Genomic DNA, 144,179 nt, shown 5'->3' with positions numbered 1-144,179 from the left:
GTTAAAATATCTTCTAATTTCCACTTTTAATATCTACTTGTGGATTATGGAAGGGTATTTCTTAATTTTTAAATAATTATAAATGTTATCTTTTTACTACTGATTTTAATCTTAAAATCACTGTAGTCAAATGATATATTCTATATATTTTCAAGTTTCTCAATTTAATTGAGACATGTATTAGGGTCCAAAATTTGTTTTGGTAAATGTTCTACCTGCACTTAAAAAAAAAACTCAATTAAGTTAAGAACGTTAACTGAGTTGTTCAAGCTTTCCGTACTTTTTATTTCCATAGCTTTTTCCATGCATACTCTCCGAGTTACTTCAAGAATTATGCTTGAATCTATCACTACTAGTATAGATTGGCAATTTCTCCTTTTAATTCTGTCAAATTGGTTTTACATAGTTTGATGTTTTGCAATCTCATGCATGCAAATTTAAAAACACTGCATCTTACTTGTGAGCTGATCTTCTGATCATGAAATCTCCCTGCTATATTTACCATAAAATCTACTTTGATAGTAGTTTAACTACTCCAGCTGTTTTTCTTTTTTGGTTAACATTGGCACAATGTTATAATCATGGTTATTTTAAGGTTCATGTCTTATGTTTCTATTATCAGAGACACCTGTTGGTCTCTGTATTGTTCACTGTTTTCTCTTGGTTTTCTGGAACTTGCTATTTTCTTTCTTTCTTTTTTTTTCCCCCATAATCAAAACTTTACTGAAAAACTGACATCAAAATAGGGGATAACTTGTATACCTTATAAAATCAAACAAAATTACATTATCTTAGTAGATTCACTAGAATCACTGAACTTATGATAAGGCTTTCCGTGAGAACACAAATCCAGGAAGTTGTGTGGGTCACTAGTGTTGCTTTCTTCTAAAGGAACAGCCTTCTGTGAGTGGGGCCTTTCCTCCTGTAGGCTGGCACAAAACTGTAGAACAGCCTACACAAAGAACCACTATTTGGGCATGGCTGAAAACCGTGGTGATCTTGTAGCAACCTGGGCATTTTATGTCTATAAAATAAGAATTCGGACTTTGAACTAGCCGTTTCTTTTTATATTTCTTCTTTTCCTCCTACAAAGAGGGATGGAGTAAATCTCTAGCCAAGGGCATGTGGGCGGTCCGCGAGCCCGGCGCCTCTCACCGACTCTGGCTACTCCCCTGTAGTGACAGCCAGAACTTGCTATTTTCTCCTGGTAGATTTCTTCCTGGTAATCTTCTGTAGTTGTTGAATGCCAGACATTATGTCCAGTAGTTTGAGACTCTGAATGATGTCATCTTCATGCATAGATTATTTACTTTTGCTTCTAGCAAACAGAAACGAAGTGGCTATTTACACTAATCTGGTCTGGATGGAGGTGAAATGAAGCTGATTCTTAGTTTTTATAAAAGTTATATTTTCGTCCTCTACTAAGAAGGGGAGGTGCACAGCTGAAAGTCTGCCATGTTCTCTATGGTGGTCCTGAACCTTAATTTGTGGGCCTAAGAACACAAGGCTGCTGAAAACTTTACTTGGCTCCCCATTCTCTTCACTAAAGATTTCTACTTGGCTTTCTCAACATCTTAGTCATTGCTTACAAATTGGAAAATATCACTTTGAATTCTGCAAATTCTGGGTTCCTTAGCAGCCCCAAAATTCCAATTGTCACTTCCTCAGCATTGAAAATATGCCAAAAAAAAAAAAGAAACTGCTGATCTTCCCAGCTCTCAAACCCACTTCACATACAATTAGCAGACGAATTGAAAGAAATGTGGAACAGAACATTGGGATAACCTGGAAGTACTTTCCTCTCTTTGAACTCAGGATCCCTCAAATACTGGCAACCCTGACCTTGACCCTCAAAAACTGGCACCCTATTTGTGATTTTTAAAGCACTTTCTTTTTCATTTGTTCTTGGCAGGAATGGATTTTCTATTGCAAGTCAATCTGTCATAATCAGAAGCAGAATCCCATTTACACACTTTTAAAGTACTTTCTAGAGAAAACTACAGTTTCTCTTACCTGTGCTACAGTGCCTGGAAAATAGAAAATGGCTATTTCTTTTTTCTAAATGATATCACAGCACACTCCCAAGTCTAGCTGAGATGATAAAAAAATTTGGTTCAAATGACAAAACCCTAAAAGGAAACTTAACAGAAACTCAAATGTCAATGTCAGAGCTATCTCTTACCACCTCTTCCTTCTAGAACATAGTGAATCTTAGAAAACATGTTACTAGCACATAATAGCTCTAATTTTACAGGTTTTGTTTCTGAGAACTGAAATAGGAAATGTAATAATCCACTGAAGGCAGATCTCATAAATTCGATTCATAGTGATTGGATGGTATACAGATTTGGCATTATGGAGGAAGCACACAAGAATATTGTGCACAAACAAAAGTCATGTGATTCCAAGAATGATTCTGAAACCTGCCTTTTTCCTTTGCCTGGAATACTCCTTTCACTTCAATATACCCTCCTATCTTATCTGCCCCCCACGGTAGATAAAGCTGTAATGTAAATACTAGGGCTTCCTAACCCCACGGAACACCTAATTCATATTTCTGTGCTGCTTTTATGGAACTTACAACACCTGTCTTACTAACATTATTTATCAGTACTCAAATTCATTGAAGGCTCACAATGAAATGTTTTCATCTTTACTTTTCCTGAAGAATTTTGTATTCATAAATAGCTATTGGCAAAATAATCAAGTTGAAAAGCCTCTCTATAATGAAGGGCTATATAGCTTCCTATGTAAATCAAAGTTCAGGCAAAATTCTCCCTACTTGTAGCTGTGGATACTTCATTATACCACCGGGTAAAAGATACATAATAAAATAATGGTAAGGTATAATCACATCACAATTGTGGCTTGTGTGCTCGTGTGTGTATGTGTGCGTGTGTGTGTGTGTGTGTGTGTTTTGGTATAAACATTATCCTCTTTCAGCTAATGATGGACAGCCAATTGTTAATCATTAATTCCAACAAATGCATGCTTCGTTTGTAATTAGCTGTGTTTATTTGCATAAAAGCAATTCAAGTAAAATCAACAAACATTGTTTGAGTTCCTACAATCCAAGCACTGTGTTATGTGTTCTGAGAACCATAAAGAAGTATAATATGCCAACCCCACCCTCAAGAGGGGGACATCTTGAAGTGTTCAGAGGGTGACCCATTAAAAATAAAAATATTGAAAAGAATTTTGAAAACCACAACTGAAGAAATATAACCAAAGAATCCATTATTAATTGCCTGATTAATTTAGAGGCAATCATTCCTTTGGAATTTGGCATGGTGAGAACATATCACCAGGAGGCAGTTAAGAATGCAGGGTTCCCACCTGTAGAACATTAGTGTTCCACAGGGGTGAGGACCTGTGGAGGGAACAGCTGAAATCTAGCCCCAGCTCCACTTACCAGGATCTCTGCCTCAATGCATGTTTGCTTTAGACCCATAGAGGAGATATCTTTTTATAATTAGCACACAGACATCATATGTGCCAGGCATTTTGGTTGAGTGGAATTTTATAGCAGGTGTAGGATTTTAATAAGGTCTTAGAGAACTGGTGTAGTTTGCTGTAATTCCACAGATGAGGAGTCTCAAATGTATGTTTAGGGGCCACTCTTGTGGCCACTCAAGCAAAGGGTGATAATTGTGACATAAAGTAATATATCAGGAAGATTTTACATGAATGTCTATGTACATTAATGTCTTAAGCCCTAGAATAAACATTGTAGAATTTATTGTATAGGTATTTAGAGTGAGTAAATGTTTTTGAGAAAGTTACAAGTGATTAATGTTTTAGTAACATTTGCCTAATGGAATCTAATAAATGAATTGGAGAAATGAGATACAATAGTCACAGTATCTCCCTGGGGTGCCACAGTAATTGTCCAGTAATAATGTGATAAGGTCTGGTCTAGGGCGATGACAACTGGAATAGAAAGAAAAACGCAGGAAAAATGCCAGGAAAAAAATACAAGATCACTGGAAGACTAAGAGAAATAGGAAAATCTGGGAAATAGTATTATTTTACAATAAACATGTTTTAATTATTAAAAGCAGTTTTATAGCAGGTGTAGGTATAACTTCCAAGTTAGTCTAATATTCTTTTTCCAATGTTGAATTTATTTTTTATTCTTAACAGAAGGAAGACAAATTTCATCACCCTTTGAAAAAGTTTTTCAAAATATGGCATTTACTTGAGCCTAAAGGAAAGAGGTTTCACAGTATCACATGCTGGTTAAGCATATGATCCCTGGAGCCAGGCTTCCTAAGCTTGCATCATAGTTCATCGCTTCTAGTCACATGACCTTGGATGAGTTACTTGATTTTTCCCTGTGCCTAAAATTACATGATCTACAAAATCAGGGCAGCATTAATGCCACTGCATAGAATTATTGTAAGGAATGAAATGGTCCTGTAACATAGTGTTAATTGTTATTCTTATGATTTCTTGTGCTTCTCAAGCTATATGACCCTAGGCCTAAGAAAATTGTCTTAAACGCTACAAAATGTGGGGTAACTGCTGTGGACAGCAGGTTGATCTGACACTGGGATACCTGCAACCCATTTCAGAGTACTTGGGATTGAGTCCCCTCTCCACTTCAAATCTAGCTTCCTGAGAATGCACACCCTAGGAGGCAGCAGATGATGGCCCAACTACTGGGGTCCATGCCACCCACATGGGAGACTGGATGGAGTTCCTAGCTCCTGGCTTCAGTCTCTCTCCCTTTCAATTAAAAAAAAAAAGACAAGCACAACTCTTCTTTAAAAAAGCTATGAAATAGCATTTTTCTGACACCACCAATCTTCAGAAACTTTAACCTCCTTCCTCAAGTTGCAAAATAATTTTGGAAATCATAGGTCACATCTCACTGGACTGCCAGAATGTTCAATCCACTCCATTATCAGAGTCTTATGCTAGCCTTATCTCCACTGGCATCACTGCTGCCCACCGGAAACTCTGCCACCAGGGCCAGTGCTGCCCATATCCATGACAGCATTTCCAGTGCGCAATTTGGAAGCTCTAAAAGGACCCCATGCACAAAGTACCATCACCACCAGCCCTACTTGTATTATCATCTTTGGCATTGCTTCTTCTGAGGCAGCACAAGTCTGCACTCATATGGTGGACACCATGGCCATTGATATCAATGCTGCTAATACTTTGTATTCTTAGTACCCCTAGGGATATGAAAAATTTACTAATTTTACTGGGTCTTCTTTTCCCATGTTCCTCATCCTTAGAACCCAGGTTTAAGTCCTGTTGACCAGACCACTGACCCCTGTGTGTGGCAAGCACCATGCCATACTTAGACTTTTCTCTGCCAAATTGAAATTTACCTTTTCCATTGAACCTGCTTATAAAGAGGTGTTTCCTAATAGGTTGTTTTATCTTACATGGCAATAGCCTGGATTCTGGCAACTCTACTTCCACAAGCATGTCAGCATGTTGATCATAGCAATGGGGACTCAAGTTGAGACTCTGTGTGTGTGTGTGTGTGTTTCAAGCCAAGCCACACCAAGCCACCCAGAAAGCCTTTACTTCTAAAACATTAAATCAAATTCATAAAAGCAAATATTAATGTGAGAAGCTATAGTTGCCTATACCATAAAGGCAGGCAACGAACAGGAAAAAAAAGCGGAGGCATTAGAGAAATAAAAGTAGTCAATGTGATGCAATTTCAATCCCTGACAATGACTGATAGATCAGAGTGACAGAATCAGATGGATGCCTGTCTGCGTGCACTACAACAATGTTCCCTCACACCGCTTGGGAAGCAATCAACAGGACCAGGGGCTATTCTGGACTTAGTCCAGGGAAATGAAAGTAGGTGAAATGAATACTGTAACATGGAAGCTAATAAAGCCCTAGGGGAAAGTTATCACAATATCACCAGATTGGAACACACTTCTGAGAATATTTGTGAATGATAATAGAAGTATAAAAATATTGGAAATGTGGAATGAGTTTTTAAAAAGTTGATTGGAATCAACTCTTGTGTGCTATAATGGAAAGGTATACAGTGCTGAGTGAGAACATATGATATTCACTATCCTGAAATTCAATTCTAATAACAGAAGTCAATGTAGGCTCATAAAAATGTAGTAATAGAAATCAAAAACAATTTCCTTATTTAAAAATACTATCAGCTTTGATATGAAATTAGATTCTGAAGATTAAAAAGAATATGAGAAGTCACAAGCAAGCTTCAAAGATGTATTTAAAATGTAGTTTGAAAGGAAGCTGTGTGAACTGCAGAAAGAACATGGGTTTTGGAGTCTGACTGGCCTAGACTCATGGTATGAAGTGAGTCACTTCTCTCACTGACTCTTCTATACTAATGGCACAGGAGTGCCTATTGTTCATAGTCTGTTAGATCAGTCATGTGAAGGCATTGCAGAGTGTGGCCCAGGGTAGATGCTCAGTAAACCTCACCTCCAATCCATTGATTCCCAGTGGAGGAATATGGGAGAGTAGAAACAGCCTTGAGAGATTTGGCAATAAGGAAACAGAAGTAAATCACATAGTAGAAAACGCATTTCACCAGCCTGTAGACATTGGCCCAGCATGGGGTAACTCTAAGACACAACAGAAGCACGGAAGATTTATAATGGCATAAATGCAGACATTAAACAGGTAAGATCAAATGACTTCTGAGCCTTTCAGTCTCTTCCTTCTGATTCCTACGTTCTTATTAACCTGGCTCCTAAGTAGGAGAGCCTGGGGAATTCTGGCAGACTTCTGAGATCAGAACCTCTTAGAAGACAAGCAACACATCCACAGATACACAGCGGTGGCACACAGGGGAGATTCTCAAAAACTACTAAAATTGTGCATTTTTAACTCAAGAGCTCTGTCCAGGCTTACAAAAGGACAGACACAATGACATCAGGAGAACTGTAACCCTGCTGCTTTGAACAAGCTCAGCTTACAAGGTGTAATCAAAGTGTCATTTCATTTTGATCTTCCTTCCCCTGCCATAACCACCTTCTTCAGAAGGTGCCTTTACTTCTATTTTTGTTGTTTGGTAATAGATCATTCCAGATTCACTTCAGGTTCCAAACAGGCTCAAAGAGACAGATGTTCTTTGCAAGTCATAATGAAAATTCTGGACTTGATTTGGTGTTAAGCCCTCTCCCATCCATCAGTGGGGCCAGTTTCAGTAGAGCTGTTGCCCCCTGAAGGGCAATATATAATTAGCCTCTTTGTCCAGTCTAGCTCTTCTACTCCTTCTTCTTCACTCATTAACTACAATTTCTAATGCTCTGGGTTGTAGCACAGGGAGCCAGAAACAGAAAGGTGGACAAGGCAGCTCCCTGCTTGAGTTCGTTTCCTTACAAGTGCATTGTGTGTTCTCTGCGCCTGTACCTATCTTTACTGAGGCCCTGTAACTCCTACCCAACCACATTTCTGGCTTCCACTACTTCTTGACCTGGCTTACCTCCTACCCTCAGTTCCTGCTTTATCTCTTGGTTCACAGATGGTTCATTCTACAAATGTTTCCCCCTTCCTGGAGTACCATCGCCTTTACCATGGCCTCTTCCAGGCTACTTCTTTGCCAGGACGTAAAATGGCTTTAAAGTTATATTCCTCCACGAGATTCCTCTATGGTCCCTGGGGTTTTGCCTCTTAGAACTTCTGGCAAGGGGAGAGCAGTTACTTTCCGGATGCCGCAGACACCTCTGCTCAGCTGCCAAACCAGCTCTTCCACACATCTCTCTCTTCTTCTCTGTGATTTCCTGGGCTGAAATCAGACTCATTCCACTCTGGCACAAATCCAGGGGAGGCACAACAAGCTCTTCAAGCAGTCTTTGAAGTCCTCCCCTACACTGCTTGAGCCTCTCTGTTCTCTGGGAAAGAGGAAGCTCTTGATGCAGCCTTCCCAGAGAAATGGTCCTCAAAATTGCCCTCCATTCCCACTCTCTTAATACTCTTAAACTCTCCATTTTTAGCATTGTTCTATTGTCAGCCCCAAAGTTGTTTTAAAAAAAAGCTCCTCCTTTATTTTTTTATAAAGATTCTTTTATCTATTTGAAAGGCAGAGTTACAGAGAGGCAGAGGCAGAGAGAGAAGTCCTTCATCTGCTGGTTCACTCCCTAAGTGGCTGCAACGACTGGAGCTGGGCCAAACCGAAGCCAGGAGCTTTTCCTGGGGTCTCCCGTGCAGGTGCAGGGGCCTATGGAATTGGGTCATCCTCTACTGTCCTACCAGGCCATAGCAGAGAACTGGAGCAGAAGTGGAGCAGCTGTATGGGATGCCAGCACCGCATGTAATGGCTTTACCCGCTATGCCACAGCACTGGCCTCACAAGCTTCTCCTTTAAGCAATGTGCATTTTGATGTAGAATCCCACTTTGTTGTCCAACATCTGTTGTGTCATGAAATCTATACATTGACAAGGGCACTTCGGAAAATTGGTGGAAAAATGGAAGCAGAGATTGGAGCTGTGGTGCAGAGGGTTAAGCTGCAGCCTGTGAGGCCGGTATCCCATATCAGACAGCTGGCTTAAGTCCCAGTCCCAGCTGCTCCACTTGTGATCTGGCTCCCTACTAATGTGCTTGGGAAAGCAGCAGCAGATGGCCCCCCACATGTCACCTGCATGTTACAGGGGGATGGAACTGCAAGCTCCTGACATCTGCCTGGCCCAGCCCCAACTGTTGTAACCATTTGGGAAATGTCAATGGATGGAAGGTCTCTTTCTGTCTCTCCCTCTCTATGTCACTCTGCCTTTCAAGTATATAAAATAAATCTTGAGAAAAAAAGTATAAGTAAAAGATAAGTTTATTTTGACAAAAAATGTGAAGTTCATGAATAATCTATTTTCACAAGATGCTTTTTCCACTAAGTTTTTGAAGTTGTACATATATCTAAAGAAAAATCAAACACTGGATGAAGAAAAGCATCTACCATTTAGCATGAGAATATTGCAACAAGACATGGGAAGTTATTCCACTACCTCCGCATTGTTGAGGCTATCATGTTTTCATTCATTCATTCATTCATTCAAGGGCAGGCAGGTGTTAGGCTCTGAGACCACAATAGTGAATACAAAGAGTTCATGTACCCTGACAATGGACTATATAATCCACAAGGAAAGATTTTGTCCTCATTTTCCTTTACTCTCCTTGTTTTTCAGATAGAGACTTCATTAAGCTCTTGTACTCTTGGTTCAATGTTGAAAACACACCACTTTTGGCCAGCACCGCAGCTCAATAGTCTAATCCTCCACCTGCACACCAGGTTCTAGTCCCATTCGGGGCGCCGGATTCTGTCCCAGTTGCCCCTCTTCCAGTCCAGCTCTATGCTGAGGCCCGGGAGTGCAGTGGAGGATGGCCCAAATTCCTTGGGCCCTGTATCCGCATGAGAGACCAGGAGAAGCACCTGGCTCCTGGCTTCGGATCAACGCGATGGGCCGCAGTGGCCATTGGAGGGTGAACCAACAGAAAAGGAAGACCTTTCTCTCTGTCTCTCTCTCTCACTGTCCACTCTGCCTATCAAAAAAAAAAAAAAATAGAAAGAAAACACACCACTTTCTTCAATGTCAGCCTGTACAAGGCAATTAAGTCAACATATATATGAGATAGCCAGTCCTTGCCAAAAAGTAACAGGCATATACGATATTAGATTGTTACCTAAAGTCCTTGCCAAGGTTTTGTGTTATTGAAACCTGAAAGTTCACTTAATCAGAAGTACTTCTTGGTAGAGCAACATGGGTCAGTAGGTGAAGCAATGGTACGGAAAGGACTCTGGGAACATGAATTTTAATTTGGTTCTGCCACTGACTGTGACCTTGATCAAGTCCCCAGACTTGTATCTCAGTTTCCCTGCTGTAAAAGCAAGAGGGTGCTTATATTAAAATTGATTGAATGTTGTGCTCTGTTTTCTTTATTCCTAGAGAAGATAAATTAGCACAACAATATCTGTTCTGTGGATATTAAAATTGAGCTACCAAAAAAAAAAAAAAAAAAGAAAGAAAACCTCAGAAGTTCTTTCTAGATTCACATAGTGAATGAGAAGATATCCAAAAGTTGGAGCTGAAGATCTGTAACTTCCTAATCTCTTATTTTAGGAGAATGTTGGCAATACAACATATACATTCAGGTGTACTGCTTCAACTCCTATCTCCCCCCCAGTCTCTTATAGAGTAGCTTTATTTCATTCCTTCCCATCTAAAGTTGCATATATATATATATAATATACATACCAAGTATATAATTATATATTTATATGCATGCATGCACATACATACATACATATATGAGTTTAGGTGAAGGCTGGGTATATTTGTACAAGCTAGTGAGGGCTATGCTAAGTCACAGTGAGCATCCTAGGACCCTGTGGCTTAGTCTTTAGCTAGACTGGGTCCAAGTGCAACACAGAACATATATGTATGTATGTGTGTATGTGTGTATATATGTATGCATATACATATATATGCTGACTTTTGAAGGCATACTTTAAAAAATTTTTTTATTTGTTTGAAAGAGTTAAAAAGAAAGATCGTCTGTCTACTGGTTCACTACCCTAATGGCTGCAATAGCCTGGGATATGCCAGGCTGAAATCAGGAGCTTGGAACTCCCTCTAGGTCTCCTATGTGGGCACAGAGGCCCAAGCACTTGGGCCATTTTCTGCTGCTTTCACAGGCATGCTAGCAGGGAGCTGGATTGGAATTGGAAGAGCCAAGACTTGAACCCTGTGCGCATTTGAGGTGTCAATATATGCTGTACTCATATTGGATACAAGTGGCAGGTTAACCCGCTGAGCTACAATGCTTGTCCCTTGAAGGCATGTTTTTTCCCATGTTATTTAAGGATGGCACAGCTAAGTGGAACAAAACGTGGACTGAAGTCCTCCTAGAGCCAGACATTGTGCTAGGCACAAAGAATACAAGATAATCAATAAGGCCTCACAGTGGTTGAAGACTTAGTATGTGCCAAGTGAACTATGTAGATTTTTCTTTTAATTTTCAAAGCAACCTCTTTGGGTTAGCAAGCGATCATTTGGCAGATGATAAAACTGCTCAGAGTGTTTAAACATCTTTTCCAAGATGACACAGCTAATAAGTGGAAGAAAAGGGAATTTTACCCAGACTTTCTAACTGCACAGTCCATATTCTTAGCTCTAACTTACTCTGCCTTCCAAAGATGAATAAGATTAGATAGAACCTGCTGTGAAGAGGTTCACGGATGAATGGAGGAGAAAGATTCATAAATAACTACCATGGAAGTACAGAGAAATGTGCAATGAAATTTATGCAGAGCTGGAGCAAATGGATATGTGAGAAAGGATTACAAAGAAGACAATATATGAGCTTGAAGGAGAGAAATGAGGATTAGAGATAGGTATCCCAGAGGCAATAGCACAAACGTAGTTTAAGTCTGTAAGATATGGCAGGGAAGGAACTTGAATAGCTGAATGCAACCTGAGCACAGTGCAGTTGATCCCTTCGTTCCTAGGTCTTTCAGTGGCTGTCCAGAACTCGAATGCAGACATCAGACTTTGCACCCCTGTGCCTGTCTACCTAAAGCCCATGAGAATCTACAAGTGAAAAGGGATCCCCAGTTCCATGTCAACCACTGGGAAACTGCTCACATGACTGGTTCGTTCTAGCTCCATTGTCCCACAGCTTAAAGCATATGATTCTGAGATAACCTTAGTTAATCGATAAATGAAGGAATTTTATCTAATTGTGGAGCCAGCTACATACTGACGGTGGTTTTACGATAATGGGTTCATTGCCCCTCAGCATCGATGTTGATCCCATGTGACACTAGCAAAAGGCAACACAAATAATTAGGGTTCAGAAATGGGCATGAAGAGTGCTGTGGGAGATCAGGCAATGGGAGTAAGTAGCAAGAATCAGGATGCAAGCATATATGCCTGATATGATCTACAATGGCCTATAAAAATTCAGGCTTAAGTCTAAGCTAGAAAGCAAGAATTTCCCTCTTGATGTTATTTTAATATTTTAAATAAAGTTTTACAAAAGGCCAATGTGAATAACAAAGAAAACTGATTTTTTTTTCTTTTTAATAGCATCCATCAGTTTCTGCTTCAATCTTCCCAGCGCTACTTTTTAACAGAAACTGATAGGGTAGCCGAAATAGGAATTCAGTTAAAATCCATTCTGAACTATTCCAGAGTTGAGTTTCCATTTGGCTTAAGTCCTGACCACATACACAAAGAAAATATTAGCTAGATATCTACATATGAAATCCAAAGGGTCAGATTTTAAATAATTTTCACATAGTTTGGAGGTAGTAACAAAATCTAAAGCGTTTACACCATAATGAATTACACTTAGAACAAGAGACAGAAGAATTTTAATTTCCCATTTCTAGACATTCAGCTTGCTAATGTTTCAATCCATGTTACTAGATAGACATTGCTGAATGTAAACTTAAAAATATTTTCTATAGGGTTTATTGTATCTTCTCAAAAAATTTTCTATAGGGTTTACTGTATTTTCTCAAAAGCCAAAGTCATTTCTGTCAATCAGGCCTAATGAGGAAAAAAAAAACAAGATTGAGTGACCAAGTTTGAAAAATAACAAAATTAGTGAGATTAGACAAGCTGTTCACTTTATGGAACATATTATCTACATTCTAAAAGGGAAAAGTTCTTGGATAAACTTCCTGAAAAAATAATGTAAATTTTATAATGAGGAGGAGGAATATGTCTACAACTAGTAATTTTTATATCTATTGTTTTAAAATATTGAGTATTTTGTATTCTGATATGGGTATTATCTTTGTCATTTTACATGGGAGAAACCATCTCTTTGAGAGAAGTTAAGTACTTTACACAAGTTTGTACAGCTATTAAGTACCATAACGTGAACTCAAATTCAAATTTAAAAATGCTAAAGACTGGGCTCCAGTATTTTCCGTTACTTCCTAAAGATAAAGAGACAGACTTAATCCCCATAGAACATGAAGATACTTCAAAAAACCCACGGGAAAAGTAGAAGTAAAAGATGTTTATTTTGGTAAAAATTGAAATCCATGCAGTTTTTCATTATATGCATTTTCTACAAACTTTTTGAAGACTGTCCTGTATAAACTCAGAAACCCAGGTTCCAAACACTGTATTCTAATGCATATGTGAAATGCCTAATTCCCTGTCCTATCCGTCATCTGATTAAAAAACTGTCTACTTGTGGATGCAGACAGACATACCATCCCTGCTAGCAGCTCGGGTATTATTTCAGAGCCATGTGGAAGAATGAGGGCTCCAGGACCACTAAGCATCAGACTTGTGCTTTCTGTTTACACCCTATGCTTGCTATTGAGATCTTTTCAATGGCTACTTTTTGTTGAGGGTTTCTGACCTGGATTCACTTCATGGCCTCATGTTTAAATAAACCTGTTTTTCACCCCCTGACCTCGTGTGTTCCGGAATCCTAACCTCAGTATCTGATCCATGATGCCTGTTTCCTTGGATGCTGGATCCCTTGCTTGCTAATCTCTTCCTCAGATGACCTCACTGGAATTAATCAATGGTCCACCTGCCAATACCTTTTGTGCCTAACCAACAAACTCCCAGTCTCAGCCTCTTGGCTTTATCTCTGATCCATTGTCTCCAAAACCCTGTTAGAACTACATGCTTTGAAGAAATGGTCTGATTTTTTCAAAGACACAAAATTAGTTTGAAGCTTTATAACACAGCCCCTGAAAATCAGTATAGGTACAAAACCCCAAAACTGAAGATAGCAGCTTGCTGATTATATGTCCATAGACCATAGTACCAAGCACAATTCAGAAGAGGAAGGTGAGCAGGAAGAAGCAGAGATATCAAAGAACTGCTTGGGTAGTACGTATTTTCAAAGGCATGCTTATCTATCTGTAGTTTCTCTCTTCTACTAATTTATAATCTCTTTGAAAGCAAATTTGAATTCATTCCATTTTAGATCCCACACAATGTCTAGTAGAGTACCTGATACTAGTTAGTCCTTGTCGATATTTATTGAATTAATAAATTGCCAAATGTTTCATGAATTGGCTACAAACAATCTTTAGAACTCCTGGTCCTCTAGGACTATCTTTAGAGATTCCATAAGCAAGTAAATAACGCACACCTTTAACCCTCTTTAAAAGCTCACTGTCTCCATGGTGTCAGATTTTAGAAGCCAAGAAAGGACTAAAAGCATCAGCCAAGCAGTCTGTCGTTCATCTTCACTTTCTGCTGAAAAGGAAAAGGAAAAGAAAAGAAAGAGAGAGAGACAGGCAAAGAGAAGAATACTAGCCCATGTTGGTCAGAACTGTTTACACACACACAAATCTTTCAAGATGTATCTGCATGGATTAAAGTGAATTACAACTCAGTGGCAACTTAAAAGAGAACCAAACATTCTACTGCTAAAATACATTCAGGAACAAGTGGAAAATAACACTGGGGCTTTGAAGATGATGAAGGTGGCAGTGAGGATTTCAAAGTGGACTGCCTTCCCTCTGCTTGAACAAGCAGCACCCTACCACTAAACAAAGAGAAAGGGGCCACACTCTATCCTGAGAGCCCCCTGCATGTTTGCATTAGTGAGGTAGACAGCTCAGAGGAGGGGACTTAAAAGAAGACTTGCATTGTTCATGGAGTCTTTCAAGCGTAGTAAGGGTGGAATTCCATCTGTTCAGTTCAGCTCGGTTCAGTGAGCCGGTTCACTTTTAATGGTTCACTGAGTTGTGACACCTAGTAGAAATTACAACCAATGTTTTAAAAAACCTTTATGTTATCATTTATGAAACTGTGTGGCTTGATCACTTTAAAGTTTTCAGCTCCTTTTGTTTCTGATCTGTTTCCAAGGTGTCTCCTGATTTAAAAAAGAAAAATGTGGGGAAAAATAGCATTAAAATATCTGACTACAAAAGAATATATTTGTTGAGCTCTAGTTTGCACACTGGCTTAATTTGTGCATGATCTCAGACAAACACAGGAAGTTGCAAAGCTTTCACTCAGAGTTTGCATTCACCTTGGTCTCCTAACCATGAGTTCTTTCCACTCAGAAAGAGCTATAAATGCCTAACAGTCTCTGAAGCAGTTTAGTAGATACCCTACCTTGAGGAACAGGTAGAATTCCACTCTGCTCGCTTGAATGACTCACTGAACAATACCAAGTTATTAAGTTTTTCAGTACTGAGATGGGGATGGGGGAGAGCACTCCATCTGATACCTGCTTAGTGGCATCTTAGAGAAAGCCTGTGTGTTTGCATGGACCATAGGAGGCCAAGAATTAGCCCATGATGCTAATGATCTCAGCCAGATCATCACTTTCCTAGAGGAAAAGGAACAACACGGTACAATGGGACAATAATGCAAAGTGATGTATGCTTACTGGCAATGCATTTGGCATGATAAAGGAGGACCTTGGTATGAAGTTCAGCAAATATCAGAGGGCACTCCCATTCTGTTTTGAATAACTCATTTCAAAGATGCCAGACTTATCTCTCACAGTGTAAAAGCAGCATGCAACCCATCAAGAGGGAAAAAATAGAGTGAAATGCTTAAGGAGGATTTCCACTGCATGTACCAGAGATCTGAAAAGAATGAAAGTAAATCTTGAAGGCAGAAGTCTAAGGGTGAAAGATATGCAAAATGGCTGCCCACATCAGGCACCAAGTCCAGTTGGTTATGCCTTCGTCACTGAACACCACTGATGCTTTTATTTGATCTCATACCCTATGTTTCAGTTCGCTCCGAAAAGTCGCTCCAGTATTTTCATCACATCATTGTTTAGGAAAGGAGGATGGGTAATATAAAACAAACAAGCTATCTTGTTTTCAGCAATGAAGAACATCCTGTTGGAAATATTATTTCATCAAATAAAAGGATCTTGATTTATTTGTTAACAGAGGTATGAAAACAAATGGAAGTAGAGAGCTCACTGAAGTGAGGCTTCTGCCATTCTTTACTTCCTATGCATTTCTGGGATTACTTTATTTATTCTGCAGTTCACTGTGACATAATACTGATCCCAGACCATTCCTAGGAATGGTATGCTAGACTTTTCTTCAGTATCATTCCAAGTATCATCATTACCACATCAAAGCGAGTAAGATAAGCAATGTTCATTTCAAAAAAAAAAATATACACATTGTAATGTGTCATTTGCTTTTCTAAGGTCTTCTCGTATTTCTGGTGAAATTCTTTCTCTGAACTTTTTGGTTGATGAATGTCAGATGTTTTTATCTTTGCCATATCTATTTACATTTGTCTCAGATTCTAACCCTCTTAACTATCCCCATCTTCCCTCAGAGGGACTGGATGACTAATTTTCAGCATGTAGTATGATGGGTCAACAGTGTGATCTCTATTAATATTTAGAGCATTACTACTTTTGCTTTTAACTTCTTTTAGTGTATTTTTGTCCTTCACTAAAAGATTCTAATTTCAAGTATTAAACTCTGTTGTTCAAATTAGTGTTTGTAAGATGGGAACTGGATGACCTGCAAAGAAGCTAATAGACTGTCTTTTTTACAGATCTACATTTTTTTCTTTTAAAAATAATATTTTGCATGTTAAAATGCTTTGCATGTTAATCATTCCACAGACAGTAAGTACGAGAAAATACTGTAATTAGGGCTGCATTTCTGTTCACACTGATAACAAAAGGAAATTCTTCTCCCTAGAAACGAATATGGGAATAAAAGGAGAAAACCCATTGATGTACTTTCAAAGTGACAACAAGTGTCTAAGGCCTCTCAGGAAAGTACAGACCACATATTTATGTGTCTATAGGTTAAATCTTTGACTTTTCAGAAGCTAACCTGGGTGGCATTTAGAAAACCACAGTCGGCTTAAAGATTGCTGGCATGCCTTACAAAAAGAAAAGAAAAAAGAGAAAGAGAGGAAGGTCAAGCCTCACTAACTTCTTGGAATTTCTGGGAGACACAGTTGACTGTGAGAGCCAGGAAAATATAATGAACACTCTATTCTTGAATATTTTTTAAGAAAGCCTTTGAGAGTGGTCTGTTAAATACTATAAAAAATTTAGAACAGGTGAATTCATTAAGATATAGAGAAGAGGTTAGAAAATGATGAGTTGTTTTCTGAAGAAAGGGTCTCTTGACCCATTCGAAAGGTAACCAATGTAAAAATGTGTGTGAAAACTTACACAATAGAAAAAGGAAATAGGCACTTATTGGACACCTACTATGTTCTAGGCATGTCACACGCTCTCACTGCATCTTCACTCAGCCCTGGAAGGTAGATATGATTGTCCTCATTTGCTACATGAAGAGGTTGATGCTCAATGAGATTAAGTAGATCACCTGAAGTCATCCAGCTGGCAAGGGAGTAGGGGAACAGGGATTCAAACTCAGGTCTAGCTGAAAAACCCTTATGCTCCTGCGATCCTGCCACTTGGGCTCCTGGAGAAATTAACATTGGTGTCCTGGCCCTGGCATCCCCCAGCTGCCCTTCCATTCGGGAGCTTCTACCTCTGAACCACCTTGAAATCGTCTTCCAGCCTCTCCTTCCAGATACTAAACAGATGCCGGATTTCTTCCTTCACAGCAAGGTGCAAATGCTCTTTACCATTTTGCAATGACCTTGAATCCCCCCGAATTTTCTGGCTTGAGCTGAGGAATCTGGTTCTCAGAGGACATTCCAGCACCTACAGGGCATGAAGGGAAAAGAGGCATTCCTACTCCCGTGACCTACTCCTCACTCTGCACAAGTCCCCCCTTGCACATGTGTACCTTTAAATATGCATATGCCATGCACCATGCAGAGTTCAGCAACATCTTTTGGCTAACTAGCTGACATTTTGGTGCTTAATAAAAATGGACAGAGCCTGGGGGAGTCAATTACAATAAGGGTACTGAGCTAGAACCTCGCTGGGAAGCCAGAGGAAAAACAAAAGAATAAAGTGGTTAGAGTGGAAGAAAAAGCATCACAGGTGAGCTTCAGTAATGATTATGTTAGTTCCTTTTAGAGCCATTGTCATTGCAGCCATGAGATTCTGTTTAAAGTTGTAATGTCCATACTTCTCAGTGTGTACATTTGGATGCCATCTAGTATACAAGATGGAATTAAAAAAGATGAGTTTATTTTGCTGCAAATTTCTTCATAATGTATGGAAAATATGCATTATGAAAAACCTAGCATGGATTTTTAAAAAATTATTTTCAGCAAAAGAAATTTACCCTTTTAATTACATTTTTCCACAAACTTGTTTTGAAGTAACCCTCATATATATCATACATACATACACACCTCTAAGAAGCAACTTCAAGGTCAATGTCTATAAACCTTTTAAAACTTTAAAACAAATTATAATTAATTGACACTGAGCTTTTTAAATCATCCTTTGAAATTTTTTTTTACATCCAGGGTATCACAAAATCAAAGTACCTTATGCTCCAGTGCCAGAAGTATTTTGGCCTTCAGAGAATAAATGGCCTGAGGAGTTTACCAGAGGGACTTGCTTATAAGGGAGAGTCACTGCTTGTGGATCTGCAGGAAATCCATTAGTCATCTCCACCACTGCCCCAGAGGGATCCCTGATGATATCCAACACAGCAACCTTAACCTTGTTCCATCATGCTCAAACTTGACATTTGTCCAAGATTGTTGATGTCTTCCCAAGAGGGTGTGATTGACAATCAAAATGTTACCAATGAGGGCCAGCGCCATGGCATAGCAGGTAAAGCTGCCGCCTGCGGTGCTGGCATCCCATATGGGTGCAGGTTCTAGTCTTGGCTGCTCCACTTCCCATCCAGTTCTCTGCTATGGCCTAGGAAAGCAGTAGAAGATGGCCCAAGTCCTTGGGCCCCTGCACCCACATGGGAGACCTGGAAGAAGCTCCTGGCCCTTTGCTTTGGATAGGCACAGCTCCGGCCGGTGTGGCCAATTGGGGTGTGAACCAGCAGATGGGAGACCTCTCTCTCTGTCTCTCTCTCCCTCTCTCTGCCTCTCCTTCTCTCTCTGTATTACTCCGACTTTCAAATAAATAAATAAATCTTTTTTAAAAAATGTTACCAATGGTCATTTAAATAAAAAATTCATTTATTTATTTGAAAGTTGGAAAAAGAAGAAAAGACACACAGAAAACGAAATCATCCATTCACTGGTTTACTCCTCAAATGGCTTCCAAAGCCAGAAGCCTGGAACCAATACTCATATGGAATGCTAGAGTGGCAGGTGGCACCTTAACCCACTGCATTGCAATGCCAGCCCTAACCAGTAGGTATTTTTTTATACTTCAATCACTTATATTAATGATTACCATAACTTTTGCTTCAGGAAACTTTTGTGCTCTTAAAAATTTACTGAGTACTCCAATGGATAATACTTACTTATATTTACCCTATCAGAAGTGAAAAACATATTTAATTCATTTAACAATAATAAAAACATGACACGGTAAAATAAATCATTATCTTATGAAAAGTAGTTATATTATCCAAAAAAATGAAAATTAATGAGAACTGTGCCATTGTTTTGCATGTTTGCAAATCATTTTAATGTCTGGCTTGGATGGCAACTGAATTTTTATGCCAGCTTCTACATTCAATTTAGTATAATATGTTGCTCTATTACAAGCATATGAAGCAAACCAGAATTTCACAGATAATTAAAAAAAAGGGAGGACCATTTTAATAGGCATTTCAGATAATTTTGGATGTGTTTTTTGTTATTACACCAAAACTCCATATGTGGTAGCTTCTAATAGATCAGTTGCAGTATGGAATCTGAAATCATATTAATTAATATTTTATACCTTGTTGCATTAAAATTGCTTAGTCTGTCATGTATTTTTCATGAACATTTTAATATTTTATGATTATCTCATCAAACATCAGAGTTTGGAAAGTATTAGTTCATGCCATGCTTCTAAATACCAGTGCATATAATTTTACAATATCAAGAAAAATTATCTCATTCATTAATAACATGTTTATGTTAAGTTCATGATAGTGAATATGGATTTTTCAAAATTCCATTTTTTACTGGAAAATTCAGATTTTGTCATTAGCAATAAACAGCCAGTTGTTTTCCTTGAAGTAGCAGGTCAGATTGTTCATTGTTGAGAAAATTTCGATCATATTTTCAAATGTGAATAACAAGTATCAGTCATTCTGTAAAGTAAAATCATGTTCTGTGAAAAAGTGGCTAGTTTAGCTTGCAACTCAAACAACTGCACAAAGGTTTTTTCCTACACTTTGGTATATAGAACTTCTAAGTTTGTCAAACAAAATATTAAAGATATGCATTCAAAGGTTAAGGTTTAATAAGATTAATACTCTTATTGTTTCATCAGACATTCTTATGTGAAACTGATAATTGAATTTAACTTGAAGTGTACCAAATTTAGGAATACAATAATTGTTAGTTCAGTTTGGCATTACTACCTTGATTTTTACTAAGGCACCAACAATTTTACCCACCATTGCTTTTCCAAAATCAATACAAATGTTAGCACAATAAAAAAAAATGTTTTTATTATAAAAGTAGTTTTGATCTTATGAATTTTCTGAAAGAATTTCAATCATCTCCAGAGGTCTACATATCATATGTTAAGAACTGTAACACTACATAATTTATTCCTAGTGCCTGTAAAAGAATCTTTGGGACCTCATCACTATTAGAAGCTCTGAATCTTTGCCCATAAACCTTCTCTGACTGGTTTACCTGTGGTAAGATGTACATACCACATGTACGTGTTATGAGGATCCCTCAAAGTGAATGTACTTTAGCCCTTTTTCTTTTTTTTTAATTTATTTATCTGAAAGTCAGAATTACACACAGAGAGAAGGAGAAGCAGAGAGAGAGAGAGAGAGAGAGAGAGAGTCTTCCATCCACTGGTTCACTTCCCAACTGGCCACAACAGCTGGAGTGTGCCAATCCAAAGGCAGGAGCCAGGAGTTTCCTCCAGGTCTCCCACTTGGGTGCAGGGGCCCAAGGACTTAAGCCATCTTCTGCTGCTTTGCCAGGTGATAGCAGAGAGCTGGATTGGAATTGGAGCAGCCAGGACTAGAACCGGTGTCCATATGGGATACCAGTACTGCAGGCTTTACCCACTATGACACAACTCCAGCCCCCGTTTTAGTCCTTTCTCTCCTGGCTGTTTTCACTTGTCTGATTTTAGCTCTGCATTCAACAATTACTTGAGTTCTTGTAAATGCCAGTCATTCTCTAATGTACTGTATATCTTCCAGAGCTGATATTTTATCTTATTCATCCTCAAAATCCCAGCACATGATATCCAGGAAAGGTTAGATTTCAGTGGGGTAAAGGTTAATAGGATAGTTTTCTTCTAAGATAATTATAGTTCATCTTTATTTTATAATATTGCTCTTTGATACAAAGTAGTAGTGGTAATTTGGCATTTATGTAAGAGCCTAAGATAGGATTATCTGTGGGCACCATCAGTTACTTACTTTTTCAACTCCATTTATGTCTTTAAGAATCTCATTGCCATGCTCATGTGACCAAATGACATGCAGGCCATTGAAATGTGCCTGTCTGGTCCCTTGTCTTTTAGCACCCTAGAACTCAAGAGCAAGCTGTTTTGATTTGCTGGGAAACTATACACATGCCTCACTCATACAAATTGGTAGAGAATCTTAGTATTTTCTCAGATTTTGGACGTCTTTAGCTATACTAACTAAAGAAAGGTAATCAAACGTTGAATTTGTCTGAATATGTGCTTAGAGAGTGATACCACAATTACAATTATATCTCACTTTGTTTCTAGCAAAATTAATGTATCAACTAGTATTTATGCATCCTTTCATATTCTACAAATAATTTCATGTGTCTTCTCATTTTTATAATAATAAAGCTGCTGTGTGTAAAGAACTATTTCCCACTCACTAGGCTAGAAAATCAACACATATTGTTCTGATAGATGTTAAGAAAAACTTTATGAGGCAGGGATGAGTCTCATTCCCAATTTACAGATGAGGAAGCTGAGGTTTAGAGGGATAAATAACCTAGCCTTATATCTAGTATATTACAGATGTGACATTTGAGCCTGATTTTCTGACTCCAAAGCTTGAATCTTTTCCACTAAAGCACTCTCGGAAATTTAATTTTATGTTACTCTTACTGAAAATATTCCAAATTCTTTATCAGAAGTTTGCTTCAAAACACTGTGTTTTAGGATTTGCTGTTTTTGGAAAGCACACGAAGAGATTAAGAGTCTTAGGATTGTTCTTATTTTTTAAGAGTCTCAGAGCTAAGAGAGAATATTATCAAACTCTAAAATATTTGGTAGGGATGACAATCCTGGAAAAATACTTGGTTAATGCCTTTCATAAATTTGGCATTTAGCTAAGAGCTAGGATTTGTTAGATTCTTTTCTTTGTTTTATTCCCCCCTATCTTATAAGACTATTTTAATTTTTACTTCTATCATTTTTTTCAAATACTATTTAAGCCATATTTAATAAACTAATGGAACATAATATCCCAATTCATATGATAGGTACAATAAAAATGAATTTATAGATCCTTTAAATAAATTTCTAAATGTTATATTTATGCTCTTGAAAAATTATGCTCTTCCATTCTTTAGTATTTAATAATAAGACAGAAAGAATATTGGCCTCATGAGTGTGACCTAATAGCTATCTGGGTTCATGTTTTCTATTAAAATGAAGACAATATGTTAATCCTCGCAGTGCCCCTGTAAGTCAGTGAGTATTAACCTTTGTCAAATACTTTTCTGTCAAATTTGTAGTCAGAAAATTGAAACATTTTTCATAAAGTTCCTTCTCTGTTCAAGTGGAATTATACCAAAATTCTCATAGATATTCCCCCTACTTCATTAGCAAATCACATTAAGTATTATTCATCTAGTTGTTCACTTACTAATAACATTTATTTTACCAGCTATAGTATTTAACACCATAGAAGCGGAGAGATAGACACAAAGAATAAGACACTAACCTTCAGAGGTTTATTTTTTCCCTGAAATTGAACTGTGTTGACTCAGATGGTATATTTGAATCCACTGAAAAATTAAATAAAATTTTGTATGTGTCAGCACGTCAAAGACTGAAAAGAATCCTACACAATTTAAGGTATTGTTATTATTGTACTATTTTAGCACAAAATGAATCCTCTTACTGCCTACTCTATTATTTGTAGGCTGAAGATGGATGAGATAAAAGTACTATCATTAAATGCTCAACAGCAACATCTGGAAGTCTCTCCAGGATTTCACTTGAGTGGAAACATTAAGGAATACTAACTTTCTGAACTTAGTGTATCGAAGATATTGCTAGAGCCACTCTAGAACACTGGTCCTCAAACTTAAGCAGGAAACAATCACTGAGAAGGCTTGTAAAAACAAATCGCTGAACCTCACACCCAGTGTTTCTGATTCAGCTGGTCTACATTGGGGTCCAAACATTTGCATTTCTAAGAAGTTATCAGGTGATGCTATACTGATGGTCCAGGAAACAAACTTTGAGAATCACTGCTCTAATATAACTAGGCCCACCCTAGGTGTTGGAATGTAAAGTTTAATACAAATGATTTATGCAAATGACTCTGTTTTCATCTCATTAATCAAAGCATCAGTAGTAGTAATTGTGTTAAAGGTTATAACTGCATTATAGCAGAATCAAGAAGGAAAGAAAAAATGAGAAATCCTCTAATAAATGAATTCAATTACTGAGCAAACATGAGTGAGGGAAATAGAGAATCTTGCTTTGCTTGAGTACTTGCACATCATCTTAAAGAGTCATGATGGGAAAGGTTAGAAGTGCTAACCCTACACAAAGGTGATGACTTGATCATACCAGATATGGACACATAAATAAAAATATTAATGGAAGTAAAGAAATACAATCATCTCTCCCTCAAGGCAAGAGGAATACTTTAAGTTTCAAACATCTTTAAGTCACTGCAATTCATCCATATGTAACAGTCCAAGTCTTAAGTCTTATAAAGGTTAAGTTCATGAAGCATGGAGGGCATCAGTAAATTATCAATTGCTTTAACAGGCAATCTAGATTATTGTATGCACAGCTGTCCCTGGGGATGCAGCCCTCTCTAGAACCCCTTTGGCCCACTAGCCACTGTCAACCAAACTCCTTTCCGTGGACAACAGCCAGAGGCACACACACCTCCTTGAAATTATAAGTAAAGAGAAGCTGTCCCTCTGATTTCTGAAGTTATGAAAACCCCACCAAATCAATTCTGGTATTCAGAAACAACTGTCACTCTCACTTGGTAGAAGTTGGAGTACTCTGTAGTGAAGGACTTAGCCTAAAGTGAACTCAAAATCCCAAATGGATTTGTGCCAGTTAGTAATCCCATTCAGTTATGAATTACAATGCCACCTGCCCTTCCTAACAAGGCGTAAACAGGCAAGTTAATTCTCTGATGTGAAAGAGGTCCAGTCATAGATAGTCCCATGGCTTTGCTAAGTCATGTCAAACTCAGGTTCTTTCCAGTTTGTGACACACCAATCCCACGTACCAGCCTTGTCCTCCAGGTTCAGGACATGATTCTCTGGCCTCAGCTGATACATTCTAGGCAGCAAATTGAGGAGAAAAAAGTCATATTCTCATCCTTTTTAAGGGTGACTTTATATGTCCCCCACAAAAGCTCCTCTTGTATATAGCTGACAGGAAGCTTAAAAATCATTTACTGGCCTCCAAAGAACCCACATAAAATTTTAGGTTTCATTACTGAAGAAAAAGAGAAATATGGACATTGAGTAGACAAATAATAATTCCTGCCATCATGTCCAAGAAAAAGTAAAATTCTCACATTCTCCCATAGAAAATGGTAAAAGGAGCAGCAGCTCAAAACAAACTATGTTGCATGGGGAATCTCAAACTTTGAGGAGCATCGAAGCTACTTGGAGCACTTGCTGAAGTTCAGAGCCCTAGTGCCCCTGCCGGTTCTAATTCAGTACTCCTGGTTGTTACTGAGACCCAGAAGGTATCAAGGACCACACTTTGAGAAACACTGTTTTACAGCTTCATTACCACTTGTCAGCCATCTGTCTCCTACTGCCTATCACGTTATTGGTCATCCTTGATTAAAAACAAAACAAACCAACTCGTTCTGTTCCTTTTAACTCTTTTATTCTCTATAATTAGATCTTGCAAATGGGTTGGCCATGCTCCCCTAACGTTTTGCAAAATCTCTAGAGTGACAGGTAGATTTTAGCAACGCAATAAGTCCCTCCTTGTAGGCAGGGGGTGATAGAAAGCTTCCGTAGGAGGAGCTGACCTGGGTTCCAGCATAGAGCAGCAGAGCTGTGCTTTCTGGTGACTCCAATGGCCAGAAGCAGCTAGGGTCAGGCACAACATTCAATCTAACCATGAGTGATTAACAGTCAAGCGGCATCTCTGGAGTTTTATTCCCTAGTCCCTGTTCCACCTCCTCTTTAACACTCAGGTAAATGTCAAAAATGGACCAAGGGATTATAGCTGACAAGGGGCAAAAGCCTTCATGTTGTCCTCCAAAGGTTAAGGTTTTCCAGACTCAGTTGGAAGCCCCAATCTCCAATAACCATTAATCCACTCTCCACTGGTAGGAGTGAGCATATTTATGACTGTAGTCACTAAAGGGTGAAATAAAGATTAGTTTTTAGTTAGGAACGCAAAGCTTTTGAGATCAATACAAACTCACTGCTGAAATCAATCTAAAGTTTGGAATTTTTAAGTAAAGATTTACTAGGCTTCCTTGTACAGTTAATTTTCCAAAGGGAAAATAAGCCCCGAAATGTAACATAGCAATCAAATTGAATAAACACTAGTCAGTTTGCAAACTGACCTTGGTTGTGCACATATCAAATAAGTGTGTAAAGTAATAAAAATGCCCATAATGTGGATTGTAAATTTGCCAATAAATAGGTAAAAATCAAGATACACATATAGATTTACACGATAAGAATACTAGCAGCTATATTTGCCTATTTGAAAACATAAATAATCAATAGGCATTAATAATGAGGCTATTCATGCATTTCCCTATTACTATGCATATTAAGTGTTTCAATTATTTCTACTTAGTTTGATAGATAAATGTATAGCCTTTTGTGAAAGCCTTCATAAAGGGTATGGAATTGTTCTTGAAAACAAAAGCTACTGTTTGGATAAAAGAGCAAGTGGACTGGAAATACATAGCTTGTTATAGTCCTCTGCTGTTCATGTTTGATGCATGTATACAATTTATTATGCAATTTCTTGAGATTTGACAAAGTAATTGTCTGGCAAACCAAAGCTTTAATGATTTTTTTCTGTTTCATACGAAACGACTGTAGGTATTTTAGGAAAATGACTTAATAGATCAGTGTCTATAAGCACTCTTTTGCTTGTTACATATCTGTAGGTTGTGGAGGCTCAGAGATATTTTCAGAGAAGTGCAATTCCATGTAGTAAATTCATTTTCTTCAGTAGAGTAAGTTCATGAAAGCTTACAGAAAGCTATAACTTGAGAAATTATTTAAGCTACCCTTGGGTCCTTATAATGGAACTGTGTATCTTCTCAGTAGGATATGGAGGAGGAAAGAACACAAGAGCATCTCTACCATGAAGAGGAGGCTGGAAGACATGCACAGCCTCCAGTCAATCTGTGATTAGGTCATTGTGACAACAAGTTAGTGTTAACTGCAGTTGTAAAAGGGCAGATTTATCAACTACACCTGAGCTAACTCTGCAGGTAACATTCATTTGCTCTCATTTGCTGCCTAGATGCCAGAGATGAGCTCAAAGTCCATTTGCCTAAAACATATTCCTTCCATGCACTAACTGCTTTGAGGCAAAGTTGTATAGGAATTTGTTTCTGGAGATGAATGTTGCCTTCTTTGAAATATTTTGAAAGCACAGTGAAATTTTTTAGTGGCTTAATGTTGGCATCTGCTGCCTGGTGCCATACTCTTGAGAAATATACAAAGCCACGGAGAAAATATGTGCATATATTCTTAGATAATAGAATTCATATGGGTCCAAGAGACAATAATTTTACTTTACTTAAGCCATTGCATAGATCTCAAAACAATATTTTAAGACACACTCTCCAAGAATTGGTTAAGTAGTTTTTAAATTTTACAGGTTTCACATATATGGCAATTATACATACTACCTATGTGTTGTATCAATATGCATTTATATAACATGTGTATTGTGTAAATATATACAATTTTGTGTGCATGTACATACAAATGTGTATAGATACATATATGCACATACACACAAAAAAAACACAATGTCTACACCAGGGTAGAGAACTTGACCATCCAAATAGTCCAGATGTTTTCATGAATCTTACATTATTTTTCAAAATAATTTGGCATGTTTTAAATTATTTTGGTAAATTAAATTTTTAATATGAGATTCATGAGTGCAGATGATATGTGACTATTACAGTTAAGCAATTTGGAGTAGGGATAGCTAGGTTGCCATCATGAGTATCTATGATTTCAAGAAAAGTGAGATTAGGAGTTACAATGCTGAAATAATCTCCAAGCTTCTGTAGATTTCAGAGCCATCCTATTGAATGACAGAGTGCTTAAATGATCAAATTTTCTAGCAGTGCCAGCTGTTTCACTGTATAATCCACAAAGCATTTGTTTTAAGAATCAACACATGAGCATAAGTCATCTTATACACAACACTGTTTTGTTGAATGAATGCATAATGTAATCTAATTTCAGCATAACTGAAACAACCAAGAACAATTCTCCCACACCTAGTGGTAACAATCAAATTACCTATGTGGCTCCAAGTAATAAGTTGCATCCTTTGGAGTCTTGGAATTCTTCTATACCACTAGAGAAAGGGTTGTACAAACAGAAGACAGCTCTAATGGCTCAGAACCCTCCAGGAGGAGGAGAACTCTGAAAGTACAACCTAGCAGTTTCAAATCCTCATGTCACAAGAGGAGATGTCCTAAAATTCCAAAAAATCTAAAAGAAAATCTATATTCAGTAGTGTATCTTTGTGCATCAGAGATATCCATCTTCTTCCATGGTTGCTTGTTATAGACTTGGCAGGATTCTCAAAGAAGCAAATATGGGGTAGATACAGAAATGATAACACATTCTCTGATGCCTAACATTACAAATTCTGCAAATCCAGCAATACCACCACCATCACAAAATTCAGGAAAATAGCATACTGTTAACTACTTAACTGCCTGGCACAGTTCTATAATACTCTTTTCCCAGACATTTTGACTATATAATCTCCAACTGAACAGTGACAAGGATTTTATAATTTCTAGAGTCTTTCACATGTATTACCTATCCTACTATCAAACCCTCACTATATACTTATGAGATAAATAAGCTTCTTTTTTACATATAAGAAAACTCAATCTCAGAGAAATTGTGTCTTACGTAATTTCATAAAATTTGCCAATTATGCAATTGGGATTTTAATACAAGCAATCTCTTTCTAGAGTTCACATTCCAGACCACTGTGCTATACCACCTCCAATTACACCTGCACAGGTGTGATCGATTCCCTCTAAAGATAATAATGCTTTTTGCATTGTTACCAGTTCACAAATCACTTTCATATTATACAATGTTCTTAATCATTATACTGCTCCTGAAAAAGACCGACGCTGTGGCTCAACAGGCTAATCATCCGCCTGTTGTGCCCGCACACCAGGTTCTAGTCCTGGCCAGGGCACCAGACTCTGTCCTGGTTGCCCCTTTTCCAGGCCAGCTCTCTGCTGTGGCCAGGGAGTGCAGTGGAGGATGGCCGAAGTCCTTGGGCCCTGCACCCTCATGGGAGACCAGGATAAGCACCTGGCTCCTGCCATCGGATCAGTGCGGTGCGCTGGCCGCAGTGCGCCAGCCGCAGCGGCCATTGAAGGGTGAACCAATGGCAAAGGAAGACCTTTCTCTCTGTCTCTCTCTCTCACTGTCCACTCTGCCTGTCAAAAAAAAAAAAAAGAAAGAAAGAAAGAAAGAAAGAAATATTGTAGGAATTACAATCACTCCATTTACTAGTGAGGAAATGAAGGTTGAGAGATACTCATATGCTTATGTTACTAAAAAAATGATTGAGGTAACCCTCACATATATTTTCTTTCCATTCTAGTTATTATGTTTTTTCCTCCTGTTTTCACTAGACATTGAACTATTAGGTGAACCGTGGGTCTGACCACCCTTTTAATAGGAACCTACAATGGTCATTGGAAGCAATGGCCTATAGAAATAAGATCAGGCTAGTCTAGGCCCATGTTGTGGTATATATCAACATCAGTATCTAATATGGGCACCAGTTCAAGTCCTGGCTGTTCCACTTCTGTTCCAGCTTTCTACTAATGAGCCTTGGAAAAGCAGCAGAGGATGGTCCAAATGCTTGGGTCCCTGAGCCTACGTGGGAGATCTGGATGAAGCTCCTGGATCCTGGCTTCAGATTGGCCCAACCCTAGCCAATGTGGCCATTTGGGGTATGATCTATAGGATGGAATCTCTCTCTCTCTCTCTCTCTCCCCCTCCCTCCCTCCCACCTTCCCTCCATCCCTCCCCCCTCCTTCTCTCTCTGACTCCCAAATAAATAAATCTTTAAAAAATAAAAAAAAATTAAATTTAAAGACTATTACAAAAAAGACCAGGCTAGTCTAAGATTATTTTTCTTGTAGCTTTCTGTGTTTGAGGTCTCCCTCTAAGGTTACAGAATCTTGACATCTCTCTTATCCTATTGAAGACATTTGACTTCAACTGTAAAATATTCATTTATTTCATATCACACTAAAATTGTTTGAAGTGTAACTTTTGTAAATAGTAAATCTGAACATGTTACTAAAGGATGCCATTTATTCCTCCTCTAGTTCACTTGTTTATATCCTATAAGAGCTCACTGTAGTCTACAGGTAGTCTCATCAACACAAACATAGGGGCACTATTTAGCCTGTTCTTCCTTCCCCTCATGTTTTTACCATACAAAACTGTTGAGTTAAAATAAGCACCTGGCTCCTGCCATCGGAACAGCGCGGTGCGCCGGCCGCAGCGCGCTACCGCGGCGGCCATTAGAGGGTGAACCAACGGCAAAGGAAGACCTTTCTCTCTGTCTCTCTCTCTCTCTCACTGTCCACTCTGCCTGTCAAAAATAAAAAATAAATAAATAAATAAATAAAAATAAAAAAAAATAAAGTCAGCTGGCCATTAAAGACATAAGTAAACTCATGTATTGCTTAATAGTTCTATACATGATTACATACATAATCATGAGGAGATTTCAGTACAAACAACTATTTCACTGTTCTTTGAGTTCAAAGGCTCTAAAAGAAGCCACACCCTAATATCAGTGAATACACCCAATGACAGACATTCATTTCTAATACCATTCTCTAACAAACATGAAGAAGCAGTGCTCTTTGAAGAAATGGTTAATTCTAAGACATGGGGCACAAAATAAACAGGATGAGCCTATAGAATTGCACTGTGCCAACGGGAAGGAAGGCAAATGGGGGGGGGGGGGGGAGAGAGAGAGAGAGAGGTCAAATTAAACATTACTCAGTAGCCAAAGCTGGACTAGTTTGAGTCGGAAGATTAATATAGTACTACTAGTCTAGAACTCACATGAATTCATCTTGCTCCAAATGAATGATTAAATTAATATGGACAAAGAGACAAAGCAACCTTGCAAGTGAGTCCCAAATAATTTACGTAGATCCTCCACCTCTTAGATCTGGGCAGTTCATAGGGAATTCCTTCCAAGAAGTACAGTATGAAGAGATGAGTGGGGAAAATTAAAGAGTAACCTCGCTATAAAGAAACTTGAAAACACTTCCTCAGCCAGGAGATGCAATTTAACATCAACAACAGCAACTGATATTGACCACGTGTACCCTTGACATTATGTGGAAAAAAAAGGGGGATCTTACTATTGTGGTCCTCCCAACACCACCCAAAAACGCATGACCTCAGCTGAATGTATGAAAAAAAAATCAGACAATTCCTCGCTGAGGGACATTATACAACTTACCTAACACGTGTTCTTCAAGATCAGCCAGGTCATCAAAAACAAAAACAAAAAAAAAAAAAAAAACCCGAAAGTCTGAGAACTATACAGCTGAAAGAAACCTCAGGAGATATAGCAATTGAAGGTAATGTGTTAATTGTGGAGTCCTTGAATAAGGAATTTGTGGTATATATAGATTATGGAACCCTACATAACAGTAAAAAATATATGAAACCCTGTCTTTTGCAACAAAATATATGCAACTGGAAACTGTTATACTTAGTGAAATAAGCCAGTCCAAAAAAGACAAATACAATATGTTCTCTCTGATCTGTAGTAAATAATAGAGTACCTAAAAGGTAATTTATAGGAGTGAAATTGACACTTTGAGATGCCATGATTTTGAACAGCCCTTGTCTCAACTGCTGAGGAAAATATTTTTTGTTTTTTTCTTCTTCATACTATTTGTTGAACTCTTTACTTAGTGTAGGGTTACTCTTATGAGTATAAAGTTAACTGAAAATAGATCTTTGTGAAAAATAAGAATGGGAATAGGAGAGGAAGGAGGAAGAAATTTGGGAGTGTGGGCAGGAGGCAGGGTAGGTTGGGAAGAATCACTATGTTCCTAAATTTGTAAATATGAAAAGCCTGAATTTGTACCCCTTAAATAAAATTTTTAAAAAAGTATAGTCCTGGGCCAGGACAGTGACATTTCAAAAAATTGGGGGCATCTGAATATTCTATGTGCTTAATCTAGTAATGATTCATAAATATTATTGATTAATAGTAACACATTCACAAAATTAATGCCAGATGTTAATAGTGCTATTTTCCTGTAAATCTAAAGAAATAAATAAAATGTTATATTAGTGATAGTTTAAACAAAAAGAAAACAAAGTTGGCACATACTGATAGTTACCCATATTGAGAAATACTCACTTTAGGGAACAATAATTACAATGCACATATACACATATAAATGTTTCACTTCAAAGTTAAATATTATGCATAATATCTAAAATGTTTACCCATGCTCATTAGGCAAATAAATATTGATATAAATGTGATATATATTGATATATATGTGATATATATGATACATATATAACAAATGTTATATATATACCTGGTTCAACAGATGTTATTCACTTTAGACACGCCAGGAAATTTGGTGCCTACAGTATATACATTTCAGGTTTATGAAGACAGTTATAATTGAAAGCTTGTCTTAAAATTAAGATCTCTAAGACCTACATCTTACATAGTAAGAGTGTTCATAACTTTCTGAAAAATTTGGTTTGTTTTGGCTTCTATTTAAAAGCCAAGGAAATTAATGTAGATTTAAAATGAGATTTTTAAAAAGGACCAAATGTCATTATGTTCTTAGAATTGTATCTACAAATCACTGAATCTGTTAAAAAATTAATTAAAATTAAAATTAAAATTTTTAAAAGGACCAAAAATTCTTGCAGGTGGAATTTGAATCTCCCCATATGATTTCAATCAGCCTTTACCTTCTTTTAGTTTTTTTTTTTTAATCTTGACATATAATCTTGACATAAAAAAATTGTACATGTTTATGGGGTACCATGTGATATTTTAATATATGTATACATTGTGTAATGTTTAATCACAATATATCTGTTTCTAAAAACACTTTTCTGTATGATGAGAGCATCTGAAATCCTATCTTCTACTTTTAATTTTTAGAACAAAGTATCCAGTATGTTAACATTATCTGTAGTCACCTTACCAAGCAATAGAACCCAAGAATTCTTAACTAGCTAGTCCTTATCTTGACCCTTGTTTTATTCTATCATTGAGCTCAGTAAAATGTAAAGACAACATGAAAAGATTGCAATTCAAATTTATCACTTTATAATAGTTGCAGATGCAAGTTAATATTAGATTTTGAGCAACTTTTTTCTAGAATTTGTGAGCTGCCTTAAAAAATGAAACACCCAACAGAATTATTTAATTGTCACCTCAGCCAACTGAAAATACTTCAACAGGATATTAATATTAATTCATGGAATTTGAATGCTATTCTGAAATACTATGAAATATGGGTTTATAAAGCAAATAATAAAAGTAGGATAGGCTATACTGTGTGGGATGGAGGACTAGGAAGGATATCATGAAGGAAGTAGGACAGCAGTGGATAAAGACCACTCTGAAAATAGGAATACAATGAAGGAAGCTAAGAGCAGTGGTATAAGCATGTCACCTGTGAAGGTTATTCACAGTTGTAGCGATAAAATATTTGATTTATCCTTGATTATTAGGCATATGGGCATTCGACTAATAAACAGATAATTTGTTTCCATCGGCTATACACTTTTTCAGTGTACCAGTAGATATTAAAAACACAGTAATACATATTTCCATTTTTTAAGAAGTGGTAGCAGGGCCGGCTCCATGGCTCACTAGGCTAATCATCTGCCTGCTGTGCCCACACACAGGGTTCTAGTCCCGGTCGGGGCACCAGATTCTGTCCTGGTTGCTCCTCTTCCAGTCCAGCTCTCTGCTCTGGCCCGGGAGTGCAGTGGAGGATGGCCCAAGTCCTTGGGCCCTGCACCCGCATGGGAGACCAGGAGAAGCACCTGGTTCCTGGCTTCGGATCAGCGCAGTGTGCTAGCCGCAGTGGCCATGGGGAGGTGAACCAAAGGAAAAAAGGAAGACCTTTCTCTCTGTCTCTCTTACTGTCCACTCTGCCTGTCAAAAAAATAAATAAACTTTGATTCTTGAAAACTTTTGATGCATATAAAATAATTTGTAGATATACATACTATAATTTTTTGTCAATGCATTCAAAGTACTTGCATAGTTTTGATTTGCTGTTTGTATCTGACCATTTCCATGAAGATGAATGGGTAAATATTCCTGGTCTAATTATCAGAGGAACAAGAATGCTTTTCTTTTTTCTTGTTGTTTAAATCTTCAGCAACTAGGAAAGTTCCCAAGTGTGCTTTAGGGAGCATTCATTCTGGTCACTTCTCTTCAATGCAGTCCTATACACTAAATGAAGGAAATGCTACCTGTCTCCAAATCTGGGAACAATGGACCTAAAAAAATAAGTGATTTGTCCGCAGTCACTGGTAATGTCAGAGAAAGAAGCCAAAGCACACCACCATCCTCTCTCATCCCAGTCCCTGACGTGAAGGCTTGTTGCCAAGAAGTCACTTTTCAGAGTCAGAAACACATTCTGTAATCTATCACCAAACTAACATTAGTAATAAGTACCTGGGCCAGCATTGTGGTGCAGTGGATTAAGCTGCTGATACAACGCTGGCACACCACATGAGAGACACAGTGTAAGCACCAGCTGCTCCACTCCTGATCCAGCTCCCAGCTAGTGTGCAGGAAAACAGCAAAGGATGGCCCTAGTGCTGGGCCCTTGCCACCTATGGAGGGCGGCCTGGTGGCGTTCTAGGCTCCTGAGTGAACCAGCAGATGGAAAATCTTCTCTTCCTCTCTCCTTTTCCCTCTCCTTCTATCACTCTGCCTTTCCAATAAATAATTTTAAACTATTTTGAAAATTCACCTTTAATTACCAATCAGTGTATTTATTCAACAACTACTGTGGCTGAGGTATACAACTATGCACCACGGGAGGGTTTTACCAGGCAGAAGGCTTGTTCCTCTCTAGAAGCTCATATTCTGGTTGAGGTCAATAAAATAGATTTCCCTAAATAAGTAATTAACAAAGCAGCAAATAATAAGTGCCAAAAGACTATTGCAAATAATAGTACCATGAGGAAGTTAGGGGCCTGCTTCTTTCTGCTCCAGTAGTTCCTTATATGCACCCTTATTAGAGCTATTGTAAATTGTAATTATTCACTTGCTGTGTCTAATTTATCTGCCTGTCTTCTCCACTAGAATGTTAGCCCCTTGAGGGCAAGGATGCAGTTTTAGTCATCATTGTATCCTCAGCATTGAACACATTGTTTTGCTGGGTGATAAATACTTAATATACTTAATGAGTGAACGAAAATACATGGAACATGGGTATCTATTTTGTGGCTCTCTGGAGTGAAGCAGCTTTGGTTTGAACCTCACCTCTACCTCTGAGAAGCTGTGTGAACCTAAAAAATTCACGTGCAATTCTTTGCATTTCATGGGTATAACAATAATAATAGTACCTTTATCAGATAATTTTACTATGGAACAAATCACCCCAAAAACTAAAGACTTAACACAGTGGCCATTTATTTAGTTCAGGGTTCTGGAGCTCAATAATTGGAAACAGGCCGGTTCTCTTGTCTTTGCCAGACTCATGCACGCATCTGAATTCAGTTATCAGGTGAGCTGGAGAGCGTCTCACCTTCTACCAGGCTAGCCTAGGCTTTCTACAAGGCTAGGTCAGTTTCCAGGAGGGGGGAAATAAACTCCACTCTGGATGGTAAGAGCAGCAAAGTCACAATAAAACAGGGTGCATACACCAGGAAGTGTGGAGAGGTGCCGTCATTTTTGCTATTGGCCATACTCTCTCATAAGATTAGCAAGGGGATTAAGACAACAAAACATCTAGAAGGGTGTCCACCATGCAAGTAATGAGCTCAGTATATAATAGCAATAATTATTGTTTGAGGCTGCCAGGGAAAGAAACCTGAGTTTAATCTTGAACAATGTGTGGGATTTCTATTGTGTAGCGAACCAAGGCCTGTCACAAGAACACAACCGAAGCCAGGGGCTGGTACTACCATAGTGAGGGGAGTCTGGAGAACAGTTTACAAAAGCTGGGCTTGACACTGGAACACCAGTAAATAATAGCCAATAGCACCATTTCTTGCTTTTTATTGTTACTGAAGATTTTTTTTCTCCTTCTTTGTGATAGCCCTGGCCATCTCTACTCAAAATTTAAAAACTAGAAACCTATGAGTTATATGCAGGTTTTGCTACTCCCTGCTTTGAGGGAGCTATGTGGTCCTTCTTTCCTCAATTTTATTCCATCTGTAAAACAGAATAATTCCTCTTTTTATCCGTCCATTTTGCAGTGATGGCAATTTCAATAGCCAGGCCACATAGAAGTAGCATTTACTAACTAAAAGAAATAGAGGCCAGGACAGAACCTGATGTTTACATAATTTGGTGATAGCTCATACATCTAAAGCAGAAAAGTCAAGAGAGAGGAAAATAAAGTTTTACTGTGGTTACCCTTTCATGTTGGGCAGCAAAACGCTTCTAGAACTGCTCTAAAGATAATCTCAGTTCTTCCAGTCCAGTGAGATGATCCCGAGTAAGTAATCCACTGATACACGTGGATTTCTGCCACCTTGAAGGCCAACCAGATCACTCAGAGCTAACCACAGCTCTCGTGGACTGCTCAGTGGTGATAGTTTCAGAATCTCCCTACTGTACATAGTTTAAAGGCAGATTCACTGATGAATAATTTTGATAATTCAGTCGAAGTATGATGACTGCTTGAATTAGAGGACTACATGATTATATTTTTTCCAGAGACAATTCTGGCTTCTCTTCTGCCACGTGAAATCCATCCTGCTGAGTGCTCTTGACTAGTCACGTCTTTCCTGCCATTTTAAAAACAATAGTGGCAGAGATGCAAGCTGCTGATAGTGCTCAGCAGGACAGATCAAACACACAGATGCAATTTCTGTACGTTGAACAGCGAAGCAGGATAAAATTCAAATACTTACAATCGCTTAGTAGCTAGCATCTGATTGCTGCAAATTGAATCTTTCATAACGGAATTTATTGTAAATAGTCTCATATCATTTGTGAGTTCTGCAATAATTTCAGTCAAAGCCAGTGCAAGATATTGGAGGAGTGAGCTTTACACGATCTATATGCTAGTTTATGCGCAGATTATGAAGGATCTTTTTTATAGCAATATTCTTTTTTAAATGCCTACAAAATACAAATAATTGTAATTCTTCTCTGAAATTTTAAACATTATCAGATAGGGTAACTTTGAAATACAGAAGAAAAAAAGATTTATTCACTTCAACAGCTGTTTTAGAATTAATCGTGAGCCCCAACCCTACTCTTCCCCTTCCACTTAGTTGCTAAATAGGCATTAAAATGAAAGGAGGTTAATATTTCTGAAATGTACTTTTTATATTCTTTGAAAGCAATAAAAAGCTTAGTAATCATCATCAGTGATCAACTTAAAAAGATAAAATTTGAAGCTAAGGTATTTTGAGACCGTAGACATACTCACACTTTACTTCCTTCATGATAAAATGGGAAAATGGTAATAAGTCAAGTGATCAGTACTATTATTATTCACCTTTGGGTTTAGTTCCAAATACCACACTGGAAGCTTCTAGAAGACCAACACCCAAAACCCAACATAAAGGTAGCACTTTGTAAGTGAGAGTTTGATGACGCTCCACATACTTGACAGATTTCATTGCTAATGACACAGACCCCCCAAAATGGTTCTGTCTTATAGTTGTACAACCTTCTTGTTCAAGACCCAAATAAAGAAAATTCAAGAAATGAAAAAAAAAATAGCAGACCAATTAGTAATACCAGGGGATTTAGGTAATCTGTTCTTCTTTCCCCTGCCCTAAACAACAACAAATCCTTTTCTATTATTTTACCAGGTATTGGTGCTTTGCTATTATAACTTTGAGTATGAGAGTGCAGCATCTCAGAGGGATCAGAATAAGGTCTTACTCTCAGGTAACCTAGGACTTCTATAGAAAAGGGCCTATGCGAGATATAAATGCTTTGGTTCTATCCTTATTCATTTATTTAAGAGTAAGTATCCCATACGCATGCTAACGTTTATCATTCTGAATGGGGAATTCCCAATTTCGGAACCTGAAAAATTTTCAGTTTCCCCCTCCCCTGAGCAGGTGTCTTTCCATCTCTCACAAGTCAACGGGGGAGCTTAAAAGACAGACTTTCAGTGGTGCCCACATGTGTATGTTAATAACTTTACTAATCGGAGCACACAGAGATTAGAATAAACCATTTTCATAGGCTTAATAGCAAACAGAACTCAGCTTAAATGATGTCCAGCTTTCGTTCCTGTCCATTTTATTCAAGGGCATACCTTCTTTTTCCTACTTTTTTTTTCCCTGCCTTTGTGGGACACCTCCAACCCCCATTGACAACTGAAATGCAGGGCTATAAATGTAAAGGTGCAATACATCATGAGATAAGTCTGGAGAACAAGTCCTCTACCAAAATGCACATGAATCTCAGGCACAGCTAAAATCCAGAAACAGGCAGGGGGTCTGTGGTGCATGCTAACCAGGGTCATACACATGAGGCTGTAGTCCCCCTGACCTACCTGAAGAGCTCCAGAGTTGAAAGGTTACATTTTATGAAATTGCACCTGCTTTCCTAGCACTTAAGTCTAGCTCCTGCAAATCAAAGTGTCCTAATTGAAATACAAATCTGACAAGATGATCATCTTCCCATTTAAAAAAAAAAAAAAGAAGAAGAAGAAGAAGCCTTCGGAACCCTTATCTGTTGAAGAGCTAGTAGGGAACTTCACAGGCAGTTGTTTAACCTGACAAAATGAGAGAGAAAATGTGTTTTCAAATAAGGTCATAAAGCCGGGACAGTGCAAAAAAAAAAAAAAAAAAAAAATGTTAAGCCAGGGGTTGGCCTCCATTCTCTCTACCAATGCTGCTTCCCCCACCTCAGGTGTGTGCACTCAGCCACTCACCCCCTGGGCAAAGGCCAAGGTTCTCCAAGTCAGACCCAGCCCCCAAACACCAAGATACAATAAAGTGTCATTTGGCATACTTGGATATCAGATGGCTTCCGCCTTTCATGGAGTATATGTGTTTGGGGGGTGGCAGGGTGGGGGAATGGAGGGGGACAAGCTGCATACCAATGTAGTGAAATCTGGAAACAACAGCATATATACAGACACACAAAAAGTTTGCATATTGCACAGAGCGCTTGAAGATCATAAATCTATGCATGAGAAAGATGTAGTGGAAATTTTGGGGGGGATTAGAGTTTATTTTTGTCATCTCTGTGAGACAGCTACTCATTCATCCAGATCACAGCTAAGAAAAAAGCTGGTCACAGAAATTAGCAGTTTCAGCTCAGCAGCGAAGTCGCCAGCCTGTGAAGGCAGAGAGAAATTGACTAATTAGCAATGCGCACTAAAACTTGACGGTTCTTTATAGAGAGAGAGAAGAGAGGGAGAGAGAGGGAGAGGGAGGAAGGGGGGGGGCTCGCTTTTTCCCCTTCTTTCTTCCAAAGATGTTTGAAATCGCAGTCATTTACGCTCGACAATTTTTACAATAGCCTTGAGCCATAATTTTGCGAGTCTCTCCAGCATCCATCCCCCTGTATGGTCTCTCTCTACTGGCCAAGCACGACCGTTTCTCTCCCCAACCGTGGATTTCCTATTACTCTCGTTACGACTCACTGAGCCCCAGGCCCAAGGATAATGATGTGTTGTTTCTTGGTAGCATAATTTGTCACACGTACATTTTTTCTTCTTCTTCTCTTGCAGAAAGCTCTGCTCCCTCTCTCTCTCCCTCTCTCTCTCCTCTCTCTCTCTCTCTCCCTCTCTCTTTCTCTCTTTTCTCCCTCTCCTACATTTTCTTGCTGTTGCTAATTCATGGTGATCAAATGATGTACGACAAAATAAATTGTAAAGAGTGACTGCCTGGAGTTGGGAACCAGAAGGTGCTTTCCCCCCCCCTCCCAAGGAGAGAGCAAACCTTTAAAAAGGAACGACAATTGATTTTTTGGGGGGGAGCTTAAGTGAGCCTTGACTTTGCAGCTGGTTGAGAGCAGGTAAGTTTCTGGCCTTGTGTCTGCCTTGTGTGTATTTTTGTCATGTCTTTTGGGTTGTTGGGGGGAGGGGGGGAAGGGAAAGGAGCCGTTCAGAGGGGTGGGGGCAGGTGTGTGGCAAACGCTCATAAAGAATACAACTCCTATTGCAAGAAATAAGCAGAGTGGGGGGAGGCATCCAAGAAGGAAGGGGAATAGGAAAAGATGGGGGGGGGGGGTGGAGACAGTGAAGCGGGGAGAGCCGGAGAGAGGTATGACCGGGTCCACTTCCAGGCAGAGACTCTGAGATGTCTCAGGCAAACCAGAGATCTGGAGGGCGGGGGCGGGGGTGCTGCCGGGGGCGGGAGCGCGAGCGAGGTGAGGGTCCACCTGCAATGGGATGGTAAAGTGAGTGGAGAGGAGCCGGGTCTGGTATAAATAGGAAGCGGGCGATCCAGGACTGGCGCCAGGCAGGGCAGAGTGAGCCGCAGTGGAAGGGGCAGGTCCGGCGGGATCCCTCGGAGCCGGGCGGCGGCGGCGGCTCTGGCGGCCGGCGGGCGTGCGGGCCGGATGTGGGCAGAGAGGGTCCCTTTCGGCTTAGCCCTGTAAGGTGCAATTACAGGTTAAGGACCGGGCGTGCGGATTTCGCCTCGCCTCGCCTCCCCCACCCTACCCTCCGCCACCTACATTCGGGCGGCTCAGACTTTTTGGAGAAGTAGTTCCAGGGCCGGGGGAGTGGGGGGGTGCCCGCGTGGTGGTGGGGGTTGCTGGGGGTTGCTGGGGGCTGCACCTAGGAATTCGTAAGGAAGCAGCGGCTGCCGGCGACGAGGCTGGGGAGGCTGGCGGGGGGAGTGGGGGTAGCAGGGACCCGGCACCGGACCGCCCCACCACCCACCCACCCGCAAAAAGGAAACCCCCACCCCTCCCCCAACACCTGCTTTCTAACTTGAACTTCTCGTAGTTAACTGGAGTTAAAGCGACTGCGCCTGGGGCCCGGGAGGAAGAGCCGTCCGCGGGAATCCCTCCCGGCCTCCCGGTTCTTGCTGGAAACCCACCCTTGTGGCCCCACTCCCTACCCCCACCTTCCCCCTGCCGCCTGGCGCTGCGGGGAGGGGACGTGGCTGGGGGGTGGCACGGGCGTCTGAACTTCCGAGCCCTGACCTGCAGGAGGCGGGGAGAGGGGCCAGGGTCGGGAGCACACTGGTGCAAGGGCTCTCCTGCCAGGTTCAAAGGCGCCTCTGGAAAATTAGCAAAACTGAGTGGTGACGGGGAAACCAACAGTTTGCGAAGCAGGGAAGCGGGCAGGGCCGGGGTGAGGGAAATGAGCTAGAATTGATAAGGACAGCTCCCGCCTCTGCCGAGTCCACCGAGCTGCTCCTCGCCGCGCTCCGCTGCACTTTCCCGGGAGAAGAAAGGGCTTTATCTCCTCCCTCAGACTATTAGCCCAGGAGTTTGGCGGGGCAGCAAGGATAATCGAAGGGGTGCCCAGCTCTGGGGGAGCCGACAGTCGCCCACCCGCACGCTTATGTGGCCCCCTTTCCGGCCTCCCCCAAACTGGGCCAACTGCGAGCGGCAAAGCTTCGGGCACAAGTTGACCTGGAACCACCGCCGTCCGTCGCCTCTGCGCTCCCGGGGCAACCCCCGGCTCCCCACTTCGCGGCCTTTCCCTGCAACCGGCCCGGCATGGACACGAGCCCACGAGGTGTCTCGGCCTCAGCCGCCACTTTGCCGTCGCTGCTGCCACCGCTCTCGCTGCCCGGAGCCGAGCCCGGGTGGTTTTAAGAAAGTGAGGGACAAAGTGCGCAGGAGGTGGCGAGAGGAGTAGCGGGGGAGCAGAGCGGGCGCCCGGACCCCAGGCAGGGCCCTTCGGGTGGCGCTCACGGATCCAGCGCCTTCAGACCTTCCTGCAAGCGTCGGGGTCCCGAGCGCGCCGGGTGGGAGCTAGGCTGAGCCTTGATTGTTGTTCTTCGCCCTCCCCTCCCCTCCACACCCTTCCCCACCCCGACCACACCCCACCCCCTCCACCACCCCGCTCCCCTCCCTCCCATCCCCCACCCCTGTCTGCCAGGTTGGAGGAGGGTTTAAAGCCAGGTGCGCCCAGCCAGCTCGCCATGTCCAGATCCGGGGACAGGACCTCCACCTTCGACCCCAGCCACAGCGACAACCTGCTGCACGGCCTCAACCTGCTGTGGAGGAAGCAGCTGTTTTGCGACGTGACCCTGACGGCCCAGGGCCAGCAGTTCCACTGCCACAAGGCCGTGCTGGCCTCCTGCTCGCAGTACTTCCGATCGCTCTTCTCCAGCCACCCGCCTCTCGGGGGAGGAGGGGTCGGCGGCCAGGACGGCCTGGGGGCCCCCAAGGACCAACAGCAGCCGCCGCCACCGCAGCAGCAGCCACAGCAGCAGCCGCCGCCGCCGCAGGAGGAGCCCGGGACTCCTTCCTCCTCCCCCGACGACAAGCTGCTGACCAGCCCCCGGGCCATCAACAACCTGGTGCTGCAAGGCTGCTCGTCCATCGGGCTGCGCCTGGTGCTCGAGTACCTCTACACGGCCAACGTGACCCTGTCCCTGGACACGGTGGAGGAGGTGCTGTCGGTCAGCAAGATCCTGCACATCCCCCAGGTCACCAAGCTCTGCGTGCAGTTCCTCAACGACCAGATCTCGGTGCAGAACTACAAGCAGGTGTGCAAGATCGCCGCGCTGCACGGCCTGGAGGAGACCAAGAAGCTGGCCAACAAGTACCTGGTGGAGGATGTGCTGCTGCTCAACTTCGAGGAGATGCGCGCCCTGCTGGACTCGCTGCCGCCCCCCGTGGAGTCAGAGCTGGCGCTCTTCCAGATGTCCGTGCTGTGGCTGGAGCACGACCGCGAGACCCGCATGCAGTACGCGCCCGACCTCATGAAGCGCCTCCGCTTCGCGCTCATCCCGGCCCCGGAGCTGGTGGAGCGGGTCCAGTCTGTGGATTTCATGCGCACCGACCCGGTCTGCCAGAAGCTGCTACTGGACGCCATGAACTACCACCTGATGCCCTTCAGGCAGCACTGCAGGCAGAGCCTGGCCAGCAGGTAGGAGACAACAAAGGGGGGGGGGGCGCAAAGGGGTAGGGGGGGGGAGGACGAGAGGCCGGAGGGAGGGGAGGGGGCAGGGAAGAGGGGGGAGAGGGGTGGGCTGTGCGGGAGGCTCTGGTAAGATGGAAAGAAGCGCAAACACTTCTGACTGTGTGGGGGAAAGTTGACTTCAGAGGCCCTCAAAGGTCAGCGGGGAACTGGCCTGATAGCATCCCTGAGCGGACACAGGCCCTGAATCTCGGAAAGCCCCCGAGCGAGAACCCTGGAGTCCCAGCCTGAAGTTGGCAGGCGGCTGGGGCCGAAGGCCTGGCCATTAGACGTACAGCTTTGCAAGCCCGTCTGAGCCAGCCCTCCCTCCACATCTCAAGGTGGACTTGCTCACCAGGGTAAGGGAGTCTGTGATGGGAAGTCGTCGCCGACCCCTCCTCTTCCTGCCTTGGGCAGCAGAAGCACCCAGGCGTCGCTGTCAGAGGAGGGCTGTGGTAGTCTTTCTGTCCTGCACACAAGTTATTTTTGGTTTACTCGCGCCTGGGGTCTTCTGACTTTGGAGGTTAAGCTCCCCAAAGCTTTGTCTATCAGGGTCGCTACCGAAAATGCTGGCATCGCGTGCTCAGGCAAACTTTCCTATTGGGGGAAAGCCTTTGCTTTCCACTTTTGAAGGAAAGCAAAGCAAGAGATGTCAGGGTGGCAGAGTGAATCCTGCCTGGGGGCTCCTATCTCAAAAAAGAATCCATTTGAGAATCGGAAGCTGGGGGGATCGGAAGGGGGGATTGCAGTCTCCCAGCTCCACTTGGTCTGTGTGCCTGCTCAGGAGTTGGTTTTGTTGTTGTTGCCATTTAGAATGTCTGCGTGTGTGTTGCCAGCAGAGAGCTTCATGTCCAAACGGAGAGAGAAATGATGCCTCTTTAAAATGCTGCTGAGAAGAAAAGGCTGGAGGAATTGACAGTAGTGTTTTATTGGCTCCAATTTTAAAACCCTTTTTAATGAGCCCTGGAAGAGGGTTTCTTTCTCCTTTTAGAAAAGAGACACAGTATCCCTCTTGGTTTCTCACCATAAAGCATGATTCCACATGCCAGGCGGACCCAGCCTAAACTGCAAAGTGTTACATGAGGAAAATGCTTGGTTTGAAAATGTATCATGGCATTTTCTATTCAGAATGCTGTCTGAAAGACGGAGTCCAACCTACATGCAGTGTTACGGAGTTAAAGGTTTGGTTGGGGCTGGGGATTGTTTTCATCATACTTCTACCACACCTGGGTAACTAAAGGTCTAAGAAATAGATGATATTCTCTACAGTTGTTTAGGTAACTCTAGGCCAATGGGAGACGTGAGACATCTCGAACTTGTAAGACATCCTTTAAGTAAATTGTCCTAGTATCTGCACGAGGTGGGTTAATGACTGTGGTGTCAAAAGATGACAGGAAGACAGTAACAGGGGCAAGAGTTCCAACCTCTGTGTTCCTGAGCAGTGAGCACAGGAGTCCAAGTGAAAACAAGAACATGAATGAGTTTTTGTTTTGTAAGAGTTTTTCATTGATCTGAAGCTCAAAATGGCAAGTTCAGAGTGAAGGGCAAATGTCACTACTCCAGTGGGTGTTGGTGATTAATACTGTTATTTTCCTTCTTATCACTTTTAAAAGACTTATAAATATACTTCATTTAGCATATGTCATACATATTCAAGGATTCAGACAAAACAGTCTTGAACAACATTTAATCAAAATTTAAAAAATATATAATCTAGTGTAAATTCAAAAACACAGAGGGTTCATAAAATTAAGATTTAATTGCTCTAGAGTAATTTTGGAAAATGAGCTTTATAAATAAATTTGAACCAATAATTTCTGAAGCCCTGAATGCACTTTAATAGGTATGTCCAAAGATTCAATGTTAGGTGAGTTTACTTTCAAAATGCAAATTCCATTTCCCACCTTACTCTGGATTCAACACACCAGCTGGGGCCTGCTGGCTCTGTCCTGGTGGATGGCTGAGATACCAGGCTTCCGGCTTCACTGGGCCATATCATTTGAAGGATATGTAGTGGTGTCTGACCACTGAATGCTTACAAGTGTCATGGATGCTGCAAGAATCTGATACTTCTGCAGCAGGGGAAAAACTGCATTTTCCTTTAAAAAAGGAAGATACAGAAAAGGAAATTGTTCATGCGAACCTATGGTTGATCCCAAAGTAATATAATTTAGACTTTGTTCCACTATTAGTAACTATAGTGTGCTAAATTGTAGGGAGTAGTGGCATTATTCCAACTTTAATTCACAGAAAGAATGCAAAAATAACCACCAATATTTTAACTTTAATGTGGATGAAAATACTGTAAGTTGCAACCAACAGTATTAAATCAGCCCATTGACTATACCAACAGCATGATATAAGAACATTCTTTCAGCTTTCTGTGTAGATTAACAAAGGGATAAATTCTTTCAATAATTGTTTTTGAGATCATTTTTATTGAAGATAATTGAATGGAAAGGTATTCTCTCTATATTTTTTCCACCTATAGTTTTTAAAGTCTGAATAAGAAAGACTTTAAATTTGGAGATAGTGATGGGAAATTAAAAGTGACCAATATGTTGGAATAAGTACAAGATAGAGTAGAATAACTTCAAAAGAGAATTTACTTGTTTAAGAATAGATATAATCTATAGAAAGTAGAGATAATTTAATAACAGTAATTTTAAAATGATTTTTTTGTTTTATTTCTTTTCCTTTTAAAAATGATTTTAAACATAATTTTGAATTTTATTTGGTCTAAAAAGTAAAGCAATCCAAGTAAGTCTTTAAATAAATACTAAATTTAAAATTTTTGCTCTAGTTGATTAGTTTTCCTGAGTATGCCAATTGCAGTCAGAATTGATTTCTATTCTAACAAACTAAACAGTAGGATAGTGCATAAAAGAGCCAACATATTACATACATACATAAGTAATTTAAAATGACAGGACTTGACAAAAGATATAAAGTGTCAAACGGGAGGAAGAAGTTCTGGTGATCTGTTGCACAGCTCCATGACCATGGTTAATAATGTTTGTGTGCTTCAAAATTTCCAAGAGTAGATTTTAAACATTCTCACCACAGAAGAGCTGTAAGTAGGTAATGGATTTATTAACTAATTTGATTCAAATTTTTCACCATATTTACTTACATCAAAATGTCAAGTTGTATTTCCAAAATGTATACAAATTTTATTTGCCAATTAAAATTTTTAAAAGATGACAATTTTTCAATAGCCAGAAATTAAAATATCTTGAAGTCTTATTTATTATTTTTTGTTTTATAGGAAAAATGAAATATAAGATATAAGTTCTTGAAACTTTTTTGAAAAACTAAACATGATAGTGTCCTAAAGCATGTAAATTTCATAAAAATAACATGACATGCAATGTTTTCTACATTAAAAAGTATCAGAAGACTTAGTCCAAATTTAGCTTTAGCAACCCAAAAAAAAGATCTTTTTTATTTGTACTTTTAAATTTTAGTATATAATTCAGTAACTATCCCAAATAAACAAATTTGAGTAGGAGTAATTGGCGTCTACATTTTCATTGTACCTAATACAATGTTATTAATATTATTACAATATTGTTAATGTATTAGTTAAATGAGTGCTTATTGAAATTTGAATGAATTAAGATCATGAAATAAGGAAGGCTTAGCTTTGCACTTCATCAATACATTACTCAATCTGTTGCCATTGCATGTAACAAAATTCCATCTAACCTTGTCCAGGAAAACATTTGTAACAGAAAAATATTCATGAAAATAATTACACTTTTAAAAAATATTGAACCACAAGCTATTAACGTTCCTTACAGAGTCCCATACTGAAGTGTAGTTTTTAAGAAATTACACTTTAAAGATGACAGGAGGTTATCTTACAAAGATTTCACCCTCCACAAAACATAGTCTATTAAAAGATTTCACATAAATTAAGGTAAAAATCTATTCAAACATCAGGAGTACTAATTAACCTCTAAACTAACTTGTAATGATTAAAAAGCCATTAGATTTCCTAATATGCAGGTTTAATTCCTGACTTTGGTGCTTGGAAAGGGATTCTTTAAATGTAGGACAACATTTTTGTATTGGTTCTCCTTCCTAAGATTAAAGAAAAGGCTTAATAAAGCAAATTAATCTTGTATCTATACATTCTCTAAATTGTTACTTTTTTATATCAATTTGATACCTTCAGATTAGAAATTGTCAGTAGCTAGATTTTGTATCAAGAGTCACTCAACCATTCAGGTACAATTTGTTTATTATCTGTAATAGGACCACTGATTACAAAATTATATCATAGGTATGGCAGCCAAATAGTTATGTCCTACAATCAAAAGGCAATTAGGGTAGATATTAATGTATTATATTGGCAGAGAGGACCTACTAACAAAATTGGACATTTTCAAATTTCATTTTGTACTTATACTTTTACCCACTTTTATAAATATATTGAGATCTACTACCTGAGCTAATGTATAAGGTTCTTAGCTTTCTTAAGTTAAAAACACTGTGAAAATGTGCTACCTTATTTACAATAGCTACTATGTGTCACAGGTAACATTCTAAGCACTTTCCAAACAGAGGCGCTGTAACTGCCCTAAAGAGTGAGTACCATCATTAGTCTCATTTTATAGACAGAAAAATGAGTTCCTACAGAAGTGAAGCCCTGTACTCAGAATTACACAGCAGAGCCCATGTAGTGGGCCCCTTGGGTCTGGTTCTCACTCACTGGGTGCCAGATCTCACTGGGACCCCTTCTATGCAAGGCTGTTATCCAATGATTGACCTTAGAGTTGTAGGTAGATATAAGACTTTTGGAAAGAAAAGTGTGAAAGTTAAACATTAATATGTTTGATTTTTAATGAGATGAAGAAAGGTTGTTTTAGGTCAGGGGTCAGTAGTATTTTCTAGGGGTGGGCGTTTGTGCCCGAGTTTGATACCTAGATCCAGTTCCTGACTTCAGCTTCTTGCTAACACAGAGCTTGGGAGGCAGTGTTTAAGGCTGAAGTAACTGAATACTTGTCATCCACATGAAAGATCTAGCTCTCAACCTTGGTCAGTTATTAGAGGTGTTTGGGGCGTGAACCAGCAGATAGGAGCTCTCTCTGCCTGCCTGCCTCTCTCCCTCTCACAAAAGTGCCAAGTAAAAATCCTTTTTCGCTTGGGGTCACTGGATCTCTGTTGCAGCTAGTCAGTCTTCCCTGGTAGTGCCACCAATGCCATAGACAATATGCAAATCAATGAGCATGGCTATGGCACAATAAAACATCTTTTATGGTTAATGAAATTTCATGCAATTTTCATGTCATAATATATTCCTTTTGAAATATTTTCCATCATTTAAAAAAATTTAAAAAGTATTCTTAGTGTCGGTTTATACTAAAATAGGAGGGGGCTGGATTTGTTTTAGGAGCCATGATTTGTCAATCCCTGTTCTTGGCTCTTGGGATTTGTCAGTGAAGAAAGCAGACAAAAGTTTGACCTTGTTCTCATGGAAAAAATTCTCACTATTCCTCTTCTTCCTTTCATTGGAAAGAATTCAGTATACAATCATTGTTCTGTGCCAAGTTAGTTTCAGATTTCCAAAATAAGACCTGAGGATTTTAATAGTGATCCCAGGAAGCCAAATAGTGGCTAATTAAAACTGTAAATGAGTTACATTTTCAAGCATACTGGATATAGAATCTCCTAAAGCATGATGGAATAACCTCCTGACTAGGCTTGAATAATGTTTATATGCTATTTTAAAAGAAATTGGATATTTTAATGCACTGCTTTCTCAGAGATTGACAGGCAAGTATCAAGCTTTCTAATCTAGGCATATAAATGAAAATAGTTAATGTTTTAACTTCCATCCTCTATCTCCAGCAGTTTTGATTAAAGGGCATGTGTTGTCAGGATTCCTGACCTCTGAATGAATCAACTGGATTGGGTATGTCTGCAGACCCTCTCTGTCTTCTCTGGAGAATATCCATCCCATGTAAATTTGTCTTCTGTGTTTATCTCCCCGACAAGTCACTTTTCTGAATATTGGTAACTAGAGCATTTAACTCAGTGCCTGACCTTGATCCAAAAATGTGAGTTTGATGTGAATTGCTATTGACCTTAAATATAATTGAGACAAACACTTAAGATTTGGTTCATCTCAGTGTGAATTAAACAAGCCAATGTGAAATAAAATGGAAGTAATTTTAAAGATGGTTACACACACACACACATACACACACACCCCAGTTATTTGCCAATGATAATGCTATTATTATTGAGCACCTCCTAAGACCTTGAGTTATTGATTACATTGTTTTAATTCTTACAACCCTGTTTCAGCCCTTTCTAAAGATTAGAAAACTGAGACTCAGAGAAGGTAAAAAGTCTGAGTTGAAAGTTCTTATCATCACTTGGAAAATACTTTGTTTTTACATATGGCTTCTCCAAAAAAAGTAAATTCTAATATACACCTTCTACATATTTGTTTTCTCTCACCTCAGAGTAATTCTAAGTCCTACCTTCTAACACTTGTTGAAGCCACCCAACCAATGAAGATGAGTGGGTAGGATCTATTAGGGAGCCAGAATTCTATCCTATTGGTCTACCATACTTAACTATTCTGAGATTAAGGGGCTAAATAATTAGATGGCTGAGATTAGTGATTATGGTCTTGACTAATTCAAGATAGAATGAAACTGGGGATGGGCATTTAGCCTGATGGTTAATACCCGTGTCTTACACTAGAGTAGCTAGGGTTGATTTCTGGCTCTGGCTTCTGACTTCAATTTCCTGCAAATGCAAACCCTGGGAGGCAGCAGTGATGGCTCAAATAATTGAGCCCCTGCCACCCATGTGGGAGACCTGGACTGCACTCTTATCTTCTATCTCCAGCCCTCGCCCAACATGGGTGTTGCAGGCATTTGAAGAGTCAGCCACCAAACAGGAAAATGCCTGCTTACTCTCTTTATCTGTCTTTCCACCTCCCAAATAAAAATTAAAATAAATTAAAAATAGAATGCATTTTTTAAATAAAAAGAAGTTTAACTATGAAAATTAATTATGAAACAAAACAAAACCTTGGTGCTTGAATTTAAATAAATAGTTGTTTTCCCTAGATTTCTGAGCCCTAGATTACCAGAGTGGTATCAGCTTTGTTTCTGTGATAATAGAATACTATTCATATTGGTGATACTTTCACGTGATGAACACAAAGGTAGAAACCAGCATTCTAAAAATGTCCACATATTTTAATAACATACACTAAAACTACTCTAATGGAAATTCCTTGTTTACATTTTTGTTCCAGAAAATCATTTCAGCAATTGTTATCCCATAAATGTTTATGGCTCCTGTCATTCATTTAGAATTTCAGAAAATATATTCATTTCTCCTTTTCTATTAGCCTTCAAGATACTTCATAACAAATAATTTTTAAGGGAAAACAAAACCACGCTATTTTGATATAGGCAGAGGGGTAAGTTAACCAGAGGAAGCAATGTAAGTTGTAAGGTAGAAGATATATGGAGTGTGCCAATTTTACTGTAAATATCAAAGGCGATTATCGATTCACAAATCATATTAATGGAAGTAAGGTTAGAACTTTTTGCAATATTGGAAGTAAAACAGAAAGCACTAGGGAAAGCTGACAGCAGTGGGGAAATGATAAGAGAAAATAAAGCATAGGAAAGTGAAAAAGAAAGAAAAACAAGCAGTAAGGAAAATACAAGAAAATATAGGGAATCCAAGAAATTACTAAGAGATAAACTACCTGAAAAAGGATGCAACCAAGAGCTAGCAGTGGAAGAAGATGGGCAAGGACATCTTAGAAGTTGGAGATAAGGTCTTCTCTACTTACTGACGAAGTTCAAATCAAGCAGCATGTAGACTGCTACATGCAAGATGTTACAAAATGTACAGTTACCCACAGAGTTCCATCAAAAAGAAAAAAAGACATTCCTTTACTCCCATGATTTAATTCAGTTCAATTATTATATCTCTATAATCTGAACTAGTAAGGTGTTTTACTTTTTAAGTTTTTGTTCTTAATGCTATAGGTAACACGGTAGTTTCAGTTGTGTCAGAGCTCAATGCTCAAACCATTTGTTGAGCTAAAAGCAGATGAAAATATATCTGCCTTCCTTGTAAAAATTATCTTAATGCCCAATGGAATTTCAACTGTCAGCAGACTTAAGGAACAAGCAGGCCTGCACAACCTGGGGCACTTTTACTAAACCCATACCCAAGCCCATGTCACACCCTCAGTGAGAACTTGAAATGGTGTCTTGTAATTTAGCACTAACGAAAAGTTGTGCTGTGAAGTAGCCTGCAGATTTGGAGGAAATGTATATAATTTACTAGATTTTGAGCTACAAAGAGGAATGAGATCATTTTGTTGACATGTAGTTTACAGCAAAGACAGAGAATAAATTATGACACAAATCAATTGCACTAACAGTACCTACTATAGATTAGAAAAGTGCCTTTAGCAGGGACCCCATCAAACAGAGTGCTGTACCCTTACCTTAATGACCCAAGAAGACTTTCTCTGCAGAAAAGGTTGAAGATGAACCTTGAAACATAAGATAGCTAGACATGGGTCTGGGGGGAAGGCAGGGTGTGCAACTGAGTGAGGCAAAGCTGAGCGAGCACATGCAAAAGTCCCCAGTCAGGAAAGAGTTTGGTGCTTTCCCTGAAGAAAGGGGTGTGTGTGTGGCTGGAGATGCTGCTGACGGGGTTGTCCACACTAACAGGGTGGTAGGCCCTGCTAGGATGAGCTGCTACATAGATAAATTTGATCATGGGAAAGTCAGCATATTTTTAGTTGAATCAAGAAAAGATCCAATACTATTATGGAAACACTGCTGCTTTTGAAATAAAAAATCTAAGTAATTGTCTCAGAATCACCTTACTGCACCACCACATAAGTAAAATACGTTCATGACTGCAGTTGTGACACTGTCACAGGGTTTGGCTAAGGATCAGCTGAGATAATGAAAAGCTGAAACATAAAATACTATTTGAAATTCATTTATCATAACTTTAAATAACATTAAGCAAATTTTACCTAACTGTACTTCTGCCATTCAAAAAAAAAAAAAAAAACCCAAACAAACCCCTAGGACATACATATTTGTGATTTCACTGATAACACAGAAACAGAGCAGAGGCTTTTAAGACTACAAGAATGAAGTTGAAGGGACCCAAAGGTGAAAGCAAGGGCATGAGGAAGAAGTGAGAAAAATCAGACTCTGTGATGGCTCTCAGCAATTTCTATTTAATTCTTCAAAGGGAAATTGATGACCTTTTTAGATGTCAAAGTCTTTCATTTCTTCCTTTCAGAGAAAAGACTCCTTATTCTTTTTAATCTCATGCATTCAAGTTTAGAGGCTTCCTTTGCTGCTGCTCCCAGACCCTCTCACACACGTGTTTGGCTTCTTTGCTCCCCTAGCGCCTGTGAGTGGGTTGGTGAATTGCACCTGCATAGGGACTCTGAACTTCCTCTGAGCTCAGCTGGGCCACCGTATGGAGAGGCTCACTGGAGGCTGCAGAGAAGTGAACTGAAGAATTACAGGCGGTTTCACTTCCCTGCCTTATGTGCCTTCAGGTGCCTCTGAAGACATGCGAGGCCAATGAAATGGAGAGGAGGAGGAAAAGAGAAAGCATCAATATCCCACAAGACAGAAGCTCTGCAAATGTAGAGGCATTGTGGAAATATGTGGAGAGCTGGAAGTGTGTGTACAAAGTGCATATTGTTGGGTGCCATCTTCTAATCTTCAGTACAGTGATTTCTGAGATGTGTTGGTATCCAATAAATGCTTATTGTGTAAGTGGGGTGAGGGTGAGATGATCAGCAATTCAGCCAGGCACTGAATGAGGAATTATTGGGTTGGGAGGCTCTATTTGTTGCCAAAAAGAAGAAAACAGTCACATTTGTAAATCCTGCAAAGAACAAAGCAGCAGACAGCTGTTCAGCACCCCTTAAACCCAGCCACACCAGAGCATCTTGGGCAAAAGCAAGGGTTTAGAGGTGGGAGTGTATAATCTGTCAGAGAGGAGAACTTTGAAGGGAACATTTGAATGCTGTAAGATGTGCACCAGGCTCTCAGCACTTTCTACTCATGTGGGATACCCTGAGGATCCCTGACAAGACGGGAATATCTCAGAGGCAGGAGTGTGTGTGGAACAGACCAAGTTGGTGGATTGGTTACTGTGGCAATTGGACCACCAGTGACAATTACAATTCCTAATTTTCTTAAAAGTTTTCACAAGTGTTCACCCCAAATGAGGAAGGGGAGAGAGAGACCTAATAGATTAAAAGTTTCAGGTTATAATGCAAATATCTTAAACTGCTAAATTGCATAGTAATTAGTGCCCAAAGGTCAGACAGATGTGGGTTCCAATCCCACACCAACCACTTACAAGCTTCCTATCCTTGGGTAATTTTCTTAACCTGTTTTCAGACTCCTTACCTATAGAGTGCACATAATAATGCCCACCTCATTAGGGCAAATGTGAACATTGAAATAATGTGTGTACAATAATTAGGATAGTATGTGACTGTGGATACTTAATAGTTGACAGCTTTTATTTTCATAGAAGTGCAAGATTTGTGGATATCTGATTTGCCTCTCTGTTCAATTGTTAATTAGGACTCCTAATTTCACGAAACCTGCCTATTCTAGAGTTAGAGTGCCGCAGCCTGAGTCTCAAAGCTGTTCTGCTGAGGCATTATGGATTTTGTCTACCATGTTGTGTTTTAGGTTTGTGTTCATTTTATCCACCTTTGAGTGACCTCCAGAGAGATCACAGGCTGTCCTGGTGTCTGTTCCATTTTTTTGATCTATTTATGACAGTAATTAGAAAATTTAGAAAAACAATGGCAAATTCATAATGAACAGCTTTATTGAATGGTTATTTATATATTATACAATTCACCCACTTAAAGTATATAATTCAGTGGGTTTTACTGTATCCACAGAGTTGTGCAGCCATCACTATGATCAATTTTTGGATAATTTAATCTCTTTCCCCAAAAAAAATTCCTGTTAGAAATAAACCTCCCTCCCCCACTTCCTTTCCCCTATACTAGCCCTAGATAACCACTAATCTACTTTCTGTCCACTGTCTGTCCCATAGATTTACCTATTGTGGAATCATGCAATGACTGATTTATCTTATGTAGTACAGTATTTTCAAGGTCAATACATGTTGTAGCATGTAACTGTACTCCAATCCTTTGTATGGCTGAATATTTATTGTATGAATTTGTCATGTTGGGTTGATCCAACAGTTGATGACACTTGGGTCTTTTCCACATTTTGATATTATGAATTATGCAGCTGACATTCATGTCGAAGTTGTGTGTGTGAACCTATATTTTCTGTTCTTTTAGGCATATATCTAGGAGTGGAAGTGTTAGCTCATTTGGTAATTCAGTTAACATTAAGCAAATGTTTAACCTTTTGAGGAACCACCAGATAATTTTTTTTTCAAAGCAGCTGCACCATTTTGCATTCTCCCCAGCTGTGTGGTAGTTCCAATTTAATAGCATCTTTACTCACACTTATTGTATGTCTTTTTCATGTAACTATCTTAGTGTATGTGAAGTGCTCTCTCAATGTGGTTTGCATTTCCCTAATGCTAATCATAGTAAGCATATTCTCATGTGCTTGTTTGTCACTTAAATGTGTGTGTGTGTGTGTAGAAATATCTGTTCAAATGCTTTGGCCATTTTTTAGTTGCATTATTTATTTACCATTGAGTCTTTTAAGCATTTTAGTAAGTTTTCTTAAGGTTCCTAGAGTACATCTAGGCTAGATTGTACAGAATTTGTGTGTTCTATTTGACAAAAATGAAAATAAAATGCATGCAGAGATACAATGGAAACTTTTCTAAAAATTTTTACATGAGTTTGATTATCATTTAAAAATCTTGGTGTTTGATGTGGCAGAGAAAAATTCCTGTGATTGATTTTGATGTTGTCTGTTTTCTTCTTTGTGTGATTATTTGGCTTTATGGACTTAGGCATTGTATTTCTCAAATGGTAGTCTGGACTTGCTTTAGCAAATCTTTTATTCAGAGAAAAAGGGTTCATTATTCAAGTTATTTACTTAAGTGTTCTTAAAGGCACATCAATATTTATTCCAACGATGTTTATTCAATAATTATTTTAGGGAAATGAGGTGGAATTCTTTGACTGCCACGACAGTGATAACTCATAAGAAGAAGAAATATGTCAAAAGAAAACAAAACTAAAAAACCGAAGCTCTCAGTTTAATGGTGATGCAAAAGCTTTCTTTGTGTAAATCCGCAGGAAACAGTGAAGCACACATTTTCAGTCATGGCTGGGATCCAACTGAGGGCTTCACTACAAATATCACCAGGGCAGATCCTGACTTGAAAAAGCTAAATTCATCATGAGAATTACTTGTCCAGTTTCCTCTTTCCTTTGATACAATCTCCTGGTAATTTTTCTTAGGGACAAAAATATCTGCAGCTCTTGATAATAAATTACTCTTACTACTGTGAGTAAGTTAGGTACAGTTTCTTCACTCACTGTTGCTTTGAGGGTATGTATATGAAGAAATGGTCAGCACATTGTTTCCTGGGCTTAGTGGTTCTGCTTCTGGATGGAACAGCTCTATTTTGATTATGAATCTTTATGAAAATCAAATTTTTGCTTTCTATGAAGAGAGTTATATCACTATCACATAGCAAAGACAACTCTGGGCTATCATCATTACTTAGAGTGCAAGGCCATAAGAATTTTAATGTGAATACTTTTTTTACCTGGAATTTAGGGAGATAAAGTATCATCAAAAGTACATAATCTCTTTAGAGTTTCTTTTAATAGATTACCAACAGATACCAAAATGCAGATAACCTCTCCCAATTAGCCACTTTTTTTGTTGTTTTGTTTTGCCTTTTCTAGAAGGCATTGTCTTTCCTTGGCAGAAGGCTTAGTCCCATAGAAAAGGTACTTCATTTCAGGTATTCACTTCAGATCATCCAGAACCCTGACAAACTATTGCTTGGGTGTGCTCATCCTCAAAATTTTGTAAGGGAAAAAAACAAATGTAAAAAGGAAGCATTTAAATACCACCCTTAAATCACTTAAATAAATGTAAGGCTTGGGATTTCTCAAGAGTTCAGAAGCAGTAAACTAAACCAGCAGCAAGTAGTCTAGGTAAAAATCCTTCCCAGGGAAGGGACATCCCCTGTGTAGGAAACAGCTACCCACCCCACCCCACCCCGCACACGCATATACACACAGCATATACACTCAAGCCTTTTGTCAGAGTTGTCAAATAGTCCAACCTTCAGAAAACAATACCCTAAGATTTAGAAAGAATATTCACCTCAGAAATATTCTTTATGGAGAGTGATCTACATTTATTTTGTGTGTGTGTGTGTGTGTGTGTAGGAAATGCTATAGTCTCGTAGCATGAGAAACATATTAAATTTTTAAACCACACCCCAAAATTCACATCTATAGCTTTAAACAGGGGTTAGAGTCTGCCTTATTAGCTTGTAGGAATCACTTCTGTGCAAAACTATCTTTGTTTTTTCCTTCCTTGTTGCTCCTTCCTCCATTGCAACATTGCTTTCCATTAATATGCATTGCATAAGTATAGCACACAAAGCTTCAAATAGACGAATAAGTAGGAAGCCTGTCTCTGCATACTTCTAATTCTCTGGAGTGTGGCTGATGGGCTGCTACAAAGAATAGCTACTGTGTGATACAATTAGGAAGATCTTTCCTCAAGGCAGTCCTGCAAGTTTGGCCATAAGGGCTCCTTCTCCAGTGTCAGTTCCCAAAGCTGAGAGTGAGATTCCTTAATCTTTTTCAGTCCTAAATTCCTGTTGACTGAAGAGTTCCGTTAATGTCATTAAAATTATTCTATCAGTCTGCTTGGCCTGCCATGACAGAATATAAAACATTGGGTAGCCTAACAGAAATTTATTTTCTCACATTTGTGGAGGCTGGAAGTTCAAGACCAAGGTACCAGCAGAGTTGATTTCTGGTGGGGCCTCTCTTCCTGGCTTGCAGGTAGCCAACTTTGCACTCACTCCTGTGGTGGGTGTGGAAGATCAGGCGAGTGCCTTCCTATTCTTAAAAGGACACTTGTCCTATTGGCTTAGTACTTGCCTCTATGACCTCATTGAGGCTTGTTGCCTCCTTAATGGTCTCCAAATATATTCACAAGTAGGAAAGGGGCACAATTCATTCCTAACAAAAGCCAAGAAGAACAAAGAAGTAGAAAACAGGTTAGGGAAACTGAAATGTCACTTTTCAACCAGATCTATATGATAAAATTATATAGGCAATGAGAAACTAGAAGAGGAAGAAAATGCAACTCCTCTTTCCTCAGTCCCATAAAACCTTGCCTAGACCAGTAATTCTCTTAAGAATCAAAGAGCTTTTTAATAAAATGTATCTTCCCCAAGCTTACCCTAGAGGTGCTAAATAAATTCATTAGAAACATGGTTCCAGGAACATACATACTTAGCAAACATCACAAGTGGTTTTGTGACAGGTGGATTTTGAGCGACACTTTGAAAATCATGGGGCTAAAATAATTGCTTTGGTTTTATATTTTGCTGCCTATCTATAGAAGATCAGAGAAAAATGCTGATAGTAACTTATTGAGACAGTTTGGAGGAAGTTTGTTACAAAATTAACAGAAATATGCTTAACTGACATGAGATAAAAGGAAAGGGTTCAGAGCGAAGAGTTGGAATGACCAGACTCCACGGGACATGTTTTCTGGGGATGAAAATTAGGTACCCACTGTTCTAGAGAATTTACAGAATAGTTTAAGCTACACAGTACAGTGTCTACAATTCAGCCTTTGAGAATGTGAGAAACTTTTTCAGAATCATTTGAGTCTGCATGTCAAAGATGTAATGATTAAAAAGGATATTCACCCAGACTGGCTGATTGTGGTCTCTGAGATTTTGCAAATACCCTTCTGAGAGGGGACATTGGAGGGCTGCCTACTTGCCACAGAGCTCTCTAGCCAGGGTTAACCTTGGCACCATGCCCCCCGCCCCCCCACCCCGGGTTGGCAAAACAAAGAACAGAAAAAGCTGGTTCCCTATGGGCAGGGAGAGGAAAAGAAGAAGATGATAAGAGATTCCTATTTCACCCACAGCAGCAGGGTGCCTCTAAGCTGGATCCTACAAGCCACACCTCATTGTCTCCACAGCACACACCCCCTGTGCCTGCCTCACTCCCTGGCTGCAGATTTTCCCCAACATAAAGATAACCTCCTTCCTTTAGCTTAACCTCAGGGTGATTTCATAAACTTCTTCCCCGAGAAATGTATTTGAAGACTTTTTAGAAGGCTTCAGTTGAAACTCCTTTTCTTGAACTTGGACACCTAGTTATTGCCTTGAATATTGCAGAAAAAGCCCAGAGGAATACATCCGATTACTAACTTTTCTGTCTCCCTGCCTGGCCGTTTCTACAGTGACTCTCCAGCTGTGAAGAGTCTGCTTGGCAGGAGGCTGGCTCCACTTCCTCTGAATGAGCTTCCTACTTGCCCCTGGAGGAATCCCTCCCAGGAGGTAAAGAGTAGTGGAAGAAACTGGGCTCTGGATCTAGAGATGGGACCTGGCATGGCTCCCCTCAGCATCATCTTGAATGACCCAACTACTTTCTTCATTTTTACCACTCTGTCTCAGACTCTGAGAGAGAAGTTTCATGAGATAAGTCACATCCTTCTGAACCAGAATTTTCATTGTTTCTGTGATCTTACATCTCTCTGTATTTTCCCTGTGCAGCAAGTACCAAGGTTACCTCAGGCTGGGAGGTCATTCTTAGCACCTCCAAAAACCAGCCAGATGGGAGAAACAGAAAGAGAAAGGAAGAAATTCTAGAAATGAGTTTGTTTCTCAGGAGGCAGGTTGTTTAATAATTGGGTGTTATTGGGAGCGTAAATGCAGACATCACTTAGGAGTCTGTCACTAGGATGAGAGATGCTTTATCGCCATGTCACCAGACTAGACAGAACTTTTGATTGGCTCCTTGGTAAAAGGCTGCATAGGATCACTCCCTTCCTTGGACGAAAGACCTTTATCCTACCACACAAATAGTGGTGCTCCTTGCTGTTGCTTTGCCTGCCACCATCTGTATTAGCAAACTGAACACCCCTTGCAGGCAGGAGGATTAGTACAGGGACAGGCTGAGGGTGGGAGGGTGAAGGGTAGGATTAATGAACTGTTATTTCTACAGCAATGTATGCTCTTCAGAAGAAAGGCACTAAGTACTAGGTATTGTAATTAGGGATTAATAAGTAATCAAGCCAAGATGTTCAACTGTTTCTGATTACTAAAGGAAGCTTTAATCTGGGAGGTGGAGAAAGAGGGGGAACGCAGTGAATATAAAGTTGGCTGGAAACCATTGTCCCTCATGAAGCAAAAGGCCAAGAATGGAGTGTGAAGAGTTATGTCCCACACCAAGACAGACTCATCCCTAGCCCTGAAGGGTTATGATCTAAGGGCTGGAGCTGCATGTCACAGATTCTGATGAGGACCTTAAGGTCTTTTGTTTGTTAGTCTTGTCTGCCCCTGCCATCATTAGCTAGGTTTGGTGCTCAGAGGAATTTGGCAAAACATGAGTAAACTACCCCATCCACATGCTGGAGGATACTGTTAACTTCTGAAATTAGCATATATCATGGAGGAACTGTGGAGGATCCCTGGGAGCTACAGGTGCCAGGATGAGGAGTTAAGGAGAGGGAAGATGGCTAATCCCAAACACAATGTATAAAGCTGCAGCCAATACAGGTGTTGCTCTCCATGGTCACACAAACAGGAAGCTGCAGAGTTTGGACATAACACAGGTTTTCTTTATTATTATTTATTCATTTGAAAGGCAGAAATACAGAGAGAAGGATAGACAGAGAGAGAGAGGTCTTTCACTCCCCAAATGGCTGCAACAGGTGGGACTAGGCCAGGACAAAGCCAGGAGCTTCCTCCAGGTCTCCCACATGGGTGCAGGGGCCCAAGCACTTGAGCCATCTTCTGCTGCTTTCTCAGATGTATTAGCAGGGAGCCGGATCAGAAGTGGAGCAGCATAGTCTAGAACTGGCACCCATATGGGATGCCAGTACTGCAGGCAGAGACTTAACCTCTGCTTAACCTCACACCACGGTGCTGATCCCACACAGGTTTTCTAAAGTCCTGATTTCTTCTCTTTATTATAGCATCTCTGAATATGATTTATCTACCACTGGCAGTGTGAGAGACTATTTCAGGTGGTAATGAGAAATACTTTAAAATTTATTTTAATAGCTATATTAGGAATTACTATATTTAATATGTTAGAAATAAAACTCACGAAACCCATGGTTTCATAAACATTAATTCTTGGAACAATTGGAATATTGGTTACACATTGAAATTATCCAGAAAGGTTTAAAACGCATACACATACATACATACACACATACACACACACACATACACACCAATGTTGAGTCCACTCTGGATCTTGAATTAGGATCTCTGAGAGGTTCCCCAACCCTAGATTTACTTTTTTTTAAAGCTTTCTCATCTTGCATTGGGAACCACCAGGCCAGATTGGGATTTTTTAAAAATCTTTTTCATGGCCGGCGCCGTGGCTTAACAGGCTAGTCCTCCAGCTTGCGGCGCCGGCACACCGGGTTCTAGTCCCGGTTAGGGCGCCGGATTCTATCCCGGTTGCCCCTCTTCCAGGCCAGCTCTCTGCTATGGCCCGGGAAGGCAGTGGAGGATGGCCCAAGTGCTTGGGCCCTGCACCCGCATGGGAGGCCAGGAGAAGCACCTGGCTCCTGGCTTCGGATCAGAATGATGAGCCGGCTGCAGCGGCCATTGGAGGGTGAACCAACGGCAAAAAGGAAGACCTTTCTCTCTCTCTCTCTCTCTCACTATCCACTCTGCCTGTCAAAAAAAAAATCTTTTTCAAGTGAGCAGTTTTAAATAAAAATTAAGTAAATTATATCATAGTATATGGATACAGTAAAAATCATGATAGTCACAATGACTTCACCAATGACTGAAGTTGGGTAAACATTGCACTCTTGTTATGGGTAGCTCCCTTTCTGTGAGACAATTCTGACTCTAAAGAACAAGAGAAAAGCAGAGATGTCCAATAAAAATGATGAACGGGGTGGTAGTATCGCAAGGAAAAGGCAAGGTCAGATAGAGGTGAAAGACTGAAGGTGTGGGAGCTTTGTAAAGGGAACAGGTTACTCAGGGGTTAGTCGTTAGGAGTCTCTTCTGTTCAATGTATGGTCCTCTGGCTCTTCCACCATTTGCCTTTGATATTCCACCATCACTCCCACTGACTCAGCCTTAGCACAGGCAGAGAAAAAAAAGACATGAAGAATCCACAGCATATCCTGGATAGGACGATTACAGGTGACTTTACTCTTCATTCGCCTGTTCTTTTATTTGTGATGGCTTCATCCATACAAGCCTATACTGAGCAGCAGCTATGTACCAAGTCGTCTTTGCTTTTTAGACAAAATCAGTATATTTTGTCTATTTGATATGACCAAACAAATCTTCAAGTTATTTCCATTTTAGAAAAACTAGATAATGAATATGACATCATTCTCCAGTCAGCACATAGCTGGACTCATGGTAGAGAAAGTGGGGTGGCTCCAAAGTCCCAAGATGGGAAACTGAAGCATTTTCAGCTATACCTTCGAGTCTCCCAAGAGCGGTGAGAGGAAACTCTAGAGACATTTCCTGTGTGAAACAGAGACAATAAAAGCCATCCTGAGGCACTGGAAGAGGTGCCCAAGCCCCCTTTCCTCTATTCTTTCATCTGTTAAATGGGGATAATGATACTTCGTGTTTGCCTACCTCAGAGAGGCATTATCAGGTCTATTTAAAGGCTCTTCCCATGAAAGCTGCTGCGTAATTACCAAGCACGGCTATGATAAAGAAACCTAAATACAACAGCAAATCAGCTGGAACAAATTCTCAAGGGAGTTTGCTTCTTTGGAAAATTTTAAGAAAAAGGTAGCAACTCTCCTTTGTGGAGTTTGGGGCCCACTCTTGCTGGAGGTATAGCAAGGTGGGCTGACTTTCCAAGCCTCTTTCTGGCCAGTGACTTGGGATCTTCCTCTGCTTGCTTTTTCCCCCATGATCTAAACAATTTCCATCTGAAATTCCTCTTTCAAATTTTTCCAACTCAGAAACCCCTTTATCCCTGAAATGAATTTCAAGCCAGGTATTTGCCTATGAAAGAGAAAAGAGAAGTTATAATGTGGGGGAAAGGTGCCTTTTATAGATAATAGGTAAGAGGATTGAAATAATTGATCACGAACGTCAGGCTTTGCTAAAATTCATCAACAAAATATGTAGGGTGGGTTAGATGGAAGCAGAGACACCACCGTTCCTTGCTCAAAAGAGAACCAAACTCAGCTAAAACAGGCTGACAGAGAACTGGCTGGAATGAAGAGACAGATTTATTACAGCTATGGAAGTTCTAAAATACATCAGAAAATAAGAGGTCAAGAATTTGGTGACTTGAATGTCATAAGTCTAACTACCTTAACAGAGAGATTTGATAGCCAACATAATGAGTAGATTGAATTTATGAATGAGATCTGGATCCATACTGTTGTAGGAATCCCAGTGGTTTTATATTTTTGTTAAACTTGCTTATGCTGTAAATATTCTGGCTATTTATAAACAATGTAACATATGGTATCTGAAAGGCTTCTAAGCCAAAATTCCAAAGCTTAATTTTCAAATGAGTGCTTTATAAAGTTAATAATTATGCATAATAACTGATTTATCAACTACTATAAAAACTACATAAATATTTTTGTATGTAATGCAGATGTTAACTGGGGGGCTTCTCAGATCTTGTAAAATTGCTACAAATCCCTTTGTGACTGCAGAAATCCAAAGCCGTTGCTATGGACCAAATGTTTGTGTCCTCCTCCCCTCAAAAGTCATACATTAAAACCCTAATCCCCAGGGGCTGGTGGTCTGGTGCAGTGGGTAAAAAGCCAATGCCTGCAGTGCAGCATCCCATATGGGAGCCAGTTAAAGTCCCGGCTGCTCCACTTCCAATCCAGCTCTCTGCTAATGCGCCAGGGAAAGCAGGAGAAGATGGCCAAGTCCTTGGGCCCTTGCACCCACATGGGAGACCCGGAAGAAGCTCCTGGCTCCTGACTTCAGAGCGGCACAGCTGCAGCTGTTGCAGCCAATTGGGGAGTGAACCAGTGGATGGAAGACCTCTCTCTCTGCGTAACTCTGACTTTCAAATAAATAAATATTTTTTAAAAACCCTAATCCCCAGTGTGATACTATTTAGATGTAGAGTCTTTGCCAGGTAAGGGGCAGACCCCTCATGACATGATTAGTGGCTTTTTTTTTTTTTTTTTTTTGACAGGCAGAGTGGACAGTTAGAGAGAGAGAGAGAAAGGCCTTCCTTTTCCATTGGTTCACCCTCAATGGCCGCTGTGGCTGGCACGCTGTGGCCAGCACATCATGCTGATCGGAAGCCAGGAGCCAGGTGCTTCTCCGGGTCTCCCATGGGGTGCAGGGCCCAAGGACCTGGGCCATCCTCCACTGCACTCCCAGGCCACAGCAGAGAGATGGACTGGAAGAGGAGCAACCAGGACAGAATCTGGCACCCCAGCTGGGACTAGAACCCGGTGTGCCAGCACCACAGGCAGAGGATTAGCCTGTTGAGCCGCGGTGCCAGCCAGGATTAGTGGCCTTTTAAGAGGAGACAGAGAGAGCTTACTTCTTTTCTCCCTCTCCCCTCTACTCCACCCTCCATAATGCTAGAACAAAAAGATGATGCCAGCCCTAACTAGGAACCAAATCTGATGGCACCCTAATCTTCTACTTCTCAGCTTCCAAATGGTGTGAAATATATTTCTGTTGCTCCTATTGCTACCCCATTGGAGGCACCCATCCCCTTGTCTATGAACCCCTGGAGGCTTCCTGCTTTTCTAGTCACTCCCACACGTGGCTGCTGCACTGCCACACATGTAATGGCCCAGTTACTAGCGCTTTTATAAACTACTAGGCCATAATGGCTTTAGTCAAGTCACCGAAATGGGAAGGGCATGGGAGAGAGTGGTAACGTCCCTCAGTCTTTCCCAGCGCCTCCCTACTAGATTACATTCAGAGCATCAACCTTTCTGTCCCCTCACGTTGCAGAAATATTCAACTTTTAAGATGAGAGGTGCGCAAAAGGCCTTTGCTGGAGGGACTGGCTCTAGAAGGTGGCGTTAATTATAGGAGCAACCATATCTTTCACATTATACCTAGAATACTTCATTTAACCCTACAGCATTCTTTAAGATGATACAATCATTCCCATTGTACAGATGAGGCAATTGAAGCTTAGAATTGACTCAAGGCCATAAATATAAGAAATGATAGAAAGAGGATTTAAGTTCAATTGTGGCTGATTCTTTACTTGAAATTAACTTGGGAGGTGCGATAATGATGAGCTACTTTGGTTTACTTCGCCACCTCAAAACTGCATAATTCTTTCATCAGACCTCTGTTTTTTAAAAAATATTCCTAAAGATCATATCCAGGAAATTCCAGTAAAAAATCCTAGTGATTTAGTTTCACTTTAGAGAGAATAAGTTGGGATAAATAAGATATTCTAATCAATGTAAATACAACTCGTTATTTTTAAGTAATACATCTTGGATGGATACTTATGCCACCTGCTTGTCACACCTGCAAATCTCACAAAAGAATAGCTAACAATGGTGAAACTGATAACGATGGTGGGGTGGGGGTAGTGATACAGATGATGATGCTAATTTGCTTTTATTTAGCACTATTTTAAAGGCTCTACATATATTTCCTGTAATTCTGAAAACTGAAGACTATACCAAAAGTTTATTTTTATCCCTGTTATACAAATAAGATTTTAAAAGGGCAAAGAAGCTAGCCCAACCTGTTCATCTCAGAAGAACTGAAACCAAGCATATCACTTTAGCTATGAAGCCTATGCCTTTATTTATTTGGCTATTTTGTTGTAAGAACCATGATGGTTTCATTAGATGTCCCCACACAGATGGAATTAAACATCATGAGGAAAAGAGAATCTATGACTCTTGTTTCTACTATTAAATAGTTCATCCCTTCAAACAGCACTCAGAACATAGTTGGAACTCAGCTAACAATTGCTAAATAATAAATGAAGTAATGCTTAAATCAGTAGCAGACATAAAAATGTAAAAAAAAAGTCATATATAGCTATTTAAAGTATTTTAATGGGAAGAAATATAAACTAAGAAAACTTGGCTTGATAATACTTGCTATTTTTTTAAATCTATATTTGTAGTAAGCTAGAAGCTGAAAAGGGACCTGGTATTACATTGTGACCGCTAAAAGACTATTGTGACTTTGGAAAGCCTTAAAAGAAAAATAGTATTTTTATCATGTCACGTATCACCTTTATTACACAGTGAACAATTCCGACCTTCATATTTTAAAAAGAGCAGTGACAGTCTAAGTATTCAGAGGCATCACCAGGATGATAAGGAAAATGGAAACATTTTCAGAAAAAAATAGGGATTTCCAACATGCAGAAGCTAAGACTGTGTGTGGCATCTCTTGCAGTATTTGAAGTGTGGCTACACGGTACTTGCTTTTTCTCTCGAAGACCTACCTAGGTTTTCCAGCTCAGCATAAAGAGAAAAATATATATGTTTCACAATTGTCCAGCAATTTTCAACAACTACAGAGCATATTTTAAAAACTAACTTCCGTTTCTTATCAATTTCTAAATAGATAAGAATATTTAAATTACTTAAAACTGAGAACCATTTCTACATATGTAGAGAAATGCACCACATTGGTGGTCCCAAATCTGGTTGGTGTTAGAAACAACTGGGAGCTTGTGAAACAGTATTGATCTTCAAGGATTCATCCCACTGCCTCATAATCTGTAGGAGTTGGGAACTAAAAATCTCTATCAAGAACCTAAAATTTTTATCCTCTCAGATGATCCTGATAACTTACTAGGCTTGGGAATCACTGAACGAGATTATCTCAGAGGTTTCTGCTACTTGTGATTTAATGATTCTTAGAACACTGAAGAATGACTTCTTTCACAACTGAGAATTATTTGTAATCTAAAATGAACATGGTCTAAATGCACAGTGGTAACTCTAAAGTGCTAACGAACCAACTGATTTTTTTTAATAGGTTAAAACACGCCTTGTAATCTAGTTAATGAAAACTTTTTTCACGTATCATGGAAAGGATAACTTTATCTGGCCTGTTTCCCAATTATTAAAGTTCCAAATCACTGAAATATAAATAAATGAGACTTTTCCATATTTAGAACACCAGTATGATGAAAAATTTGTTTACACCAAGAGGTTTTAGGTCATCTTTCAATCATTCATCCCCGGAACCAAAGTAGATATGTGCGCAAGCACACACACGCACACACACATGCCCGAATGTGACACATGGTAAATGTTGGGCAATTACTGAGATGGAACCAAGGAGACCTTCAAATTCTATTGCCTTTTTAACCTTATGTTTTCTATGTGAGAATCTAGGAACTCAAACACATCCAAACAGTGTTATTAATCATGACATACTCAACTTTTTGTTTAAATTTTGCTAATTTCTTATTTTTAAATACATTAATTTGCTCTAAGTAATGCTAAGATGAGAAATGAAAAAGAATATTTAAAAAGATAATTTAAGATGTGAAGAGAACATAAGAATTTGAGCTAAATTAGTTCTCTATGTAAAGAGCCTCTACAAGGTACATCCTGGCCATATGAAGGAGCTCTGATTATTATAATAAGGCTACATTTGTAAATTTTGCCTAATCTAACAATCTAACCTATAAAGCTCTGCTGTAATTTTTCATAAAAAGATTAATTGAAACCCCTTTCAGCACAGATAGTTCAGATTATTCTAATTTTGATTTTCTTGTTCACGGAGTACCTTCCCTCCTGCCCCCAGGATGTTTTCAGATTGAAATTCACCCATATCAAATAAATAGCATGATAATCTGGGGTCCAATATCCAATACACATTTGTCATTATCTGTCATTATTGTCATTGTACCATTATAATTGTACATTGTAAAAAGAATGAAAGCTTTTCCACAGGAATTATTCACATGTATTACTTTCTAGGAGTAATTGAATAGTTGACATTGCATTTACATCAAAGTAAAATATGTGATGGTTTTTCTCATTTGTATTATTCTTAAGAAATAAGAAATGTAGAGTAATCTCCATTACGTCCCTTTATTTGGAGCCAGGTTCATATGTAATATCAAATATATATTTTCTTACAGTAACTATGGGAACTTTCGCATCTTAGTAAAATACAAAGTTATAGCTACCACATTGGGCTGTTCAGAGAGCCAATGGAAAAAAATGGTGAGAAAACTATTCAGATGTGTTCTGTTACTTTATGTGTTCTGCTATACCATGCAACTTCTCACCTGCATTATCTTATTTTTGATTTCTATGCAGTTCATAGAATGAACTGCATTCATTCATTTAGAATGAATACTCCTATTGGTGGTCGATTGCAAACTAAACACAAGCTTTATAGACAAAATAGTCCATATAAAACACCATAACAGAATGAATGAGTGAAGATACAAATAGAACAATGCAGAAAAATGGGACTGTGTCTTTACTCACATTGGACTCAGGCACTGCCTCTACATAGGAAACATACAATCAATGAGGGTAGGTGGGATTTCTTTACTTCCAGGTAATTCTTCCTCACATTACTTGCTGAGGCTGTGTGTGCAGTGTCTTTTTTTGCTGCTATGCTAGCTAGACCTTGAATCGTGTCATTATTGATAGGGGGTGGAAGTTGTTAGCAACTGTCATCTGTTTTATGGCTTAGGTGTTGGTAGCCTGACTTCCTGTTGTCACAGGACAGATGGAAATGGCTGGTTCTTTGTACTGAGAAGACAAAGACTTTAGATCCTCTTTTCATCTGTAGAGATGGTCAACTCAAGTCAGTGTGGAAAATCTCCAGTGGGAATAATCCAGAGAAGCTGACCATATCAATGAATGAAATGGCCGAACAAACATATTGGAGCCATGTAATTATCACCTTTGTTATTAATCAGATTTTTAAAACAGTACTCTTATTTATATATTAAAATAAATTACATGGATTTCCACAATCACCCCTTCACTGAGTCTTTCCTCTATGTCTACCCTATTGATATTGATCTGTCTGCCCTCACTGATTGTCTGGCAGCCTGCAGATATTTGATGATTTCATAACAGCCACAGAATCATGACTTCCAATTGATCAGATCTGTCTGCACATGGTAACTCACAGCAACCAAAAAAAGATTGTCTGCTTTCATCTTGACTTCTTTTCTACACACAAAGCAGCTGAGTATCTGGACTAAGAACAATAGTGAAAAGAATGGCTATCTGTCTGTTCTGTGACTATGCGTTTTGGAAGTCAGATGGCACATAAATGATGTATTATTTCTAAATAAAGGAGTACTTCCCATACATACTCACTTACCTTTATCTCCCTTCACAAAATCACTGCAATCCTTAAAGTATGGATCCTGCTGTTGTGATCTGTTATTGTTTGCCAACCAGTGGCCGATGAGGCACATGAGTGGAGTTCAAAAGTACATTAAATGCAAAGAAGTTGGGTTTTCTTTTCTCTCATCTATATTCACACAGTGGCAGATGAACATTCGTCATTTGTCTACATGTCCAGCTCCCCCTATCGATAATTCTCTAGCACAGGAATTTCTTTAGAAGTATTTTTCCTACTGAGGTTTATACAATGGGTTCAATGGCATCAGTTTCATTAAAGGAATTCTCTTGTTCCTACCTTCAATGCCATTAACTGTATTAAGTAAACTCTCCAAACGCTAGGTTCTTCTCCAACAAACAATGCTTCTCCACCAGGGCATATTTTGTCAAGCATCCTTGAATCAGAACGGGCTGTGTATGCAATAATAGATCCAGAGCTACACTGTGGGCTGTGTTCATATTTAAGAGGGACACTTTTGTATTTATTGACTTTTCCCTTCAATCATGGTTGTTCCATTTCTTCTACCACCACCTTGAGCCTTTCAGGTAAATGAAAAGTTCAATTATATGTAAAGCGACTGTTAAAGCAGCAGGCCCCTCGTAGGGGTCTGGGCCTCCGCTCCCTGCTTCAACAGCAAGTGTGCTCAATCCATTACTGTTCCCAAGGTTTGTACATCCATCAGGTCGAGTATGCCGGCCAGGGTGCATCTTATAGCTTTTACTGCATATGAGACGTTGCAGGCCTCTTCTCAGGAACTGCCAGGCAGACTGGGAATCACGGTCACGGTTAATAGCAGCGAATTGCCAGCTCTTGATGGGTGGGTAGTCACTCCTTTCAGTGGGTGCCCCCTGGGGGAGAAGGTAGAAAAACAGAGGGAGGGAATTAGAGTGACTTTGCACAGTTGAGCAGGTTCATGCCGCTGGATCAGTGGCAAGCATTGGCAGGGCTCCACTCTGGGGAGGCTCACAACAACATCACAGTCTCATTTTTACCAATTGGTGCTGCTATATCGCCAGTGGTGCACAGGGGGAGAGCAGAGGGGAGGGCGAGCTGGGAGTAGGGAAAGGGTATGAAGGCAGAAGTCTAAGCTAAATTAAACAGACAAAAAAATTCATGTTCAAACTGGTTAACCCACCCCAGTTAGCCCTGTGCTACTAATTGTACCAAACTGGTATTTGAAGTTCCCTGGGTGATTAAAGAGTTGGCTCACAAACTCTCTGCATAACCTTAATTTTTTCAAGGTTCTTTGAGTGGAGAATGGCTTATAATAATGATTTTGACTAATACGATTTTTGACATGCAACTTTAATGCTTAACCTTAGTACAACTCCAGAGCATTTCATGTGTACTCAGCTGTAAAGAGTGATGATTTAAAGGGATAATATAAGAAAAAGGTCGTTCTAGAATGAACCTCTAACAAATTGCATAAAGGGAGCTTATTATTCCATGGGTATGGGGATATGCAGCTCTTCTGATCATTTTTCTGCTTCGTTCAAAAAAATTGTTGAGACATGAATGGGAGAAGAAACAGGAAAAAATGAAATAGAAATCTGCAAGCAAGGAACATTCTTTTGATGGTTATGATTTCGTTGCCACTAAAAAAGACTCTACAATAATGTGGTTATTCATCTCCTCTTTTGTTTTGGGTGAAGAATTCGTTCTAACAAGAAAATGCTGTTGTTGGTTGGAGGGTTGCCTCCTGGACCGGACCGGCTCCCCAGCAATTTGGTTCAGTATTACGACGATGAAAAGAAGACATGGAAAATACTCACAAGTGAGTGCACTTTTTATTTACTTCAGGTTAGAGCTGTCTTGATGGATTCGAAAACATGGTTAATCAAATTAGACATTTTATTGATTTGTTACCCTTGGAGGTTTGTTTATGTATCACAGGGGATTTAGAGTAAAGGACTAAATTAACATTGCAAAGGTGGCCAATTTGGTAGTCGAATAGGAATAAATTAAAATTGGCCTAAAATCACTGTACTGGTTTACGTCACTATGTGTGCTGGAATTGGGGTCGGAGGTGTGTGCAGGAGAAGCAGAGATTCCCCCACCCCCGCTTCAAATTCTTGTTTATTGTTGATTGAAAATTGAAGGATTGGCCAAGAGTACTGATACATTTTTCTCACACTAAAATAGTTAATTAGCACATTGTCTCTGTAACTAACATCCATCCTGCTTTTTAGGCATTTTTTCTCATGACTCTTTGGTCTGTGGTAGCCAGTCCTTAGAGAAGTGCCCCCATATGTTGCTCTGGCACAGTTTGGATGGACAGCTAGATGAGTGTTGTGGGCCTACTCCAGTTGTATTAAACTGTGCTTGCAAACTTCCACCCAAGATTCTCCCCTCCCTCCCTTAAAGGGTGATTGTGTTTTACAGCAAACCTCTTGCCTTGGGCACTGAGATTTGGAACTTATTGTTATATCGGTTATGATTCCCAATCTGATGCAGTCGTGGAATCAAAAATCATCGTTTCTTGAGTGCAGCAGGCTGTGTGCACCAGTCCCCTCGTGGGCACAGTGGCTGCACTGGTCAATAAAACTAAATTTTAACTGTCAAAATCGCCCAGAGCTGTAAAGATAAAATAATAAATGAGCAATTTTGATCCACAAATCAAAGCCATACATTAACAACTGACAAATGTGAAAGTTAAATGTTCTTATTGTGTGTCTTTTAAGCAGTATTTTTAAAAATCAGATTAAAAACAAAAATAATTTTCTATGCTCTTCCAGAAAACCCTTTAGAGTAATAGAAACTGAACAACAGTTTGCCCATAAGAGCAGAAGAGGAGTAAAGACATGTGAGGTGGTGCTTGAAATAATAGGTTTCCGAGCTGGCTTACCCCAGCGAAACCTGCAGTAGCATTGTCCAGGAACTGCAACCAGAAAGCTCCCTGGGCACCACTAACACCACGGTTGTAGTAAAGCAGAGGTGGAATAGCAACAGTGAGATTAAGGAGAGGGGAGAAAGAAGAATAAGTTAGAGATGTCTGTAAATGACTTTTATTCTCCTTTTGACAAATTAACCATCTGACTGAAAGACCAAGCTGTATGTTAAAAGTTTATCTGAGTCTAAAGGTAAAGTAAAGCCAAACAATCAACTTTTGGACACTTGATCGATGAAGACACCTACACTGATGACACATGGAGACTAGGAGGAGGAGAGAGAAAAGAGGAAGGACAAAAGATTCTCAAAGGGAGGCAGCAGCCAAACAGAACATAAATGACAAGCAGACATTAGACCTGACCAGGAAATGGTATTCGTTCCCAAATCTATTTGTTCCCCAAACATACCAAACTTGGTCCAATTTGCCACTTACTTGAAGCCCTGATTCAGTAGATGCTAAAAGATGAATAAAACATTGCAAACATTACCTAAGTCTTATATTTATTTTCTAAAAGATTTATTGACTTATTTGAAAGGTGGAGGGGGGAGGGAGGAGAGGACAAGGGTGAGGGAGAGGATCCTCTGCCTACCAGTTCAGTGCCCAAATGACCACAACAGCCAGATCTGGGCCTGGCTGAAGCCAGGAGCCAGAAATTCCATCCTAGCCTCCCATGAGGAAGGGTGCAAAGGCTAGGGCCATCATATAATACATTCCAAAGTACATTTGCAGGGAGCTGGACTGGAAGAGGAGCACCCAGGATTTGAACCAGCAATCCAGTACAGGATGCTGGCATCACAAGCAGGGGCTTAACCCACTGCACCACCATGTTGACTCCTCTTATATTCATTTTAAACACTGCTCACAGATAAGTTGATCATCAAATATATTGTCCAAACAGAATTTTGAGCATGAAAGAGATCTATTAATTATGCTGGGACAATAATTAAAGACTAGAACATATGGTAACCCTACTTAAAATTTCCTCAATACCTGATTTAACTGTTTTCTTGGACAGATGTAATCAGAATGCATGAGCTTTGAATAGACAGACCTTGGTTCCAACCTAGACCTATAACCTGGAGGAAGTCACTTAAGTATTCTGACTCATAGTGTATTTTGTCAGGATCATTTGAGTATATTTTTAATAAATAGTGTTTATAAATCATCTAGCACATAGCATTCACCCAGTAAATTGCAGGAATAATTTATATTACTATATCACCACCAGCAATATAAGCTCAAGGACTGTATCTTTGTATCCTAAAAGCATCAGTCAATAAAAGTTCTTCATGCAAATAGGGAGACAAGTAACATTATAATGGATACTTTAGTCCACTTCCCCAGAGTAGAGAGTCTATTTCCCATAGTTTTCCTATGTTAGATGTAATAATCAATAGACCAAGAAGTAAAGATCAATGAGTACCTTTTGACTAAATTCGCTTGATGTGAAAGGAAATAAAAAAGTATATTTGTGTAATATATATGACAAATTTCTGTACATTTGGGCCATGTTAGTAATAAATGAAGAAATGTTTCTCCTAGGAATAATATCCAAATTCTCTCAAAGTTGAACAAAACATCAAAGATGGCAGAACTTCCACTGCCTTTCTTTTGCTCCAGATTAAATGCTAAGCTGATTTGTCAGGGAAGCGAGTATGAAAGTTAATGAGGGAAGACAGTGTCCTGGGTTGAGTTCTGCTTAGGTATTGAGTGACTGCTGTCTCTACATAAACAAACTCACAACCACCTTAAACTTGAGATCAGCCACAGCTTCTGAATCAGCATACTTGGCCCTCTTGACTCAAGCACACAGTTCTCAGCGCATCTCCATGCTCCTTTTAGAAAGATGCCTTCCAACAGATACAAGCAGAGATACCTACCCATGGGAGCCACAATATTCACACACATTGTGTAACAAAGAAGAGTTAAAGGTCCTTCACAATTCTCTTTAGATCTTATCCTGTTATGTTGTTTATATTTAGTTACCACTATACATCTGAGTAATTGAGTGAAGATGAATAGGAGTGAAAAACTGGGTCTACTTAACATAAGGAAACAAAATTCAAATCATCAGGCAGCCAGTGGCCTGGTATACCCTATCAGCAAAGAGAGCACCTATTTCCACCGAAAAGACTGTTGCTGGCGCAGACTGCATTTTGATCATCATCTTTGGAAAATCATTCAATCTGATATTATAAATGCATGTTAAGAATACCGACAGACCACCCAATCCCCTATCAGAAAAGTATTGAGAAACAACATGTGAAAGTGTCTATAAGGCCCTTTTGTAAAGGCGAAGCATTAAGTAATAACAATAAAATTCACATTGTTGTTCTCTTGCCTGTTAAGAAAAAGGAAGTGGAGATGCACTTTCATTCACTTTTATTTTACAGTACTGCTTTTCTTGCATTTCTCACTCCTGCACGCAGTCTCCCGTTTCATTCTTAACTTATTAGAAAGCAGTACAGGAGACATGAATACTAAAATGGCCAATGCGAAAAACATGCCTCCCAGAGTCTGCAGGCCCTAAATCCTCAGTGAAAAGATCAAACAAAGCAATCCCCATGGCTGCTGTGGACTTTTTGTTACAGATTTCTCACATACTAAAGTTTCCATGAAGTCCACGTGTGGAAACACCTTCCATTTCTCCCCATGGTATAGCACTGAAGAGCTCAACATTCCATTTGTATTCCCCATTGGCCAATTTCTTTACTGATGGATAAAGGTATTTATTTCCCAGCAACTGCCTTCCCTTTTGCCTCCATTTCAGATAAGAGATTCAATTCACCAAGTGCTTCTTTGTTGCCTTCTGTGAGCAATGACAGGAAAAAGGACTTCAAAATATAGATTTATGCTTCCATGTTCCAATAATGACTTCCCTTTAATAACATGAGAATGAAAATTATGGAGCTAAGTTAGAAAGTCTTGTTGCTGCTTTTGACTTCCCTGTTCCCCCTGTGAAAGGTGGGGGAAATCGTTTTGTTCCTCTTCCCTGCCATTGATTTACAACTCATTTTGCTACTGTGCAGTACAAGGATGTAGGGCCTTCTATTTTTTTTTCCCACAGAAAAGAAAGGAAACTGATGAGTTGTGGTTTCCTAGGTTGTCTCCTCTGGCCCAGGATGACATTGAACTTGATCCCATCCACACAGGATGGGCCCTCTGAGTGGCTGCCATCAATATCACAATTAGAAAATTGGTACTCTTCATATTTTAAAAAATATGTATTTCCACCCCTATTGAAGGAACAGTAATGAGAAAAGAAACCTTAAAAAAGATATTTAAGCTCAGTTCTAAGAGACAAATGTAGGTTTGACCATATTCAATATTCAGGTAATGCAGAATTGTTTAACTGCTGATTGTTTAGGAAACAATGAACCTACAGGTTGCTACGTTCCCTAGGACTTCTTTCCTTGGCCCTTCTATCTCTTGATTTCAGCCCATTTCTGTTTTTTGAGAATCTGTAGGTAAGAAAGTCAAGTTAGTCAAAAGCTAATAATTTTTTCTTATGATTTCTTATTTTGAAGGAAATAAAAAGTGAAGGTTTTTTACCTATAGGTTTCCTTCATATTACTTTTATGACCAAGAACCCAAACCCACAAATGACTTAATTTTACACAGGTAGATAGAGTTTATTGATAGAGCACTTGTCATCACAGAGGAACCTCAGAAAACAGGGAGATGCTTGTGGAATAACTCTGAAAATGCCTGATAAGAATTTAGACTTATTTCCAGCATTCCATTTCCTCACATAGCAAGCAGTTATTGAATATCCACTCAATGTTGGGTCGTAGGATAAAATAAGATGTCTCTCTTCTCAATAACCTAAGGACACAATTATAATACATTATTCTAAGGGCTAGACAGGGAAATCCTGGGGTACTATGGCAGCACAAAAAGGGGCCTGTATTCTAAACATGAGAGGTTATGAGAAAATGGGTAGGGATTATCTAGGCAAAGAGGTGACTGGGAAAATGCAGCCTGATGTCAGGAATGCCTCAAAGGTAAGACACAGTATAGTACCTTCCAGAATCTAAACATTTGTGTGTCTGTAGGAGGGTCTGAGGCTGGGGTAGTATAAATGATAATGCTGGAACATCAACCAAGAACCAAATCCTAGGGGTGGGGATGTGGCTCAGAGGTTAAGACACATACATCCCATAGCTCAGTGCCTGCATTCAAGGCCTGGCTCCACTCTTGTGTTCAGCTTCTTGCTAATGCACACCCTGGGAAGCAGCAGATAATGGTATAAATACTTGGGTCCCTGCCATCCACGTGGGAGATTCAGACTGAGTACAGCTCCTATCTTTAAACTGGTCCAGACCCAGCTGTTATGGGTATTTTGGGAGTAAACCAGCAGATGAAAGTTCTTTATGTGTGTGTGTTTATTTTTACAAAAAACACCATGTCACACAGTGATTATTTCAAGGAATTTTCAAGTTTAAGAATTGAGAGTAAGCATACTCCCATAATGTTTGTTTCCAATGTTAAAAAACACAGTGACCTAAAGATTTGATACAATAGCATAGCAGTTCATTGCTCTTAGCTTGGAACTTTTTATTTCAGCTCATGAAACAATTGTTTCCATGACTTTGGACAAAGAGGAAGGAAAGAGAAATGTGTTTGGACTTTTTAAATATGTTAGCATCTAATTTTACCTTCAATGAGCTCAATTCTAATTTGAGATACATGGCTGCACATTGCTATATATCTTGAATTATTTGCTACTGTGTATTCATGCACCAGTGCATTAGTGGATTTTTCATAGATTTTTTAAAAATATGTGTGATGGTCACTCTGAATTCTGTATTTCAAGTCAGTTGGGTCCCTAGTAAAACCAGTTGAGTTTATTTGTGAATCTCTTGTTTATTTCTGGTTCATACTGCCTTGAATATAGCAATTACTTTTTCTCCAGAGAACAACAGTATATGTACAAATGCCTTCTCTACATACAAGCTGTAGTATTTGGTCCTGAGTCTGGCATGGAGAAGGAATGAGTTATATGGGCTGCTTAAATTTGCTCTGTGTGATTAGACAAATTGTAGACCAAGTGTAGCAAACCTCTAAAAGTGAGTACTTAAAGATTTTAAATGAATCTCCCTGACCAACCCTCTCACTTCACACACTCATATCATCCAGTCAACAAATATAATTGACATATCCTATGTAACAGAGACTGTGCTAAGCATAGAAGATGCAATGCTAAGCCAAAACAAGTTTCACCATGGCCTCACTGAGTTTAGAATGGGACACAGCATTAATAAATAATCCCAGAGAGCAGTATATAATAACAAAATATGGCAGTGCTATGAAGGAAAGGAATTAAATACACAAGAGCTTGCAGTAGAGAGACCCAATCTAGTTTAAGAGTTAGGACAGGCCGGCGCCGCGGCTCAGTAGGCTAATCCTCCGCCTTGCGGCGCCGGCACACCGGGTTCTAGTCCCGGTCGGGGCACCGATCCTGTCCCGGTTGCCCCTCTTCCAGGCCAGCTCTCTGCTGTGGCCAGGGAGTGCAGTGGAGGATGGCCCAAGTTCTTGGGCCCTGCACCCCATGGGAGACCAGGAGAAGCACCAGGCTCCTGCCATCGGAACAGCGCGGTGCGCCAGCCGCAGTGCGCCTACCGCGGTGGCCATTGGAGGGTGAACCAACGGCAAAAAGGAAGACCTTTCTCTCTGTCTCCCTCTACTGTCCACTCTGCCTGTAAAAAAATAAATAAATAAAATAAAATAAAATAAATAAATAAATAAATAAAAAAGAGGACTATCACCAAATAAGTGGTACTTGAGCTGAGAACCTAAGGGTGAGAAAACTTAGGCAGGAATCCAGGTGAAAATGTGAGAAAAGATAGCTCTGAGTTAGCAGTGAATGCAAACACCTTGTGGAGAGAAGGTGCATGGCTGAACTCAAAGAGTAAGACAGAGCGGGCGTTTTGTGCAGCAGTTGCGATGTTGTTCCCACATTCTGTATTGCAAAGCCTGGGCTCAACTCCTCAGCTCTGCTTCTGATTCCAACTTCTTGCTAATGTACCCTCTAGGAGGCAGCAGGTGATGGTTCAAGTAGTTGAGTCCCTGTCACCCATGTGGGACATGGGGTTCCCAGCTCCTGGTTTCAGCCTTACTCAGCCCCAGCTACTATGGGCATTTGGGAAGTGAACCAGATGGAAGATATCTTTCTCTCAACCTTTTTCTTCTTTTTCAATTGTTTATATGATTTAACAATTTTTAACATTTTGCCATATTCACTTCAGATGTGGATATTATATAATATGCATATCACATAATGTGGGATTCATGAAACTGATCATAAAGTAGGAATCTCTCTGCTTTTCAAATAAAAATATATTTTAAAGTGAGACAGAGAAAGACACAAAATGTGGCTAAAAATATCAGCAGACCAGGCCATACAGGAACTTCTATGGCAGGTTCACAGTCTTGGTTGTCACTTTAAGTGATGAAAAGAGAGAGAGGTGCTACACCAAGAGTCCCAGGATGACTTAATGGCAGAGGGAGGTGGAGAACACTGGTCTCTGTAGTATTTGCATGAAAGTGTGCTGCCTCAGATACCACATGCATCAGCCTCACCAAATGTCACCTTTCCACCCTATCAGTTTCTTTGTCAGTCACTGGACCTTCTTAGTACCAATGTCCATATCAGTTAGGCCATTACAACACAACAATCGCCAACTGTGAACAACTTAAATAGGTAAAGATTTCTTTTTGTGTCTCATGTCTATGGCTTTGTTGTACTTCTCATTCTAGGATTCAGCTTAATAGAAACTCTGCTATTTGACTTATCTCCATTGCCGTGGTGGGGGAGAGAGAAATTTGACATTGATTTCTAACCTAAATGCATACATTGTGTGGACAAAAACAAATCACTGGTCCATTCCTAACTTCAAAGTGGAGAAGTGCAATCATTTTAAGGTCTCTGAAGAATGATAACCAAAATACTTAATAGTCCTAAGATGAAAGCAAGGTATCCTGATGTACAGCAAATATTTGATTTGTTCTTATTACATGCAAAGTGTTTTCATTCCTACAAAAAAGTTATTGGAATAGCCACTCCATTTTAAACATTTGTTATTTATTTGAAAGGCAGAACTGTATAGAGAGAAGGAGAGCCAGAGATCTTCCACCCACTGGTTCACTCCCCCAAATAGTCCACAAAAGCCATGTCTAGACCAGGCCAAAGCAGGAGCCAAGAATTCCATTCTGGTCTCCCACATTGGTAGCAGGGACCCAAACACTTGGGTCATCTTCCACTGTCTTCTTTTGTACATTAGCAGCAGCCTGAATCAGAAGCAGAGTAGCCAAAAACAAAAACAAAAAACAAAAAAACTAGCATCTAATGCAGGCATCACAACTGGAGGCTTAACCCACTGCACCAAAACACGGGCTCCTTCATGTTTCAGTCTTACACTTGCTACATCAGTGCACCTTTATTGTCAGGATTCATATTTATTGAAGATATGTTTCCATATTAAAAGAAAAGCTTGGAATTATATTCCCAATATTATTATGCTTTTTTGAATTTTTTTCAAAAGTTGACTGCCCTCAAATAATTTAAATGTGTTTGAGTGACTGCTTCTATTTATGATATTAAAACCATTTTCCATCTATAATAGTTATACAAATACCTATATAACCATGGATATAAATTATAGACTTACATAATTCTCATGGAACAGAATAGTCTTTATCCAAGGGATAGCATTTAAGAAAGATCTGAAATGATTTTCAAAATGACAACAAAAAATGAGAATTTTGGTTAGTGACTATTATATGCAAATATCACCATCAAAACAAAGGAGTAATTAAGGCAAATTGCAAATAAGTGAGTGTTTCTTTTCAAATTCATGAGATGACTCTGTGGTGACGTTATTAACCAAACCTCTATTTGAGGAATATCCACTCAGAATTTGGGGTTTTGTGTATTATACACAAAATGACTCCATTCCTGGGGAATGTCTGATCACCACCATCACACCTTTGTATTCATTAAGGGTTGTGCTTTCCAGAAGATGCCTTCAGGAGCTGACGTGGCCTGGGGATGCCTTTGTGGAAGGGGAGAGCCACGCAGACACTCTCTCAGCCCTGTGTCTGGATGTCACTGCTCCTTACAGTGTGTTCTAATTATTAATCCTACTGACATGCCTCATTTGGCCATTAAGTCTTAATTTACTTTTAAAAAAATTAAGATTGAATTCCAGTGATTTAGCTAGAACAATAATCATTGTGAGTTTCAAAGACCAAAATGTTCCCACATTTTTGTGTTGAGAACTGCTTAGCTCTTTCAGAAAACCCTACTGCTAAGGCAATGATGTATCACTTTCACTTTCATTATATGTTTTTAATCAGAGCGTGACTTCACACTAGACAAAGCGATGCTTTATGCATGATCTCACTTGTTTTTGCTAAAATCTTTTGACATGATTAATTTTACTTTAATGCTTTTGTCTTGTTGTAATGGTAAGGATGATGGGTATAAACCAGGCAAAAATACATGCTTTTCCATTATAATGCCACTGAGCATTAAAAATATATTTTCGATGAAAGGAAAAAAAAAATCACAGGAGACTGGACCGACTGGAATTAAATTTCTTGCTACCTGAACACAGAGTACATGAGATTTTTTGAAAAATTATTTAGTCATTGTCTTTAGTTTTATTTTTTGGTATTCTTATAGCAATTTATTCATCTGTATGATTAGATCTGAAGAGGAACGAAGAGATTGTAGCCCATGGATTTCTTAATCTTTTCTCATTTGTTGCTTTACAGTATTTACCTCCTTCACAGTACCAAGGGACTGAAATATTAACCACTTGTATACAAAGTACATATCCACCAGATCAACGCAAGCAGGCCACAGGTTTTCTATATTGTTGCCTGGCATTGGATGTAGGCTAGTTTTCAGCCGTACTGATTTTTAGTCCAAAAGAACTGAATACAACAAATAGCCTTTTTCTGAATTACAGAAAAGCAGTGATGTGGATGACTTCAAAAAGAAAACAATAGACTATTCAACAAGTGAGACCTGCCTTGTCAGCTGCTGTTCAGTACCAGTTCTTGCATATTCATTTTTTATTTCATTAATAAATTGTGGTGTTGCTTATCCATATTACAAGAATATGACACCTCCCTTCCTGTATACAACCTGTCTGTCTGCTTTCCTTGACTCTGAAATAAAACCTGTCCAATAACCTTACCTAGCCCTGTTCCCTCTGTACCTGCATTGTCCATCACAGTGATGTTGGCTTCCTGTAGCTGCTGAGCACTTTGAATGAGGCTAATGTGACTGAGAAACTCAATGTCCAATTTTATTTCATGTTCTCAAATTTAGATTTTGATAACCCTCTGTGTCAGTAGCACAACTCTAGGAGGAGGAAGCTGTGTGATGTGCTCACACTCAAGCAGGGGCACGGTCTTCCATCCTCACCTTGCTAGGCCACACTCATTCACCTAATAGGCAAGGGAAAAAATAGGTGACCTTCATGAAACAAAAGGACATTCCAAGAGTAGCCAATGAACCACATGTCACCCTTGTTCTACATACGAGGGCTTCGTGTTTTAGCTTCTCAGTATTTCCTTCCACAAACGCCCATTTTTTTCATGTAGGTGTATTCATTTTCCAGGACTGCTATACCAAACTACCACAAATGAGCAGCTTAAAACAATGTTTGTTCTCTTGCAGTGCTGGAGGCCAGGAGTCCAAAACCAAGGTGTCAGCAGGGCCATGTCTGCTGCAGAGGTTGTAGGGGAGAGGCTTCCCTTACCTCTTCTCAGCTTCTTATGGACACCAGCAATCTTGGGGCTGCTCGGCTGATAGGTTCCATTGCAGGCTCTGTCTTCACATGGGCTTCTTCCCTGTGTCCCTCGCTTGTGTCTCTGTATCTAGTCCTCCTCTCCTTTCTCATAAAAACAACTATCATTGGTTTTAAAGCTCACTCAATCTAGTAGGAACTCATTCTACCTTGTCTTTAGCTATCAAGACTCTTTTTCCAAATAAGATCAGGCTCACAGGTACTAGCAGTAAGGACTTCACAAATGTTTTCTTGGGAATGCAATTCAATTCATGACATCTAGAGAATTGCACACATAAGAAAAAAAATATAGTGAAATTCCTGGCACCTCACTTGCATGTATTCGTTTAATTCTCACAACAGCCCTCTACGATGGTAGGCACTGTAATTGTTTCTACTTGAGATGAAGCAATGGAAGCACGGAGACATGAAATAGTTTGCTCAAGGTCACACAGATGGTAAATGGCAGAGCCAAAATGTGTACCAAATAAAGCTCCAAAGCTGTGCTTTTCACTGCTTCTCATTACTGTGACAATAGTAGAGGGCAAGTTGTGGGAAGAGTCAAAGGTGAAGCAAGATGAGACTCTTGCATTTATGCAGAATAACACTGAATATCCTCTATACAAATAGAATATATTAATATCCTAAATACGCATGTTCATTTGTTGAATCTTCCACTGTGCCCTTTGTTATTATGTTTGAAAAATGAATACATATTGGATTATTTTCCAGGTGAGAATTATTTTAGAATGAGGTGATCTTTGTTCATGTCCTGAGGACTTGCAGTTCCTACCACCACTTTCTGTGTGTACTTGTTCACTTGCAAAAATTATAATTTTTAAAGTCTGTGTGCAGAGATAGGATTTCTAAAGAGGGAAGAGCTGAGCATTTATGCTCCCAGTTGTTCATTTCATTTCATACTAAAATGATTCAGAGGAACTCCCCTGTCTGTGATATCCTCAGAAATCTCAGATCTTTGTTTCCTGTACATCATAAATTTGTTTGAAGTTTTTCATTACCATAAGTATTAACTGGACCAAATATCAGTAGCTGCTCTTATGTCTGCATAAACGTTTTGTAGAATTTTTACTTCTCCCAATTTAGAGCTCTCATATTTTAAAAACTGATAAAGCACCCCTTTCTGTCTTTATTCTTTCAAAAACCCATCAGCATGGGTATTTGGCCTAGCAGTTAAGGCACTAGTTATGATGCTTGGGTCCCACAGCTGAGTGCCTGAGTTCAAGTCTCCAGTTTTGCTCCTGAGTCCAGCTTTATGCTAATGCAGACCTTGAGAGACAGCAGTGCTGGCTTGAGTGGTTGGGTTGCCTGCCATTCTTGTGGAGACCTAGAGAATTGCACACATAGTGAAATTAATTCCTGGCAATCCTAGGCTTTGGCCCGACCTAGTCTCTGCTATGGCAGCATTTGAAGAGTGAACCAGTAAGATCTTTCTTTCTCTCTGTTTCTCAAAAGATGTAGGTGCAGATGATTTAAAGGAAAGTGTAATGGTTATTTACTTTGAGTGTTGCCATTAAATTCACAAAGCTTTGGTATACTCTACTGCATTTGACACAAATACATGTACATAGGTTTCCAGGTTCAGTCCAGAAAACAAACCATGATGGTTCCTGTCATTTCTTTGTATTGCTAGTGCCCAGTTCATTTGCTGGTGTTAGCACTGAAAGACTTGAATCCAGAAACTAAAAATTTGAGTAGACATGGCACAATCTTAAATCAAGAAGTTGGCTGTACCATGCACCTTCACTAGACAGAATAACCCTTCTTGACCTTTGGAAAATTCTTCAATTTCCCATACTCTGCATTCTCTTGAGACAGCTTTTGTTCTTTTACAAAAGAAAAGTTAGTAATTTACAAATACGATAACTAATGCCTGGTTCTGTGATGGCCTGTATAAAGCCAAGGATGAGACTTGAACTGCCTTTACAGCTCAGCTAGCTTCACAGAGAGGAAAATTCTTTTTCCAAGTCACAGATTGTACCCTATCCTACTCCTTATAAGCATATGTGACTGTTGATAACAGAAGTCCATTGAAAGGGAGGCTGGAACAGCACAAATCCATTAACACTACTGCAACATAATAGGACATTTATCCGGCTAAAAGCAGGTTAGCAGCTTTAGCCTCATGCATGTTGTTTTCTTAAGCAGAACTGATGGGGGCAAAGAGAGCACAGAGCAGTGCCATCAGAGGTCTTCTTAGTCTCACTTGTTTGCAGGGGATAATATGTTACATGAAAGGTTGCAAATGCATGAACATAAACACATTTCCCAGAATAAATCATTTCTTTTTGTAAAGATTGTTTAAGATTTATTTATTTATTTGAAAGTTCCAGGGGGAGGGGGAGAGAAGGGGAGGAGAGACAGAAACAGAGACCTTCCATCCTCTGGTTCACTGAAGTCAGGAGCTTCTTCTGTGTCTCCCACACAGAAGTGTGCTTCAGGGGATCAAGCTCTTGGGCCATCTTCCACTGTTTTCCCAGGTACATTAGTAGGGAGCTGGATTAGAAGTGCAGCAGCTGAGACTTGAACTGGTGTCCATGTGGGATGACAGCACCACATGCAGTGGCTTTACCCACTATGCCACAGCCCCTGAATAAATCATTTCTATGCCAACTTTTCCTTTAGAGAGAAATGTGTTAGTAACAGTTGTCTATCCAAGGGTCAGCAAACTTTTCTGAGAAAGGCCAGACAGTACATATTATTGGGTTTTATAGCCATGGAGTCTCTGTTGCAACTATTCAGCTCTACCATTGTAGTGCCAAAGCAGCCATAAATACAGAACTGAAAAAGCATGGCTGGGTGCCAACAAAATTTATTTATAAAACTGATGGAAGATTAGATGTGACCAGTAGGCCATAGTTTGCCAGCCTTTGTACTCTAAGGACATACTATTTTTTCACAAATCATATTACTTGGTAGTGAAATAATACTTGTGGCAATATGGAAATAAGCAGCATTTATTAGACTAAGCCCTTCGTATGTATTAATTCAATTAAGTCTCACTCCAGAGATCCTACACTTAAATCAAAAATGATACCATATCATTTGCCACCTTCATCTCTAACTTGAGAAGCAGATGCTGTTCTAAATATCAATGAAACACTTTCTCTGACAGCAAAATGAGGATAGATATTATATCTGCCTTCTTGACTAAATTAATTCCCCTACAAGACATACTGCACAGACACTGGACAATGCCATATCAGAGATCAACTATCACACATGTGATCACACATGGCTCTAGGCAAAAACCAAATGAACCGAATATTGACTCAACAGCCATGGAGACTTCTAGTATGGCACAGGTAGCAGTAGCCTTCCAAAGATATATGTTCAGCTCTTAAATATGTAGACTTAGACTTTACAGCTTATCTTAAGTCTATGTTTGGAGCTGGTATTGTGATATAGCCCATTTAGCCACAACCTGTGACACTAGTGAAGACCCAGCTGCTTGACTTCCAATCCAGTTCCCTGCTTATGTGTCTGGGAAAGCAGTGGAGGATGACCCACGTGATTGGGTCCCTGCATCCACTTGGGTGCAGGAAGAGGCTCCTGGCTTTCTTCCTGGCTTCCACCTGGCCCAGCCCCAGCTGTTATGGACATTTGGGAAGTGAACCAGCAGATGGAAGCTCTGTCTGTAACTCTGAATTTCAAATAAATAAACAAATCTTTAAAAATGAAAAAAATTAACCAAACATTAATTCATTAGCCAGTAGGGCACAAACAGGTTGTTATGAGACAGCAGTAGCCTTCCAGAGGTATATCCATCTCTTAAATGTGTATACAGAGATTTTTCAGCTCCTCTTAATTTTACATTTGAACTTAAAGTTAGCCTTTATATGAACTGAGCCTATCTGAAGAGTACAGATGCCAGAAAATTATGGAATAGAGAAGTTAGGGAGGGAAATTTTTTTATCTTAGCAACCTGAAAATGATAGTGTATACTTTAAACACTTATGATGTGTCTAACATTGTGTTAAATGCATGATAAACATATTTATAAGGCAGATATAACTACCATGGTGAGAATGAAAAAACGTTTAGACTCAATAACTTTACCTAACTTTCACAGGTAGTAAATATGAGTCAATATTCCAAGACATCATTTTTTTTTTTAATTTCTTTAAGGCATTCTCTCTCTGCCTCCCATGGCATGAAGCTAAAAATAGATGAAGAACTTCTGTGGGCAAGACAATGTGCTCTGTTCTTACACAGATTCTGTCAGTGTGATCATGTGAAGTTGATATCATTACTACCTCCATTTCAGTGCTGAAGAAATCAAAGTCAAGGAATATACCCAGGCCAGTTCATGGTGGAGCTAGAAGCTGGCTTTAGAGCCTGCTCTTCAACTCAGCACTACACTGCTTTTATCCTGTTACATTGTTAAGGATAGTGGACGTTTATTGAGGCTTTTCTAGGATAATAGATGTTTACATATTTTTGGACTCATTTTATCCTCATGACCACTCTTGGAGATTTCCCTGTGTAATCTCTGCAGTTGGAAAGCAATTTCAAGGCTATCATTCATTGGATACCCCCTAGTAACCCAGTGAGATAAACAGGTCACCGTTTGTTATCATTATTTGACATATGAGGAAACTAAAGTTCAGAGTGGTTAAGTGACTTGTCAAGGTCACACAATAATTGATGAATTTGTGACTCAAACCCTTGGCTTCCGACCTAATTTAGTTCAGTGTTCTTTCTATTAAGCCATGTTCTATGAAACCTTATTAGGAGTCCCTTGACCTGTAACTGACATTATTTGATCTCTTTCTAACATGATATTTTTTTTCCAACTGGATTATTTAGAAAAGTATTTATACATCAGAAGCTTTCTGAATCATGCTAGCCATTTTTTAATGAAGAATAATTAACTCTTGGTTTGCAAATAAGGCAGAGGTGACAATGCACACAGTGCCACATTAAAATTTGCAACAGAAAACACATAGCAATCTTCAAAGATAAGAGAACTACAAGAGTGATGTGGGCAAGAGGAAGGAACACCTCAAGGAACAGTGTATCTCTCTACCTGTGCCTCTCTGTGATGTTTATAGTGGGGCCCTTTTACCACCACAGACTAGGTGGCAAGGTTAGAAGAAGGTACCAGAAACAGATACAGAGAGGGCTGTGTTTGAAAGGCCCAACCAATAGGACCTTTGTTCAAATGAGAAAGGCACCCACAATGACCTAGAAAAGAAAAGTCAGGGAGTACATACCCTGACTTCCCTTTTCAGTTTTCTGAAAGCAAATCTAACCCGAAGCCAGGGGGCAAGGTAGCCCCTCAATGTAGGCAGTACCATCAGCACCTGGGAGAACAGAGCAGCATCACAGGCTGCAGAGTGGATCTGTCAGGGCAGTCAGAAGATGCCCAGCATATCTGGAGTACTATGTGTGAAAATTACCTTTCCTTAGAGACTAAAATCAACAATGGAAAATGATACAATATGAGGTTACTTTAAAAAGTTCATGGATGAAATCTGTATTCCTTAAATAAAAGGTTTCTTTGAGGGAAAAAAAAATGTTCATGGAGAATGCTTAGTATGAAAAAAAAAAGAAACCTGTGCATAGATTTCAACATTTTTCACTAGAATAAGCTTATCTTTTAATTCTATTCTCTAAGAACTTTTTGAAGTACCCTCATGCAGATACATCTTTCAGGTCTTTTGGGGACCATAATATCAATTTGGCTTAGCTAAACACCCTAAAACTTAAGCTGTTTTATATTTCCACTGGGTTCCCCTGACCCAACACCAGATAAACAAATCAGTGGAAGCAAGTTGTAATGGAGGGGCAGCACAATACCACCACACTAGCTGGCCTACAGGTGCAGAACATTCAGTGTGATCCTAGGCCCATCCTCCATGTTACATTCATAAACCTTGAACGCTCATGTGATGTTTTAAAACATGAATTACTCTTTTTCCCCTCTCCCAGATTTTCTTTGACCATTGAAGACAATTGGACAGGATGTGGCTTGCATTGTTAATGGTTATAGAGTGAAAAGGAGTGCTTTATTTGTGTTTATCATAATGTCCAAGTGGTGTCTATAGTGAACTGAGACCTCTGTGCCTTCAGTAGAGTAGGTCCTTCTGGGTGCCGCACATTCTTTATTTGCAGTACGTGACTTCTGCTTTTTTTCCCCAGGCTCCCTTTGGTTAACTCATTCACTCATCCATTCTCATTCTCTCTCTCTTTTTTTCACTTGGTCATTGTTACTCTGCAGACTGAACTTGTGGCTGTTTCTGATCATCAAATGCCACTGCGTATGTGAGTAATGGCATAGGTTTTCGGTGGGATCTCCTGGTAGTCACAAATGCTGAAAGAAGAGCCATAGTTGGGAAGGTTTTCAGTGGGCAAGCCACAAGTCTGTTTTTACATCAGATGGGGCTATGTGCATTGCAGCAAATGAGTCCGGAGAGCAGGTTCACTGTGGTTTTGAAGAGAAAACATAGCCTTAAAGAAGGAGTCCCCAAGCTTGGCTCATGCTGGAGAATTAGCAGCACCAACCTTTTTCACTACATGAAGAGATTCAGATTGGCAACTGAGGAAAGCCAGCCATGTGCTGAAGAAGACTATGAAGAAGAGTTTGATTAGTTAATCCTTTATAACACTGTATCAAAGTTGAGAGAAGAGAATCCTTTCCTCAAGGGAACAGAAAACAGGTAGAAATGTAAATTTCCTGTTAATCAAGCCTGAACAAATGCTCAGCAAGTGTAGATGTGAATAATGAATAATTTTAATGAGATATTGTTAACTTCAATTTAAAAATCTGGTTTGCAAGTAGTTCTTTGATCCCTCCAGTGGATGGCTCATGTTAGGAGGAGCTCACCTCTTCCCTCGTCTCTCTGTACACTGCTCCGTTGTATGGCACCAGGGAATCCTGGCTGGAAGACAACCATTGCCCACCCCTAGCCTCTTCAAAACCACAAAAATTTGAACATCATCTGCAGGATTCTGCAAATGCACAGGATTTCAGACATGGACTTTTGCCCTCTTGCTGAGCCCTGCTTGTTGAGGTTATCCAAGCGCACAGAGGCATGGGATTGAGGGTATAATTGTGAGGGTAGCTCAAAAAATGGGCATCCTCCGAGTACTAGCGCATTCCTGGCCCTCTTGGCAAGCAAGGCCTTCTGTGTAGGGAACATGTATTGTTTGTTATTTCACTCGGCATCTTGCCATGTTGCCATCTCACCATTCTCCTGTATTCCGTCTCATAAGCTCATTGGAAAAAGGATAACCTTAGAATAGCTGTGCTACCAAGGGACAAGAGTAAGAACTGGAGACAGAGGGGAGAAATGGCTGTTTTCAACCTGTGTGAGGAAGCTTGGTGGGCCTGGCAGTGCAATCACAAACAAGGTCCAGTGTTGTATTTGGCAATGACTTCTGGTCTAGAGAGGATCCATTTTGTCCTTGTAGTCTGGTGAGATAGCCTTCACTTCAGTGAAAGTCCTGTCTATCTGGCTGTCACTCTCTTTCTCAGAAAATGCAGCTTTGTGAACAGTGATCTTCCCTGGGTAGCTTCCTGAATGTTTCATGTTTAGTTGTCCTTAAAGTATTAGTAGTTGGAAAAGTGTCCTCCTGAGCCTTTTCTCTTCCTGAACAATCTTCTTAGGCCACTGGGTCCATAACAATTCACTACAATGTAATCAGATAGTAGTTGGTGGCTTATCTTTGTTTCCTTCCCACATCTCTCTCTTAAGACAGACTTCTGTATTTCTGACTACCTCTTGAACATCTCCTCTTTGCCTTAAAATCGTTACCTTGCCTTCAAACCTGTTCTTTGTTATTAACTGGATAAAAGATATCTTCTTCTCTCTGACCTGAAAACCAAAGAATTTCCTTCAACCCATTCCTCAGCCCATCAGCAACGCTGCCATGATTACGTTCTGTGCCCCTTCTACTCCATTTCCTCATCTCCACTCACATGCTAAGATCTGGCATAAAATCGCCCAGCAAATTCCCAGGACACACATGAGAAAATCCATCTGCTTAATATGGCCTCTGACACATGCCTTCTCAGATTCAGTTTCTGACCTTCCTCCCACTCCATACATTTTCTAAACCACAGGCTTATCCCTAGAATCTAGTCATTCTGATACCTAGGCCTGTTCTCTTGCCCTTGATTTTGTGCAGTTCCAAACATAATCATGCTTCGTGCTAGGAATTTAGGGGGAAAAAAAAAAGATGACCCATATTATTAAGCTCTCAATGGACAAAGGAAACATAAATGAATTCATTCTATATAATGCCATAACCAAGATAAAAAGAAGTGAAGGGTGCTCACAGAGCACAAAAACACCTGCCCATGCATATTCTTCTGACCAAACAGAGGCTAACTCCTGCCCCACCCACTGCTGTGCCACTTCCTCATTGCTATCACAGTACCCTTCGCATACATATCTAAGGAGCTTACTGTTTTATGTTGTAATTGTTTTAATGTCTGCCTCCTAGACTGAAAACAAGGATATGTGTCTTTCTCTTTTAAGTCTTTATAGCCACTGTGTTAATCACATGTAGTAATTATTGAAGAAATGAATGAATGGTCCCTAAACAATAAGAGCAGATTAAGCAACCCTAGCAATCGATAAACTGACAGACATTCAAGTCAGTTTATCTTCACATCTTATTTATACAGGAATCAATTTGGGTGATTGCTACATCAAATTGTTGGATATGTAAAATGTTAGGGAGTGGCTCCTCAAAAGTGCTTTGAGTTGTTAATAATGAGAGAAATATCCATTTATCAGTTCATACTTATCTTGAGTCATCAGTGGACTTATGAGCTAAACATACTTATAGTTCAAATTAAACATTGTGGGCATACTTTAAAATTTATTCTTCCCTTTGGACTGTTTATTAAGTGCCTACCATGATGGCACAAAACAGGTATTGGCTAAATATCTATTGAAAGCAACAAATTACAGGGCAGAGTAGTATGAATTTTGATGAAACTAGCAGGTGCTATTTTTATAAAATGTTCACAAAAGCCAGACTATGCCAATTTTGTATGTCTACATCACTGTAAAGACAAAGATTAAAAAGAGGGTAGAACTTATCATAGAAGCCCTAAAGTGTTATTTTTAAAAATGTTGATTAATGTTATAAATCAAAAGCCTTAAAATTGAATTTCTGTGTAAAAGAATACATTAGATTAAAATATGTGATACGGCCGGTGCCGCGGCTCACTAGGCTAATCCTCCACCTTGCGGCGCCGGCACACCGGGTTCTAGTCCCGGTCGGGGCACCGATCCTGTCCTGGTTGCCCCTCTTCCAGGCCAGCTCTCTGCTGTGGCCAGGGAGTGCAGTGGAGGATGGCCCAAGTGCTTGGGCCCTGCACCCCATGGGAGACCAGGAGAAGCACCTGGCTCCTGCCATCGGATCAGTGTGGTGCGCCGGCCGCAGCACGCCTACCACGGCGGCCATTGGAGGGTGAACCAATGGCAAAAGGAAGACCTTTCTCTCTGTCTCTCACTGTCCACTCTGCCTGTCAAAAATAAAAAAAGAAAAAAAATGTGATACCACATATTAATGCAAACATATATTCTAAATCTTTTTTTATTCAGCTAGTGTCTACACTTCATCCTAATCTATTTTTTGGTACTGCTTCCCAGTGACATTTGGTATCTGGGCTCTCTTGCTAATCATAACAAGACCAGCTAGCTCAGTCGTCATTCACATGTTCAGAGCCTTGGTTCTCTCCGTTTTAAAATTGGGGGTGGGGAGAGACTCCTGGTTATCTCGCAGAAAGTGCAAGGAAAAGTTCCCTATAAACAGGAAAGTGTCATCCAGATGCGATGCATTGATTGTGCTGGGCAGAGAGAGAATGTGAGCACAGGCAGAATGTGATATTGCATTTTCAATTTAGGGAATTGCAGAGTTAGGAACTTCCAAAAGGAGAGTTAAGATCCAGGTGTAAAGGATTATGTGAAAACCATTGGGATCTTATTCTATAGCCAGTGGGGAGTCACCAAAAATCTTTAAGCAGGGAAATAGCATAATTAAACCTGTGTTTTAAAAGGTAATTTGGGATGAACTGGAAAAGGAGAGATTGGAAGCAGGTAAAATTTATTGCATAACCCAGGCAGGGGATAATAAGGGTCTGATTAACAGCAATGTCTATGAAAATGATGAAAGGATGGCAAATTTTAAACTCATTTCATGAATAGAGTTAAACATTCCTTGTAACCGCTGGAAGTGGGAGGCTAGAGACAGTCTGGTTTGCTTGGCTAAATTGAGTTGATGCCTTTGGCCAAAGGAGAAAATCAAGAAGACACACATTTAGAGGAGAGTGGAATGAATGTAGCCTTGGACAGGACTCAAATTGCCTATATCATATATAGTCTTGTGCCTGGCACATTTGTAGGTATTCAGTAAACAGTTCAGCATGTTGACAAAGGAGGGAACAATTCAAGACTGAGAGAGTGAAGTTATCCAGAAAGGACTGAAAAGGCCATAAACACAAATTCATAGTCAGCACTTAAGCAAAAAGCATCACTGAGATCTGTAAGGGAGAAGACACGGAGTGAAGAGAGGACTAATGACTCAGCTCTAAGGAAACGATTATGAATGTCCAATACCTGGCATAGAGCAGGCGTCAACAAATGATTATTCCTTGAATACCTGAATGCAAGAACGAACGCACGCCAGCTTTTCAGGGGCAGATGAATAAAGAACAACTGGAAGTCTTGTGGCAGCCGTTGGTGTTTTCTGAAGTGTTTTGCCTGCATCATAAACTAATTTTACAGTTCAATATCTGGCTCCTATGAGGAAACATTAATGATTTAGTCTAAATTTCAGGCAACCTAGGAGGGATTGTTTGCCTTCTCTCACTTCCACATGCTTTCCTTCTAGGTCAATTTATTGACTTAAATCTATCATCAAATTGACTTGCAACAAATGATTCTTTCCTTCAGAATGCCCATATAAAAGCAATGACAGGAACTTAAAACACTTGCTCATATACTAAAAATGAGCCCAAGAGAACCAAAACATTCAGCCAAATCACCGCATGTCCCAGAATCCATATATACAATGATGTAGATGACAGGTTTTGCAGGTGTTGGCCCAAGACTTCACCCATCATTGGAAAAGTACTGCTTTTCAGTATCAGTCCGAATTGATCTTGCTCTTATGTGTCAAGATGGAATAAAATTAAGAATATGTAATAATAATAAATTGAAAGTAAACTAAAGCTCTTAGGAATCATTTGTAGAAGGCATTTATCTACAAATGTACGACTTGAAAAAAATTAAAATATGAACAAGATACAAAACACAATATGAAAAACAACCAATTTGAAAATATGAATTATATGAAGAGAAGGGATAAAATTGTCAAAAGTCAAACAAATTTCAAATCTCACAGTTGTAATAATTTTAACTTATTAATTTCATTCCCTCACCCCCCACCACCACCACCACACACACAGACATACACAAACTCTAAGTTCCCTCATAGCTGAAATATAATCAATTTGTTCGCCTTTGGCATTCTATTTTGGTTTTGTCCACCTTCCAAAAAATAATCAAAGGACAAACTGAAAGGAGATGACAGAAGAAACAATAGTATTGGAGGAATACACAAACCAGACCACTGGTCCTTGAATAATCATGAGTCGACTATACTTTTAAACGACAGTCATCCTTTACCATTATAGTCCAAGAAATCTTGGTTCTCAGTTAATAAAAATGTCTCCCTTACAATTACTTCTAAATGTCAAATGAACATAACTCAAAGAATGAGAACATAAAATTACTGTCTGTTTTCAGAAGCACCATTAAGCCTTTTTAGTAATTTTACTGACTTTTTAGATTTTCCAATTGAAGATCCACCTATAGGCATTTGTGTCATCTCATTATTGTGCAGTGGAAATGGACTTCAAGCAGCTCTTGTCAGCTCATAGCCACTCTGAGTGGCTTGAGTACTATTTTCCCCCACAAAGGATGAGCATATTGATTTGCTACAGTCTTCTTTGCCAATTAAGGATTCAGAAAGTGAACTGCCACTTGAGATGAGAACTATAATTCATAAAGGATCTATGCTAAAATGACAAGAAAGAGTAGAAGATATGTTGAAACTGCTTAATCAAAAAAATCATCTATATTTAAATATATGTGTGTTTGCAAAAAAAATCTGAGGGCACTTCAAAGCAAGAAAGATGTCACTTTCATCTTTTCGATTTTGTCATTAAAATGTTTCTCAACAAGGCAATTTACTATATAAAAGTGAATGAAAAAATAAATGATACATTGAAGCTACTGCAGACCTTCTTGAGTAAATTCAGATGTGTTTCTGAAAACCTGGGACATCACTTTCAGGTGTGGAAAAGGACTTTACTCTTTCTTTTCTAAAGTACTTACTTTTTATCTTCATGCAGTTCACCATTTTGACAAGTGCATTTAATTATGTTTGACTCTTGTATGGAATTATTCCCTAAAAAGCAAAGAAAACCACGTATTTCCCAGCCACATATGCCTCCATACTATATATAGAAATGTAAGTTTATACTGAAACATGGATCAGAGTAGCTTATACACTAAAGGACAGCATCAAACTCTATTTCATTACATCTGCCACATAAAATTGCAGGATTTATTTGTAAATCTCTCAAGATATTAAACAACCTGGCCTATTTTTAACATTTTATCTTTAACAATATTTCCTATTGCCCATATGAATTTATCAAAGAAAAAATAAACTGTCTTATGCTACCTATAGGACTAAAGTATGAAGTTCAAAAGTATGTTGCAGTGAACAGAGAATCAGAGGTTTCAGTGCAATTCAATTATTTGTTGGTACTTAGGGAAAGTGGAGTAAAGAAAAATAATATTGACATTATTCCGCAACTCAGTGTAATCTGCATTTAACAAATAAACACCAGAGTTTTCAAAGCGACCCTCCTCATTTTTACCTTTCCACTGTAGCTTTCCTCTTTGTTTTTGTTGGCCTTGGAAAGCCCCGTGTCTGAGCACAGTTCTTGATGCTTTTTCTGGGGGGTGAGTAAAGAACAGTGTGCACCATCTAGTGGCTGAGTTCAAAATTGCAGCAGTTAAAGAGGCGGGTTTGAACAGGAGGCAGCAATGGGCATCCTACACAGTTAACAGACTTGGTTCTTCCTTCAGCGTTTTTCCACATGTTGGAGAAACGGTGAAGTAGTTGCCACAGATTTCAGGGGTATATGCTCACAGTCCATAAAAGATTCAGTCTAGGAGGTTCATTTAAGTAGCCCACAGTTAAAATCCTACTTTGTTATGTATTTATAATTGCTTTGATAAGAATTTTTTTTCACTTGCCTGCTCAGTATCAGGACTGATGTTATGACTGTTACACTTTGCTATGTTATGAAGTAAGCAGCTTGGAGGAAAAAGAAGAAATAGCTGTGGTTGCAGTCTACACAATCCTGGGGGGAGCATGGAGTCCAAGGGGTCCTTGGGTCTACAGTCACAGGGTGCATTCCCTACACACTGAATGTGTGCATCCTTCAGCTATGCTGGATTCATCACTGCTGTTCAAGTATAATTAGTAAAATAGCGTTACTAACTCATCAATAACTTGTTATATAATTTTCCTCAGTAAGTATTAGTATAAAATGTTCAAGAATCTGCAAAAGTATGTATGTAAATTTTTAAAGCATTATAATGGTCTTGACTTCTACAATCACATTTCTAGGAATTTGTTCCAAGGAAACAATCATTTGCATGTTCAGAGATAATTATTTCAGTGTTGTTTATAATAACAAAAAATTATAGCTAAAGTTTGACAATTGGACATTGTTGGGTATTAGTTTAGCCATACCAAAAAAAAAAAAAAAAACCCCACACTATAAAAAACTATTAATGAAGATCCAACTTTATTAGAATGAAAATATCTCACCACATATTTCAAATGAAAAGACATTATAAAAGCATGTATACTATAATCCTTTTCTATGTATCTGTGGGTAACAAAGAAAACATCTAAGGGGATATTTTATCCCAAAAGGAATAATAATTTATTTTACCAAACAAAATATAAAAGAGAAAAGGACTTTTCCTGAGCAAGCTAAACAATAAAATTGACATTCTCTCAGGTAGACAGGTGAATATTTGGAGGAGAAAGTCAAATGTTTTCAGACATGGTAAATTGGAAAGCCTGTATGAATATTTTTTTTAAGCATTGTGGCTGGAAGATCACCCAAGTATTAAGTGTAGATGGAAGTAAGATATAAGGTACATGCTCTTGGGACCTGGCAAATTAACAGAAGGAGATGAGCAACCCACCAGGAAGGAAGAATGCAGGGTCTCCTGGAAGGACACGTTGGGAGGAGTGATTTGCCATGTCAGTGTGCCAGACAGATCGTGTGAGATGAGCAGCGAGAAGCAACAGTAGAGTTAGCAACCTGGAGGTTAATTTAACAACAGCTGTTTCAGGGGACTGAATAAGCTAAAACCCTAATTGGAAAGGGTTACAGTGAAAATGGAAGCACGAAAATTGGAAACTTTGAGTGAAGACAACTTTTGGGGGGGATATTTATATAAAGGGAAAATTAGGAATATGAGAGGTAGGAAGAAGAGGGTACTGAATCAAGAAATGTCCCTTTTTAAGGTGAGCAGTGTAACATCATGTTTCTTTGATAGAAGAGATCTGATAAAGAGGGGAAAGTTAATGATGCAGGACATGATAAAATTGCTGGGAAAAATATCCTTGAGTAGTTGAGAAAGAATGGGACCCAGTACACAAATAGAGGGCTTGACTTTGGAAATAAGCGTGGAGAGTCCATCCATAATAACGAAAGGAAAGGAAGAATGTATGCATACTGAAACAGGTAATTGGTAGGTCCCAGGCTGGGAGCCTGTGGGAGTTCTATTCTAAGTGTTTCTATTAGTGAAATAAAAAACAAGGTTATCAGCTAAAAGTAAGTTAGAGAACAGATGTCAGAGGGTTGAGAGAGAACAAGGTATGAAGCAGTCATTTAGGACAGAAGTGAGCAGACTTTTTCTGTAAAGATCAAGATAGCAATATTTTAGCCTTTCAGGCTAGTAAGTCTGTTGCAGCTATTCAGCTCTGCTATTGAGCACAAAAGCAACCATAGGCTATCCATAAGCTGGTGGGTATGGCTGTGTATCAGTAAAAAATAACTTACATGAAACACTTGCTGGGATAGATTTGACCCATGAGCCCTAGTTTGTTAGCCTTTGACCTGGGAGAATAGGACAGTAAATGACCAAGGAAACACACAGTAGCAAGTTCAGGCAAGGATAACATTAATGTTAGATAAGGTCTATTTACATAGTAGTGTAGATTTCTCCAGCCACATTCAGCTGAGTGAGTGCTGGGACAGGGTGGAGTATAAGCAAGATTTGGTTTTGTTATGCCACTGTGTAGAGGAAGAAGCAAGAAAGTGGAGCGTGTGTACCAGGAAATTATTACAAAGAGGAGCTATGGAATCCAAGCAAGGTCAGGAGAAAGATAAGGATAATGAGGGGTCTCAGGTATGGGGAACAATTCCTCACTTTGCACAGCAAGTAGGTTTAATGGATTTAGACCTGGTGACAGCTTTCAATGCTCCAATACCTTTCCTGAGGAAAGAGCATGATTCTCATTTGCTATTTGATTGAAGAATAAGAAGCAGTGATGGAAACTCTGTAGACAGGGCCTCTTTGTGTGGGGTAGATACAGTGTTACTCCCCTTTTAAAACATGAAGGGAAGCAGAATCCAAGTCAAGTGCAAGGTGGGATTGAATGAGAGTCTTGTTTACAGTGATGCCTAGTTTGTTAGTGGTTAGCATTATTCTTTTCTTCCTTTTATTGTATAAGTTCTGGTTTCCTCCCTCTCCGCAAATCCTGCAGATATCTGTTGGTATGTGTGTGTTAATGGTCTTCTATTTATTTTTGCTATCCCAGCAGTCCATTTTCTTTGCCTCTTGGCATTCACATGTGGCTGGCTGTGTTTTTCTTTTTCTGGGCCAACACCTGAAGATGTTTATACTCTTCATATTTTCCTCCTAGAGGTGTTTCTCTCTCTTTTCTTGAAATTCTACACTTTAATGTGGTGGCTTTTTTATATTTTATCAGAGAGTACCATGGTGATGAAAGAATGTTAGCAAGAAGAGGACTTACCCCGGTTCACAGGGTTCAGACATTCCTCCTCTCCCTAAAGCCTTCCAGGTCTGTCTGATGAAAGTAGCTAAGTCTCCATTATTCATGGACCTCAACCACCTTGTCCCTCGCTACTTTTCCACTTTATGTTTCATTGCTCCCCAAGCTTCCTTTTGTACTCCTGCCACGAAAAGCTGCCTAAAACAGCTCCCCATTCACCACCCTTTGACAGGTGCATTCATTGGAACCCTCTGAGCCCCTCTCCATTTCCACCCTTCTCTAAAAGCCCAACACAAATCCAGTGATAACTAATGTTTTCCAAGACAACTAAAAACACCACCCTTCTCATGCTCTTTCCCTGCATGTGGACCACTGTCACATCTTTAACTACAGTCTGCTTTGTGTTAAATTTGTATGTGCATGTAAAATTTTCCTCCAGTGCTTGTGAGCCCCTGATTGTCAGGCATCATAGTCTTTTCATTTCATGTCAAGCAGTTAAGTGTCTGATACATGAAGGCACTTTAAAAAGCCCATGGAAAAACAGAATTAAAAGTTAAGTTTGTTGTGGTACAAAAGTTTTTGAAAGTCACAAATTATAATATTCATTTTCCATGAACTTTTAAAAACATTTACTTATTTGAAAGGCACGGTGATGGGGGCAGGGTAGAGGGAAGGAAAGAGAGAGTGAGAGATGGAGGGAGAGAGGGGGAAGAGAGAATCTTTCATCCCCTAGTTCACTCCCTAAATGGCTGCAAGAGCCAGGGTTGGCCAAGTCGAAGCCAGGAACTCCATCCAGATCTTCCATGTGAGTGGAGGGGCCCAGATACTTAGGCCATCTTCTGCTGCTTTCCCAGGCTCATTAGCAGCGAGCATCCAAATATGCATTTCCATCAACCCCCAGTGACATAACACTGGCTCCTCCATGAACTTTTTGAAAATTTTCCATTTATATGATTTTAAAATGTTTTGCACCAAAAATAAACTTATCTTAAAATTCCCTTTTCCTTGAACCTTTTGAAGTACTGTCATATGTTACCAATTATATGACATCCCTTATCCCCATCTAACACATGTTCTTGGGAAGTGAGTTTAAGCCACCTTGACCATCATCAGCATAACTCTTGACAATTTGGGGGCCTGTGACCTTTTAGCCTGTGCACGTATACGGATGTAACCGTCTTCTGGGAGCCATACATTCCTGCCCCAGTAAGCCAAAACTGTTTTTCAATTCAGTTCTATATCACATCTGTGCTTGAACAATTGTGTACTTTTATAAAGTAGTGGGTTGCTTAAGTGAAAAATCTTTTTTGGTTGGAGATATTTTGTCCTTTGTACAATGAAACACAACAAGAATATTTGGTGAAAAAACTATAGAATGGGGACTCTAAGAAAAGCACTTTTTGTAGTTAGTAGTGAATCTTTTGCTTTACATAATATATCCCATCTAATTAAATCCTCACAATAACCCCATGATGTAGATATTATTATCAACATCTTGAAAATCAAAACCCTTAAACTCACATAGTTGAATGATATCAAATAAGGTCCATGTGACAATATACTCTCTACCATTTTTAAAAGCAAAAATGTTCATAAATGTCTGATATTGAACCAAGTAGCTAAAGTTACATATTAAACACTATTTTTCTTTAACCAAATCACTTTATTTCTCTTTGAAATTTAAAAGCATTGCTTGGAGAAGGGAAATAAAGAGAGGATGGATAATGGGTATAAGGGTGCAGCTGGGTAGAAAGACCAACTCTGAGGCTGGCGCTGTGGTGTAATAGGTTAAATATCTGCCTGTGGTGCCGGCATCCCATATGGGCACCAGTTCTAGTCCCAGCTGCCCCTCTTCCAATCCAGCTCTCTGCTTTGGCCTGGGAAAGCAGTGGAAGATGGCCCAAGTCCTTGGGCCCCTGCACCCCAGTGGGAGACTTGGAAGAAACTCCTGGATCCTGGCTTTGGATCAGCCCAGCTCCAGCTGATGTGGCCATTTGGGGAGTGAACCAGCAGATGGAAGATCTTTCTGTCTCTCCCTCTTGCTGTCTGTGACTCTGTATCTCAAGTAAATAAATAAAATCTTTAAAAAAGAGAGAGAGACTATGGGAAAGAAAAAGGAAGAACTTCTAAAGTTCATATCACAGTAGGATAACTATGATTGCCAACAATTAATTGAATAGCTCACAGTAGCTAATAGAGAATTCTGAATGATCCCAACACAAAGAAATTATATAATCCTGATCTGATCGTTACACACTGTATATTTATATTGAATTATCACAATGTGTCCCATAAATATAACTCGTCACTGTGTTATTATAGATTAAGGGGCCGGTGCTATGGTGCAGTGGGTTAACACCCTGGCCTGACGCACCAACTTCCCATATGGGCACCGGTTCAAAACCTGGCTGTTCCACTTCCAATCCAGCTCTCTGCTGTGGCCTGGGAAGGCAGAAAATGGCTCAAGTCCTTGGGCCCCTGCACCCATGTGGGAGACCCAGAAGAAGCTCCTGGCTCCTGGCTTTGGATTGGTGCAGCTCTGGCCCTTGCAGCCATCTGGGGAGTGAACCAGCGGATGGAAGACACCTCTCTCTCTCTCTCTCTCTCTCTCTCTCTCTCTCTCTCTGCCTCTCCTCTCTCTGTGTAACTCTTTCAAATAAATAAATAAATCTTTTAAAAATATAGATTAAAAAAGAAAATAGCAACATGCTAAAAAAAGAAAAGTGCTGCTTGCAAATAACAGAATTCCAACTCAGTAAAACTTATTTTATCTCAAATTTAACAAATCCTTTTGAGCACCTGCTGTATGTGGAGCAATTTTCAAGGCTCAAGGGATTCAATAGTGAGCAAAATAATCCTTGTCTTGCCTATGCAGTTAGTATACTGGTAGAGAAACAGATTATAGGCAAACAAAAACTGTACAAGGCTGCTTCCAAAAATTCACAGAAAATGGAATTAAAAGATGTTTATCACTTGTGCTGGCATTGCAGCATAGCAGGTTAAGGCACCACCTGCAACACCAGCATTCCATAATGGGCACCAGTTCGTATCCTGGCTGCTCCACTGCCAACACAGCTCCCTGCTAATGCACCCAGGAAAGCAGCAGAGGATGGCCCAAGTGGTTGAGCCCCTGCACCCATGTTGGAGACCTGGGTGGAACTCCTGGCTCCTGGCTTTGGCCTGGCTCAACCCTGGCCATTGTAGCCATCTCAGGTAGTGAAACAGTAGATGGAAGATTCCTCTGTATCTCTCTCTCTGTAATTCTTTCAAATTAAGTAAAGAAATTTTTTAAAAAATATTTATTTGAAAGGCAGAGTTACAGAGAGGCAGAGAGAGAGAGAGAGAGACAGGTCTTCCGTCCACTGGTTTCCTCCCCAAATGGCTGCAATGGCTGGAGCTGTGCTGATCTGAAGCCAGGAGCTTCTTTTTGCTGGGGTCCAAGGACTTGGGCCTTCTACTGCTTTCCCAAGCCATAGCAGGGAGCTGGATGGGAAGTAGAACCATCAGGTCTCAAACTGGTGCCCATATGAGATGCTGGCACTGCAGGCGGCAGCTTTACCTGTACACCACAGAGCCAGCCCCAAGAAATCTTTTTCAAAAATGTTTATTGTCATATAAACTTTTTGGGAAGCCACACAGTTTTTTCATAATGCATATTTCCCTGAACTTTTTGAAGACTCCTCGTGTGAATGAATTTCAAAAATTTTTGAAGGAAAATAAACTTCTTTTAATTCAGCTTTCTATGTGTTGTTTTGAAGCACCTTCAAATAAATGATAGGCATTATCAAGTGCTATTAAGAACACTGAGTCAGGGTAAGAGCATAGAGAATGATTGCAGGAGGGAGCCTTTTTAAATGAGATGGTCAAGGAAGGTTTCTCTTTCTAGCAGACACCTGAGTGACACAGTGGGGCAAACCCTGAGAATATAGGAAGGGAGAACATGTAACGCAGAGAGAGTAAATGCTGAGACCTTAAGAGAGGGCCCTGTTTGGAGTGCGGGGAAAACACAAAGAGGCCAACATGGGTGGAGCATCACAGCCAGGGCAGGGTAGCTGGAAAGGAATTGGCAAGGCAGCCAGGAGCCAAGTCATCCAATCCTTGCTGGCCATCCCGAAGACTTTAATATTTAGTGCCAGGGTAATGAGAATTAAAGAAAGGACTGAATACATGTGAATGTCATCCTGTGACTCAGGTTAGAAGAACCATTTGGAGCACTTTGTGGAAAATAATCCCAAATAGGGCAAGAATGAAAGCAAGGAGACCTACTAGGAGGCTACTGCACAAGTCCAGGGAGAAAGGGCACTTACTGGGCCACATAACCAGGACATCAGGGTTACCTCCGGAGGAACAATCGAAACCTCAGAATCCTGCCAGAATCCCTTCTGTGTAGGTGTCATTTCTGATCACAGCCTGAGCTCCTGCATGGCTCAGATGGGCTTCCTCATGGCCACCTCTGTGGTCGGAGGAGAAAGGGGTCTCCTTGCAGCTCTGCTATGGAAACCCCTCAGAAGGGCCTGGCTGGGTCACAGGACCATCTCTGGACCAGTCACTCACTGTATGAACTGCTGGGCATAAGGACTGGGTTTTGTGGCCCAGGTAATGGGGTGCTGTAATCATAGCTAGGAGGGGCAGCAGCATGAAAGAGGTTTGTTCTTTTGTTTTTGGAAGATATGGCAAAGGACCCCGGGAAGACAGCAGAACATAATGGCTGGGGAGAAGCTCAAAATGACGCATTGCTACCTAGCTAAGCCAATCCCCAATGATTTCTCCTTTCTTTTGATTGCTTTGACACAGGGTTCCTATACCATTGATTATTCCTTCCAAATGGTCTCATGTGTATTTATTGTAGTGTTCCAGTAAGTTTACAAATTTCTCTAGGAAATCAAAAGGGCTGTAGTGTCCATTGTTCGGACAAATCCTCTTACACCTCAGGTGAGATGGTGTTAAGCTGTGTTGGAATCTGAGGAGAGATATGCACATTGCTTCTAAACAAAGCAAATTGAGAGACCTGATTCTACAAATAAAAGTATTCATGGGGTATTCAGGAGCAACTTTGTTAGAAATACACACATCTAGGAATGGGTATTTGGCACAGCATTTAAGTCTCTGCATCCCAAAGCAGAGTGCCGGGTTTGAGCTTCAGCTCCTCTGCTTGGGGCCCAGCTTCCCACTAATGCACACCCTGGGAGGCAGCAGGGATGACTCAGATACCTGGGTCCCTGTCACCCATGTGGAAAACCTAGACTAAATTCTGGACACCAGGCTTTGGTCTGGCACAGACCTGGCTGTTGGAGGCATTTGGAGAATGAACCAGCTGAAGGAAAATCTTACTCTCCCTAACTCTCTCTCTCTGCCTTTAAAATAAAGTGAACATAAATAAATAATTTTCAAAGTAAATCCACACATCTATAAGCAATTTATCCAGTGAACTTCAGATGTGAGGCCAATAGAAACAACTTGATTTTTCCAACCAGTGGCTTTCAAACCCTCTCTGTTGGGCATCTCATTCCTCAGGCTGCACCCAAGGAAGTTCTCACTGCAGCCCAGTCATTTGGGGTGTTAAACCACAACCTTATTCTCTAAATACATTCGAAATTTCTCTTTTCCCTATTGTGTTGGGGATCACCAGGGGCACCCCAGGTTCAGTGATTGCCTAGGAGGACAAACAGAATAATCACGCAGTTTTCCTCGCAGCTATGGTTTGTGACAGTGAAAGGGTACAAAGCAAAATCAGCAAAAAGATACATCTGGCAAAGTCCAGAGGAAGCCCAGGCAAACTTCCAAGAGTGCAGTTCCAGTACAGTCACACAGGACACACTTCACCTCCTTCCGCGTGGAGTTGTGACAACACATGCCAAACACCATCTACCAGGGCAGTGCACTAGAAACTCATGCCCACTGTTTTACCGGGGGCTGGTCATGGACACATCTTCTAGAACATGTCCCAATTCCAGACTCCCAGAGGAAAAGCAAGTACTCAGCATCCATCACATTGTGTAAACAGTTCGGATACTGAGAACTACTTTTATCAGTTAAGGTAGGAGAAACAATCTTGAAAGCTACGTTCTCAGAACCTAACCAAAGCCCAGCTTTGCAAGCAGGCCGCTCTGTAGTTGCAGTCTCAGTTAACTGTTTCCCACACACTGTGTTGACATGAACAGCAGCAAGGCTGGCCTGCCCTGGAGGAGATCAGCCATCCTGAATAACATGGCTCCAAGAGGCATCAGACCAGGGAGAAGGCAAAAGGAGAGAGCTCTTCTTGGCTTAGTGTTTTCAGAACCTGGTTTTCCTGCTCTTCAGTACTCACTTGCTATAAACCTGACTTTGTTTTGTGAGGAGCTGCCATGATGGGTTCTGTTGTGATCTTCTTTAGGAAGGCTTCCCACTGCACTTTGGGTTAATCCCCATAAAGATTCTATACAGATCACTTTGAACGTGCAATTCATGTTCTTGAGTGGGAGTCAAGACAACTCCAGCCAAGCAAGCCTTCAGAGCACAAGTTTAGGTTACAGGGAAGTCTTGGATGCCATCACCCCACCAAATCCAACTCCAGAAGTTTAGGCCACTTTTTTTTTTTTAAAGATTTATTTATTTACGTATTTGAAAGTCAGAATTATATATATATATAGAGAGAGATCTTCCATCTGCTGGTTCACTTCTCAAATGGCTACAATGGCCAGAGCGAGGCCTATCTGAATCCAGAAGCTTCTTTTGGGTCTCCCACATGGGTACAGGGGGGCATCCTCTACTGCTTTTGCAGACCATCAGCAGGGAGCCAGATTGAAAGTGGAGCAGCTGGGACTTGAACTGGTCCCCACATGGGATACTGGCAGTGCAGATAGCAGCTTGTACCCCAACTCTTTCTTCACACTCCCATCAGACAGTTCCCCAAGCCTCTTGCATTCAGATATCTGCCTATGTCTGCCAAGCTCTGGGGGGCTAAGAAACATCAACTCAATGCCTCCACTACTGTGTCTGTCTTTAGTGTGGAGGCAGGAGAAGCATTCTGACAACTGACTCTTTGTCTTCTACCTTATTATTCACATATTGTATGTATGTGAATGCACAAAGAAACAGAACCAGTTTCAAAGCAACTTCTAGAAATCTCTGGATTGATAAACATGGGATGTATCTTTAGATTAGATCCAGTATTAGGGTCTCAGCCTAAATTTTAAGACAGGACAAGTGCCAAGCATTCATATACATTCATAAATACTCACAAATAAATATTACTTAATATTCAGTGAATGTCTAGTTTTGCCAGTAACAAAAAGAATGCCAAAAAAGAACAATTTATCATATTGTAATAAATGTTTCTTCTGACTTGCATACCTTTGGTTCCTCACCTTTTTCCCCACAATATAATTACAAAATGTCCTCAAAAGGTGACTCTTAATAGCTGTGACCACCTTGAGCTCATTTCCAAGGATCGTAGACTATACTTTAATTTCTCTTGTGTGTTGATGCCGTATAATCTTGACCACCCAGTCCAACTGCTGTAGTACTAACTGGACACAACACATACAACATGGACATAACACATGCATGTGTATAGACCATGAAACGGCTATTGAGGAGCATGTAGTAAACCCTTCTGAATCTTTAAAATGGACTATCAGCAAGAGCAAATGTGATGAAAAGAACAAAGGTATTGCTTACAGTTCTGATGATGCTTACAGAGTGATTGGATGGCTCCACATGCCCAGGAGACTGACCAGGAGTAGTTTGGGAACTCTGGATTGTCCAAGAGTGATCCAGAAGAGAAGTAGAAAGTAAAAGAGAAGCAAAAGTATGGTATGGATAAAAGTCCATTCTTTTCCATGGCCCCATTTGCCCCAACAGATTTTCTTGGCCCTCAATAAAAGCATTGCTATTATAATAATATCATCATAGGAGAAGATTTTAGAAATGAATGATCCATTTTTAGAAAATAATTAAAAGAAAATACAGGGCCTAGCCCAACCTAGCACTCAGTTAGGAACTCAATAAATATTTGTGAGATCAGTCATTTTACTGATAATGGCTTTTGCTTCTGTGACTGTCTGGGAAAGAAAATCTCTTTCCAGTCTTGTGATTTAGCCTAAATTGCACCTTCTCCCTGAATTTTAATCATTTCCTCCATGGTGCATCTATGGCTCTTCTTCTAGACCATTATGCTCTTATGTTCTCGTTCTCAATCAGTGTCTCTCTCTCTCTCTCTCTCTCTCTCTCTCTCTGGTTCATAGGATTAATCACTGGTGCTCAGAGTTTAGCATAATAGTTATTCAATACATATTTTTAATTAAATGAATAAATGAATAGACTGACTAACAAGTGATTCTTAAATAGACACTTTACTATGTCATGGGTTTTAAAGTTAACCACCAGCACTCACTTCACAATATTATGTGTAATCTATATCAGCAAACATCTCTTATATATTCTTGTTTTATATCCCATTCCCATTTCTTTTCTTCCACCCTCAATAATGTGGGTAAACCAGGGGGCCGTCATTTGAGAGAAATTAAACTATCTGAGAATCACTTGGGGAAGACCTATCATCTAAGCACTACCACATTTCTTCAAATGTGTCTCTGAAAATACCTACAAGAAATAGATATCTCTAGTAGCCATTGTGACATAGCAGGTAAAGCTGCTGCCTGCAACTCTGGCATTCCATATGGGCACTGGTTTGTATCCCAGCTGCTCCATTTCTGATCCAGCTCCCTGCTAATGACCTGAAAGGCAGCAGAAGATGACCCAAGTGTTTGGGCCCCTGCCACCCACCTGGGAGACCAGGATGCAGCTCTTGGCCTCAGCCTGGCCCAGTGCTGGTCATTGCAGCTACCTGGGGAGTAAACCAGTGGATGGAAGATCTCTCTCTCTCTCTCTGCAATTCTTTCAAAATAAATAATATTCTTTTTAAAATATATATAACCCTTTATAAGACAGAAAAAAATAAAACTAATATTTGAAAGAGATTGAAGATTTCATTCTGAAAGGCATTTTTACTTTCCAAGGAGGAAAATAAAATTATCTTTACATTCCGGCATGCCAGAATGTATCCAAGATAAAATAGTTGATATTGTAATAATGCAATTGTAATTGAGAATGCAATAGTGAAAACATTCTAATTCAAATTAAAATAAGATTTGGAAAGTCAATTCTGCTTAAAAAGCCAGCAAGAGTCCTGTTTTAAATCACTTTAGTCTCCTTGGTTATTTAGCACTTCCCCAGGTTAAGTGTTCAGAGCTAAAACTGTAAATCAACAATGATTTATTGGAAACTTTTGACCTTCGCATGACTGGATGCTATGAAAGTTCCTGAGAAGAGCACGTGTCTTTTAAGAGCTTGCAGGGTCCTTTATTGGAAACTGGCTGGCATGTGTGTTGCCTAAGATCACATCTCTCCCAGAAGCCACAGAATACTGATTCATGGCACACCCCACCCCCTTCTTCTCTTTTCTTCCCTCAGATCTTCTGGTATCTGACATCTTTCCTATCTTCCAAAGACACAAATTTCACAGCCTCTTTCAGCTAACATTCACTTATCCATGCCACTGACATTTATTGATTAATATTTCTAATAACTGGGCTAGGCATAAAAGTTATGAGGATGCCAAAGTCTAGTCCAGTACTATGTGCTGGGTTTTCTCCTCAGCATAAAACCACAGAGGTAGCACAGTCTGGCCTTCAGGAACTCATAGATACTCTGGGGTTGACAAACAAGACAGGCAGTTTTGATATACTGCACCACTGCCTGGTAAGCGATTAGACACATGCATTTATCCCAACAGCTGCATAGAGGAGAGTGGCAACATAATATCATTGTCTGGAAAACTCTCTCTCAACTACAACATTGAACTACAAGAAAAATAAGCTCTCCTGGTTCTTGTACAGCCTCCAAAAGTGTGCATGTGTGTGTGTGTGTGTGTATTCTTTTTTGAGATTTATACATCTTGAATTCACTTAAATAACTTTAGGGCCTATGGTAGCCTAGCTCACTGTGTAAAGAACAGTTTAGGAGTGAGAGAGAAAGTGATTCAGAACCTCCATCACCTTCTCATTGCATTCAGATCACACATATCTCTTTGTGGGCTTCACCTCCCACACTATGTCCATAACAATCTAACCAACCTCAAACACACAAAGTTCTTTCATCTATTTGTAGCTTGCAGGTATACTACAGCCCAAATATAGCAGAAAGAAAAGTTACAGAGCCTTTCTATGAATTATATATTCAGTAGCCTCTATCAAACCCCAACTAAGGTGTGAGATGTTTTACTATGTCTCTATCTTCAAAAATGCATTTGCCAAATAGCTAGATCTTTACAAAAAGACTAGTAGAACTAAACTAGGAAACCTTTAAACATTTATGTTTCTCAAATGTATTTACTATGAAATTGTTTTTTAAAAAAAATCCAGGACCTCATAACAAGAAATATTCATTCAATAGTACTAAAGTGGGGCTTCTTTTAGGTTACATTTGTTTTCAACAGCATGTAATTGCTATTTGAATTTGCTTCAATGAATATTTCACAAATATATATTCTAGCAATACCACGCTTCCAAAATGTCATTTATTTTGCCTGTTTAGATAACTCCCTAGAAAAGCATACTTTAAAAGCAGAAATCATGTAATTATAGGTAACATAAATTATATCAGGAAATCAAAACACAACAGAAAATTTGTAGAATACAAATGCAAATGGATTTTAAATGTATGAAAAGTCGCTCAACCTCTGTTACAATTTTTAAAATAGTTAATCTTTAACTAGATACAAATTGTTCACCTACACAATGGGCAAAGATGCAAATGAAAAAGCGGTACAAAGTGACGATGTCCACCAAAATTTAAAATGTACTCATTCTCTTGTCCAGAAATATCACTTGGAGGAATTCATTCCAGAGACAAACTCCTGTGTGGAAGTGTGTATCCACAAGGACACTTGATACAAAATCATTTGGAATAGCAGGAACCTTTGACACATGTCCCTTTTCTCTCACTAGAGCACCCTCATGGTCAAACCTACAATATCTATTATCTAGACCTGCAAAGAGCCTCCTTCCACTCTCCCTGTGTTCCCTCTCTTACTCCTACAATATCAATGGCAGCCAAAGTAGAGTGTTGTTTGGTTGATATATTGAATTTAAAAGGCAGAGAGAGAGAGAGAGAATGAATGAGAATCTTCCATCCATTGGTTCATTCTCCAAATGCCTGCAACAGCCAAGGATACAACAGGCCAAAGCCAGAAGCCCACTCCAGGTCTCCCATTTGGGTGGCAGGAGCCAAAGCACTTGAGCCATCACCTGCTGCCTTCCAAGATACACATTAGCAGGAAGCTGACAATGGGAGCAAAGCCTGGACTCAGACCCAGGCATTCTGATATGGAATGTGGGCATCTTAACTGTTAGACTAAACACCTGCACCCAGAATATTTTAAAACATAAATGATAAGATGTCATACTCCTGTTTACACCCCTCCATTGCCTATCCAAGATGCTTATAATAAAATCCACACCAATTATCCCAGCTCAGAAGGATCCACATACCAGCCTCTGCCTGCTTCCTGACTTCATCCCTTACCCCTCTGACCCTTTCCCTTAGTGTTCCTACTATAGTGTCTTTCTCCCTCCTTCTCAGACACAACCAAAACATTCCCCTTCTGGACCTCTGCATGGATTCTTTTATTTTGTAATGGATGACTTCTTTTCACCTTTCAAATTGTATTTAAATGTCCCTCCATGGGGAGGTCTTCCCCAGCCACTCCAGTTAAGAGTGATAACTGGGCACTCACTCTCTAGGATATCATATTTTTTATTTTTTCTTTATATCATCTATCATTATCTGGCTGTATTCCTCTTTGTTATTTATGTTCCATGTTATATAAATCCTGTGAGAGCAGGGACATTGTCTGCTTCATTCTCTGCTATATTATCAGCAAATAGAAAAGTGTTTAGATGTTCGTCCAATTAATAGCCAAAAAAATGTAAAGTGATAAATTATAGGACACACATCAGATGCAACACTGTGCAGCCATTTCAAACAATGCAACTGGATCATGCCAGTGTTATCTTCTGACCACACCCTGCAACATTGCTCTGGTCTGTCTTCAGCCTCCCTCCTAGGCCTCCTCTCAGATCCATCTGTCCCCAGTCTTCTTGCTGTGCTGAAGTTGACCCAAGGCTGTGCCTCAAGGCTTTTGCACTTTTTACTCCTGTACCTAACACCCTGGGTGGCTCCCTTGTTCACTTCAGTCACTTCCTACTCACAAAAGCTTAACTGTTATCATTCCTTCTCCCCCAAGCATCTTAAAATCCTAGTTGGAATGGATTTCTGATTCACTTTTCTTCATTGCATTTGTCATTTGAAAGAACAGGGTCTATTTATTTGTGCATGTGTTTATGATATGCATCCTCAGATGAGGCTGCCCCTGGGTTTTGTTCACCTCAGCAAGTTCAACATTGCCTGGCATGGAGTAGCTGCAGAAGAAATATTTGATTGCAAGGGAATGAAAAAATAAATTAATGAATTCTTTAGTGAAAATAAGCAGGACACCAAGTAGTGTGTGTGTGGTGTGCTGCTGCCATTTGCATTATACAAAATGTCTCAAAAATCCAGTTTCTCAGGAGGAAAACGCAAGAACACAGCAGCGATGACAGCCTTGGGATAGAAAACTTGAAAGGTGGAATGGACATTTGACTCAGCTATTAAGACACTGACTGCAATGCCTGCATTCCTTATCAGAGTGCCTGGATTTGAGTCCTAGCTCCTCTTAGGGTATCAAACTTCCTGCCAAGGTGTATCCTGGGAGGCAGCAGGTGATGACTTGAGACTTAGGTCCCTGCCACCCAGTGGAGTTCTGTATTCCTGGCTTCAACTGGGTACAGGACCTGGCTGTTATAAGCATTTGGGAATGAACCAGCAGATGGAAAATCTCCTTTCTTTCTATCTCTGTCTGCCTTTCAAATAAAATGAAAAAGAAATGTAATTTTTAAAAAGAAAACTGAATGGGATGGGAGAGGGAGTGGGAGATGGGATGATTGCGGGTGGGAGGGAGGTTATGGGGGGAAAAAGCCACTATAATCCAAAAATTGTACTTTGGAAATTTATATTTATTAAATAAAAGTTAAAAAAATAAAAAAGAAAGAAAACTGAAAGCCTGGTGGTCAGGGCAGGGAGGGAGACTTTTATGAATACATTTTTTTTTTCCAAAACAATTTAAGAAGGTTGTCATATTGGGCAGTTTTAGAAGGTCCTCCTCAATGTTCCATATAGATGATAAACACTCAATAACCATTATTTAGCAATCCTGGATTCTTGGCATAGCCCTATGTACTCTCTTGCTCGAATGTTCATGAAAATTTGTGACTTGTGAAAGATTCCTATACTCTCTGCATGAAGAGATATAAAATCTAGGAGACAGAGCAGGGTGGACCTCTAGTCGAACTAAGGCCTTCATAAATACAAACAAGTCCCTCAGGAAAAGGACCTCCTTGCCCAAAATACTTTGAATCTGCTTTCAAGGTTGAAGTCTTTCCTCCTCGTTTAAAAATTATAATAAAAACCCTGTGCCAACAGACTACCCACCCTTAATTGACTGCTTTGCTCAGTGTTTTTCTGACTCCATCAAACAAATGTCCACTTTATGAAAGCCAACTCCATTCCCTGAATATCCAGATTTATAGGGAAAAAACTAAAGGGGCATCTACTTGCTTTACTTAAGAATTCCTTTTAAATATCAAGCTAAGAAACACATGTAGAAGATGGTTCAATATAAAAAATTATAAACAAATTTCAAAAGCACCGTCACTGAACACTCAGGTACTCAGTAATGACTTGCTGGTTGGATGAACATACCTATTGAAAATCAGTAGAGTGAAATGGATAAAAGCGCGGGTTGGGGTCCAGATATCCCCGTGTTTGGGTCCTGCTTCTGCCGTTCATTAGCTGAGTATGACCTTCAACAAGTGACTTAACCTCTCAAGGCCTCAGTATTACTTGTAGAAATAAAATGGAGGGACATTGCCCTTTGTAGTTGGTCATATTAAATGAAAGATGTTATATTATGTAAGTAGAGGTAAATAGAGAATCAGAATAGTCTGTATTTTGTCAGATAATATCATGTATTATTAGCCTCACTTAATTTATGCTCACCTGAAAGAAGCAAATATACAACATGAACAAAATTCAAGTGCTATAATATTTCCAAGGCTATAATGTAGGTAAATATATAACTATATGATTAATTTACATATATATGGCACCTAGTAAATGCTTGGTAGATGGTAGTTATTGTGAAAAATAACATAACAACATTTGACTTTCATTTTCACATCCACAAAGAACAATTTTGTCATAATATTCTAAGACATTTTATTGCACTGGTTCAGGAAGGGGTAAAAGGCTTTTTGTAACTGAAATTTATGGCCTTAAAATTATGAGAAAACAATTAACAGGCATATAATTGTGGCTGAGAATCAGCTTATAACTGTTGCTAACATCAATTGCATGTGTGATGATTAATCATTCTGCAGAGTGAATATTGTGATTTAATATTCTGCCCCCCACCCCCTCCGCTTTTGCTCCTAGCACTGCTAGTTTGTTTGATAAAGTTGAGAATTCCCACAAAGGGCCTTATAAACACGTGTTATTAGATTTTAAATCTGATTTGAAAGTGCCTCTCTCCTACTCCCTCTGAGTAAAGTGACCTTTTTAAATGGAGGGAAGTGGGTTTAGATGACAGTCATGATAAATGCGGTCATGTTCACTCAATAAAATAAGGCCCAGTGCATTTGAGGATAAATCAGTGAAATGTACAGCCCCACCTGTCTGTCTCCATCATTCATTTCCACTGTCACTTTCACAGTGGCTGATGGATCACAGTTGCTGTAAAATTAGACAGCCTTTAATCTCATTTCATCCTGATTAGCTTCTTTCCCCTTTCCCTCTAACTCACTGACTGACACGCTAAAAACTCACACTGGGCTGTAGATGGACCCGAGTACAAACCTCCTCCACTACCTGCTTGTGAGGTCGGGGTCCACCTCTGGAGACATCTGGAAAGGAGCAGGTAAGTATTCGATGTTACTTAAGAGAGAACCAATCAGCACAGTACCCAGCGCCATTTTAAACACATTGTTTGCTCTTGCTCAGTGCCCTAGTTATTTTGCTTCTCTTCAGGTTTAATCAGAAGTTGAGACAATTTGGTATTTTACAAAATTTCAGACATTGTTTTAATATAGATTTTTACCCTGATAAACTTGGGAGCATTTTACATGCAAAACAATTTCAAGGAGTTAATTGTGGATATTTGTGGCCTCCCAATTTGCAGTAATAATTCAGAAAAGACACTAATTCAGGAATGAGAAAACCTAAATGCTCAGACAAGAATTATAACATGCAGGTTTTAGAATGAAAATTAAAATATATAGATAAATGAGAATACCTTCAAGTAGATTTTATATTAAGACTTCAAAGACCTTCTTTTCTCTTATTTTGAAGAGTTCAGTAGTTAGCTTAGTGCAATCATGTCATTTGTTTGCAGAAAGCATAACAATAGGGGTAATCAAATGAGAAAGAAGCTTAAAAATAAATCATGTATTATTTCCTTCACTTAATTTCTGCTTGCCTGAGTGGGAACAAATGAATGGCAAGAACAAAATACAAGTGTAAAATTTTCAGAGCTTGTGCTTTATGATGAAGCTGGACTTCTGGCTAAAGAGAAGAGAATGCAGTTTTTCATTATTTATAAGATTTAGATGTTGGACTGACCAGAAGTTTAAAATAAATGCCTGAAGTACAGTGTCCACCAGAATAAGCTGATTGCATTAATGGCCTATACCCTTGTACTACGTCCCCTGTGACTTGATGCATACAGATGACAGTAAATGCTGTCAAGGCTTTCACTGACCAAAGGACATCCCTGGGAAACTGTAGTAGCACCAGGCTGCTCCCAAAAGTACATGGGGCAGCCTGGTTTTGTGTTTCATATATCGGAACCAACATCATAATCCAAACGATAATGAGTTAATTTTTGAAAATGACCTCTGAAGCACATTCAACCTTAGTCACTCAATGAGCCCAATAAATACTGTTACCCCACAATGAATTCTGAGTCATGAATCTAAAAGTTAAAAACATTTTCCAAATAGATAAACTGAGGATTGAGGAGCTCAAGGACATTCCTCAGCTCTAAGTCCATCAACCAAAATTGTGAGCCACATAGACCACTGCATACCCAATTCCTATCTTACCACCAAATCAGGGGTATACATACCAATAGGCATTCCCTGGTGGATGTAAGTTCAAACGTAATGAATATTCATGGTAAAGATAAATAGTTAACATTAAATAATCAAAACTTCTAAAACCTTGGATCAGAAGCCTAACATCTCACTTGCTGTTTCAGAAATCATGCTATAGGTCTCAAAGCTGTACCTGTTTTTATTATTTATATATCTTCAACAGCATAACACTTTGAGAAAAATAAAATGAAAACAAAATGAAATGAGATATATATCAGCCAAAATAAGTCAGGTGTGAGATAGGCGCTCACTCTCTCTGCATTGGCAAAAGAGCACACAGTAAGAGTTGGCTGGGACTCGTATTGATTTCCCACTGCACTGGTTTCTTAAGTGCTCTGTTGATCCGTGTCAAGCAATAAGTTCCCTGCCTGAACATGCACATCACCTCCCCATTTGTCCTCACCTAGATTTAAGGTGCCCATATGATGAGCTGAGCAAGGACATCATTTTTCCTACTGGTGTCACTGGGCCTAAACCACTGCATGTGATATGATAACTAATGCTGCGAACATTTACATTCACCATATGATATTACCACAGCCAACAGTAACCGAGGCAGCACAGAGAGTGTAAGGGGTGTCCTAAGCTGTACCCTAGGACTCCCCAGATGAGATGCCAAGTGAGAACACACAGAGAGAAACTCAGATTCCTTGTATAACGCCCCCACCCCCTCACAGCCACCACATTGGGGCAGGGAGAAGGGAAAGAGATGAGGAGAAAGGATATTTGTGATGTTCCTGACAGTTTTCATCTTTGTTACAGAAGAGCTCCTAAGCAGATAGATGGAAAATGTGTGATTGTGCTGCTAATGACATTGTACAGGAAATTAAGCATATACATTTGGAGGAGGCATTAAATCAGCAGGACCTTAATTTAAAAACTTAAAACTGTATGGAAATTCAGCTTGCTCATTGCTGTGGAATAGAAAGCTACCAAGCACCCTGAGTCTGTTTATGGGAAGATTGCCAGCAAATCAAGTCTGGGCAGAGCATCTGAGTGACTCCGAGTAGATTCAGGGTGACTTCTTCCAAGCAGTAGCCCGCAGTTCTGACCGGCAGGGGTGTCAGTCACTGGTTCAGAGTGCCATCCCCATGGGTAGGCAGGTGAGAACTTAGAAATGGAAAGCAGCGTAACAGGCTGTTCCTGACTAATTCGTGGAATAACATCATGTAAAATTCATCAGAAGGGGTTGGGTTTGAAACCACTGGAACACACCACTGAGCCACTGCGTGAGGATGGCTGGGGGGGGGGGGGGGGGGGCTGCTCTGCTGCCTGTGCTGTCTTCTTCCTTCTGACTGAGTCAATTTTTATACTTGCTGGTGAAGCACATAACTAGTGAGCCACGGCCTCCAGTCCTCAGATGGAACATTTCATACATCTTTTTTTGTTTTCTTAATTCCAGTTATGCCATACAACAGCGCCCACCACTGCGTCGTGGAGGTGGAAAACTTCTTGTTCGTGTTGGGCGGAGAGGACCAATGGAATCCAAATGGTAACTGTTGAACAGCTTCGTTGTAGGTGCTTAAGACGTCTGTGTGGACTGCAGAGCCTTAGGAGCAGTCCGTGCTATGATTCGTATGGAAAACATCCGTTTCTGTGCAGCTGGGACAAATGCGATAGTCAGGAAATTGGGCTGACAGTTGGAGGGTGGGTCAGTTGTTGAGCTGAGGATGCATCTAGCAGAGCATTCATTCATCGACTCTCTGGGGATTTGGCTTCACACTGGTGCCCCAACCCTCTCTTTTTCCATCCCTTGAGGAATGCCACAAGCACAGGCACCAATTCCCTAGAGGAAGGTAGCCAGCTGCAGCTGTTAAGAATTCTCACCACCTTCTCCACTGCTTTCCTCCCATTTTATCCATAGGCAAACCAGTGGCAATAAATAAGCATCATCTCCACTTGCACTGTCTGTAACTAGCTGGCATCATTACACAGCAGGTGTGACTTGAGGGCCATGCTACTTGTTGTACCTTCTGCAAGTACCTCTTCTATAGGCTAGCCACCACCTTCCCCAATCAAGCCTTTTCATATACCTCTCAAGCCAAATGCAAGGAGAACACTGTGCCTTGCAGGCGATGCAAAATAATCAAAATATTTTTGGAAAGCTTGCACACGAAGGAGGAGTTGCAGTTGTAGCCTTCTGTGTTACAGAGATAATTATGACTGAGAAACCATAAAACAGCTTGCAGGTACACATTTTTACTTTAAAACCCCAGAACATCTAGCCAAAATTACATATATTGCATATATTTTATTGTGAATGCTCTCTTTCAGCATCTGCACCAAGGCAAATTATAGAAAATTGTTACATCTGTTCACTCTAGAAAACCTTAAAGGAAAACAGTCCAAGCCACCCTCCAAGAACATTTAAGAAAGAGGGACTTTGTCAGGGCCTGCAGCTTTGTTGTGTCACGTCTTCCAGGGTTAGAAAGGAGACAGTCGCTGGACTTTGTGAATAGGAGAAAAATGACATTTAATCTCTCTCCTCTCACTGACCTTTGTAATGAATGGTCAGTTCCCAGAAAACTCTGCTGTATATGCCGTCCACTGTGAACTCCTCATTTACTGTTCAATTTATCCTTCCGCGGAGTGATTTAAACTGCACACAGTGCACAGTCATTGGGTTTGTCTAAGCAAAGGACCTGCAGAATGTTCTTGACAAAACCACAACAGAAAACTCTGGAAAGTCCTGTCTCAGACCACAGTGTGCTCTCACCCTGCTTCTTCCCAGGTGGCACAACTCAGCTCTTCCCTTTGAAACCACCATTCCTGAGCACCACGGTAATCAACAACACAGAAAACCTGTTCCTTAGGCTTATGTAAAAAAAAAATTTAAAAAAATAAAAATTTGTCCCTACTTTTTGTTCAACTTCTAATCAAAAATCTGTCTAGGAGAACTGGCGCTGGTGGGGAAGGGAGTTTAAAGGATGTATTCCTTCCTCTAGGTCAACACTGGGGAGACTTTACTCCGCCAATGGCTGTCTGGATATTTATAACATCATCTGCAGGCCATACAAAGTGATCAACTTAAAAATTAGTCTGCTAGAGATTTATTGAATTTCAAGTCCTACCTGTGGTTGCTTTGGCAGGGCCAGATCATATGATCTCATGGGCTTTATACAGTCCACCCCTTCTCTAAACAATCAAGAATTTATCTTTGAACTAATTCAGATTCTTAACCAAACTGTGCCATTGAAGCAGGTTGATTCTCCTCCCCCGGCCCCTGAGAAATGTTGGGTTTAAAGCCCTCCATAGATATGCTATGAGAAAAGAGCACAGAAAACACACAATTGCATTTAGAGTAGGGCTGTCTCACTTTTTAAAAAATATTTATTTATTTATTTATTTTATTTGAATGGCAGAGTTACAGAGAGGCAGTGGCAGAGAAAGAAAGAGGTCTTCCACCTGCTGGTTCACTCCCCAGATGGCCACAATGGCCAGAGCTGGGCTGATCCAAAGCCAGGAGCCAGGAGCTTCTTCCAGGTCTCCCATGTGGATGCAGGGGCCCAAGGACTTGGGCCATCTTCCACTGCTTTCCCAGGCCATTGCAGATAGCTAGATAGGAAGTGGAATGGCCACAAGTTGAACCGGCACCCATATGGGATGCTGGCACTGCAGACCGGGGCTTTAACTCGCTGCGCCACAGTGCCAGCCTGTCTCTTACCACTCGATGTGCTCCATGTAAGGCATATTTGACAAATTCTTGCCAGACCCAACTGTTGAGGCACTGTGTGCTTTTAAACATTATTACTGGTACTAATCACACAACTGTGTCACTTCTCTCAGTTTTAGCTACTAGGAAGCTCTGAGTAAAGTGTTAGTACAACTCTAGTTACTACATTTTAGTATTTCTTTGATTCTCAATATGGACCTGGCAGCTGTCTCTCTCTATAGAACATCCCCCTTTATCATTTGGGAAGCTTCCATGTGGAAGGCTGAGTCATTCTGTCCCTGATGTTATTGGCATGTGGAGTCATTTTATATAAATCTGAGCAAAGGCTGATGAATCATTGGCTAGGTTCTCCAAGTAGAAGTACTTAAGGTTATACCTTGAGGCAAGTAGTCCAGCCTTCTGTGCCCTGTGTCAGTGACACAGTTTGTGCACTAAAGCCTTCCCCCAGGTGAAGGATGAGGCAGGCAGTGAGGTGGCCTGTCCTCCTGAGGAGGCAGCTATGACCATGAACAGCCAGCACACACAGCAGCTAAGAAATGGGTACATCAGTCTAGTGAGGCGATTTGGGCAGGGTATCAAAGAACATCCACTACAAACTTGCCAACATTTTCCATGTGGCCTCATATTCTGACCATCTGGTCAACCATCACTGACTTCTTTAGGATTAGTAGTAGTGTTTATAGAGTGTGTATTATTTGCCAGGAACTCTGCTGAGCACTCACCTGCATCACAATCAGTATGTGAACCATGTGCTATGATGGCTCTGGTTTTACTAGGAGGAGACGAAGCCTGAAGAGGCTGAATAATTTGTCAGGACACACAGCTTACAAGAAGCTGAGTTGAATCCAGCATAGGTCTATCTGACATCAGAACCTTAGTCTTTCACTGCTATCCTTCCCTCTGTTTGGTTAGATGTTTAACAGAAATCATGTTTTTGCAGCAGATCTTGTGAAGTTAAATCAGGAATTATATGACAGTACAAAGTAGCCCCCACTCACTCACCAAGAGCTCCTCATCATTTCCTATTTAGAAAATGATGAGGGGACTCAATCATCGAAAAAATATGGGGTCTTCATGTTATAATGCCTCATGCAATTAATACCAAAGCTTATCAAGAATAATCATCCTTGAACAATGTAGAGCACACTTGAATATCATTGCTGGTAGGAGAAAAAAATGAAATCCATAGGCTCAAATGTTATGTTTGTGACAACTCTAAAGATGAAATCTTTTTAAGCTAAACTTTAATTCTCATTAAAATGATACCTGAGGCGAGTATAGCTGAATGAAACACAAACTTCTAAATTTTAGTACATGCTCATGAAACAGAAACATGTAGTCATGGAACATAAATGTAATTTTACTTATTGATGATCTTGATTATAAGACCAAAATTTGAAGTCAGAAAATTTACTAAACACTGGAAATATCACCAGGATATAAATGTTTGTCTTTATACTCAGATGTAAATATTAACTCCCATCATCTCCCTTCATATCAACAGTGATAGCAATGAATTTGGTATCCCCATAGACATGCATATAGTCTGTGAGGGCTCCAACTTTTGAGAACTAATGTATCACCTACTGATGACTGACTCCCCAAACAACTGCTTGTGGACATTTTTTCCTTCCCACTTCCTTCTCATTTACCCTGGGCTGAAAATTGCCCTCTCTGGCTCCATCCTCTGTGTGCAAGTCAACAATGGTGCCTGGTGATGGGGCTTCAGAGCAAAAAGAGAAGTAGAGGAAAAGTCAGGAAAAAATGAAAAAGAATAAGAAAGAAAATATTTGAAGGGAAATCCAACATTCTATCACATACATGCACTACTCCTAAGCTGCTTGTAGAGTCTCACTATGGTCACTGGGAAGAAACAAGACCCCATTTTTATCTCACCTTCCTCACCCCACCACTTCCATTTCTTTTAGGGTTTCTTATTCCCTCTGCACCTTTTTGGCCACCTCTACAATACCTGCTTTCTTTTTATCTTCCTAGTCCTCATCCCAGTGCCTCCTAATCTTCCACTCCAGGCCCATTTTTTGTACCAGTGACCCTACCTCTATAAACTCTTTCATCCTCTCCTATCCACATCCTATCCGTACCTGCTAAGCCTTTTCTCTGAGCCAAAGCCACTACCATTAACAACCAGCAGAGAACTTGCTCGCTTGTACTGCCACTGCTCTGCCTATGAAGGTACTCTCCCCCTCTTTGCTCACAGATAGCAGATATCTTTTTTCCAAATGGAAAATCTACACCACAGTTCAGACAGAAGCATTATTTTACATGGTAGGTAGCTTCTGCATTCCTATAAACATCATTAATCTTTTGATGCATTAGATAATTAACCTTGGAACTTGACTCCTCAAGGATGATTTTTTTTTTTTCTGCAGGAAAATGATAGAAAATTCCACAAAAATTCCCTTACAAACCAGCTCTAGAGTCTGCCCTTGAGCTAGAACTTCTTTATGTGAAACAAGTCTCCTAGATCATTCTCACTTCCTGGGACTCTTATCTATTCCTTTATACCTCTAGATAAAACTGAATTATCTCCCATTCCAATCATCTGCACCCTTCCACATGATCTCTCACATCAGCAAAATCCCTATAATCCTCAAACTCTCCTCTGAGTGGCTCCTTCAACTTTCCTATTCAAAATATGGCTATCGGCCGGCGCCGTGGCTCACTAGGCTAATCCTCCGCCTTGCGGCGCCGGCACACCGGGTTCTAGTCCCGGTCGGGGCACCGATCCTGTCCCGGTTGCCCCTCTTCCAGGCCAGCTCTCTGCTGTGGCCCGGGAGTGCAGTGGAGGATGGCCCAAGTCCTTGGGCCCTGCACCCCATGGGAGACCAGGAGAAGCACCTGGCTCCTGCCATCGGATCAGCGCGGTGCGCCGGCCGCAGCGCGCTACCGCGGCGGCCATTGGAGGGTGAACCAACGGCAAAAGGAAGACCTTTCTCTCTGTCTCTCTCTCACTATCCACTCTGCCTGTCAAAAAAAAAAAAAAAATATGGCTATCTTCTGAGAGTACTGTTTCCCTGCCAGCCTTCCTAATGGGGCTCACTTTCCCTCCTTCCTCTTCATTGTCGTGTGCACACCCTTAAAACCCCAGGTTATACCACCTGATGCCACTTTATGGGCACTGTTTTCCTGGCAACACCTCCTCCTTCACTTGACCATACCACTGTTTCACTGCCCATCATCCCTCTCCCCACCGCCCTGCCATGTACTTCCTTCCCTCTGAGCTTCAACTGTATGGTCCATCACTATATTCATTTTAATGCACATATCTGCAGCCCTCAATTCTCTATGTCTGTGTGTGTCTCTCTCCTTCCATTATACTTGCCAGGCATTGTTTGTCCTAGTTAAACCCAACTCTCCTCCACCTCTTCCCTGCCCTACACAATCATACAGATTTCTGGTCAACCCCACAAAATTTTCATGATCAATATACTCACTTACCCTCCAAAATAAGCATTTCAGACCTTCTCCCTCTCTCCTTGGACATCTCCTTGCTCTCAGTTGATAGCTGTACTTCTTAGCTTCACAAGAATAGAAGTAATCAGAAGATAAGCTCTTCATCCTGCTACTATCAAATCTATTCACTTTCTTTGTTATCCATATAATCTGTCTATTATTATTCCTGTTTGCATCTAAGGTCTGTTCTTCAGTGCTTGTTGCCTGTTCAAGAACTTTGCAGTATTTCTGAGTTTAAAATACAACCAAATCTTCCTTCAATGCTGCATCCTCCAGCTGTAATCTTTTGATTACAGGTCCAATGAAACATTACCTATCATCTTACTTCTGTTTTTTTTTTTTTTTTTTTACATCTTAGCCTCTCCCAAGTAGTCCCCACTCAGGCTTTCACCCCTACCAGTTCACTGAAACAACACTTGTCAGGGCCATCAACTTCTTCCATGTTGCCAAATCCTACAAGCAATTCTCAGTTGCTCACCCACTTCTTTTTGAAACACTATTTGACATGGTTTTCAATATACCTCACTTTTCCTGCTATCTTGACTCTTCTTTCATTTCCTTATTTTTCTGCTTTTAACACAGGGTTCATTCCAGAACCTATTATCTTCCATTTCCATATCTCTCACTCACGGTGGTCCCAGCTGCCTACAACCTGGTGCCCGGACTACTGCAGGAGATCTCCCGGCTCCAGCCTCAGCCCAGCATCTGTCCACAGCACAGCAGCCCCAGGGACTCAAGTAAAACCCACCTGGCCTCACTCCCCTCTGCTCAGAAGCCTCCAGGGGGCTTCCTGTTCCCCCTCAGAGGACCTCCAGGAGTTGTCTGTGCCCCACCTCCTAGTCCTTGCCAGCTACTGCACTTCTAGTTTGGTCAGCTCCAGCATTGTGGCTGTTGAAACACCAGGCACTCCTGCCCATGAGCTCTGTGATGGCTGTTCTCACATCTGGATTGCTTGTCCCCAGCTGGCCCTTGGATCCTTGAAGTCTGGGTTCAAATGTTGCTGCAGCTGAGAGGGCCTCCTGCCCACCTGCTTAAACCTGTCCCACACCAGGGTCAAGGGCACCAAAGACAAAGACGAAGGGGCTGTGGCAGAGGGGAGGAGGCAGCTGGGTGCAGTGGGAGACCTCGGGCTGTGCCCCAGGACAGGAAAAGGACATGTGGGGGGACAGTGGGGAAAGGCCAGCGAAGTGTGGAGTTTGGTCATATGGCAGGTGCACCCTGGTGGTTACAGGGTGCATCTCTCCATAGATAGTTTCATATAGCTTCACTTTTTAAAATATTTATTTGAAAGGCAGTGTTACAGAGAGGGGGGAGAGAACAAGGGAGAGATCTTCCATCTGCTCATTCAATCCTCAAATGGTTGTAATGGGTGGGGCTGGACCAGGCCAAAGCCAAGAGCCAGGAGCTTCTTCCAGGTCTCCCACTTGGGTGGCAGAGGCCCAAGAACTTGGGATATCTTCCACTGCTTTCCCAGGTCATCATCAGGGAGATGGATAAGAATTGGAGCAGCTGGAACTCAAACCAGCACTCATATGGTATGCTGGCATCACAGGAGGTGGCTTAAACTGCTGTGCCGCAATGCCAGCCCATAGCTTCATGGTTTTAAAAAGTAACTCTGGACCAATGATGTGAAAATTTGTGCCTATAGCCTCATTTATCCAGTGGCCTTCCAAAAAACTTTCATCTGAGAGCTTATGTGATTCTCGAAGCTCAAAACAGAGCTCACAGCTTCTCTCCCCAGCCCCCAATCTACTCCTTGGGCTTCCTCACCACAGCAAATTCCATGATCTTCCTTCCAATTGTTCAGCCTACAAACCTGGCAACCATTCTTAATGACTCACTTTTTCTTAATACCAATATTCAGTTCCTTGAGAGATGTTTAGCTATACCTGTATAAAATAGTTCAGATATGATGTCTCACCAACTCCACCTTCATTCATGCCAGTTACCCCTTGCCTTGACTACTGCAACAGCCTAACAGTTCCTCAGCTGCAGGCAACCTCTCTGCAATCTATTTTTCACATAACATCCAGAGTGATGAATTAGAGCACGTTTATCACTTGCTCAAAACCCTCCAGCAGCTTAGTTTTTCCTAACACAAAATAGAGGCCTGCACCAGTCCACACTGAGTTCTAGACCTTGACTAGATCGCCCTGACTTCTGCCCAGTCACTCCAGCTTTCTTGTTGTTTTTAAACTCATTTCCAGTTCAGAGACTTTATAGTTTCCTGCACCACTGCCTGAGAGGCTCACTCTGCAGATATTTGTGTGGCTTCCATGAGCAGCTGACCATCCTGCTTCAACTGGCCTTCCCTCTATCACTCCCTGCTTTATTTTCCTTTATATATATACTATATTCCCTATTATATATTCATTAATCTAAGGTCTTGTCTTTCTTATATGTCAAAATATTTCCAGCACCTCGAATGCCCTAGAGACACATTGGGGGTGCCCAGTATACACTATCTGTGCAATTAATTGGGTCACAAATACACACGTGTTCATACATGTGATGAAGTTGAACGCATACCTCAATGTCCAGTTTCACATACATGAATGACAGTAGACTTTAGGGTTAAGGCATTAGCTGCTTGAGGTGATTATGATGTTAGGTGCTACACAGAAAATGGAATGTACTCTGCTACTTGCATTTCTTGCTTTGATGTCAATATGATGGAAAATCAGGTTCATTTTAATACCTTGAAGGCCTGACTGTGCTTCTTCATCTCAACAGAGGGCAGCTCAGAGGACTCATGCTTCCCGTTTCAGCAGATGTACTTGTGTGTGTGTTACAGCACCTGTGCTCCCTCCCAAAACACACGCAGAGCCCACATGACTTTCAGGCAACAGAACTGATTTCCAAACTGAGACTCACTGCAGCGATTGCTTTTATTTCCATGGGAAGACAGAAGATGCCACCACTGCTAGAGTCTTAGATCATTAGGAAATGCTATACTAATGAGGGAGGCCGTGTATATATAGAGGAAATCTCCATGCATTCCTCTCAAATTTCCTATGAACCTGAAACTTCTCTAAAATAATAGTCCTTAAAAAAAGTTTTTCAGAAAGGAAAAGAAAGAAAATGTAAAAAAAAAAAAAAACAAAAAACAAAAAAACAAAAAACCACCACACACACACACAGCTCTGAATGGCTCCAAATGGCTCTAATCAGAGACATAATACAAGGTAGTCTCTGGGACAGATAATTTGTAGAGAGTAATTTATTTTTAAAACAAAAAGAACAAGATTTTACTTTAACACTGTAGTAAAAACTGGTTTGGTGAAATTACTTATTAATATGATGATTTCATTTTATTCCAACTCATTCCAAAAGCAAGCTGAGGAATGAGAAGGGAAAAGGGGGAGACACTGGAGGTGGCCACTTGTTCTTCCCTGACCAATCACTTCTCATGCGGTGCTGGGGACACCCTCAACTTAACTCATCTGTTTGTTAACCCTGAGAACGAGAGAGGTCTCATAAAATACTACTAACATGCAAATCGACAAAGGAATCATGGTGTTAAGTGTCTCAAATGTATTTTTACAGGAAAACATAGCACAAATTTTGTCAGCCGATACGATCCTCGATTTAACAGCTGGATTCAACTTCCCCCTATGCAAGAAAGGTAAGTGTTTATTCCTTCTGTAGGCTGCTTCATTGGAAGGGTGAGTGTTAGATGGTTTCCCATGATAAAGAGTGCTATGCAGAGTCAATAAAAGACATGAGGCAAAATTTAAAACTTGACCTGACCAATTCGGATTACCTGCCTCGTTAGTTCAATAGAGAAAAGTAATTAAATAAGTCAATTATTTGTCCTAATGTAGAAAAAAAAATTGTGCAACTTGTCTCCCTTGACCACACTGATTGGCATTTTGCAAACACAGCTATAATTCCCCTGGCTCTCCTACTCTTCTCAGTGATAATATATTTAAGTCCTGAAATCTAAAAATAAAATACCATTTTCACAATGATATGCATTTTGATGCAGAAATTTCAATCTTAATCACACTATTCAACATTAAATTTAAACATTTAATATTTAAATATTTAATATTTAATAGCAAATTTCATCTCTATTCAAATTGTTTATTTTGTGCTCCCCAGATATCTTCCCATAATACATTCAAGAACACATCACTCGTTAGATTTAAAAAAAAAAAAAAGTCTTACAAAGTGTCATCTCACTTTTTACAAAGATGTTTATTTCATCTAAGTCTCCTGCTATCAGGGACAAGATGGCTACTATATTTACACATATTTTGTCTCACCTGGCTGTTACCTGAGCATGGTTCCATGTCTTTATATGCCTATGCAAATTCATATGGTAGGTTGTGAGCACTTGGCTTTTTCAAATCTAGACAGCCTCTTGAGTAAATTCTCCAAAATGATGATGTAAGCTACAACCTATTTCCTCCTCTCGAGGAAGTTATTTAAGAATTTACTGGCTACATTCTTTCTCTTTCCTATTTCTACATAGTCCCTCACCTTATCATCTCTTTATTTTTTTAATAATATATACTTTTAAAATATTAGTTTTCATTTTATTTAAAAGGCAGAGAGATACAGATACAGACACATTTTCCATCCACTTCCATTCACTCCATAATTGCCACAACAGCCAGGGCTGGACCAGGCTGAAGCCAGGAGCCCAGAACTCAACCTTGAGCATCATCGCTGTCTCCTAAGGTATATATCAGGAGGAAGCTGAAATTGGAGCAGAGGAGCTCGGGCTTAATCCAGGCCCTAGGATGCAGGCGCCCCAAGTGGCATCTTACCCACTGTATACCACTGTATCTCAGTCTTTTAAAATTCAAGTAGAGTGCACTGAGATCAAGTTAGATCCTTAATAATAAATCCCAAGTGAAAAGGAAATTTTGCAGCAATACCAATTATTCCAAGATGTACATTGCTTCAGCAAGACAGTATGAGTCTATATTCTAAATTATCTATTTCATATAAATATATGGACACTTTCAGGGGACTAAAAGCTAAACACTGAAAATAGCAAAACACAATACATCAAGGATCACAGCAGTTCCTAGGAATGTCTAGTTGAAAGGTAGCTCAAGAACTAGTTTTAAGTCAACTAACGTCCTGACAAATTTTTCCTTGAGTCACGGTTTCCTGAAATCTTTTTCCTGAGCACCCTATTTCTCCTCTTTTGAGGGTTATTTCCTGGTTGCTGTCACTGCAGCTGCATCACGCACCCTTTAACCAAAACCATCCAAAAGAGCGTTTAAGAAATAACGATCGATACATGTTTGGAATGTCATCATCTCATCACTGCGGTCCCCTTTGCTGGGGGCTGTACACCACGATAATTAACCTTCATGCCTTCGTCTTGGGAGGCATAACTCATGTCGTGGCCAATTATTTCTCGGCAGAGCCCCTAAGGATGGGAAGTATTGCTGCAAAACCTAATTAGTAATTTTTTTAAAGATGTGTATTGTTTACTTGATCGTCTATAATGACTTCCTCTGAGGCACTATGGCCTATCATGGCAGGGTCCTACTTAGACAATTTTTAGCAGCTCATTGACCTGATAAAAAGACCTGCCATGGTCTGTCGGCGCCCGGCAGCCACCGTTGACAGGATGGACTGTTTAACGTTTCTTTCTAAGTCATTATGGTATATCATGTCAGGTCCCTAGTAAAAGAAGGTTTTTTTTAGATTTAGAACAATCAACTCGATAGACCAAATAAAGAGCTCCTTACAGAGCTGAGTGGGAAAAGGCAGATCTCACAAATGCCCAGTCAATCTTCTAGCTCCATCTGTCCTGTGGGCTGGTTGACCCAGGCAGTAATCCTTAACTTCAAATGAAATTTTTCTGTCACTGCCAAGCTCCCATTTAAATAGCAAGTACCATCAGTTACCAGTGCGGATTAATTGGATATTAAAAATGTAACAAAAGAATTCTAAAATATATGAGGCACTCTTCGGAAGTTTATGGAAACCTTTCATTTTACATTGTAGAGATGGTGAATCAAGTCAGGAGTCCTTCTCCTACCCTTTCCAATTATGCTGAGAAGTCCACCACCAAACAGAGTAAGAGAAACATGCCGAAGCCATCTCCACAGGAACTCCAGTTGGATGGATTCCTGGGATACTTTACCTAGTCAGATCTCACAGGAGCACATGTGCTGAGAACTGGACCCTCCCTGTTCAGCAGGAAGCTGGCCCCTGGCCTCTAGGCTTACTCAGCCATGGGTCAGTTCATAAATTGCATCCCTGCTAGCTGAATCTCCCGAGAGAAATGATCAAACATATAAATTTAAATGTAATGCTGATGAACTGTTTAGGGCTCAGGATTTGATTCTTCAGTAAGGACAAGGTAAAAACAGAAAACCTGGATCATTAGAAATGCTTTGATAACTTCATTTTTTAAAAATAGTAACAGAGAATGGAAGTGCTATGTTATGGAGAGCATACCTCCTAGCCAGTCTAAAAGGTAGGGAAAGCAGTTTGGAGAGGCAAAAACAGCAAAGCCACTGTTTCACAAAATCAAAGGCCAAAAGCTAATACTATACATCAAAAAGTTTTCTAAATTTGATACTCTTTCAAATACTCCTACAAGAAACAGCAACAACAAAATTTTCGAACAGAGTAATATGATGATGAAGGTCAACAATTCAAATTGAGACAAAGTCATAGGAATTCAAATCTCAAAAACTTGGCCATCCTAAGTGCCAGAAAGCACTTGTAAAGACCTGTAAAATAAACAGGGTACAAAACATATCTGTAGAGATTCTTTTTTTTTTTTTTTAACTTATCTTAGCAACATTGAGTATTTCTTCTAGCAGTGTGGGGGTATAGGGAAAAGTGAACACTTTGAAATACAAATAGTGTAATCTATAAAGCAAACTTAAATGGCCTCCAACTTACTTTTGCATAATCTGTATCTATCTATCTATATTATATATGTATAGCTTAAACCAAATGTGCTGTCCAAATGGTTGAGGCGGAGCAGGGAGCACTCCCAAGAGAAACCTGGAATGGGAAAATTTTAGCCTGGAACAGACATTTAGTTGCTGACAAACCATTATTAATCCCATGTTTCTGGACTGCATTTCAGGAATACTCACTTTGTACATGCAAAGGAGTAAGTCAGGAGTCAGAATTCTCACTACTGGGATGTCTACATAAAAAGGCACTTTTATTCAGGAAATGAAATCTACTGAGTTTTTCCCATTTAGATCCTAACAGTGACACTGTGTGGATAAAGCCAGGAGTACACACAGAACATTACATTAAGGAGCTCTTGGCTGAAAAAGACAGCAAGTTCTGACAGCTGGGTGAGGGTCACAGTTAAAAAGGAGCCAGATTAGGAAAAGCAAGACCACTGAAATTTAGGCTACATAAAAGGAGTTCACACAGCCAGAGGGAAATCTTTCTCTTGATTCATTACAATCTACAAGGCGATTTCAAAAGTTCATGGAAACTGGAACTAAAAGATAAGTTTATTTTGGTACAAAAATTTTTGAAATCCATGTATTACTTTCATGATACAAATTTTCTATGAAGCTTTTGAAGACTCCTTGTGAATTCAATTAAATTTTTAAAAATTATTTATTTGAAAGGCAGAGTTAGAGATCTTCCATCCACTGGTTCACACCCTTGATGGCAGCAATGGCTGGAGATGGGACCATCCAAAGCCAGAAGCATCTTCCATGTCTCCCACGTGGGCGCAGGGTCCCAAGCACTTGGGACATCCTCTGCTGCTTTCCCAGGCACATTAGCCAGGAGCTGGATTGGAAGTGGAGCTGCCAGGACTTGAACTGGCACCCATATGGGATGCCGGCACTACAGGCAGCGGCTTTACCCACCAAGCCATAGTGCCAGCCCCTATATTTATTATTTATTTATTTTTTATATATTTTATTTTTATTATTTTTATATTTATTATTTATTTTCATACTCGTCATGACCAGTTAGCAACGTCTCTCCTAGACTCGTGTTTACAGAGCGCCTTGTTACCACCTGACAATCCACAGAGTCCAAATTATTGGAGATGACCCATTAGTGAAATAAGTAAACTTATTTCAGATGTCCAGGACCTGTCATAGGATCACATCAAAGAGGTGCATTGAACTGTCCTTGTGACAGTGGTGCAAAGAAATGTGTTAACTGCAGCAGATTTTCTGTACAAGAGTCAATCCTGTCAACAAAATAACTTGAGAGGGTAGAAGCACTTAAGACAGCTTTGGACTGTCATATTCAGTGAGACAGCAGTTGAAATCTGGTTAAAGGCAGAAGAAACCAAGGGTCTTTCTGTATCACTTAATGTTTCCACTGTTTTTAAACATAATTTTATGCTTAGATGAGTTTTTGTCCTCATCCCAGAAAATTCCAAATTTTTTAGATCAGAGATCCCTTTAAGGATCTCATTAAAAGATATGAAACAGCTTCCTCCAAAAAAAATGTACATGTGCACAAACACCCAGTAGATGTAACATTTTATTACAATCTCAGAGCTTCCTGAACTCTTTAGAAGACACAGGCCAAGGTTAACAACCTTTATGAAATCTAACTCACATTCTCTTTATTATCCTTTCTAGTTTCTCATTTTCCCCTATTTCCACTATTGTGCACTATCTTTCTGAATTTTCTGTAGCACATATATCTTTCAAAACTCTCAGGAAAATCACAAAAAACAAACATAATAAAGGTATTACTTTAAAATTATCAATGATGACTACCAGGGCAAATGCATGATCATTATTAAAAACTGAATACATCACTATGTCTAAAAAATGCGATATCTACAAGGGTATTTCACAAAGTTCATGAAAACTAGAATTAAAAAATATGTTTTCTTTGGTATAAAGCATTTTAAAATCTATGCCTAGGAAAATATGCATTTTCTAAGAATTTTTAGAAGATGCCTTTCACATGCATGGACTTTCATTTTTTTGCACCAAGAACTATATCTCTTAATTCCATTATACGTGAATATTTAGAGTAAGCTTATTTTGGGCAATACATTTTCTAAACAAACATTGAAGAATTTAATTGTCAAATATATTATTAGGAAAATTTTACATGTACATATCTCGATGGCCAATTTATAAAAACTTTTTATTCAGATAATATTAGTTAACAGTTCCTAAGCATGAGCGAAATTGAAAATGCTGACAAATACTTATATCTATTCACAAATATCCTATGAGTAAGTTTCCTTATGGTCCCCCCATTACTGATAAGCAACCTAAAGCTGAGAGGGGTGAAGTAACATTTAGTAGGCAACACACCTAAAACCACATAGCCAGTCAGTGTGACTGCAGAAATGAAATTATTACTTAAGACACTATGTATTGCCTCCCACATGTTTTGGCATTTTGTAAACACAACCTGGGAAATCTCCAAGCAAGGTAGACTTGCCTGATAAAAAGCCTGCAGCCCTCCTTGTCTTACAACTGACATTGCACAAGAATCTTTGTATCAATTTTTAGAGAGATCATTAACTCACAAAACATAAACTGTTCAGTGAGAGGCTAAGCACTTAACAATTCTATTTATTCCATATTAAGCTACATGTTGTCCTTGTGACATACATTATTCCAATAGCACCAATGGAAAAAGAAAAAAGCAAAGGGTCAACTAAAGTTTCAACTTAGTTATGCTAACTTCACACTTTTGAGTCCTCCCAGTCTCATTACTGAAAATCCTTACTGCTTCTTCCTTAGGATATTTTTGCGCTTCTTTACTTTCCATTTCTTGTGCTAAAATTCTGAGTCCTCAACATGTCACTAAATTGTGATCTGCTTCAAAATTGTCTTCCTGTCTTCAATCCTTTCAACACATCCTTTGCCTTTGATGATGTATCAGGATGATAGAGTAGGTAGCTTCTCTCGAAAAAAAAAAAAACTAAAAAATATCCTATGGCCACATAAAAATCAGCCCCCAAAGCCACTTAAATTCTTATAATTCGTTGTATAAGAGAAAAACTTTATATGAAGTTCACAGAAGTTTTTCTATTTGCAGTAGTACTAGGGGCAAAAAAGAAAAAATGATAATTGCAGAAAAATTTTGATGATGTAGTTCTCTTATAAATTGGGAACAATGACCCTTGAAGGACCATAAAGAAAGTGAATGTCAAGATAATTTATTATTGTTACATTATCTACCTCATTTTTCACTTTGTCTTACTGAGCTCTGATATCCTTACAAGGTACCAAATATCCCAAACATTAATGAACACTTTAACCATGTATAAAAAGCAATATTAAAAAAGCTAAAACAAGGAGTTGGTGAGGCTCTCCTCTACAGTTATTTTAATACAAAAAAATGAGGATGAGAATGGGCAGTGCATGTGCTTCCTGAATAAGGTGTTAGATGTAGGTATTATTTTTAAAGGTTTGTAACCCTTTTTGACCCAGGATGTACCTTCTTTCCTTACCTGGGAGATCTTAACCTGTTTCAAAGGGTAACATACTAGAGTGCCCATTCTAGCCCCAGCTACCCTGCTTCTGATTCACCTTCATGCTAATGCATCCTGGGAGGCAGCAGATGATGGCCCAAGTATTGGGTCCCTGCCTCCTTTGTGGGGGAGTGACTTGGACGGAGTTCTCATTCTGCCTTTCAAGTAGATGCAAATAAATAAGCTTTTTGGGGAGGGGCGGGGGAGAGGTTACTATTTTTCAGTTCCTTCTGTGACTTACCAGGGATGTGGTTCTTATTATAGAAGAGCCAGTTTCTATGCCTGTCGGTTGGACAAACATTTATATGTAATTGGTGGAAGGAATGAAACTGGCTACCTGTCCAGCGTGGAGTGCTACAACTTAGAGACAAACGAATGGCGTTATGTGTCCTCCTTGCCACAGCCCCTGGCAGCTCACGCCGGAGCCGTGCACAATGGGAAGATATACATTTCAGGCAAGTCATTCCTTTGCTTTCTGTTTCCAAGTTCAGTTCCACAGCACTTTTTTGACTTGTATCTGTATGGTTAATTCACAGGGGGTGTACATAACGGAGAATATGTCCCATGGCTATATTGCTATGACCCTGTAATGGATGTCTGGGCTCGGAAACAAGATATGAACACAAAACGTGCAATCCACACTTTGGCTGTAATGAATGACCGCCTGTATGCAATTGGAGGAAACCATTTGAAAGGTCTTTTTTTTTTTTTTTTTTAATCACAATAACATTTGCATCTCATGTTCCTTGCTAAGGGGGTTTCTTGTTAGATAATCATAGTTAACCAAGTAAAAAACATGTTGACCAAATAAAATCTACTGTGTAAATTAGCAGTACCCTTGAGCAAGCATTTATTTTGGCTTTTCTGCAGATAGGATTATTTTTAAGTTACCATGCACATTAAAGAAATGAATAATGGTGTCTCCAGAAAATAAGAAACGGGAGCATTAATAACTGAAAAGCACAAACAATTTGTCCTAACAATGAACTCAGTGAAGTAAATTATTTCTTACCACCAAAGTTGCAGTAGTGATTTTTTTCCCACAAACTTGTTTTTTTCCATAAATATAAACTTTAGTCATAGTTGCACAAAATTACTATATATTTTTTAAAATATATATATTTTTAAAAATATAGTGGAATTTCATGTCTAAATTTCAAATTATTTCATTTAGGAATTGAATATCAAATCATCTATTATTCTCCAATTCTATTGTTTTTAATTTAAAAATTTATAATATTTTTGAAGTCTTATTTAGACTCCTATTTCCCCCATTACATACATGACTGCAACTTTTTGTAGTTTGTGTGCATGCATATAACTTATGTTTTATGTACCTAACACTGAATTTAACAAGAAAGCAGAAAAACCTTGATATTGAAAATGCTGTTGAGCTGCTTTGAGGTTCAGTTTCCTCATCTGAAAATGAAGAAATCGGTCTAGTTGGTCTCTACAAGCTCCTCCAGTTCTTGACATTCCATGACCCTTGAAATTGAACTAAACAAAAAACAGGCATCCCAGGTATGGAACAACAGGCACATCTGTGCATTCATGAGGGTACTTCGAAAAATTCATAGGAAAACGGAATTAAAAGATGAGTTTATTTTGGCATAAAAGAGTCTTGAAATCCATGTACTTTTTTCAACACGTGCATCTTCCATGAACTTTTTGAAGACCCCCTCCTATTTTACAATTATATATATACATCTTAAAAACTGAGTTAGGCATAGACTTTATATTTCTCCTGAATACATGTTTACCCTTAAATGTAATGAAGACCACACAGATGTTATTTTTTTGTAGATATTTCCAAGTTCTTATACAGTCAGAAATCTAAGTTCAACAGTGGATGTCTGCTGCACACCAGTGGGAAGGGATTGTCTTCACTTGTGCACCTCTTCCCTTCTTACTCTTTAGCTCCTTCTCTGGTGTGCCTTCGTTTCAAACCATGACCCCTTTACCTCGATACAGTCTATATTAACTTAGTAGCTTTCTATATTAAAATTTGATTTCTTCTCAATTCTTTTGCACAAGATATTGCCTAAGTGTTGCAGGAACTTTTGACAATTAACATTGCATCTGGACATAAAGAGTCAGGTTGACAACCCAAGTGGGAAATAGCACTCCCATGGCAAAATTAGTTTATCACAAGGGGCCATCATGATAAGGGCATGGACTTTGCACCTAAGCCTAGGTTTAAATTCAAGTGATGCACTTACTAGTTAATCAATACACTTAAACCTCATGTCTGTAAATTAAGGATAAGTATCCTTTCCTTGACAGTTTCTATGGTGATTACAATCAATGTATGCATTTATTTGACACAGAGAAGTCATACACCAATGCCTCTAAACTTCAGAGCCTGGGATTTTCCCAAGAGGCCGTTCTAAGTGCATATGCGTCAAAAATCATTATCAGTGATCTTAATGGTTAAAAAAAGGAATACATAATACTGTTGCCGTGAGTACCTTACTCTACTGTTCTAACATCTATGAGATTTATTTTATATAGGAAGTTAGTAGTCTGAAGTAATCTGTTTGCCTCTTCAAGAATGAAAAGTATTCTACTTTTTAGTTCATCTTCCCAATTATTTTGGAGAGTCAGGCATGTCCATTAATTTAGTAGATGCACTCTAATTGTCAGCCAGTGCATATCCACAGCATACATTGAACCAGAAGAAAAAAAAAAATTTGGTCTACACAGTGACCGTGAAGTTCCCGCTATGAGTTTCCCACTTACTAAACTAAAGGCAGGGCTCCAGTGGAGTACAAGAACCTAACTTGTTCTCAGCAGCTCAGTTCCTGCCCCAGCCACTAAGAAGGTAGTCAACCCCTACCCAAACCTTGACCTCTGCTAGACATTGGAAAGCAGTCACATCATCAGAGCTGTTTATAAACACAGACTGTAAGAAAGATAAAAGATGCTGAATAGTGTATTTTCAATTAATTAAAATATTTAAGAAAATCAATATGGTTTAGTCTACAAGAGTCTGAGCTCTGAACCCTTACTGGCCTGGGTTCAAATCTCAGCATATCTACATACTAGCTTGTAACTTATTCGAGTCATTGACTGTCTTTGTTGCTCAGTTTCCCTGTTTATAAAATGAAAATAATGGTAGTATTGATCTCAGAGTGATGGATTAAACAAAACTAACATAAGCACTCTATTAAGTTTTCTTTATTATTAGTGTAAACCCTTTAAATAAGGCTTTCATAAACCATTTTAGAAAGATCTAATTCCCCCCCTTGGGAATTAGATGAATTCTGGTCAAACATTCTTGCTTTGAATTAATTCAGAACACCCAGAGGTGTTTCTTATTCCCCCTTGGGTCTTTCTGAATGTCACCCAATTAATTTCACCAGCAAATTTAAACATTTGTGTCTTCAAAGACGTCATTATCTACTTCTTGGCTCTAGACATGTTTTCTTAAACTGAGACGCTGAGAGTTTATTCCTTGGTGGTTCCATGTTGCTGTATCTCTTAGGATTCTCCCACCTTGATGTCATGCTTGTGGAATGCTATGACCCCAAAGGTGATCAGTGGAATATTCTCCAAACTCCCATTTTGGAAGGTCGAAGTGGGCCTGGCTGTGCAGTGTTGGATGACAGTATTTACCTTGTGGGAGGCTACAGCTGGAGTATGGTACGTGTCTGTATTTACTTCATTCTTTTTGTTTGTGCTTGCTTTTCTGGTTTGTTTCTATCCAATAATATCATACATCTATACACCTATTAAGAGTATCATGCAAGGGTAGCATTTCACCTAGTAGTTAAGACACTGCATAAGATACCCATGTCCCACATCAGAGCATCTGGGTGCTCTGCCTGCCTTCAGCTCCTGATTCCAGCTTTGTGCCAATACAGACTGAGAGGCAGCAGTGGGGGCTCAAGTAACTGCTTTTTTTTTTTTTTTTTTTGACAGGCAGAGTGGACAGAGAGAGAGAGACAGAGAGAAAGGTCTTCCTTTTGCCATTGGTTCACCCTCCAATGGCCGCCACACGGCGCTGATCCAAAGGCAGGAGCCAGGTGCTTCTCCTGGTCTCCCATAGGGTGCAGGCCCAAGGACTTGGGTCATCCTCCACTGCACTCTCGGGCCATATCAGAGAGCTGGCCTGGAAGAGGGGCAACCTGGACAGAATCCGGTGCCCCGACCGGGACTAGAACCCGATGTGCCGGTGCCGCAAGGCGGAGAATTAGCCTATTGAGCCGCGGCGCCGGCCTCAAGTAATTGCTTTCTTGTACCCACATGGAAGACCTGGATTGAGTTCCTGGCTTTGCCTCAGCCCAGCACCTGCAGGCTAAATTTCAGGAGTGTATTAGAGGTACAAATTCTCTATCTCTCTCCGCCTCTCAAATAATTTTTTTAAAAGAACAGCATGCTAATATAGAAACAGTAAGTTACTTTAAATAGTGAAATAGAATCAGCATATTTGCCACCAAACTGACTTGCTGATCAGCTGTAAAAAGTTGAGGCAGGCCTCTGGTTTTCTCCTATCCCCGGGTTTGTTTTGTTTTTAATTTTGGCTTTCCAACTGAAAGTCAAACTAAAGTGCTTTTTACTAATGATCTTCTAAAACTGAATAAGGGAGTCTGAAAAGTTGCTGATGGGTGAAACATGAAAGATGGAATTAACACTTCAATATCTATAAATTCTCTTCAGGTACATAATTTGCCATTTTTTTCCCCACTTTTTTCCATCATGAGACTTTCTAAATGTACATCAAAATAGGGATTATATGCGATCTCACTAACCCATCATCCAGCTTCAATATCCACTGACATTTTTGTCAGTTTCTTCATCTGGAACCCCTTTAAAAATTGTTTTTGAGTGGAGAAATTTGAAGCAAATCCCAAATATTTAATTATTTCATCCTAAATACCTCAGTATTTTTCTTTTAAAACAATCATTCACTTATGTAAACATTATCCGTATCACACCCAGCAAAATTAACAGTAACTCTTTTACATTTAGTCCATATTTAAGTTTCCCCTAGTATTTTTCAAAGTGACATGTTCAAACCAGGATTCAGCAAGTCTCACTGAAATTTGATTATTGTTTCATAAATCCTTTACAGTCTAGAGCATTACCTCTGCCCACTCTTTGTTACATGCCACTGACTTGTTGTCATCTTACAGAATTCCCTACTGACATCCTTGTGGTGGCATTTAAAATAGTCATCAGTCTCCATATTTCCTATAAACTGGAAGTTAGAGATAAGGGCCTAATTAAGTGGATTGAAGTAAGCCTTTTCCTCCCTTTTGGCAGAAACACCTGAAAAAGTATCTGTGTAGTTCCCATTATAGACAGTCCCCCATACATGTAGATTCTGCATCTGTAGGTTAAACCAAACATGGATTTAAAATTATAAAAAAATTAGGCCTGTACCAAATATGTACAGAATTTTTTCCTTGGCATTCCATAAACAATGAAGCATAACAGTTATTAGCATAGTATTTTCATCGCACTAATGTTTTAAATTTTATTTATTTGAAAGGCAGAGAGAGGGGAGAGAGATCCTAACCATTGTAACTCCCCAAATATCCACAATGCTGGAACTGGGCCAAACCAGAACAATGGGTCTCCCACATGAGTGGCAGGAATCCAATTATTTGAGCCATTACTGCTGCCTCCTATGTCTGCATTAGCAAGAAGATGGAACCAGGTACCAGAGCCAAGTATTGAATGAAAATATTCCAATATGGGAATACAGGTGTCATAACTGGCATCTTAACCACTAATCTAAATGTCTGTCCCATGTTTGTTCTAAAAGCAATTTAAATTATGCAAGAGGAGGCACACAGGTTTTTCTGACGTGTCTCCCAAAATTCACCAGGAGATCTTACATTGTAAGGCTCTTGTGCACCCACAGATTATGACATCCTGGGGGGAGAGGACCCTGAAACCAACTCCCTGCTTATAGCAAGGAACAACTCTGCTTCATATAGGAGTCACATTAGGATCCAGTTGTCCATACTTATAAAATAATGGCTATTTTTATATTTTCCTATTTATCTGCTTTAGTTTTATAAAACTATTTTGGGGTTTTAATGCTATGAGCTGGTTTTATTTCTTTTGTGTCAAACAAGATTCTGACAAAGTTTGGGAGTGCTTTAAAAAGTTGTTAGTTAAATGGAGGTGAATATTTATCAATGTGTATAACTAGATATCCATACATGTGCGTGTCTCCTGGTGCAAACTGTTAGCTGGAAGAATACAGATCTTTGCTTCAAGCAGACACCAGAAGCACACTTTATCATTAATATTAGGTTGGTTTGGTTTTTTGTTTGTTGCCTGCTATAAAACAAAGCTTTCTTGGTTTGGAGAAGGAAACATTACTCAGGCACCAGCTCCTAAAATTGATAAAGGAAACAAAATTAAAGACATTTTTTATTTCTCACGTGGCCTCTTGAAAATACAAAAATTAACACATAGGTTAGCAAGCCTACATATCCAGTTTACTTTCATCCAGTCCCAGCTCTGATTCTCCACAGTAACAAAGTAAAAATGGAGAACAAGCTATACCCCAACTTACTTCAACTGCTTGAAGATTTTAGATGGCTTCTCTTTAAACCGAAATCAGCTGAATAACTTCAGTTTCTGGTCCACTGTTTTCAAAGACTTATTGAGCAACTAGGTGGTTCTAGGTATTTATATGACTTTTAGTATAAGTCATTAAAAAAGATTTTGAAATGTTGGTCTCAAAATTCCCCTTGGAGTAGGACAGTTTGAGATCTACTGCTGTCATTTCGTATTCCTTAGCAAGAGCTAAGAAGAGGTCCTCTCCAGTGTGATTGTGATAGGTCGGCTGTTGTAGTTCTCTGAACACCTTTGTCTAAATGCTCCCTGCTCTGCCATTACAGGGGGCCTACAAGTCATCTACAATATGCTACTGTCCAGAGAAAGGAACCTGGACAGAACTTGAAGGAGATGTAGCAGAACCCCTGGCAGGCCCTGCTTGTGCGACAGTTATCCTGCCTGCCTGTGTACCGTACAACAAATAACACTAAGAAATCCTGGAATGAACAGTGTCACGTTTGAGGAAGCAGTGACAGGTCATGTCACTATCGTCATAGGAACAATGCATTCCCATGGTACAACTGCCAAAACCCACCCTTGGTTTCTGATGATTTACAAGTGACTACAAGAGAGAGACCTGTTCTGAACAGATGCTGTGTGTGTGACTCAAATCCTACCAAATCCTTACTGTGGTGACAGACTTCCATTTCAGACTGGTTTTAACTTGTCCCAGCTTTACAAAAACTCCTCACATGGATGTTAACTTTCCAAAGGACAAAGATAAGATACAGAAGACTGACCCCAGGAAGACCTAAGATCAGTTTTTTGTGCATTGTAGTCTACCTGCATGTGATCTGTGTTGAAGTTTTGGGGATGTTGTGTTCATGAATGATTCAAAAATTGGACCCACCAAAATATTCACACTGCATTTCAGAAATTGCCATTTGATTCTGTATTCCTAACCTCTGACTACTTCTCAGACTCCACCTGCAAGACAGTTATTGAAAGTCATTTAAGATTAAAGAGGGGCATTTTTGTATCTTTACAACTGCATTTCTCATCCCTTCTGATCTTAACAGCACCTGCCAGGATCAGAGAACAGAAAGGCGTTGGCTCTTGTAGCAATTGCTTTCTGCTCCATGGGTTTCAGGCCAGCCACAATCATAATTTCTGTGTCCTCAATTTTATCTGAAAGATTAAAACAAAATACGCTATGCCACTAGTCACTTCACAAAGACCTGTGCTTTCTCATTTGTTTCGGCTTCAAGTAGTGAACACACATTTTTATTTGGTTCAAAAGATAGGATTGACAAATTCAGTCATACAGTGTTATAGAGATTCTGTTGGATAACACATCTGACCCAAACTCAATTCATAATGAAAACTGGGAGGTGGCTTTCAGGGATTCAAGGGGGGAAAGAAGGACTAATTCCTTATTATTACAATACCGGTTCTCTCTGTTCTTAAAACACAATTCAGAAGAGGCATAGGAGCCAATTATAGCCCCTGAGAGAATGCTTCTTCTCCTTACCTTTGGCTGGCTCTGGACACAACTTACCCTCACTATTCCCTCAACTCATCATAATTGGGCTGATATCAGAGACACCTGAGCTCAGTTAAGCAGCTGATGTCTAGCAGTCCTCAGGAGCATGAGGAATGGAGGTGTGAAGGTCAGGAGGGCATGAGATGTCCTCAGTGTGGCCAATCAACAAAGCCAGCAGGAACATAAATTTGATGTGCAAGTTCTTATTGAATATCAACTTTTAAGAGTAAATAAAAGCCTAAAATATTTGTAATCACCCAAAGATGCTATCAAATCCCTCAACAACTATGTCATTCAAAACAAGAAGGGAAGCCATGGAATAAGAATGCCTTGGTGATGTCATGCGGAGCACGTCAGGATGGATGGGTACCCCAGAATCCAATGCATTTCTACAGTAAAGTGCAATCTTCGTTGTTTTGTATTTATTTGTATGTTCAGATCCAAAGGATCCGTTGTAAAAAATATATATAAACAGTCTATCTAGTGCAATCAGCTCCCATTTCTTTTTTTCTTGAAAACATGAGTATATAGAAAGTTACAGTACTTCGTAGGAAAATTCCAGGTGACATCACGAAGAGAACAAGATCTGTTTCAGAACCTTTTATTGTCCACTGTCACCGTTTCTTCCAAAAGTCAGTTTATATGACAATATTTGATTTCCTTAGACTTGTCCTTTGTCTTATTTTTATTTCTACCCAAAATAAATAAAAGCATTTATGAGAACTGTAAGTAAAGCTTTCTGTATTTCAGAAAGACACAAACGCCTAGACAGTGAAAAGTGAATAAATCACAGAGAATGTAAATTTTGTACAGTATTAGAATGTGTATATGAAGCTTGCTTGGAAAGGAAAAACTTTAAATAAAAACTTTATGTACTAATCCCACTGTCTCACATTCCTACTTATGGAGCATACATATACATCTCTACATTGAATTGAAGATTTGTAATACGTAAATGCCGAAATCTTTTATTCTGCAGATATGCTTTAAGGTTCACCTTCCTCACAGTGTGTAAATACAGATGATATGGACAGTGCTAAAACTATGGAATGCTTGTGAAAAAATGTTGAGTTAAAAGTTATGTCAGTGGACTCTTGGGTTTTCTACTATAGAAGTGTTACATAACTCATCAAGATCCAATAACTGAATATTTATAGATGTTATTATAAGCATCAGATGTATTAAGATATGCAAACACTTTCTAATGAATGAGTGAATCTGAAAATTAAATCAATTATCTAAATACATAGTATTTAAATTTATTCTTTAAAAAAATCTGACAAGAAAGTTATGCAGGGCAATTAGAGGGGTCATGGGAGATGTGGGGAATAAAGGCATGGAGCTGAAGGTAGCCATTGGACAGCCTCCAAAAAAGCATGCAGGGTCAGTGGCTAGTTCTCGAAGCCAGCAAACTAGGGAGAACTTACTTTGATGCTTCTCAGCCAAATCTGTCATTATTGATGAAACTCACAATTAAGGTACTTTTTTTAGTTCAAGAGACAGAGAGAGACCGAAACAGCCAGGAAGAGCTTCCATCCACTGGTTCATTCTCCAAATGCTCCTGACAACTGGTGCTGGGCCAGGTCAAAGCCAGAGGCCAGGAACTCAATCCAGGTCTCTCATGTGGGTGGCAGAGACCCAGCCACTTTAGCCATCACTTGCTGCACACTAGTGTGCTCATTTATAGGAAGCTGGACTCATTAGTAGATCTAGGCCTTGAACTCAGCACTCCAATGTAGGACTTGAGGGGGTCTTAGCAACTAGGCCAAACCCTATCCCTGAAAGACCTTTGCAGCATCACAAATATTTCACAAAAGCAAGTGTAATGTGTTTCTTCTCCCTGTGTTAAGGTACCATACCAAAAAATATCCCTCTTGAAGATGTCCCCTATTATCATCTTCTCCTGAATCAGTGGTTGAGTTGTTGCAAATCTTCCAAATAACTCTACATCCCCCAAACATCCAGTGCTGATAGAATTCCATGAGCAGTTAAGGAAATATGCTTTTTCCTAATCTCAGGGAACCACTTACTTTAAATCCATAACTAGACTTTATGTTTACTGTATTTAGTCAGTTAGCATTTGCAGGAATTTGTGGCAGGAAGTGGAAATATACTGAAGAAGGAAAAAATATTCTGAGAATTTGCCTTAAAACTGAGTAAAAGGCTATAGGGACCAGATTTTTTTTTTAATCAAGTAAGTTGTATCTGATCTTAAAATTTACATGTGTTTTTCCATATATAGCTGAATTTATATTTCCCCAGCTGCTTGACACATCACCTAACAAATGATTATCATTATCAACATAGTAAGCATCAAGTACTTGTTAAACATATTTCAAAGCATCATAATAAGTGCCAGATTTCTGATCAAACTTGATTGAGAATACAGATGCTGCTCAACTTACAATGAGGTGACATCCTTACAAACCCACTCTGAATTGAAAATCCATTTTCTACTGAGTATGTATCACTCTTGTCCCATCATAAAGTCAAAAAATTGTGGGTACAAACATTGTAAGTCAAGGATCATCCATAGCTGAAGAAATGAGCACATGGGCTGCTGGGCCTCTGCCTGAGGTGCCAGCATCCCATATGGGTGCCAATTTTGTCCAGGCTGCTCCTCTGCCAGTCCATCTCTTTCTTTATGGCCTAGGAAAGCCATGGAGGATGGTCCAAATTCCTGGGCCCCTGCACCCACATGAGAGAACTGAAAGAAGCATCCTGGCTTTGGATCAGCCCAGCTCCAGTCATTGTGGCCATTTGAGGAGTGAACCAGCAGATGGAAGATCTCTGTATCTCCCTCTCTGTAACTCTACTCAAATAAATAAAATATTTTAAAAATAATAAACATAAAAGGTACAAAAAATTAAACACATGAACAAGTTAAAATAGGATTAGTAAAGGAGACCAAAACCAAGTAATATACATTGATCACTTTATCTTGAAAAAGTGGGTTTCTGTAGAAGAGACAGATCATAACCAGTCAAGCCTGATTTCCTAAAAGCCCTTGACTTGGGAATATCTAAAGAGTGGAAAATAAAACAGCAGTGAGATGAAGCAAAAAGATCACTAGAAGATGGAAATATCTAAATTCATGGTACATTTGTTTACTAGAGGTAGCTACGTAGTGCTGCTCTGGATAGCACAATAAATATGCCTCAAGTTGGGTGAGATTTTTTTTTCATTTTTTATTTATTTATTTATTTAAACTTTTATTTAATGAATATAAATTTCCAAAGTACAGCTTATGGATTACAATGGCTTCCCCCCTCCCATAACTTCCCTCCCACCCGCAACCCTCCCCTCTCCCGCTCCCTCTCCCCTTCCATTCACATCAAGATTCATTTTCAATTCTCTTTATATACAGAAGATCAGTTTAGTATATATTAAGTAAAGATTTCAACAGTTTGCCCTCACATAGCAACACAAAGTGAAAAATACTGTTGGAGTACTAGTTATAGCATTAAATAACAGTGTACAGCACATTAAAGACAGAGATCCTATATATTTTTTAAAAATTAATTAATTTTCTATGCAATTTCCAATTTAACACCAGGGTTTTGTTTTTTTTTTTTTCATTTTCAATTATCTTTATATACAGAAGATTGATTCTGTATGTACTAAGTAAAGATTTCATCAGTTTGCACCCACACAGAAACACAAAGTGTAAAAATACTGTTTTAGTACTAGTTATAGCATCACTTCACATTAGACAACACATTAAGGACAGATCCCACATGAGATGTAAGTACACAGTGACTCCTGTTGTTGACTTAACAATTTGACACTCTTGTTTATGGCGTCAGTAATCTCCCTAGGCTCCCTAGTAATCTCCCTAGTCATGAGTTGCCAGGGCTATGGAAGCCTTTAGGGTTCGCCGACTTTGATCTTATTCCGATAGGGTCATAGTCAAAGTGGAAGTTCTCTCCTCCCTTCAGAGAAAGGTACCTCCTTCTTTGATGGCCCCGTTCTTTCCACTGGGATCTCACTCACAGAGATCTTTCATTTAGGTCTTCTTTTTTTTTTTTCTTTTCCATGGTGTCTTGGCTTTCCATGCCTACAATGCTCTCATGGGCTCTTCAGCCAGATCCGAATGCTTTAAGGGCTGATTCTGAGGCCAGAGTGCTATTTAGGACATGTACCAATGCCATCTCACTAGTCCAAGTGATCAATTTCAGTTCACAATTGATGACTCTGATAGGTCTAAGAGTCAAAGGGATCACACAAACAAGACTAGTGTCTGCTAATACTAACTGATAGAATCAAAAAGGGAGAGAATGATCCAACATGGGAAGCGGGATACACAGCAGACTCATAGAATGGGTGAGATTTCTTAATGAAGATTCTCTTGGTTGTTTTCAACTGCTGCTAACAGAATGTCCAGAGACTGGGTAATTTATAATGAAAACAAGTTACTGGATCACAATTTTGGAGACTGGGAAAGCTGATATCAAGGTGCCAGCTTCCGGCAAGGTCCTTTTTGTTGTGACTCCTCTTGGTGGATGGTGAAGCTTGCCATTTTATAAGAGTGCCCGTCCCACCCACGAGGATGGAGCTCTTGTGTCCTAATCACCTCTTCAACTTTCTACCTGTTAACACTGTTACAATGATAATTACATTTTAACGTGAATTTTGGAGGGGGCAAACATTCAAAACAAAGCAGAGGTATTCTACATGACTCATCAGGTTTGGTGCAATAACAAAAAGCTCAGTCCTAGAAATGAACACGAAATATGTGCTTCATTAATACAAGAACAATGGTGTAAGAATAAGAAAGAAATCTATAGATTGAAGCTTGAATGGTCTATTGTATTCTTAGACTCCTGCCTAGTATATATTAAGGATTCAGTAATGGTTAATCCTTAACAGTTAGCTCACTAATGATGCTAAAAACAAGATGGTTAAAGTAAATTACTGTGTGTTGGTGTCTACTGCTCAGGGCAGAAGTTTCATCACTTCAAGAATAGTGACCTTTTACTATCATGCCCCCTTCTATTTTTTACTTATTAAGCTAAATCTTATGCTGTGACCATCTAAATAAAACATAAAACAAAATGACCCGTGGCGGTAGGTAGAGGCAAGGCAGATACTTGATGGCAGGACAAAGTATCTTCATTTAGGAAGATGGCAGTCTCCTTGCTTCCAGTCATGTTGCTCAATTCTGGGACGTGGCCGGCGCCGAGGCTCACTAGGCTAATCCTCTGCCTGAGGCACCAGCACTCCAGATTCTAGTCCCAGTTGGGGCGCCAGTTCTGTCCTGGTTGCTCCTCTTCCAGTC

General features: G+C 39.8%; 1 protein-coding gene and 1 pseudogene across 1 annotated transcript; one reads left to right on the top strand and one right to left on the bottom strand.

Moving 5' to 3' along the window:
• Positions 1-711: 711 nt before the first annotated feature.
• Positions 712-1,124, bottom strand: LOC133766590 (small ribosomal subunit protein eS27-like; annotated as a pseudogene).
• A 40,585-nt stretch (positions 1,125-41,709) lies between these two features.
• KLHL14 (kelch like family member 14) lies at positions 41,710-137,843 on the top strand. Its single transcript, XM_062200256.1, has 8 exons — positions 41,710-42,662; positions 69,860-69,981; positions 114,681-114,770; positions 123,972-124,050; positions 131,107-131,297; positions 131,379-131,537; positions 134,327-134,484; positions 137,703-137,843. Exons 1-8 carry the CDS (start codon positions 41,710-41,712, stop codon positions 137,841-137,843), a joined length of 1,893 nt encoding a protein of 630 aa, XP_062056240.1.
• Positions 137,844-144,179: the final 6,336 nt, after the last annotated feature.

Source organism: Lepus europaeus, chromosome 9 (genome assembly GCF_033115175.1).
Source record: "Lepus europaeus isolate LE1 chromosome 9, mLepTim1.pri, whole genome shotgun sequence".
Classification (NCBI taxonomy): domain Eukaryota; kingdom Metazoa; phylum Chordata; class Mammalia; order Lagomorpha; family Leporidae; genus Lepus; species Lepus europaeus.
The sequence above is the reverse complement of the archived record's forward strand: the minus strand, read 5'-3'. Positions and strand labels throughout refer to the sequence as shown.

Bases quoted from the DNA above. Each gene is read 5' to 3' on its own strand.
- KLHL14 (XM_062200256.1), top strand. From the start codon at position 41,710: ATGTCCAGATCCGGGGACAGGACCTCCACCTTCGACCCCAGCCACAGC. The intron at 69,982-114,680 runs GTGAGTGCACTT...TCTTAATTCCAG, and splicing joins GACATGGAAAATACTCACAA to TTATGCCATACAACAGCGCC. The intron at 131,538-134,326 runs GTCTTTTTTTTT...TGTATCTCTTAG, and splicing joins TGGAGGAAACCATTTGAAAG to GATTCTCCCACCTTGATGTC.